This window comes from Oncorhynchus kisutch, linkage group LG9, assembly GCF_002021735.2.
Source record: "Oncorhynchus kisutch isolate 150728-3 linkage group LG9, Okis_V2, whole genome shotgun sequence".
NCBI lineage: Eukaryota > Metazoa > Chordata > Actinopteri > Salmoniformes > Salmonidae > Oncorhynchus > Oncorhynchus kisutch.
Window position 1 is genome coordinate 23,536,546 of NC_034182.2, and position 141,408 is coordinate 23,677,953.

At 41.4% G+C, this 141,408-nt stretch overlaps 5 protein-coding genes, 41 non-coding genes and 1 pseudogene across 49 annotated transcripts in view; 4 read left to right on the forward strand and 43 right to left on the reverse strand.

Annotated features, from left to right (window-relative positions):
* Window positions 1-5,805: 5,805 nt before the first annotated feature.
* LOC109896926 (natural killer cell receptor 2B4-like) lies at window positions 5,806-17,772 on the forward strand. The gene is given in 12 exon segments (XM_031832188.1): window positions 5,806-8,223; window positions 8,444-8,688; window positions 8,834-9,082; window positions 11,499-11,801; window positions 12,015-12,181; window positions 12,184-12,293; window positions 12,471-12,578; window positions 12,774-12,832; window positions 12,917-12,994; window positions 16,338-16,376; window positions 17,348-17,464; window positions 17,671-17,772. Coding segments are annotated over 5 exon segments (777 nt in total). The 5' UTR covers window positions 5,806-8,223; window positions 8,444-8,688; window positions 8,834-8,988; the 3' UTR covers window positions 12,574-12,578; window positions 12,774-12,832; window positions 12,917-12,994; window positions 16,338-16,376; window positions 17,348-17,464; window positions 17,671-17,772.
* A 9,923-nt stretch (window positions 17,773-27,695) lies between these two features.
* LOC109896907 (Fc receptor-like protein 5) lies at window positions 27,696-36,146 on the forward strand. 3 transcript variants are annotated; one of them, XM_020491353.2, is made up of 17 exons: window positions 27,696-27,767; window positions 28,646-28,690; window positions 28,865-29,137; window positions 29,362-29,625; window positions 29,850-30,134; window positions 30,391-30,654; window positions 30,839-31,159; window positions 31,257-31,535; window positions 31,648-31,896; window positions 32,114-32,230; window positions 32,354-32,378; window positions 32,464-32,561; window positions 33,145-33,225; window positions 33,329-33,391; window positions 33,518-33,592; window positions 33,726-33,788; window positions 33,956-36,146. In XM_020491353.2, exons 1-17 carry the CDS (start codon window positions 27,737-27,739, stop codon window positions 34,138-34,140), a joined length of 2,718 nt encoding a protein of 905 aa, XP_020346942.1. In that variant the 5' UTR covers window positions 27,696-27,736; the 3' UTR covers window positions 34,141-36,146. The 3 variants fall into 3 exon arrangements, with proteins under 3 accessions (XP_020346942.1, XP_020346943.1, XP_020346945.1); XM_020491354.2 differs by having other exon boundaries at window positions 33,521-33,592; XM_020491356.2 differs by lacking the exons at window positions 33,145-33,225; window positions 33,329-33,391; window positions 33,518-33,592; window positions 33,726-33,788; window positions 33,956-36,146 and adding an exon at window positions 32,722-32,887.
* A 4,794-nt stretch (window positions 36,147-40,940) lies between these two features.
* trnan-guu (transfer RNA asparagine (anticodon GUU)) lies at window positions 40,941-41,014 on the reverse strand. The gene has a single exon. It is a non-coding gene; the product is annotated as a tRNA-Asn (tRNA).
* Window positions 41,015-42,172: 1,158 nt separating this feature from the next.
* On the reverse strand, window positions 42,173-42,246 carry trnan-guu (transfer RNA asparagine (anticodon GUU)). The gene has a single exon. It is a non-coding gene; the product is annotated as a tRNA-Asn (tRNA).
* A 1,158-nt stretch (window positions 42,247-43,404) lies between these two features.
* trnan-guu (transfer RNA asparagine (anticodon GUU)) lies at window positions 43,405-43,478 on the reverse strand. The gene has a single exon. It is a non-coding gene; the product is annotated as a tRNA-Asn (tRNA).
* An 854-nt stretch (window positions 43,479-44,332) lies between these two features.
* On the reverse strand, window positions 44,333-44,406 carry trnan-guu (transfer RNA asparagine (anticodon GUU)). The gene has a single exon. It is a non-coding gene; the product is annotated as a tRNA-Asn (tRNA).
* A 212-nt stretch (window positions 44,407-44,618) lies between these two features.
* On the reverse strand, window positions 44,619-44,692 carry trnan-guu (transfer RNA asparagine (anticodon GUU)). The gene has a single exon. It is a non-coding gene; the product is annotated as a tRNA-Asn (tRNA).
* A 212-nt stretch (window positions 44,693-44,904) lies between these two features.
* Window positions 44,905-44,978, reverse strand: trnan-guu (transfer RNA asparagine (anticodon GUU)). Its single transcript has one exon. It is a non-coding gene; the product is annotated as a tRNA-Asn (tRNA).
* Window positions 44,979-46,135: 1,157 nt separating this feature from the next.
* trnan-guu (transfer RNA asparagine (anticodon GUU)) lies at window positions 46,136-46,209 on the reverse strand. Its single transcript has one exon. It is a non-coding gene; the product is annotated as a tRNA-Asn (tRNA).
* Window positions 46,210-46,421: 212 nt separating this feature from the next.
* On the reverse strand, window positions 46,422-46,495 carry trnan-guu (transfer RNA asparagine (anticodon GUU)). The gene has a single exon. It is a non-coding gene; the product is annotated as a tRNA-Asn (tRNA).
* A 212-nt stretch (window positions 46,496-46,707) lies between these two features.
* trnan-guu (transfer RNA asparagine (anticodon GUU)) lies at window positions 46,708-46,781 on the reverse strand. Its single transcript has one exon. It is a non-coding gene; the product is annotated as a tRNA-Asn (tRNA).
* A 212-nt stretch (window positions 46,782-46,993) lies between these two features.
* Window positions 46,994-47,067, reverse strand: trnan-guu (transfer RNA asparagine (anticodon GUU)). The gene has a single exon. It is a non-coding gene; the product is annotated as a tRNA-Asn (tRNA).
* Window positions 47,068-47,938: 871 nt separating this feature from the next.
* trnan-guu (transfer RNA asparagine (anticodon GUU)) lies at window positions 47,939-48,012 on the reverse strand. The gene has a single exon. It is a non-coding gene; the product is annotated as a tRNA-Asn (tRNA).
* A 212-nt stretch (window positions 48,013-48,224) lies between these two features.
* Window positions 48,225-48,298, reverse strand: trnan-guu (transfer RNA asparagine (anticodon GUU)). The gene has a single exon. It is a non-coding gene; the product is annotated as a tRNA-Asn (tRNA).
* Window positions 48,299-49,169: 871 nt separating this feature from the next.
* On the reverse strand, window positions 49,170-49,243 carry trnan-guu (transfer RNA asparagine (anticodon GUU)). The gene has a single exon. It is a non-coding gene; the product is annotated as a tRNA-Asn (tRNA).
* Window positions 49,244-49,455: 212 nt separating this feature from the next.
* trnan-guu (transfer RNA asparagine (anticodon GUU)) lies at window positions 49,456-49,529 on the reverse strand. Its single transcript has one exon. It is a non-coding gene; the product is annotated as a tRNA-Asn (tRNA).
* An 871-nt stretch (window positions 49,530-50,400) lies between these two features.
* On the reverse strand, window positions 50,401-50,474 carry trnan-guu (transfer RNA asparagine (anticodon GUU)). The gene has a single exon. It is a non-coding gene; the product is annotated as a tRNA-Asn (tRNA).
* A 212-nt stretch (window positions 50,475-50,686) lies between these two features.
* On the reverse strand, window positions 50,687-50,760 carry trnan-guu (transfer RNA asparagine (anticodon GUU)). The gene has a single exon. It is a non-coding gene; the product is annotated as a tRNA-Asn (tRNA).
* A 1,157-nt stretch (window positions 50,761-51,917) lies between these two features.
* trnan-guu (transfer RNA asparagine (anticodon GUU)) lies at window positions 51,918-51,991 on the reverse strand. The gene has a single exon. It is a non-coding gene; the product is annotated as a tRNA-Asn (tRNA).
* Window positions 51,992-52,203: 212 nt separating this feature from the next.
* trnan-guu (transfer RNA asparagine (anticodon GUU)) lies at window positions 52,204-52,277 on the reverse strand. Its single transcript has one exon. It is a non-coding gene; the product is annotated as a tRNA-Asn (tRNA).
* Window positions 52,278-52,489: 212 nt separating this feature from the next.
* trnan-guu (transfer RNA asparagine (anticodon GUU)) lies at window positions 52,490-52,563 on the reverse strand. Its single transcript has one exon. It is a non-coding gene; the product is annotated as a tRNA-Asn (tRNA).
* Window positions 52,564-53,434: 871 nt separating this feature from the next.
* On the reverse strand, window positions 53,435-53,508 carry trnan-guu (transfer RNA asparagine (anticodon GUU)). Its single transcript has one exon. It is a non-coding gene; the product is annotated as a tRNA-Asn (tRNA).
* Window positions 53,509-53,720: 212 nt separating this feature from the next.
* trnan-guu (transfer RNA asparagine (anticodon GUU)) lies at window positions 53,721-53,794 on the reverse strand. The gene has a single exon. It is a non-coding gene; the product is annotated as a tRNA-Asn (tRNA).
* A 1,157-nt stretch (window positions 53,795-54,951) lies between these two features.
* Window positions 54,952-55,025, reverse strand: trnan-guu (transfer RNA asparagine (anticodon GUU)). Its single transcript has one exon. It is a non-coding gene; the product is annotated as a tRNA-Asn (tRNA).
* Window positions 55,026-55,237: 212 nt separating this feature from the next.
* On the reverse strand, window positions 55,238-55,311 carry trnan-guu (transfer RNA asparagine (anticodon GUU)). Its single transcript has one exon. It is a non-coding gene; the product is annotated as a tRNA-Asn (tRNA).
* A 212-nt stretch (window positions 55,312-55,523) lies between these two features.
* Window positions 55,524-55,597, reverse strand: trnan-guu (transfer RNA asparagine (anticodon GUU)). Its single transcript has one exon. It is a non-coding gene; the product is annotated as a tRNA-Asn (tRNA).
* Window positions 55,598-56,468: 871 nt separating this feature from the next.
* trnan-guu (transfer RNA asparagine (anticodon GUU)) lies at window positions 56,469-56,542 on the reverse strand. Its single transcript has one exon. It is a non-coding gene; the product is annotated as a tRNA-Asn (tRNA).
* A 212-nt stretch (window positions 56,543-56,754) lies between these two features.
* Window positions 56,755-56,828, reverse strand: trnan-guu (transfer RNA asparagine (anticodon GUU)). The gene has a single exon. It is a non-coding gene; the product is annotated as a tRNA-Asn (tRNA).
* A 1,157-nt stretch (window positions 56,829-57,985) lies between these two features.
* Window positions 57,986-58,059, reverse strand: trnan-guu (transfer RNA asparagine (anticodon GUU)). The gene has a single exon. It is a non-coding gene; the product is annotated as a tRNA-Asn (tRNA).
* Window positions 58,060-58,271: 212 nt separating this feature from the next.
* trnan-guu (transfer RNA asparagine (anticodon GUU)) lies at window positions 58,272-58,345 on the reverse strand. The gene has a single exon. It is a non-coding gene; the product is annotated as a tRNA-Asn (tRNA).
* An 871-nt stretch (window positions 58,346-59,216) lies between these two features.
* trnan-guu (transfer RNA asparagine (anticodon GUU)) lies at window positions 59,217-59,290 on the reverse strand. The gene has a single exon. It is a non-coding gene; the product is annotated as a tRNA-Asn (tRNA).
* A 212-nt stretch (window positions 59,291-59,502) lies between these two features.
* trnan-guu (transfer RNA asparagine (anticodon GUU)) lies at window positions 59,503-59,576 on the reverse strand. The gene has a single exon. It is a non-coding gene; the product is annotated as a tRNA-Asn (tRNA).
* A 1,157-nt stretch (window positions 59,577-60,733) lies between these two features.
* On the reverse strand, window positions 60,734-60,807 carry trnan-guu (transfer RNA asparagine (anticodon GUU)). Its single transcript has one exon. It is a non-coding gene; the product is annotated as a tRNA-Asn (tRNA).
* Window positions 60,808-61,964: 1,157 nt separating this feature from the next.
* On the reverse strand, window positions 61,965-62,038 carry trnan-guu (transfer RNA asparagine (anticodon GUU)). Its single transcript has one exon. It is a non-coding gene; the product is annotated as a tRNA-Asn (tRNA).
* Window positions 62,039-62,250: 212 nt separating this feature from the next.
* On the reverse strand, window positions 62,251-62,324 carry trnan-guu (transfer RNA asparagine (anticodon GUU)). The gene has a single exon. It is a non-coding gene; the product is annotated as a tRNA-Asn (tRNA).
* Window positions 62,325-62,536: 212 nt separating this feature from the next.
* On the reverse strand, window positions 62,537-62,610 carry trnan-guu (transfer RNA asparagine (anticodon GUU)). The gene has a single exon. It is a non-coding gene; the product is annotated as a tRNA-Asn (tRNA).
* An 871-nt stretch (window positions 62,611-63,481) lies between these two features.
* Window positions 63,482-63,555, reverse strand: trnan-guu (transfer RNA asparagine (anticodon GUU)). Its single transcript has one exon. It is a non-coding gene; the product is annotated as a tRNA-Asn (tRNA).
* A 212-nt stretch (window positions 63,556-63,767) lies between these two features.
* On the reverse strand, window positions 63,768-63,841 carry trnan-guu (transfer RNA asparagine (anticodon GUU)). The gene has a single exon. It is a non-coding gene; the product is annotated as a tRNA-Asn (tRNA).
* Window positions 63,842-64,713: 872 nt separating this feature from the next.
* On the reverse strand, window positions 64,714-64,787 carry trnan-guu (transfer RNA asparagine (anticodon GUU)). Its single transcript has one exon. It is a non-coding gene; the product is annotated as a tRNA-Asn (tRNA).
* Window positions 64,788-64,999: 212 nt separating this feature from the next.
* Window positions 65,000-65,073, reverse strand: trnan-guu (transfer RNA asparagine (anticodon GUU)). The gene has a single exon. It is a non-coding gene; the product is annotated as a tRNA-Asn (tRNA).
* Window positions 65,074-65,944: 871 nt separating this feature from the next.
* trnan-guu (transfer RNA asparagine (anticodon GUU)) lies at window positions 65,945-66,018 on the reverse strand. Its single transcript has one exon. It is a non-coding gene; the product is annotated as a tRNA-Asn (tRNA).
* Window positions 66,019-66,230: 212 nt separating this feature from the next.
* On the reverse strand, window positions 66,231-66,304 carry trnan-guu (transfer RNA asparagine (anticodon GUU)). The gene has a single exon. It is a non-coding gene; the product is annotated as a tRNA-Asn (tRNA).
* Window positions 66,305-67,168: 864 nt separating this feature from the next.
* trnan-guu (transfer RNA asparagine (anticodon GUU)) lies at window positions 67,169-67,242 on the reverse strand. The gene has a single exon. It is a non-coding gene; the product is annotated as a tRNA-Asn (tRNA).
* Window positions 67,243-69,743: 2,501 nt separating this feature from the next.
* LOC109896922 (SLAM family member 8-like) lies at window positions 69,744-75,311 on the reverse strand. The gene is made up of 7 exons (XM_020491378.2): window positions 74,880-75,311; window positions 71,720-72,022; window positions 71,220-71,489; window positions 70,940-71,047; window positions 70,685-70,743; window positions 70,523-70,600; window positions 69,744-70,393 (listed from the first exon to the last, which is right to left on the reverse strand). Exons 1-7 carry the CDS (start codon window positions 74,950-74,952, stop codon window positions 70,319-70,321), a joined length of 966 nt encoding a protein of 321 aa, XP_020346967.2. The 5' UTR covers window positions 74,953-75,311; the 3' UTR covers window positions 69,744-70,318.
* Window positions 75,312-104,689: 29,378 nt separating this feature from the next.
* LOC109896360 (uncharacterized) lies at window positions 104,690-108,447 on the forward strand (annotated as a pseudogene).
* A 10,056-nt stretch (window positions 108,448-118,503) lies between these two features.
* LOC109896359 (natural killer cell receptor 2B4) lies at window positions 118,504-123,151 on the forward strand. Its single transcript, XM_031832190.1, has 7 exons — window positions 118,504-118,848; window positions 119,918-120,223; window positions 120,341-120,610; window positions 121,621-121,728; window positions 121,954-122,012; window positions 122,097-122,174; window positions 122,304-123,151. Exons 2-7 carry the CDS (start codon window positions 120,010-120,012, stop codon window positions 122,376-122,378), a joined length of 804 nt encoding a protein of 267 aa, XP_031688050.1. The 5' UTR covers window positions 118,504-118,848; window positions 119,918-120,009; the 3' UTR covers window positions 122,379-123,151.
* Window positions 123,152-130,476: 7,325 nt separating this feature from the next.
* Window positions 130,477-141,408, reverse strand: part of LOC109896913 (vang-like protein 2) — a 17,792-nt gene continuing 6,860 nt past the window's right edge. Inside the window, exons 4-11 of one of the 2 annotated variants that reach the window (XM_031832198.1) lie at window positions 140,852-141,408; window positions 139,880-140,016; window positions 139,586-139,721; window positions 138,809-139,055; window positions 136,374-138,370; window positions 133,754-134,106; window positions 131,880-132,152; window positions 130,477-131,159 (exon numbers count right to left, since the gene is read on the reverse strand). The exon at window positions 140,852-141,408 is cut by the window's right edge and continues 51 nt beyond it. In XM_031832198.1, coding sequence (XP_031688058.1) covers window positions 138,110-138,370; window positions 138,809-139,055; window positions 139,586-139,721; window positions 139,880-140,016; window positions 140,852-141,408 — 1,338 coding nt within the window. In that variant the 3' untranslated portion in view covers window positions 130,477-131,159; window positions 131,880-132,152; window positions 133,754-134,106; window positions 136,374-138,109. Of the gene's footprint in view, window positions 131,160-131,879; window positions 134,107-136,373; window positions 138,371-138,808; window positions 139,056-139,585; window positions 139,722-139,879; window positions 140,017-140,851 lie in introns of both variants that reach the window. The other variant, XM_020491367.2, reaches the window with a different exon arrangement.

Below are 141,408 nucleotides of genomic sequence, written 5' to 3' on the forward strand. Positions count from 1 at the left end.
TAGCCCTGCTGAGCGTGTCACTGACATACATCTCTGGCCCTGGCTTATACACCACCTTGAGGTTGTAGTTTTGTAGGGCCAGTAGCATGCTCTGGAGTCGTTTTGGGGCATTCAGGAGGGGCTTGCTGAATATAGCAATAAGGGGCTTGTGATCTGTCTCTGCAGTAATATTGTCGCGCCCATACAGGTAGTGGTGGAAGCGTTGGCATGCAAACACAATGCTGAGGCACTCCTTCTCTATCTGGGCATAGTTCTGCTCTGTTGGGGTGAGTGCCCTAGAGGCGAATGCCACAGGCTGGCCCTCCTGCACGAGGCAACAGCCAAGTCCATACTGGCTTGAGTCACTCTGAATCGTGACAGGTTTTGACACATTGTAGTATCGCAGTACAGGTGTCTGGGTGACCAGTTTTTTTTATTTCCCTCACCGCTGCGTCATGTTTTGGGAGCCAATGCCAGATGGTGTCCTTGTCCATGAGCCTCCTCAGTGGCTCACACACTTCAGAGAGCCGCGGTAGGAATTTGGCCAGGTAGGTGACGAATCCGACAAAGCGCTGCACTCCCTTCACGTCAGATGGGTGGGGCATTTCCAAGACAGCCTTCACTTTTTCAGGATCCGGTGGAGGACAAGGTGGAGGACAAGATGTGCCCATGAAAGCGGACCTCTGGCACTTTAAACTGAAGCTTTTTCATGCTTAGCCTTAGCTTGACCTGTCTGCATCTGACCATCAGGGCCAGCAGCTTGGCGTCATGGTCACATTCTGCCTCCTCATCACTGTCCCCACAGCCCACTACGAGGATGTCATCTGCTATGGGTTCCACGCCACTGAGTCCCATCAACAGCTCATGCTGTTTCCGCTGATACACCTCTGGAGCCACGGAGACACCAAACGGAAGCTTCAACCACCTCTTCCTGCCCCAGGGTGTCCAAAAGGTGGTCATGTAGCTACTGGGCTCGTCGAGCTTGCACTGCAGGAAGGCATCTCTGGCATCCACGAGCGTGAAGACTCTGGCCTTTGGAAGCTTGTAAAGAACATCCTCCAACGTGGGCATAATGTAATGTGAACGTCGCAGAGCCCGGTTGAGGTGTTTAGGATCAATGCATATCCGTAGCTTGTCTGGTTTCTTGACGATAACCATATTACTTATCCAGTCCGTAGGCTCGGTGACGGATATGATGTGGCCATCTGCTTCGTATTTGTCAAGCTGAGCCTTCGTAGCTGCTTTCATGGCCACTGGTACATTGCGGGGTGCACACTGTACAGGCTGGATTGCTGCGTCCAACTCAAAGTGGACTTCCCCAGGAACTGACTCGACCGGTGCGTTGAAGACATCATGGTACTTGCTTAGGAGTGTCTCCTTGCTCAGGGGCCCAGCCTGGACTTTGTCTATAATGTTAAGATCAACTGGGATGGTGAAGTTAATAAGTCCAAGGCGCTCGCATGTAGAACCTGACAGTAATGGCTGTTGACTAGCTTCAACTATTTCAAACTCAAGGGTGTATTTCTGGCCACGTAAAACACACTCTGTCACAAACAGGCCTAAAGAGGTCATGAACTGGCCTGAATACAGTTTCAGCTTGGTGCTACTCTGTGTGAGTTTGTCTCTGGGCGCGAGCCTCCTTTTGTCTTTAAGGCTCATAACGTTGCATGTGGCCCCTGAATCTAGCTGGCATTGCTGTGGTTTATTATTAAGTAGCAGAGTGACAAACCACTTTTGTCCTTTTGCCCTCACTGCCCCTATGCACTCGCTAGAATGTACATCCTCTGTGCTGCCGTTCCCTTCATCTGTGTTTGTTTCAATGGAGTGCTCTTTACCCTCCTTTCTCTTGCTTTTCATGCAGACCCTTGCGAAGTGATTAGCTGTACCACAGGATTTGCATATTTTTCCATAGGCTGGGCAGTGTTCTTTTCCTCGTCCATGAGAAATGCCACAATATCGGCATGTATTGGGGTTGTCTACTGCAGAGTTGGCTGTAGTATTAGCATTAGCTGTGACAAAGGGGAATTTCTTTACTGGCTGCCTGAATGTATCATTGACATTGTCTGTATGTTGCCTTTCTAGCTCCATGGACCTCATCCGTATATCAGTAAGCTCTGCTGCACGGCATGTCTCCACTGCCAAGGCCAGCGTCAGGTCACATTCTCTCAGCAAACGTCTGCGGGTGCCCTCATCAGTTATGCCAAGCACAATCGTATCTCTGATCAGTTCATCTCTTAAAGCACCATAGTCACATGTAGCTGCCTTTTCCCTTAACCTAGTGACAAAGCTGTCAATGGACTCCCCGTCCTCCTGTTTGCAACGACCGAAAACATAACGCTCGTAGATGACGTTCTTTGCTGGCGTAAAGTAATGTTCAAGAGCATCAAGAATAGCTTTAGCGTTACCTTGCTGTGCTGCTGTTAGGTACAGGTTGTGTTTGTATACGTGTCGGCATTCAGTTCCCATTATAGTCCTTAAATTGGCAGCCACTACCTCATCTTCCTTTTCCAGAAGTCCCGTTGCTAGCGCATAGTCCTCCCATTCACTTCTAAACGTATCCCAGTTCGTGCTCCAATCCCCGCAGCTTCATAACAGCGGGAGGGGGAATGTTCGCTGCCATATCTAACCGGTGCTAACAACACTGAAGCTAACTAGCAAACTCACTCTAGCTTAAGGCCAATTCCGGGCAAACTTTACACAAATAAGCATTTGTTTGTAAACCAGAGCATGTGACTCTAATTTGCGGAAAGCATGGTTAGTTATCCGACTCTGACACCATGTTTGAATGTTAAATGACGAGACAGAGGCATTGATGCGAGTAACCAGTCTTGTTCAGTACATGACAACACATCCGGGTATCTCAAGCACCCCGGTAAAACACGAGTTGCAGTAATGAACATTTACCAACAGATGGCATCACTGTGCCATCTTACACCCATAACAGTCGTGACACCTGTGGACATTATAAAAGGTCATATTTATTTATGATAAAACAATAGGCAGTTTGGATTGCAGATTTATGTTTTTTTCTAAAAAGAAACAGAATAGCCCGCAAATTTGTTGTGTTTTTTCAACATGGCCCCTGATTGAGTTTGATACCCCTGATGTAAAGCAACACTTTCTAACAAAATCGCTATGCACCATACTGCTGTCAGTCTTCTGTAAACCACATTCAAAGTTGACTTATACTTTTTGAACCCATAGAGAAGTGGTCCATGTCTGTACTAATATGATGACATAGAGAGAGGGCAGACCCAGTAGACTGAGGGGTTATGTTGTTGCTATGTGACCAGTGACCATATTAGTTTCTATATTGTGATCCACAAGAATGTGGAGTAGTTACAGGCCTGTCCTGACGGGGGTGACAGCTAATCCTAGATGTTTACCTTAGTAATCCCAATGATAGTTAAATCTGTTTCTGATTTCCCCTGTAACCTTTCTCTCCACATGTTGGTTTCTTCACACATGTTGTACATGTGTTCTACGCTCTACAACAAGCCACTTAGACATTTTTAGAGGTAAATAGTTGATAAAAATGTATTCTTGATTTCCACGTGTTTGTGTATGAAGACTAATTACCAGATTTAATAAGCCTTTGAGGGGAAAAGGAATAAGATATTCATGGAAATGAAGACAGTGTAGTGGTCTGAGTGTAGCTGGTGCAGAGGAGTCAGGCGCAGGACAGCAGAGATGAGTAACACAATTAACTTTACTCAAATATTCCAATAACATGTCGTAATACTGAGCCCACAATAATGGACCGAACATACATAAAACAATCGAGTACAAAAACCATGGGGAAAACAGAGGGTTAAATAATGAGCATGTAATAGGGGAATTGAAACCAGGTGTGTAAAACAAAGACAAAACAAATGGAAAATGAAAACTGGATCAGCGATGGCTAGAAGGCCGGTGACGTCGACTGCCGAATGCCGCCCGAACAAGGAGAGAGACCGACTTCAGCGGAAGTCGTGACAATACCCCCCTAACGCGCGGCTCCAGCTGCGTGTCGACACCGACCTCCGGGAAAACCTGGAGGACGAGGCGCAGGGCGATCCGGATGGAGACTGTGGAACTCCGCAGCAATGAAGGGTCCAAAACGTCATCCACCGACACCCAGCATCTCTCCTCCAGACCGTACCCCTCCCACTCCACGAGGTACTGAAGGCCCCTCGCCCGAAGCCTCGAGTCCAGTATGGCTCGAACAGCATACGCCAGGGTCCCCTCGATGTCCTGAGGGGGCGGAGGAACCTCCCGCACCTGAGACTCCTGGAGTGGACCAGCCACCACCGGCCTGAGGAGAGACACAAGGAACTAGGTTTAATACGGTAATCGGGGGGAGCTGTAACCTGTAGCAAACCTAGTTCAGTCTCCTCAGGACTTTGAATTGCCCCACAAACCTCGGGCCCAGCGTCCGGGAGGGCAGGCGGAAGGCAGGTTTGGGGTTGAGAGCCAGACCCGGTCCCCAGGTGCAAACACCGGGGCCTCACTGCGGTGACGGCCGGCGCTCGCCTTGTGACGCCTCACGGCCCGTTGAAGGTGCACATGAGCGGCGTCCCAGGTCTCCTCCGAGCGCTTTAACCATTCGTCCACTGCAGAAGCCTCAATCTGGCTCTGATGCCAAAGTGCCAGAACTGGCTGATACCCCAGTACTCACTGGAAGGGGGAGAGGTTAGTGGAGGGGTGGCGGAATGAGTTTTGGGCCATCTCTGCCCAGGGGATGAACGCCGCCCACTCCCCCGGCCGGTCCTGGCAATAAGACCGCAGAAACATACCCACATCCTGGTTTACTCTCTCCACCTGCCCGTTACTCTCGGGGTGAAAACCCGAGGTAAGGATGCCCTCCAGACCCTTGACGTGAACTGGGGACCCCCATCAGACACTATATTCTCAGACACCCCGTAGTGCCGGAAGACGTGTGTAAACAGGGCCTCCACAGTCTGTAGGGCCGTAGGGAGACCGGGCAAAGGAAGGAGACGGCAGGACTTACAGAACCGATCCACAACGACCAGGATCGTGGTGTTGCCTAATGAGGGAGGAACATCCGTGAGGAAGTCCACTGATAGGTGACACCACGGCTGTTGTGGAACGGGTAAGGGTTTTAACTTCCCTCTAGGTGGGTGCCTAGTGGCCTTGCACTGGGCGCACACCGAGCAGGAAGAAACATAAACCCTCATGTCCTTGGCCAAAGTGGACCACCAGTATTTCCGACCGATGCCAGGATGACCAGAGGAGGGTGGCGTGTGAGCCCAATAGATCAAACGGTCTCGGACAGCAGACGGAACGTACAGACTGGACACTGGAGGGGGAGTGGGCTCTGTACGTAACTCCCGCTTAATGTCCGCGTCCAGCTCCCACACCACCGGTGCCACCAGGCAAGAGGCCGGAAGTATGGGAGTGGGATCTATGGACCACTCCTCTGTGTCATACATCCGGTACAGTGTGTCTACCTTAGCGTTCCGGGAACCTGGTCTGTAGGACAGGGTGAAAACAAAACAGGTAAAGAACATTGCCCACCTTGCCTGGTGAGGGTTCAGTCTCCTCGCCGCCCGGATGTACTCCGGATTGCGGTGGTCAGTCCAGATGAGAAAAGGGTGTTTACCCCCTCAAGCCAATGTATCCACACCTTCAGAGCCTTGACAACAGCCAACAGCTCCCGATCCCCAACATCATAGTTTTGCTCTGCAGGGCTGAGCTTCTTCGAAAAGAAAGCACAGGGGCGGAGCTTTGGTGGCGTACCCGAGCGCTGAGAGAGCACGGCTCCTATCCCAGTCTCGGACGCATCCACCTCCAATATGAACGCCAAAGAGGGATCCGGATGAGCCAGCACGGGAGCCGAGGTAAACAGAGCCCTCAGGTGACCAACAGCCCTGTCCGCCTCAGCCGACCACTGCAGTCTTACTGGTCCCCCATTCAGCAGTGAGGTATTGTCCCTGCCCCAGGGATTCGGAGACATATGTTTTCTATAGCAAAGACAAAACAAATGGAAAATGAAAATTGGATCGGCGATGGCTAGAAGGCCGGTGACTTCGAACGCCGAACGCCGCCCGAACAAGGAGAGGGACCGACTTCGGCGGATGTCGTGACAGACAGTTTCATGCTTTACCTTTGTTTTTGGTGTTTTATCCATTATTGAGAAAACAGCGCAAAAGCTTAGAAAATGGCACTAAAAAGAAATTGGAGCACATATGGTCTGAAGATAGAATGTGGCCACACTACATTGATGTTGTATCTCTGTGAGAACCTGGGCTTGTGTAGCCGAAGCCATGCAGACCTGGTTCGTGCGGTGGTGTGCATTTAACCAGGTCATCACTCAGGAACTAAAGATTGATTCTAACTCAGTGGTTGGATGAGTTGGATGTGTTGTATTATCAAGTTGTGATTATTGTAAATGGTTGAGGGTTCCTTCACTACAGTTATAGTATACTTAATTAAGAGATTAATGACGGGTGTTTTAGGTCTCTGTACCCTCTCTGTGTGCAGAACATGGGAAGTCAGTGGCCTTTTAAAGCTGCAGTCATCTCTTCAAACAACCACAAAAATGACACCCTTCCACTTGTTGTGGTATATAAGTCTGAGGGATGGTGCTAAGGATATTCATTCATCTACATTATTTACAATAATTGTCATAAAATAATCATATATTTGGGGTTATGATGGGATAAGACTTGAATTTCTATGATTCATTTAAAAGTGAAGAAATCAATGTAAAAATCTCAGATTGCACCTGTAAAATAAAGTACAGGGTGGATTTAGTAATCAGAAACATGAATATGGCATGTTGTTATTTATTTCAAGCTTATATTGGTGCAATGTGACTTTCTGTGTTGTAGTGCTTAGTACACACATCTACTCTGGACACTCTGAAGATGATGATGGTAGATATTTGTACACTTGATCAAGCCTCCATCTCTTAATGCTTCATCAAATGTTTTATTTGTCATTTTTAAAGCTGTTTTTGGATAAACATATTTTGTGTTTTGATCGTCTCAAAATAACATGTGTTAAGCAATTGAATCATGCTGGTTTTATTTTTTGCAGGACAGGCAATGGCTGTTCTGACCAAACACCCCAAATCCTCCCAGATATTCAGTGGAGAATCTGTCACTCTCAGATGTAACATACAGAGGGGAAAAGTCACAGACTGGAAATACACATGGCGCAAGGATGATGTGGACTCAATCAGTAGGAAGCATGAATATGAGATCAGTGAGATTAAGACTTCAGACAATGGTGAAGCATTCTGAGTGGAGTGATGCAGTCAGACATACAGTGACCACGTATTATTACTTATTCTAGCGCATTTATTATTGAGTAGGCTTTTCAGGACTTACAGTTGGCCTTTGATGTTATTCAAAGGCAGCTTTTCCAATTGAAACGTGTGCTTTATGAAAGGAAAACAAAGATGATGGTTTTCTCTTCCCTGAAAGTAAGGACGTGGAGTCACTTGCAGATTTGAACTTCAACAGGCCAGAAAATTGATAGGGTCACCTCCTATAAGTATCTTGGGGTTTGGCTAGATGAAAAGTTTTAAACAACACATTGATAACTTGACCAAGGAACTGAAGTTGAAATTGGGTTTCTATTTCAGGAACAAATCTTGCTCTTCAATGTTAGTCAGAAAATATCTTGTTCAAAATACTTTTTAATCAATGCTGGATTATGGTGATATTGTCTATATGCAGGCCTCTGGCCACTGTGTATCATGGTGCTTTAAGATTCATGACAAATGCTCGACCACTTACCCATCACTGTGATTTTTATGCCATGGTGCAATGGACCTCTTTCTCCACCAGGAGGCTAAAGCATTGGTACACTTTAGTGTACACAGCATTGATGGGACAACTCCCTTTGTTCTTTACTGACCAGATCAGTCACTCAATATTGTCTTCATTCAAAGTCGCTGCTGTCCTTGTCTGTTCCTAAGGCCAGAACTGAGATAGGGAAAATATATTTTTCCCATAATGCCCCTTCTTGGAACATGCTTCAGAAGATTTTAAAGTTAGGGGAGTTAGTGTCCTTGTCTGTTTTAAAGACTGATCGACAACACTGTTTGTGACAACTGCAGTTGTTTCTAATCTTCAATTGTATCTTCAACTTGTGACGTTTTGTCTTATGTGTGTATTCTGTTTTTATCTGTAATGTTTAATGGACACGCTGCTATTTCCCTGTTTTGCCTTCTTGACAGGTCGCCCTCGCAAAATAGGTTTTTAACCTCGACGGATTTTACTTGATTAAATATAGGTCATTAAAAAAATATTTTTAAATTATCTTATCACCTCCATAACAACTTGACATTGGGCCCCATTTTAAGAAGGCTGCCTACCATTGCTGTTCAGATTCCTCCATTAATTAAATCTCATTTCATGTAATAATTGAAGAAATATGGTGCACGGTACTAAGATCATATTTTTAACTGATTGGTGCGCTAACTGCATTTGTCTTCATTGAACTGTTTCCACAGCTCTGCCTACAGCGTCTGTGAAGATAGTCACTACTCAGGAGCCACTGTACTCCGGAGACACTGTCAAGCTGCAGTGTGAACTATGGACATACCGCTGGTTAATAAATAAAGAACGGCTTTCCAGTCAGACCAGTAAAACCACCACCATCTCTCTCTCTGACCAGGCTGGTCAGTACCAGTGTGAGGGGACAAGGACAGGACCCAAAATTCATAACTCAGCTCATCTCTCCACATCAACTTCACTGGTGAGCTCACTATTGATCTTCAATCACTTCTGAACTTTCTAAATATATAAATATTAAAAATCTATATATACTGTATATAATGCAAGCTCATAAGAGGTTAATATAGTATGAGTGATTACTTTTATTGATATATTATTTTACACAGTTGGCCCTCTGATCCTGGAGAGCCCTGCCTATCCCATAACTGAGGGAGACTCTGTGACTCTACGCTGTACAAATAGATATCAGGAAACAAACCCGAACCCCAAGGTTGATTTCCACAAAGATGGAGTACTCATCAGGAATGAGACCACAGGAGAGATGACCATCCCTGTAGTATCCAAGTCAGATGAAGGATTCTATAAGTATACATCTAATGAAGGAGAATCACCAGAGAGCTGGGTGACAGTGAGAGGTGAGAAAACGATCATAATCGCATGACCTGTTCATAATATCTCTGGTCAAAATTCATTTGTAGTGTTAAAAAGGTTTGGAGTTGCAAGCTCAGGCTGGTCATCTGATCTCAAGTCAGTTGTCAAATATACACTGCTCAAAAAAATAAAGGGAACGCTAAAATAACACATCCTAGATCTGAATGAATGACATTTGTTTTATTAAATATTTTTTTCTTTACATAGTTGAATGTGCTGACAACAAAATCACACAAAAAGTATCAATGGATATGAAATGTATCAACCCATGGAGGTCTGGATTTGGAGTCACACTCAAAATTAAAGTGGAAAACCACACTACAGGCTGATCCAACTTTGATGTAATGTCCTTAAAACAAGCAAAATGAGGCTCAGTAGTGTGTGTGGCTTCCACGTGCCTGTATGACCTCCCTACAACGCCTGGGCATGTTCCTGATGAGGTGGCGGATGGTCTCCTGAGGAATCTCCTCCCAGACCTGGACTAAAGCATCCGCCAACTCCTGGACAGTCTGTGGTGCAACGTGGCATTGGTGGATGGAGCGAGACATGATGTCCCAGATGTGCTCAATTGGATTCAGTTCTGGGGAACGGGCAGGCCAGTCCATAGCATCAATACCTTCCTCTTGCAGGAACTGCTGACACACTCCAGCCACATGAGGTCTAGCATTGTCTTGCATTAGGACATTGGCCAACCGCACCAGCATATGGTCTCACAAGGGGTCTGAGGATCTCATCTCGGTACCTAATGGCAGTCAGGCTACCTCTGGCGAGCACATGGAGGGCTGTGCGGCCCCCCAAAGAAATGCCACCCCACACCATGACTGACCCACCGCCAAACCGGTCATGCTGGAGGATGTTTCAGGCAGCAGAACGTTCTCCACAGCATCTCCAGACTCTGTCACGTCTGTCACGTGCTCAGTGAGAACCTGCTTTCATCTGTGAAGAGCACAGGGCACCAGTGGCGAATTTGCCAATCTTGGTGTTCTCTGGCAAATGCCAAACGTCCTGCACGGTGTTGGGCTGTAAGCACAACCCCCACCTGTGGACGTCGGGCCCTCATACCACCCTTGTGGAGTCTGTTTCTGACCGTTTGAGCAGACACAAGCACATTTGTGGCCTGCTGGAGGTCATTTTGCGGTACTCTGGCAGTGCTCCTCCTGCTCCTCCTTGCACAAAGGCGGAGGTAGCGGTCCTGCTGCTGAGTTGTTGCCCTCCTACGGCCTCCTCCACGTCTCCTGATGTACTGGCCTGTCTCCTGGTAGCGCCTCCATGCTCTGGACACTACGCTGACAGACACAGCAAACCTTCTGCCACAGCTCGCATTGATGTCCCATCCTGGATGAGCTGCACTACCTTAGCCACTTGTGTGGGTTGTAGACTCCGTCTCATGCTGCCACTAGAGTGAAAGCACCGCCAGCATTCAAAAGTGACCAAAACATCAGCCAGGAAGCATAGGAACTGAGAAGTGGTCTGTGGTCACCCCTTGCAGAACCCCTCCTTTATTGGGGGTGCCTTGCTAATTGCCTATAATTTCCACCTGTTGTCTATTCCATTTGCACAACAGCATGTGAAATTTATTGTCAATCAGTGTTGCTTCCTAAGTGGACAGTTTGATTTCACAGAAGTGTGATTGACTTGGAGTTACATTGTGTTGTTTAACTGTATTTTTTTTACTAAGGTTTTTTTGTGTCAGGGTTTATAAAACATTACTTCAGACTGACATGTATTTATAATGTTGCCCATGCAGTATATGATGCATTTATGGTGAATAATTACACAGTAAATGTACTTGTGAGCTGAGGAGGGGTTATCGATCCACCCCTACTTCTCTTTTCCTGTAATCTCATCCTGTTCTACTGAATGTGGGGGAGGAGTGGACTTGAATGAAGTTAAAAAGGACCCACACACTCAGATACGTAAAGATGTAAAGTGAAAATATGTATAATGCCATGTACAGTACAAATGAAACATGGAAATGAGCTATAGAAAATCCAATCCACTATCTATTATTGATTAGGTAGGACTTTGCATTGGAGTTCATTATTGTGTAATTATTCATGTAGGCACACTGTAACAAGTATTACAGTCACACTGTAACAAGTATTACAGTGTAACAATGAGTAATTACAACACTTACTACATGAATAATAAAGATACATATTCTAAAACGTATTTTTAAAGAAAATTAGTATTTTCCGAATGGATAAAAGGAACATCACATTTTTTGATAGTTCTGACTGGTTCTTAATATATCAAACATCTGTACAACTATCAAACATCTGTACAACATATTTCCATATAAGATCATTGTAATATAGTGTGCAACCATTGACTGATGTCAGAATTATTTTATTTTTGACTTTATTTACCCTTTATAATGTGTGTATTTGTGTGTTTCAGGTGTAGGTGTTCCTCTGATCATCAACAAGAGAGTGGGGGACTCCGTGGAGCTGCAGGCAGTCTTAGAGACGGGACATTTCAAATCCTTGGAGTGGAAGTATATGGGAAAGGATATTGCAGAATTCAATTCAGATGTTGTATATTCACCTGGATCCCAGTTTGAGGGGAGACTAAAGATGAACACCAAAAACCTCAGTTTAACAGTCAGAGAACTGACACTGCAAGACTCATGGGATTTTCTACTTACAGTTGAAGGGGACAAAGGTCAGATTGGCAGTAAGACCATCACTCTGAAGGTCCACGGTAGGCTGTTAATAACATTTTTGAATCCTATTTTGATATCATTGTTATTTATGATCTTTAAACTATAACACAGGTTTTGTGGTTTTATACTGACCTTACTCACTGTGCTTTGTTAAATATCCATCATATTTTCAAGTATTTCTCCTGGTGGAATGGCTATATGGTAGGGTTAATTTAGAAGACTATGAGTCCCTCTCTCTCCTGGTTGGTCAGAGCCTATATCCAAGGTGGCGATCCAGACAGACATCAAGCTATTGGCCAACCACTCCTGTACGGTACGGCTGGTGTGTAACGTGTCCTGCTACCCCAACCTTACCTACACCTGGGAAAGAGACAATGAGATCTACGGGGACGCCCAGCAGATTTACTTCTCTCTCTCTCTCTCACACCAGCAAAGAGAAACATCAATGTGAAGTGCAACGCCTCCAACCTAGTCAGTTGGAAAACTGCCTCTGCGACAGTAAAGTGTAGAAATGACACAAACCACCCCAGGTACCTAGATATCATAATAATCCCTTCCATACACGTTCAGTGTGCTTATAGGCTTATGTTGTCAAATACATTATGTAATGCATGTCATTACATTGGATGTACTGTACATGATATAGAGCCATTTAGTCTTTATCATATTGTATCGTCTAATCATGTGTGTTGTACAATATGTGACAGGACGGGTGTGGTAAACCATCTACATCGGAATATCAGTAGGAGGCGCTGTGGTGCTGATCCTCACTTTAGCTGTGGCAGTGTGCTACTGCAGGGGCCGAAGTAACACAGGTATGTACAGCTTAGGGGCCTCAACTGTACTTAAAGTGGCATTTCAGGTGGTTCTAGAAGTATTCTTCAGCTGGTTTGATTTTGGGGGGGATTTGCTAGAAATTAGAAAAAGAGTGAGACCCCTCATTAATTCCTGAGTATGTTTGTTGATATCCTGTTTCTGATTGGTTGATATTTTGTTCTTATAAAACACAGCAGATCTACCTGACAACACAATATATGCTGATGTTATGGACAACACAAGAAGTAGAGATGTAAGTATACATTGCCGTTATTATGTATCTGAATGTGTTAAAGCTGTATGTACTGTATTGTAATGGACTGTATTTTGATTCCAGACAAGATCAAACAGTCATGTAAACCCAATATCCATCTATGAAACTGTCAATGATCTGGTTATCCCAAGATTGAACAAGGTAAGATATAAATGGTCATAATTATAAAATGTCTGTGGTTGAATGGAAGACTATGTAGTCTACTTTGAGAATAGTCACTACCTTTCTTGATGCTGAAACAGTTTCTTCTTGATTATCTGTCACATGTAGCCGCAGACTCTGTATGATAAGATCGCATTTGGACGCCCAGAAGGCCCCCAATCTCCCTACCAGGAAGTACTGTGAACTGAACAGGATGTGGTCATAGGCTGTGCCTTCCATAGATATGGAACTCTCTGCATCCTCTGCAATTTACAGTTGTATATTCTGTAGATAGGCCTAGATATTACTGTTAAATTTCATCAAACTACACTATTTGCTTCTATTTCCTTCTCCCTTTGATGATTCTCATACAGTGCCTTGCGAAAGTATTCGGCCCCCTTGAACTTTGTGACCTTTTGCCACATTTCAGGCTTCAAACATAAAGATATAAAACTGTATTTTTTTATGAAGAATCAACAAGTGGGACACAATCATGAAGTGGAACGACATTTATTGGATATTTCAAACTTTTTTAACAAATCAAAAACTGAAAAATTGGGCATGCAAAATTATTCAGCCCCTTTACTTTCAGTGCAGCAAACTCTCTCCAGAAGTTCAGTGAGGATCTCTGAATGATCCAATGTTGACCTAAATGACTAATGATGATAAATACAATCCACCTGTGTGTAATCAAGTCTCCGTATAAATGCACCTGCATCGTGATAGTCTCAGAGGTCCGTTAAAAGCGCAGAGAGCATCATGAAGAACAAGGTACACATCAGGCAGGTCCGAGATACTGTTGTGAAGAAGTTTAAAGCCGGATTTGGATACAAAAAGATTTCCCAAGCTTTAAACATCCCAAGGAGCACTGTGCAAGCGATAATATTGAAATGGAAGGAGTATCAGACCACTGCAAATCTACCAAGACCTGGCCGTTGTTTGGCGTAAAAGCAACACAGCTCATAACCCTGAACACCCTATCCCCACTGTCAAACATGGTGGTGGCAGCATCATGGTTTGGGCCTGCTTTTCTTCAGCAGGGACAGGGAAGATGGTTAAAATTGATGGGAAGATGGATGGAGCCAAATACAGGACCATTCTGGAAGAAAACCTGATGGAGTCAGGAGACTGGGACGTAGATTTGTCTTCCAATAAGACAATGATCGAAAACATAAAGCAAAATCTACAATGGAATGGTTTAAAAATAAACATATCCAGGTGTTAGAATGGCCAAGTCAAAGTCCAGACCTGAATCCAATCGAGAATCTGTGGAAAGAACTGAAAACTGCTGTTCACAAATGCTCTCCATCCAACCTCACTGAGCTCGAGCTGTTTTGCAAGGAGGAATGGGAAAAAATTTCAGTCTCTCGATGTGCAAAACTGATAGAGACATACCCCAAGCGACTTACAGCTGTAATCGCAGCAAAAGGTGGCGCTACAAAGTATTAACTTAAGGGGGCTGAATAATTTTGCACGCCCAATTTTTCAGTTTTTGATTTGTTAAAAAAGTTTGAAATATCCAATAAATGTCGTTCCACTTCATGATTGTGTCCCACTTGTTGTTGATTCTTCACAAAAAAATACAGTTTTATATCTTTATGTTTGAAGCCTGAAATGTGGCAAAAGGTTGCAAAGTTCAAGGGGGCCGAATACTTTCGCAAGGCACTGTATATACAGTATATCATAAGGCCTTATACCTTTCTTTGAAGGTCTAGATACAATTAGAAGATTCGGAAATGGGTAATAGCAGAAGAAGGCGTGGTGATCAGATAAGCTCATATGTCGAATTTCAATTTTCTAGATTAAAGAAAATAGTTTTAGTTAATAGTATGACATTGATTAGTGAGGTTGATTTATGCCTGTGAATAGAAAGTGTAATATTTTGCATTAGGATTATGTGCTCGCCAGGCATCAATGAGGTTGTAATCAGAGAGTATATGCTTTAGATCCTTGGTTGCGTGTTGATTGTAGGTGGTCTTATTTATCTGCATGTCCAAAATGGCATTCATGTCTGTCCCAATTACCAGATGGAATTCAATTCATTCTAAAAAAAATATGCTGATCAGAGAATCAAAAATAATTTTACCTTATTTGCATGCCTTGAGTGCTTTGCATTTAGAGTGAATTGTAATTAACTCTCACGACTGTATTTGTTAGCGACAGAGGCATTATTGTTGTATTGAATGGTTTTCAGTACTGTAGCCTTCATCAAGTGATTGTCTAAGTGGATATGTTATCTTTAAAATTAAACTCATTATGACAACACATTACATATATCATAAAGCCCCTGAGAGCCTAGTGACACCCTAAAACACTGGTCTGAAGCTCCTGAATTAGTCAAATTATGCCGGCTTGCAAAGGGATGTGTCATTTCTATTGGAATCCAGCCAAAGTTAGGATATCCAACCATTTAAACTTTCAGTCACACGCAACCTGCATTCAGAATGACTGTTGGGGTAGGGATGATTGATTTTGAGAATTTCTAAATCATATAAACTGGAACAAACATATCAGTAATGGGTGAAATAAGTCCAACTACTAACAGATTGGATTCGTTTAGAAAAATCTGTTATCTATGTTTGTGTAGCATAAGATTAATCAACCAGTCATAGTACATGCAAATACACAGGTATTGAAATAAACCATTCTGAAAATCAACCTGTGAAGAGATAATGCTGGAATAATGATAATGATGATGATTGGTGTCATTTGGAGTTGTTTTGAGCAAACATTAATTTTCTATTTTACTCAACAAGCATGTTCAAATACAACTGACTTCAAGCAGAGTTTGTTGATTAAAGACTCACATTGGCTCAAAGTCTTGTCATTTTTAAGTCCACTCAACTTGCATAGAAATGCTAATTAAGCAATTGGTTAAGTTTGACTTTTTCCAGTGCAAAGTGTATGAAATTAAAAGCCTGAGGAATTTCACATTAGGTCACTTGTTTGTCATAGTTGAGGGGACATGGTTTGCTCTCTTCCTTTGGTGGGTTTGTGAAGGAAGGCACTCTGTGAAGCTGTCTTTTCCCACTGTGATCAGAGAGTCAAATAGAGAAATGGTTGTAATCATATGCAAAAACCTGTGAAAACCTTGTTGCTGGGCTGATGAGTACACATGAAAAGTTGTGCATGGATTTGTCTTATTCAGAGAGAAGATGACAATGTTCTTGCAGCATACATTTTCTGTAGTTCACTTATTAATTTCTCTCTTTTTCATTCAATCTATCACTGTGATCACTACTTTCCTGGGTTATTACTTTGAACAGTTGACAGACTGTAACTCAAGAACATCTACATGCAGCAAATAATTAACATGCCCTCAAACCTTTGACACCTCTCCTAGTGACATGAAAGATTGTGCTGAACATGTCAACATGACCAGGTATGGTAAATGCAATATTGACTTCACTTTTTGTACAACTATGTTCTATCCACTAAGTTTCTTTCTCTGATATATACTATAGTTATCTCTTCCTCCCACAGAAAGACCACGATGCTTTTACAGTAAGAGGAAGTTGTGTAGAGATGAACATGACATCAGATGCTATTTTTTCTGTTTCTCTTTAAGCATCTGTACTTTTCTAATTCTGTCAAAGCCCCATTCGTATCACAGACACAGGAACTGTCGGGGTCCGGAGGACTTGCCAGAGGCTTAGAATGGAGTACACTTTATGTGCAACTCTGCGATGATGATGATTCATGCATTTCTCTGTATTTTGAATATTGTTAGCTAACTATTCACTTTATTGGACGAGAAAATGTTTCATTCATAGAATATGAAGTATGTCATATATGCACAATAAATGTGGCAACTGATGATGACGTTGTTTGGTTAGACTGTGTTTACCGACTACAGAGTAATGGAGTTGTTGGTCACTACAGCTTTTAATCAGGTTGCAGCATGAGCCTGAGAAATATATAATATAAACTAATATGATGAAATAGACAGAGGAAGGAATAAGGGGACAGACCCAGTAGACTGAGGGGTTGTTGTTGTTGCTATGTGACCAATCACATCTTAGTTTCAATATTGTGATCCACAAGAATGAGGAGTAGTTACAGGTCTGTCCTGAAGGGGGCGATAAGAAACCCCAGATGTTTATCTTGTTTCGTCACACAGTGTCTCACACTCTACACACTACAAGGTTAATAGTAAAAAAAATAATGGATTAATGTATTCAAAATGTAATGATGTGAAGCAAAATTAAACTACACTGCGTGTGTGTGTGGAGGGGTGTGTTTGTGTGTGTGTGTGGAGGGGGGGGGGGGGATTGTGAGAGGGTTGCTGGAGTAGTCCATTTCCATTCTACAACTACCTCAGAACCTGATGGTGATTTGTTGTTCTCTCTCCAGGCCTAACTCCTGGACCCTCTACATCAGTCCTAGTAGGAGTGGTTGTGGGCCTGGTTGTTGCTGGTGTTCTACTGGCCATTCTCCTGGTACTGCTGTGTCGATATAAAAATGGTAAAGGTGAGACTTTTATAATTTCTCATTTAACTTTGTTTGTTCATGTTTAGGATAGAAATGTCTAATTACAAAAGTTTAAAACAGTATTATAATATGCATTTCTCATTACATGTTCATGTTGTAACAGAATATTCTCTCACCTGTCTTTCAACTATGTTCCTTTTCATACAGTAAAATATAATGTTTCATGACTCTCTCTCTCCCTGTAGGCCCCACCAGCTCCACATGTATTATTCACGTTTCCTTATAATGGCCTGTACTTTTACAATATATTTGCATTGTGCTTTTTTAATAAACTATTTCTTTATCCACCAGATGGTATGAGTGCTTTCTTACAGTAAATGGATATTGTCATCATCAACTTTTCCATACAACCTAATTTGGTCAAAACTCCTTGCAGCCTAGTAGAGATCTTATGCTCCACAATGTGTGAGTTAAAGGGACAATCTGCTATTTCTACATCCATTTTTGAACTTAATTATATCTACCCATTGAATCTTCATAAATATAACATAAATGCCCCATTAGCAAAATTCAAAAGCCGTACCCCATCAGCTGAAGACCCGTTGATATTTTCAGAATGACTTCTTGGGGAAGAGTGTGCCTGAAAATAACAGTTCTTCTCAGTTTTATGATGTCATATACTCTGCAGGAGTTCTGAGGACCTGGTTAGTTCTGTTACTGTGTATCACTTCCTTTTTAATATTGAAATGTGGACATGTACGTCTATGATGACAAAGGGATCTTCCAAGTAAGCAAAGGTAAGACACATTAGCCAGGATGTGGTATTTACATGGAAACACTATTTCATATTTCCATTACTGTGTTGAATTCCAAATAGTAACTTACGTATGCATGACTACCAGTTCTCCCATATTGCCTCCTCATCCTACAGACAGATCATGACGATTAATGACATTAGTGGTGTATGACTCTGACTGCTATTTTCAGTGTCCCTGCATGGTCTGGAAGATCACTGTTCAAGTTAATGTGTTTCCGTGTCTATGTGTTTATGTCTATGTGGTCAGACAGACACCCAGCAGCCCGGTCATTGTCACTGCTCCTGAGAAACAGAAACAGGTCGCCACTGAGACCATAAGTCACAGGAAGTGACATCACCACAAGATGTTACCTGAAACGTAGAGGAGGGTCCTTTGTCAGTAACCTGGGACCCACTATAAAGTTGGCAGGTGTTTCATGTCCCTCAGCCACACTGACTTATGAGCATGCAGAAGAAGTCATGCAAACACTTCTGCAGGTATATGAAGCCAAGCACACACTCTCTTTCACTCGCTCTCTAACCCCCAATTCTCTTTTTCTCTCTGTCTCACTCTCTCTCTCTTCCCCCGAGCCCTCTATCTCCCTCTGTGTTTCTCTACAAACTTGAGACGTCTGCTCATAAAGTAACAAAACTACCGGTATCTGTGAAACACCATGACCATTAACCACACAACCAGCAGCAGTAGGAAACACATGCTCCAAAACCACCACCATCAGACTGATCAACACAGTGACAGACCTCAAACACACCCACGTCTCATCGTCTAACTCTCAATCTGAGTGAAGGATTATTTTCAGAGAGCAACTATAGAATGTGGCTTCTTTTTCAACTAACATACAGGAATTATTTTATAGAACAGCAGCCCTCATCAAAAGGTCAAAAGGAAGTCTCTGCTCTCTCATCTCTACTCGTTCTTCTCTGTGTGTTTTGGCTACTATCCTGAGTTCATTAACAAATGAATGTCATCCACTTAACATTTCCCAGAAACAGCAATGTAACACAGAGTTACATTACCATGATTCAAATCAATGCCCATTGGATTATAGGAGTGGGTACCAGACCTCTTTCACTTATGATGCAACACAAAACATTAAATCAGACCTACCTCGTTTGTGCTGTAACTCAAGAACATCTACTTGCAGTTGACGTTCAAATAGCTAAAACATAAACTAAATTATAAATATGCCATGAAGTCAAACTTTAAAGATTGGACTAAATATGTTTTTATCCACAACATTCCTTCCTCAAATCTTTACTATAGTTTATTGCTCTCTTCCACCCACAAAAAGACCACATTGTTGCTGTGTCCACGCCTTTTACAGTAAGATGAAGTTGTGTAGACATTAACATGACATCAGATGCTATTTCTTTGTGTTTCGCTTAAAGCATCGGAGGACATGCTGGTGTTGACAGTCACTTACCAGAGGCTCAGAATTGAGCACACTTCACTTGTCCAGCGCCCCTGGAGAAATGAGGGTTAAGTGCCTTGCTCAAAGGCACGTTAACAGATTCTTCACTAGCAATTTGAACTATCAACATTTCGATTGCTGGCCCAGCACTATAATCGCTTGGCTACCTGCTGATTGGAGAACACATTGGGAGGGATCTTCCACCATTCCTTCATACAGAATCTTTCCAAATCCTTGATATCATTTGTCTGCGCTTATGGACTGCCCTATTCAATTCAAACCACAGGTTTTCAATGGGGTTCAAGAGCCATTGCAAAATGTATTTTTTGGGTCAATTAACCATGTAACGCTCGTCGGAAGAAGTGGACCAAGGTGCGGCGTGGTACGAGTTCATGATACTTTATTTACTCAGAACACCAAACAAAACAACAAAAGATTAACGAATGTTAAGTTCTGAAGGCTTCTCAGAGCTAAGTAAAAAACAACATCCCACAAAACTAAGATGGCAAAACAGGCTGCCTAAGTATGATTCCCAATCAGAGACAACGATAGACAGCTGTCCCTGATTGAGAACCATACCCGGCCAAAACGTAGAAACACAAAACATAGAATGCCCACCCCACATCACACCCTGACCTAACCAAATAGAGAAATAAAACAGCTCTCTAAGGTCAGGACGTGACAAATAATTTCTTTGTGGAGTGTGATGTGTGCTCGGGGTTGTTGACTTGATGAATGATCCACTTGCGACCAAGTTTCAAAATAGCCCCATAACATCAAAGTTCAACCACCATAACTTACAGTAAATATGGGGTTATTTTTTGCATATCTATCTTTCTTTCAATGCAAAATAGTAATTTTTTAATGTCACCAACAAATGTAAACACCGGGAGTTTGCTAAAAGGCATTGGCACTTGGATTGGAACTGGTGCGATGGTCAGATGACATTAAAATAGATCTCCTTGGCCACGCTTGACAGTCGTGGGTTTTGTGTCGGAAAGAAAGATGGGGCTAGTTTGCTTCCGCTGGTCCTGGGGCAATAATTTTGACCTGTATCTTTTTGAGAGAAAAAAATACTCCTTTAGCTCAGTATTTGTATTCTTTATTTTCTACAGTCTTTTTTATTCATCTTTATCAAGGGTGCCAATCATTTTGGAATCATGTCATGTAGTCAGCTCTCTCTCTCACACACACTCCCTTTCTCCATCTTTCTACCTCTTTCTCTCCTGCTTTTGTGATTTAGAGTCCATTATTCATCAGTAACTATGAGTGTTTTTTATTTTTTTTACTACGCAAGTCAGTTAAGAAAAAATTATTATTTTCAATGACAGCCAAGGAACAGTGGGTTGACTGCCTGTTAATGACAGATCAACTTGTAAGCTCGGGGATTTGAACTTGCAACCTTCTGGTTCCTAGTCCACCGCTCTAACCACTAGGCTACCCTGCCGCCCCAGTTCAACAGTGTCTGACAGTAGCTGGAGCTATCACTTGTACAGCAGTGAGATTAGTTTGTCCCATTAAAAATACACTATAACAGGAGACACTCTCACCATCAGTAGAGCTGCTGTGTCTGACCAGGGTCAGCACTGGTGTGAAGGACACAGATTCTCTAGAACCCCATCTTCACAACCAAGTGATGCTATTACTCTCACCGCTGTAGGTGAGTTATTTTGTTGTGTGTCTCTTTTTTGTCAAACACTATTTATATTGAGTCCATCATGTAGACATGGTCTGTGTGTAAGTATGTTTTAAATAATAGCGACTGTATTACCCACAATATAAAACAAAATCTTAACTATGAATCATCTAAATGCATTTGTGTTTCCACAGCTCTGCCCATGGCCACAGTGAGAATCTCTCCTTACGGTCCCCTCTACTCTGGAGAGAAAGTCACTGCTGTGTGACATATCAGACTACACAGACTGAATGGTTCAAAGACAGTCAGCAGAGTTCTAGTACACGTGGTAAAACCATCACCATAATGTCTAACCAGGCTGATCAGTACAAAGGTCGGCACCAGCAGTCTCAACTCAGTGGAACCATCCTCATCAGGTCAACTGGTGAGCTTGAGACTGATTACATAGACCTAAAAAGGACTTTAATCAAAACTCTCCAATAACAGCTCAAATGTGGAAATGTATTCGAATAAAGTTGAAATAATTGGATTAATAATAGAACATTTTAAAATGGAGAATCACCAGAAAGCTGGGTGACAGTGAGAGGTGCGAAGAGCTGTGTGTGTGTGTATGTGTTGATGGTAAAACATGTGTTTCGCTAGTCCCTCCAGGTTCTGTTGTCTTCATCTCTCTGCTGCCCAGGCTGCTGTGTGGTTTACTGGTGGTGTCTCCCTTTCTACTGGTGTCCATCATACTGATGGTGAAATGCTGCAGGGCTCGAGGTGACCACTTTCTTTCAGTGTGTATCTACAATCAACTTATCCAGCTTGATATTCTCCTTCTTTATGTCATTCTCTTATATCCCTGTTATCACGTAATGTTGACTCAAATGGTTCATTTCAAATGTAAATAGACAAAGTGTCCAGGGGCAGCAATGTCTTCTATAGAAATGTTCTACCCTCAAAAAGTCAAAATAACCTTTTCATTACTTTTGATGGATGTTAGAGCTGTGCAGTTGAAAGAGCAGTTGAATCAGAACTCTAACGCTGCTCTCTATCCGTTATATATTTCTAAAGGCATGTGGTAAAACAGCCAAATCTGCTCAAGACGAGGAAACAAAATATTACACTTACCTCTCTTTAATTTTAGTTTGTCAATTAAACAAGAGTGTATCGTCTGTTATTGTTTAAAGACCCAGTTCAGTAAAAAAAAATGATTTTGCTGTGTAGAATAATAGTTAAGACATCAAAACTATGAAATAACACATACGGAACCATGTAGTAACCAAAAAAAGTGTTAAACAAATTTAAATATATGTTATATTTGAGATGAAAGCATTGCACACTCTTGGCATTCTCTCAACCAGCTTCATGAAGTAGTCACTTGGAATGCATTTCAAGTAACAGGTGAGCATTGTTAAAAGTTATTTTGTAGAATTACTTTCCTTCTCAATGTGTTTGAGCCAATCTGTTGTGTTGTGACAAGGTAGGGATTGTATACAGAAGATAGTCCTATTTGGTAAAAGACCAAGTCCATATTATGACTAGAACAGCTCAAATAAGCAAGAATGACAGTCCATCAATACTTTAGGACATGAAGGCCAATCAATCTGGACAATTTCAAGAACTTTAAAAGTTTCTTCAAGTGCAGTCGCAAAAGCCGTCAAGCGTGATGATGAAACTGGCTCTCGTGAGAACCGCCACAGGAAAGGAAGACCCAGCGTTACCTCTGATGCAAATAAATGCTTCACAGAGTTCAAGTAACAGACACATCTCAAAATCAACTGTTCAGAGGAATCAGAGTGAATCAGGCCTTCATGGTCGAATTGCTGCAAAGAAACCACTACTAAAGGACACAGATAAGAAGAAGAGTTTGCTTGTGACAAGAAACACGAGCAAAGGACATTAGACCAGGGGAAATCTGTACTTTGGACTGATGAGTCCAAACTTGAGATTTTTGGTTCCAACCGCTGTGTCTTTTGTGAGACGCAGAGTAGGTGAAACGATGAATTCCCCATGTGTTGCTGGGACATTGCTGGGACAATGACCCAAAACACACGTCCAGGCTGTGTAACGGCTATTTGACCAAGGAGAGTGATGGAGTGCTGCGTCAGATGACCTTGCCTCCACAATAATCCAACCTCAACCCAGTTGAGCTGGTTTGGGATGAGTTGAACCGCAGAGTGAAGTAAAAGCTGCCAACAAGTGCTCAGCATGTGTTGGAACTCCTTCAAGACTGTTGGAAAAACATTCCTCATTAAGCTTGTTGAGAGAATGCCAAGAGTGTGTAAAGCTGTCATCAAGGCAAAGGGTGGCTACTTTGAAGCATCTAAAAAATAAAATAGATTTTGATTTGTTTAACACTTTTTGAGTTACCACTTGATTCCATGTGTTATTTCATAGTTTTGATGTCTTCACTATTATTCTATGTAGAAAATAGTACAAATAAAGAAAAACCCTTGAATGAGTAGATGACTCCTTGCTGTCCCCAGTCCACCTGGCCATGCTGCTGTTCCAGTTTCAACTGACCTGAGCCCTAGGACCATGCCCCAGGACTACCTGACATGATGACTCCTTGCTGTCCCCAGTCCACCTGGCCATGCTGCTGCTCCAGTTTCAACTTCCACCTGACTGTGCTGCTGCTCCAGTTTCAACTGTTCTGCCTTATTATTATTTGACCATGCTGGTCATTTATGAACATTTGAACATCTTGGCCATGTTCTGTTATAATCTCCACCCGGCACAGCCAGAAGAGGACTGGCCACCCCACATAGCCTGGTTCCTCTCTAGGTTTCTTCCTAGGTATTGGCCTTTCTAGGGAGTTTTTCCTAGCCACCGTGCTTCTACACCTGCATTGCTTGCTGTTTGGGGTTTTAGGCTGGGTTTCTGTACAGCACTTTGAGATATCAGCTGATGTACGAAGGGCTATATAAATAAATTTGATTTGATTTGATTTGATGTGTCCTGGTACTGTATATGGGATGTGTGTTGTATTTTTATGTTGTATTAATTCAATGGTTTTGTCAAATAAAAGGGATGATTCCCACATCATTGTATTTCTTTGAAATATAAATTCATTTAAGGACATATTCCTTTTACAGTCTGTATTGAAAGAGAGTGAAAGGAGGGAAAAATGGCTACCTAAGTATGCTTCCCAATCAGAGACAACGATAGACAGCTGTCCCTGATTGAGAACCATACCCGGCCAAAACATAGAAATACAGAATCATATATAACAAAACATAGAATGCCCACCACAAATCACACCCTGACCAAACCAAATAGAGACATTAAAAGGCTCTCTAAGGTCAGGGCGTGACATTAACTCACCACAGGTTAATGAAAAGGATGTGCTTGAAAGGATGCACATAACTCTGCAATGTTGGGTTGTATTTTCAACACACAGTCAGTCTGTGCCTATATTTAGTTTTCTTGCAAGTGAGGGCTGAGAATCCACTCTTACATAGGTACGTGGTTGCAAAGGGCATCAGTGTCTTAACAGAGTGATTTGCCAAGGCAGGATACTTTGAGAGCAGCCCAATCCAGAAATCTGGCAGTGGCTTCTGATTTTCACAGAACCGCTTGTTGCAATTTTGATGAGGCTCTCTTGTTCAGATATCGGTAAGTGGACTGGAAGGAAGGCATGAAAGGGATAACGAATCCAGTTGTTTGTGTAATTGTGCACCCAACTCACTCAAATGCTTCGCTACATCACATTTGACATTGTCCATAAGCTTGAGTTTATTTTGCACACAAAATAAATCATACAACGATGGAATGACCTGTGTGTTGTCCTTGTTAATGCAGACAGAGAAGAGCTCCAACTTCTTAATCATAGCCTCAACTTTGTCCCGCACATTGAATATAGTTGCGGAGAGCCACTGTAATCCTAGATTCGGACCATTCAGGCGAGAAAAAACATCACTCAGATAGGCCAGTCGTGTGAGAAACTTGTCATCATGCAAGCGGTCAGACAAGTGAAAATTATGGTCAGTAAAGAAAACTTTAAGCTCGTCTCTCAATTCAAAACACGTGTCAATACTTTGCCCCTTGATAACCAGCGCACGTCTGTATGTTGCAAACGCCTTACATGGTCGCTGCCCATATCATTGCATAGTGCAAAAAATACATGAGAGTTCAGGGGCCTTGCTTTAACAAAGTTAACCATTTTCACTGTATTTCTTTCAAGCTATCAGGCATTCTTTTGGCAGCATGCGAAGCAGTAATTGTTTCAAAACATCTCCTCCAATGTCATTGATGCGTAGTTAAACAGTGTTGTTTGATGAAGACATTGTGTGTATAGTTTGTTTGCCTTTTCCCCCAGCATTGTCACAGCCATATCCATGACAGCAGGAAGAATTAAGTCCCCCAAATTAGTATGGGGCATGCCTTTCCTAGCCATTTGGTAGCTCAACATATAAGATGCTTCTAGCCCTTTCTAATTAATGGTATCTGTTGCGTTTATACATGTCTTACTACTCGAAAGTCGTCTTAATTCTCCCTGTGGCTGAGGAAAGGCACTGCTCCCAATACAAGTGAACCCCAAATCAATGTAATTCTCATCATATTTGCGCCTCTTTGATGCTCCAACGTCCCTGTCTGTTGTTCGGTGCTTTCCTTGGTAAGGGGACAGTAGCTCTTCGGCTGCATCAGATTCACAACTGTCAGTGTCCATGCTAGCTGGTCTAACAACAAATGTAGAATTACTGATGCTAGCATTGGATGTGCTCGTGGAAGCAGAACAACTTGTGTCATTGACAGGTGCAGGTGTAGTACTGCTGTTAGTAGCAGTACTACCAAATCATACCAACCAGTAGACGCCGGCCTTACTTATTTTAACCATTTATCAATTTTCGAGCAAACGGAATGAGCAGCAGCTACGTTTGGCTACATATGGACTGTTAGTGGAATTCCTGCCAGAGAGTAACAGTTAATGTGATTGGATGTTCATTATTTGTCTAGGCTACGTTGTGTTGTTATTTTTCTGGACACTAGATGGTTACATTTTATTTTTGGCAGTGAAACGAGGCTACTCAGGTGAGAAAAAAAACTCACCCAAATGTATAGCTCCGTTGGAAAATATAAATTGACTGTGAAAATGTGAAGAAAATAATATAATATATTTCCAATTTTTTGTATGAATCACATTTTATATGAAGTACCCCCGACGGCATTGCGCTTACCCCTAATTCTCTCCAAACCGGGAGGAACTGAGCTCTAGGATCATGCCTCAGGACTACCTTGCCTGTCCCCAGTCCACCTGGTCATGCCGCTGCCCCAGTCCACCTGTTCCGCCTGCGGCTATGGAACCCTGACCTTTTCACTACTTTGTCCCGGACCTGCTGTATTTTACTCTCTCTCTACCGCGCCTGCTGCTATCTCGACCTCCGAGTGCTCGGCTATGAAAAGCCAACTGACATTTACTCCAGCGGTTCTGACATGTTGCACCCTCTACAACCACTGTCATTATTATTTGACCCTGCTGGTCATCTATGAACGTTTGAACATCTTATCTTGAAGAACAATCTGGTGTTAATGGCCATGTACTCTTATAATCTCCACCTGGCACCGCCAGAAGAGGACTGGCAACCCCTCAGAGCCTTGTTCCTCTAGAGTTTTTCCTAGCCACTGTGCTTCTACATCTGCATTTCTTGCTGTTTGGTGTTTTAGGCTGGGTTTCTGTATAGCACTTTGTGACATCTGCTGATGTATAAAGGGCTTTATAAATAAGAATGTGGAGTAGTTACAGGCCTGTCCCTGAAGGGGGCGATAAGAAACCCCAGATGTTTATCATAGTATACTAACTAAAGGTGAAGTCTGTAACTGCTAGCCCCTGTAACCTTTCTCTCCCCATGTTTGTTTCTTCACACATGTTGTACATGTGTCCCACAACCTACACTCTACACTTTACTTACAAGCCCTTAACCAACAATGCAGTTTTTAGAAAATGTTTTTTAAAAATCATGTATATAAAAATAAAAAAGTAAATGAGTCAAAAAATCATTTACAAAAAGAAAAGCAATTGAAAAAAAGTTTTAAAAAATATGAAAATAATAAACAATAGACAAACGTAAACAATATATACACACACACACAAACAAACCACACACCACACACACCAACACAAGACACACACAATATAGTACATGAACAATAGCCCTGCTACACATCACATATACAGACACATTTAAATACATCCATAAACAACACAATAAAAAACACATCTATGTAGACAGTAGCTAAACGTATTACTCATAACAGAACCATCTGAGGTTGTGTGTGTGTGTGTGGTGTGTGTTTGTGAGTGAGAATAATCTCTAGAATATTTCTCTGCTTTTCTGTGTATGGTGAAGTGGTGTGATCTAAGCATGAAGTGGTGTGATCTAAGCAGATTGTCATCATATAGGAAGTAGAGGGGTTTGTTAGAAGGACTGTAGTTGTAGAGAAAGTCACTTGTCTGTGGGGTCAGAATGGAGCACACCTTGTTCTGTTTGCTACTATGTAAGTATGTTTGTTAGTGTGTTTGTTTATGAACACTAATTACCTCATTTAATAAGAATTTAAGGGGGAAAGGAATAAGACATTAATCCAAATGAAGACAGTTTCATGCTTTAGCTTTGTTTTTGGTGTTTCAGCCCTTATTGAGGAAACATTAGTAAATGTCACTCAAAGGAAATTGCAGCAAATATTGTGTAGAAAGTGACCATTCTACATTGATGTTGCATCTCTGTGAGAACCTGAGATTGTATAGCCGATGCCATGCAGACCTGGTTAGTGTGGTGGTGTGCATTTAACCAGGTCTTCACTCAGGAACTAAAGAGTGGTGCCAACTCAGTGGTTGCAAAATGTGATTGACAATGAATATAAAATGCAATATTTGTTGGATGTGTTGAGGGAATCAAGAAGTGATTATTGTAAATGGTTGAGGGTTCCAATGCTACAGTTATAGTAAACTGTGTTAAGAGATTAATGAGTGGCTGTTTTGGTGTTTGTGGTCTCTCTGTGTGCAGAACACGGGAAGTCAGTGGCCATTTAAAGCTGCAGTCCGTAATTCAAACTACAACAAAATGGCCACCCTGACACTTTTTGTGGTATATGGCTGAGGGATGGGGCTAAGGAAATTCATTCATCTACATTATTTACAATAATTGTCATAAAATAACAATTTTTGGAGTTTATGATGGAATGAGACAGTTGAGGAAATTAAAAGTTATACTCGTCAAGAATAAATGCCTATGATTAATAAAAAGGTGTGTAGAAATCATAGATTGCACCTTTAAAATAAATTAAAGGTGGATTTGGTAATCAGTGACATGAATAAGACATGTTGATATTTATTTCAACCAAATATTGGAGCAATGTGACTTTCTTTGTTGCAGTGCTGAGTACACACATCTACTCTGGACACTCTGAAGATGATGATGGTAGATATTTGTACACTTGATCAAGCCTCCATCTCTTTATGCTTCATCAAATGTTTTATTTGTCATTTTTAAAGCTGCTTTTGGATAAACATATTTTGTGTTTTGATCGTCTCAAAATAACTGATTTTGATTGTCTGTAAATAAATAGTTTCATTCTGGTTTTATTTATTGCAGGACCGGCAATGGCTGTTCTGACCATACAACCCAAATCCTCCCAGATATTCAGTGGAGAATCTGTCACTTTCAGATGCAACATACAGAGGGGAGAAGTCACTGAGTGGAAATACACATGGAGCAAGGATGATGTAGAGTTACCCAGTAGGGAGCATGAATATGAGATCAGTGAGGATAATATTTCAGACAGTGCTGACTACAGGTGTCTGGGTTCACATATTGGTAATGGGATGTATTCTAGGTGGAGTGATGCAGTCAGACTGACAGTGACAGGTAAGTCATCTTGTCTCTCATTCACATCAGTCCCTCCTTGTCAATAACCTCTTGACATTGGGCCCATTTTAAGGGTGCTATTTTGTCGTTTTAAAAAGTTCTGTCTACTATTGCAGTTGAGATTCTTACATTAATTAATTCTCCTTTCATGTAATAATTGAAGAAATATGGTGTATGGTACTAAGATCATACTTTTAACTGATTGAAGACAAACTGTTTCACAGCTCTGCCTACAGCCTCAGTGAAGATGGTCACTACCCAGGAGACACTGTATTCTGGTGACACAGTCAAGCTGCAGTGTGACATATCAAACTACACAGACTGGATGTACCACTGGTTAATAAATAAAGAACGGCTTTCTAGTCAGACCAGTAAAACCACCACTATCTCTCTCTCTGACCAGGCTGGTCAGTACCAGTGTCAGGGGACAAGGACAAGACGGCCCCAAAATTCATATCTCAGCTCATCTTTCCACATTAGCGTCACTAGTGAGCTCGCTATTCATTTTCAATCACTGTCTGGACATTCTGAAATATGAGCAAATGAGGGTACATCTAAATATACTGTATAGAGTGTAAATTCTAACTGAATAGAGACAACATACCCCTATTTAAAATAAACTTTAATCAAAACATAACTGCAATAGCTAAATTATTAGAAATGACCAAACATGTATCCAGACGTTTTGATATTCTGCTCTCTGTTTTCTTAGCTCTTCCTGAAACCACACTGAGCGTGTATCCAAACCCTGCATACACTGGAGAGACAGTGACTCTGACGTGTTCAGTGGGGTCTGACAGTGGCTGGAGCTACACATGGTACAAAGACAACCCTAAGAAAGTAGTGACCTTGTCTGGCAGACACACTACAACAGGAGCCACCTTCACCATCAGTAGAGCTGCTGAGACTGACCAGGGTCTCTACTGGTGTCAGGGAGACATCCAGTCCAGACCCATATCATCAATCATCAGTGATCCTGTCACTATCACTGTGAAAGGTGAGTAAGTGTGTGTGTGTATATATTATATATATATATGTGTGCATATGTGTGTGTGTCTCTGTGTGTGTGTGTGGACATCACTGTACATATATTCTGATGACTAGATCTGGGTAAGTCAGACAGTTCAGACTGCATACTGTATGTTCAGAAATGACAACATATGATATGGTCATGTTGTGATGAATGTTGATCAACATTATTTTACATTCCAAGGTGTGTGATAAACTTTATTTTCTATGGTGTGTCTGTGCAGAGAGACCTGTGGCTGTTCTGACCCTCCAACCCAACTGGCCCCATATATTCAGTGGAGAGACTGTCACTCTCAGATGTGACATACAGGGGGGAGAAGAGATTGAGTATGCTTTTTATAACAGTGGGAAGTTGGTCTACACCAAAACAGAGCCTGAGTACAGAATCAATCCTGCAAAGAATGGTCTATATACCTGTGAAGGTCTTCAGAAAAGAAATGGCTTAAAACACTCCCAGACAAGTAATGATATACAATTGACCGTGTTAGGTAAGTCTGTTTTTATGGGATTGCAAGAGAAAGACAGAAGGGATGAGGTCAAAGAGCAGACAGTGAGATCAATGATGTATCAAAACTGTAGTTTTTTGGGGGGTAAGGTACAATACCATAGTAACAAAATGGGTAAACATTTTAAAGACTGAACATTTGACTTGTGTCATTTCCTTCATAACAGATAAACCCCAAGCTGTCCTAAGTGTCTCTCCTCAGTGGCTGAACCCTGGAGACTCAGTTACACTGAGCTGTGGGGTTAAAGAGTCATCTACAGGCTGGAGGTTCTTCTGGTACCAAACTGTTCCCTACACAGCTGGGTTACCCTCCCTATCAGACAGGTCCTACTCTGTAGAGCCTCTATCTGGCAATGGGACTAGTGAAGACTCCTACACTCTGATCCCTACTGGTCCTAGTCACACAGGAGGATATGTGTGTAGAGCAGGGAGAGGAGACCCAGTCTATGACACAGTCTACAGTGAACCTCAGTTTTTCTGGTCGGGAGGTAACTAACTGCATTGAAACTGCATTTAATCATATTTAAGTCACCCTCATGTGTATATATAACTATCCATTTGACTCTGTCACTGTGACTGTTTCAGATCCGCAAACTTCCGTGTCTCTCAAAATAAGACCTAACATAACTCAACACTTTACATCAAAGTCTCTCTCACTAAGCTGTGAGGAGAAGAGGAACTCTACTGGATGGAAACTGAAGAGATACAGCAAGAAAGCAGTGGAGTCAGGATGTGGCTCTAACTGGGGATCAATAGCAAGGTCCACATGTACCATCAGATCCACACGTAAAAAGGACAGTGGAGTGTACTGGTGTGAGTCTGGATCAGGAGAGTACAGTAATGCTGTCAACATCACAGTGGCTGGTATGTCTATTGTCCAACATTCACTAATCCTTTCTTACATTACAATGTATGATAATGATGTTCAATTCTGTACTTCAGATTTACAATTTAATTGATATATTATGTTACACAGTTGTCCCTCTGATCCTGGAGAGCCCTGCCTATCCCATAACTGAGGGAGACTCTGTGACTCTACGCTGTACAAATAGATTTCAGGAAACAAACCCGAGCCCCAAGGTTGATTTCTACAAAGATGGAGTACTCATCAGGAATGAGACCTCAGGAGAGATGACCATCCCTGCAGTGTCCAAGTCAGATGAAGGCTCCTATAAGTGTACATCTATTAAAGTAATATCACCAGAGAGCTGGGTGACAGTGAGAGGTGAGAAAACGGTCATGATCACATGACCTTTTCATAATATCTGTGGTCATCAGTCATTTGTTGTGTTAAAAAGCATACTGTAGGTATGGAGTTACAAGCTCAGACTGGTCATCTGATCTCAAGTCAGTTGTCAAATATATATTCACTTTGTCCACTACTTTATTTATTTTCTACAACTACCTCAGAACCTGATGGTGATTTGTTGTTCTCTCTCCAGGTGTAACTCCTGGACCCTCTACATCAGTCCCAGTAGGAGTGGTTGTGGGCCTGGTTGTTGCTGGTGTTCTACTGGCCATTCTCCTGGTACTGCTGTGTCGATATAGAAAAGCCAAAGGTGAGACTTTTATAAATTCTCATTTAACTTTTTGGTTCATGTTTAGGAGAATAATGTCTAATAACAAATGTTTAAAACAGTAATGACTTGATACAGTTTAATAGTATGCTATTCTCATTACAGATTCATGTTGCAACATAATGTTCTCGTGAGTACACCTGTCTTTCAACGACGTTCCTTTTCATACAGTAAAATATAATCTGTGTGTTTCATGAGTATCTCTCTCCCTGTAGGCCCCCCCAGCCCCAGAGCACCAACCTGAACCCCCAACAGGACCAAGGATCTACCCAGGGCCAGGCTCCTGATGCTGGGTATACACGTCTGCAGCATGGTCAGTCTCTCATCCCAGACCACTGTCACTCTCCTCTCTGTTACTTCACATACTGACTTTTCACCATTAACTTTATATAGATGTTACCGTACTCTATGTCCCTAGGCAAGCTGATGGAAAACCAACCTATTAATCTTTCTCTCTATTCTTTGACCAACAGTTGGCGCTAACATCTATGATACAATCACACCCTCAGACAGTAATGACAATGGTACTGGGAAAGATAAAGTGGGATACCTAGTCAGTTGTACATAACTGAATGCCTCCAAATGAAATGTGTCTTCCGCATTTAACTCTGAATCAGAGAGGTGCAGGGGAGAGGTGCAGGGGGCTGCCTTAATCGACATCCACGTCTTCGGCGCCTGGTTAAGAGTGGGTTGCTCAGGGGCAGAACAACAGACATTTACCTTGTCAACTCAGGGATTCGATCCAGCAACCTTTCGGTTATTAACCACTAGGCTACCTGTATGTTAAATTTAGCATGAATACAGTACAGAGTTATTGTTGCTCTTCTTCATGCGTTTAATATGACTAGCATACTAACACTAAATAGAGATATTAGTGTATTACCTGTATATTTCAGATGCTGGTGCTGCTAATGCTGAATCAAGTGAGGTCACGTACGCCCAGATTCAATTCAAAAAGTTGGACAAGAAAAAGAAAAGTAATTCTCAACTGTCACATAAATTCATACAAAATGTAGCAGTGTTTTTTACTCATCAAATTTGATAAAAACATACAAATTCTCACCTCCTTCTCCTCCTCAGAAATGCCAGCTGATCCAAAAGAAAATCCAGTCTATTCTGAGATCAAGGCATGGAAGACCACAGGTGAGACCCATTCTACAGGTTGGCAGTCAGTGAAATCTAAATGTGTGATTTTGGAGATTTGAAAAAGATGCAGAGTTTTCAATAAGCTAATTCCTTCATTTGTTGACTGGAAATGTCCATTTTCAGCAGCAACTGGACCTGTTGATGTGACCTATGCTGAGGTTGACCTTAAACAGAAGGCCAAAGCCAAGAAGAAGAAAGGTAAGACCGGACATCCCTCCTTCCATATTCCCTCTATTATAACCTCACACCTCTGACCCCATATTGACTAGCTGCATAATATTCTGTATATAACTGTTATATTATTCTGATGTTTTATCCTCACTCCTTACAGAAACAGCAACCCCACCTGAGGCAGATTCAGTCTATTATCAATTGAAGCCAGGTACAGCCCCAGGTAAGACTAATAGCCATATGCTATTGATACTTAATATGATACTAATATGGAACTAATGCTCTGATATCAAAGTATAATGTAGCTATTTAAAGTATGTATTTTGTTTGATTCTTAAGATTTTGTTTGACTGCATGTCCTAAACAACTTTGTGCGGTGATATGCTGCAGGTACTTGCGGGGGTCAGGGATGGAGGGATGGAGAGATGAAAGGATGGAGGGATGGAGAGATGGATGGAAGGACACACCATCAGAGGAGGAGCAGAAGCAGAAGGAAACCGGAACATGGACTTTGCACTCTCAATGCACACAAGCAAACAAACACATGCACAAACACAATAACACCTTGTACATGAAGGAGTTCTTACTTATTTTATTTACCAACAGATATATTATTTAACCTCTCTGGGATATGTGGGGCGGTAGCGTCCCACTTGGCCAAAAGCCAGAGAAAATGCAGAGCACCAAATTCAAATCAATTCCTATAAAAATCAAGCTTTCATGGAATCACACATGTAAGATACCAAATTAAAGCTACACGTGTTGTGAATCCAGCCAACATGTCAGATTTCAAAAAGACTTTTTGGCAAAAGCAAACGATCATATTATCTGTGCACTGATAGTAAACAAAAGAGAGAGAACATTTCAACCCTGCAGGCGAGACACAAAACGCAGAAATAAAAATATAAATCATGCCTTATCTTTGACGAGCTTCTTCTGTTGGCACTTCAATATGTCCCATAAACATCATAAATGGTCCTTTTGTTCGATCCTTAAAAATACCGGTTCCAACTTGCGCAACGTGACGACAAAATATCTCAAAGTTACCTGTAAACTTTGTCAAAACATTTCAAAATACTTTTGTAATACAACTTTAGGTATTTTTTATGTAAATAAATCGATCAAATTGAAGACGGGGTGATCTGTGTTCAATACAGGAAGACAAACTCAAGCATGCTTTCTGGTCTTGCGCCTGTGTCAAACAGTAGACATGACGTGACACTTGTTCAAGATGGCCGTACTTCTTCATTACACAAAGGAATTAACCTCAACCAATTTCTAAAGACTTGTGACATCCAGTGGAAGGGGTAGGAACTGCAAGCAAGTCCCTTAGAAATCTGGAATCCCAATGAAAATTCATTGAAAAGAGGGTGACCTCAAAAAATAATTTGTATTTGGTTTGTCCTCGGGGTTTCGCCTGCTACATACGTTCTATTATACTCACAGACATGATTCAAACCGTTTTAGAAACGTCAGAGTGTTTTCTATCCGAATCTACTAATACTTTGCATATCTTATCTTCTGGGGATGAGTAGCAGGCAGTTGAAATTGGGCATGCTTTTCATCCAAAATTCCAAATGCTGCCCCCTATCCTAGAGAAGTTTAAGCATGGTTTAATTGTGTTTCACTGTAACAGCTTCTTTAAAAAAATATATATATATGGAGTAATGATGATGGATCTTATCTGCAGCTACAGTAATTGAATCTGCTTTTTATTGTGTACTGAATTGTATTGTTTTGTTGTAAATGTCTTAAAATGTATTATCTTGGATTTGTTATGTCTGTCATTCAGATGATAGGATAACATATTTGTATATGAATTTCCAAAAAGTGCTATTCACGTTTTCTTCCAATTTGCCTGTTGTCAGGTTTTGCGCTACTGGTAAGAAGTCAGGTGCAGAAGAGCAGAGAGTTGTGATCAGGCTGTAATGGCTGTCTTGGGTGGAAGAAGGAGAGGACCAAAGCGCAGCGTGGTTAGTGTTCATCTTTTTAATAAACAACTGAACACTTCAAAAATACAAAACAACAAAGTGACAACCGAAACAGTTCTATCTGGTGCAGACACACAAAGACTGAAAATAACCACAAAACACAAAGGAAAACAGGCTACCTAAATATGGTTCTCAATCAGGGACAACGATAGACAGCTGCCTCTGATTGAGAACCATATCAGGCCAAACACAGGAATAGAAAATATAGAAAAACTAACATAGACTGCCCACCCCAACAAGACAAATCAAAGGAAAAAAAAGTCAGAACGTGACACAGGCGTACATTTGAATAGGCAGAAGTAACAACAGACGGACGCAACTGCATCAAACAACCTCCAGCCAAATGGCAAATAGTGCAAAGCGCTACTGTCACAATAATGCAATAGTTAAACAATCAACACGGAACCCGGGGAAAAACCAAACAAATGGAAGAATGACAAGTGGAGCAGCGATGGCTAGAAGGCCGGTGACGTCGACCGCCAAATGTCGCCGACTCCAAATGTAGCCGACTTCGGAAGAAGTCGTGACACCTGTACTTTTACAATATCTTTGCATTGTGCTTTTTTAATAAACTATTTCTTTATCCACCAGATGGCATGAGTGCTTTCTTACAGTAAATGGATATTGTCATCTTCAACTTTTTCATAAAACCTAATTTGGTCAAACCTCCTTTCAGCCTAGTATAGATCTCAGGCTCCACAATGTGTGAGTTAAAGGGCAATCTGCTATTTCTGCATCAATTTTTGGACTTAATTATATCTACCCATTGAATCTTGAAGAATATAACATAAATGCCCCAAGAACAAAGTTCAAAAGCTGCACCCCATCAGCTGAAGACACATTGAGATTTTTCAGAATGACTTTTTGGGGAAGAGTGTGCCTGAAAATAACAGTTCTTCTCGGTTTTATTATGTCATATACTCTGCAGGAGTTCTGAGAGTCTCGTAACCTATGTATAAATGACTACCTGTTCTCCCATATTGCCTCCTCATCCTACAGACAGATCATGACGATTAATGACATTAGTGGTGTGTGACTCTTACTGCTATTTCCAGTGTCCCTGCATGGTCTGGAAGGTCACCATTCCAGTTAGACATTAACACATAGACACAGAAACCCTCTATGTGGTGAGACAGACAGCCGGCAGCCAGGTCATTGTCACTGTTCTTGAGAAACAGCCACAGAAAGTGGCATCACCGCAAGATGTTACCTGAAACGTAGAACGGGAGCTTCTATCAGTAACCTGGGACCCACTACCTTCCGAAAAAGTTGGCAGATGTTTCATGTCCCTCACTGACCTATGAGCATGCAGAGGAAGTCATGCAAACACTTCTGCAGGAATATCTTTCTTTTATTTAACCTTTATTTAACCTTTATTTAACCTTTATTTAACCTTTATTTAACCAGGAAGGGCTCATTGAGATTGAAAATCTCTTTTTCAAGAGCGTCCTGGCCAAGATAGGCACCACCAAGTCATTACAAAAATTCCAGACAAACAACATGAAAAACTACAAGTAATATCCCCATAGTCTAGTAAAGGCATAAATGTAGCTGATACTAGCCTCCTTCTGGCTTCAAAAGAAAAACAGACCTTATTCCTAAAATGAAATCCCAATTTCAATTTGTGTAAATTGTTGAATATGCAATTTAAAAGAGAGGCCGTCATTAATTAAAATTCCAAGATGTTTATATGAGGTGAATGACTTACACTCGACAATCTCTGCCTTAGCATGACCCACTTCCGGCGCCGACAGAGATGGCCACCTTGCTTCGCGTTCCCAGGAAACTATGCAGTATTTTGTTTTTTTACGTGTTATTCCTTACATTTGTACCCCAGGTAATCTTAGGTTTCATTACATACAGTCGGGAGGAACTACTGAATATAAGAGCAACGTCAACTCAACATCATTACGACCAGGAATATGACTCTCCCGAAGCACATCCTGTGTTTTGCCTTCCACCCAGGACAATGGATCGGATCCCAGCCGGCAACCCTAAACAACGATGCCATAAAAGGGGCAAACGAGGCGGTCTTCTGGTCAGGCTCCGGAGACGGGCACATCGCGCACCACTCCCTAGCATACTACTCGCCAATGTCAAGTCTCTTGACAACAAGGTTGATGAAATCCGAGCAAGGATAGCATTCCAGAGAGACATCAGAGACTGTAATGTTCTTTACTTCACGGAAACATGGCTGACTCGAGAGACGCTAACGGAGTTGGTGCAGCCAGCTGCTTTCTTCACGCATCGCGCTGACAGAAACAAGCATCTTTCTGGTAAGAAGAGGGGCGGGGGGGTATGCCTTATGATTAACAAGACGTGGTGTGATCATAGCAACATACAGGAACTCAAGTCCTTCTGTTCACATGACTTAGAATTCATCACAATCAAATGTCGACCACATTATCTACCAAGGGAAATCTCTTCGATTATAATCACAGCCGTATATATTCCCCCCCAAGCAGACACATCGATGGCCCTGAACTAACTTTATTTGACTCTATGCAAACTGGAAACCACATATCCTGAGGCTGCATTCATTGTAACAAGGCTAATCTGAAAACAAGACTCCCTAAATTCTATCAGCATATCGATTGCGCAACCAGGGCTGGTAAAACCCTGGACCATTGTTATTCTAACTTCTGCAACGCATATAAGGCCCTCCCCCGCCCTCCTTTCGGAAAAGCTGACCACGACTCCATTTTGTTGCTTCCAGCCTACAGACAGAGACTAAAACAAGAAGCTCCCGCGCTCAGGTCTGTTCAACGCTGGTCCGACCAATCTGATTCCACGCTTCAAGACTGCTTCGATCACGTGGATTGGGATATGTTCCGCATTGCGTCCAACAACAACATTGACGAATACGCTGAGTCAGTGACCGAGTTCATTAGAAAGTGCATTGACGATGTTATACCCACAGCAACGATTAAAACATTCTCAAACCAGACACCGTGGATTGATAGCAGCATTCGCGCGAAACTGAAAGCGCAAACCACTGCTTTTAACCAGGGCAAGGTGACCGGAAACATAACCGAATGCAAACAGTGTAGCTATTCCCTCCGCAAGGCAATCAAACAAGCTAAGCCGTCAGTATAGAGACAAAGTAGAGTCGCAATTCAACGGCTCAGACACAAGAGGTGTTTGGCAGGGTCTACAGTCAATCACGGATTACAAAAATAAAACCAGCCCCGTCGCGGACCAGGATGTCTTGCTCCCAGACAGACTAAATAATGTTTTTGCCCGCTTTGAGGACAACACAGTGCCACTGACACGGCCCGCTACCAAAATCTGCAGACTCTCCTTCACTGCAGCCGACGTGAGTAAAACATTTAAAAGTGTTAACCCTCGCAAGGCTGCAGGCCCAGATGGAATCCCCAGCCGCGTCCTCAGAGCATGCGCAGACCAACTGGCTGGTGTGTTTACGGACATAATCAATCAATCCTTATCCCAGTTTGCTGTTCCCACATGCTTCAAGAGGGCCACCATTGTTCCTGTTCCCAAGAAAGCAAAGGTAACTGAGCTAAACGACTACCGCCCCGTAGCACTCACTTCCGTCATCATGAAGTGCTTTGAGAGACTAGTCACTCACTTTTTATTGATATCTGTAAGGCTTTTGATACAGTTGATCAAATCAAATTGTAATTGTGACATACACATGGTTAGCAGATGTTAATGCGAGTGTAGCGAAATGCTTGTGCTTCTAGTTCCGACAATGCAGTAATAACCAACGAGTAATCTAACCTAACAATTCCACAATTACTACCTTATACTGTGGTCCCACCTCCATGCTTCACGGTTGGGATGGTGCTCTTGGGGTTGTACTCATCCTTCTTCTTCCTCCAAACACGGCGAGTGGAGTTTAGCTCTATTTTTGTCTCATCAGACCACATGACCTTCTTCCTTTCCTCCTCTGGATCATCCAGATGGTCATTGGCAAACTTCAGACGGGCCTGGACATGCTCTGGCTTGAGCAGGGGGACCTTGCGTGCGCTGCAGGATTTTAATCCATGACGGCATAGTGTGTTACTAATGGTTTTCTTTGAGAATGTGGTCACAGCTCTCTTCAGGTCATTGACCAGGTCCTCCGTGTACTTCTGGGCTGATCCCTCACCTTCCTCATGATCATTGATGCCCCACGAGGTGAGATCTTGCAAAGAGCCCCAGACCAAGGGTGATTGACCATCACCTTGAACTTCTTCCATTTTCTAATAATTGCACAAACAGTTGTTGCCTTCACACCAAGCTGCTTGCCTATTGTCCTGTAGGCCATCCCAGCCTTTTGCAGGTCTACAATTTAACCCTGATGTCCTTACACAGCTCTCTGGTCTTGGCCATTGTGGAGAGGTTGGAGTATGTTTGATTGAGTGTGTGAACAGGTGTTCCTTGGAGAATACAGAATGATCTAACGCGCCAACCAATTGCACCACAGAGACTTGTGGTTATACTGACCCTCAGGAGGCCAAAGTCTCATGGAAGCTCACGCCAAGTCAGGAAGGGTCAGTTCACATCTCCACAATCTGAAAAATGTCATCCCTGGGTGGTGTTGAAACACCAACCTTTAGATTGACAGTCAAACACGCAACTGATTGTACTGGAGAGACTTGTGTTGGCATTGACCATCAGCAGGGCAAAATAAAAGGAATCTCATTACAGGATGTCACATCCACATCATGGAGCACAACAAACTGAGAACTGTCGTCCCTGGGTGGGCTCGAACCACCAACCTTTAAATTAACAGTCGAACACGATAACGAATTGCACCACAGAGACTTGTCATATCCACATCATGGAGCACAACAGACTGAGAACTGTCATCCCTGGGTGGGCACGAACCACCAACCTTTAGATTAACAGTCGAACACGATAACGAATTGCACCACAGAGACTTGTGGTGTATTTGATCCTGACGCTTGATCACTGTCCAATTGTGCTCTCATCCAACTGAACATGGGTGGTGTCAAAGCACCAACCTTTAGATTGACAGTCAAACACGATAACTGATTGCACTAGAGAGGCTTGTGTTGGCATTGACCATCAGCAGGGCAAAATAACAGGAATCTCATATCCACATCATGGAGCACTACTAAATGAGAACTGTCGTCCCTGGGTGGGCTCAAATCACCAACCTTTAGATGAACATTCTAAAGTGCTAACCAATTGCACCACAGAGACTTGTGGTTTATTTGATCCTGACGCTTGATCGTTGTCTAATTGTGCTCTCATCCAATTGAACATGGGTGGTGTCAAAGCACCAACCTTTAGATTGACAGTCAAACACGATAACTGATTGCACTAGAGAGGCTTGTGTTGGCATTGACCATCAGCAGGGCAAAATAACAGGAATCTCATATCCACATCATGGAGCACTACTAAATGAGAACTGTCGTCCCTGGGTGGGCTCGAACCACCAACCTTTAGATTAACAGTCTAACACGCTAACCAATTGCGCCACAGAGACTCGTGGTGTGTTCGATCCTGACTCTTGATCGCTGTCCATTTGTGCTCTCATCCAACTGAACATGGAGTTTACGAAACAACAACACTTTGTTCCAATGGTTGTGTTAACGTGCATCGAAAGTGCAGCAACATTTTCAAGGAAGTAGACCTGTAGTTTTCTAATGTTTGTTAGCTTTTTGAATGGCCTTAAAAGGGCAAAAATGTAGCGCAATGTTCGTCAGCGCAACATTATATTAAAAGGCATCTGGCAGGAGTAAATTCAGCCACAATCACAAATATATTCTGATAAATATATATTTTAAACAACTGCATTTTCACAAATGTAATATATAATCGCCAAGCCCATTCCAAATAATAAGGGGACTGACTCTAGAAGAATGATGAAGTGGCTAGTCACTTTCATGGCGTATAGGCGTACATATACACACAAACACACTGGACCAACATTGTCCTTCTCGCGAGATAAATATAAATGCTAAGGTTATTCATGCCAGATTGACATCATTTGCGTTGTCATACTAGCCAGATTAATAAGAATAAATGATATATTCCTTGGAGAACACAGAATGATCAAGCTATTGAGTAACAGAAGATCAGAAACCATTGACAGCCATTTTACCATTAGGTATAGTAACTTGTCATCTTTCATGTTCAACAACACACCAATCACATGTGACAACAGGAAACACAGCAGGTCAAAAGCAAGCTTACTGTAAGGCCAGGAAGGTATTCTATATCACTAGAAACAGAAAGACAGCGTGCCTGGGTGGACTCAAATCACCAACTTTGAAATTAACAGTCTAAAGCGCCAACCAATTGCACCACAGAGAGTTGTCATATCCACATCATGGAGCACAACACACTGAGAACTGTCGTCCCTGGGTGAGCTCCAACCACCAACCTTTAGATTAACAGTTGAACACGATAACTAATTGCCCCACAGAGTCTTGTGGTGTATTTGATCCTGACGCTTGATCTCTGTCCAATTGTGCTCTCATCCAACTGAACATGGGTGGTGTCAAAGCACCAACCTTTAGATTGACAGTCAAACACGATAACTGATTGCACTAGAGAGGCTTGTGTTGGCATTGACCATCAGCAGGGCAAAATAACAGGAATCTCATATCCACATCATGGAGCACTACTAAATGAGAACTGTCGTCCCTGGGTGGGCTTGAACCACCAACCTTTACATTAACAGTGTAACGCGCTAACCAATTGCGCCACAGAGACTCGTGGTGTGTTTGATCCTGACTCTTGATCGCTGTCCATTTGTGCTCTCATCCAACTGAACATGGAGTTTACGAAACAACAACACTTTGTTCCAATGGTTGTGTTAACGTGCATCGAAAGTGCAGCAACATTTTCAAGGAAGTAGACCTGTAGTTTTCTAATGTTTGTTAGCTTTTTGAATGGCCTTAAAAGGGCAAAAATGTAGCGCAATGTTCGTCAGCGCAACATTATATTAAAAGGCATCTGGCAGGAGTAAATTCAGCCACAATCACAAATATATTCTGATAAATATATATTTTAAACAACTGCATTTTCACAAATGTAATATATAATCGCCAAGCCCATTCCGAATAATAAGGGGACTGACTCTAGAAGAATGATGAAGTGGCTAGTCACTTTCATGGCGTATAGGCGTACATATACACACAAACACACTGGACCAACATTGTCCTTCTCGCGAGATAAATAGAAATGCTAAGGTTATTCATGCCAGATTGACATCATTTACGTTGTCATACTAGCCAGATTAATAAGAATAAATTATATGCTACTTCGAGAACACAGAATGATCAAGCTATGGAGTAACAGAAGATCAGAGACCATTGACAGCCATTTTACCAGTAGGTATAGTAACTTGTTATCTTTCATGTTCAACAACACACCAATCACATGTGACAACAGGAAACACAGCAGGTCAAAAGCAAGCTTACTGGAAGGCCAGGAAGGTCTTCCATATCACTAGAAACAGAAAGACAGCATGCCTGGGTGGGCTCAAATCACCAACTTTAAAATTAACAGTCTAAAGCGCCAACCAATCGCACCACAGAGACTTGTCATATCCACATCATGGAGCACAACACACTGAGAACTGTCGTCCCTGGGTGGGCTCCAACCACCAACCTTTAGATTAACAGTTGAACACGATAACTAATTGCCCCACAGAGTCTTGTGGTGTATTTGATCCTGACGCTTGATCTCTGTCCAATTGTGCTCTCATCCAACTGAACATGGGTGGTGTCAAAGCACCAACCTTTAGATTGACAGTCAAACACGATAACTGATTGCACTAGAGAGGCTTGTGTTGGCATTGACCATCAGCAGGGCAAAATAACAGGAATCTCATATCCACATCATGGAGCACTACTAAATGAGAACTGTCATCCCTGGGTGGGCTCGAACCACCAACCTATAGATTAACAGTCTAACACGCTAACCAATTGCACCACAGAGACTTATAGTGTGTTTGATCCTGACTCTTGATCGCTGTCCATTTGTGCTCTCATCCAACTGAACATGGAGTTTACGAAACAACAACACTTTGTTCCAATGGTTGTGTTAACGTGCATCGAAAGTGCAGCAACATTTTCAAGGAAGTAGACCTGTAGTTTTCTAATGTTTGTTAGCTTTTTGAATGGCCTTAAAAGGGCAAAAATGTAGCGCAATGTTCGTCAGCGCAACATTATATTAAAAGGCATCTGGCAGGAGTAAATTCAGCCACAATCACAAATATGTTCTGATAAATATATATTTTAAACAACTGCATTTTCACAAATGTATTATATAATCGCCAAGCCTATTCCAAATAATAAGGGGACTGACTCTGGTAGAATGATGAAGTGGCTAGTCACTTTCATGGCGTATAGGCGTACATATACACACAAACACACTGGACCAACATTGTCCTTCTCGCGAGATAAATATAAATGCTAAGGTTATTCATGGCAGATTGACATCATTTACGTTGTCATACTAGCCAGATTAATAAGAATAAATGATATATTCCTTGGAGAACACAGAATGATCAAGCTATTGAGTAACAGAAGATCAGAAACCATTGACAGCCATTTTACCATTAGGTTTAGTAACTTGTCATCTTTCATGCTCAACAACACACCAATCACATGTGACAACAGGAAACAAGCAAGCTTACTGTAAGGCCAGGAAGGTATTCTATATCACTAGAAACAGAGCGTGCCTGGGTGGGCTCAAATCACCAACTTTAAAATTAACAGTCTAAAGCGCCAACCAATTGCAACTGAGAGACTTGTCATATCCACATCATGGAGCACAACAAACTGAGAACTGTCGTCCCTGGGTGGGCTCGAACAACCAACCTTTAGATTAACAGTCTAACGCGCTAACCAATTGCGCCACAGAGACTTGTGGTGTATTTGATCCTGACGCTTGATCTCTGTCCAATTGTGCTCTCATCCAACTGAACATGGGTGGTGTCAAAGCACCAACCTTTAGATTGACAGTCAAACACGATAACTGATTGCACTAGAGAGGCTTGTGTTGGCATTGACCATCAGCAGGGCAAAATAACAGGAATCTCATATCCACATCATGGAGCACAACAAACTGAGAACTGTCGTCCCTGGGTGGGCTCGAACAACCAACGTTTAGATTAACAGTCTAAAGCGCTAACCAACTGCGCCACAGAGACTTGTGGTGTATTTGATCCTGACGCTTGATCTCTGTCCAATTGTGCTCTCATCCAACTGAACATGGGTGGTGTCAAAGCACCAACCTTTAGATTGACAGTCAAACACGATAACTGATTGCACTAGAGAGGCTTGTGTTGGCATTGACCATCAGCAGGGCAAAATAAGAGGAATCTCATATCCACATCATGGAGCACTACTAAATGAGAACTGTCGTCCCTGGGTGGGCTCGAACCACCAACCTTTAGATTAACAGTCTAACGCGCTAACCAATTGCGCCACAGAGACTCGTGCTGTGTTTGATCCTGACTCTTGATCGCTGTCCATTTGTGCTCTCATCCAACTGAACATGGAGTTTACGAAACAACAACACTTTGTTCCAATGGTTGTGTTAACGTGCATCGAAAGTGCAGCAACATTTTCAAGGAAGTAGACCTGTAGTTTTCTAATGTTTGTTAGCTTTTTGAATGGCCTTAAAAGGCAAAAATGTAGCGCAATGTTCGTCAGCGCAACATTATATTAAAAGGCATTTGGCAGGAGTAAATTCAGCCACAATCACAAATATATTCTGATAAATATATATTTTAAACAACTGCATTTTCACAAATGTAATATATAATCGCCAAGCCTATTCCAAATAATAAGGGGACTGACTCTGGAAGAATGATGAAGTGGCTAATCACTTTCATGGCGTATAGGCGTACATATACACACAAACACACTGGACCAACATTGTCTTTCTCGCGAGATAAATATAAATGCTAAGGTTATTCATGCCAGATTGACATCATTTACGTTGTCATACTAGCCAGATTAATAAGAATAAATGATATGTTCCTTGGAGAACACAGAATGATCAAGCTATTGAGTAACAGAAGATCAGAGACCATTGACAGCCATTTTACCAGTAGGTATAGTAACTTGTCATCTTTCATGTTCAACAACACACCAATCACATGTGACAACAGGAAACACATCAGGTCAAAAGCAAGCTTACTGTAAGGCCAGGACGGTCTTCCATATCACTCGTAACAGAAAGACAGCATGCCTGGGTGGACTCAAATCACCAACTTTGAAATTAACAGTCTAAAGTGCCAACCAATTGCACCATAGAGACTTGTCATATCCACATCATGGAGCACAACAGACTGAGAACTGTCGTCCCTGGGTGGGCACGAACCACCAACCTTTAGATTAACAGTCGAACACGATAACGAATTGCACCACAGAGACTTGTGGTGTATTTGATCCTGACGCTTGATCGCTGTCCAATTGTGCTCTCATCCAACTGAACATGGGTGGTGTCAAAGCACCAACCTTTATATTGACAGTCAAACACGATAACTGATTGCACTAGAGAGGCTTGTGTTGGCATTGACCATCAGCAGGGCAAAATAACAGGAATCTCATATCCACATCATGGAGCACTACTAAATGAGAACTGTCGTCCCTGGGTGGGCTCGAACCACCAACCTTTAGATTAACAGTCTAACGCGCTAACCTATTGCGCCACAGAGACTTGTGGTTTATTTGATCCTGACGCTTGATCGTTGTCCAATTGTAATCTCATCCAACTGAACATGGGTGGTGTCAAAGCACCAACCTTTATATTGACAGTCAAACACGATAACTGATTGCACTAGAGAGGCTTGTGTAGGCATTGACCATCAGCAGGGCAAAATAACAGGAATCTCATATCCACATCATGGAGCACTACTAAATGAGAACTGTCGTCCCTGGGTGGGCTCGAACCACCAACCTTTAGATTAACAGTCTAACGCGCTAACCTATTGCGCCACAGAGACTTGTGGTTTATTTGATCCTGACGCTTGATCGTTGTCCAATTGTAATCTCATCCAACTGAACATGGGTGGTGTCAAAGCACCAACCTTTATATTGACAGTCAAACACGATAACTGATTGCACTAGAGAGGCTTGTGTAGGCATTGACCATCAGCAGGGCAAAATAACAGGAATCTCATATCCACATCATGGAGCACTACTAAATGAGAACTGTCGTCCCTGGGTGGGCTCGAACCACCAACCTTTAGATTAACAGTCTAACGCGCTAACCTATTGCGCCACAGAGACTTGTGGTTTATTTGATCCTGACGCTTGATCGTTGTCCAATTGTAATCTCATCCAACTGAACATGGGTGGTGTCAAAGCACCAACCTTTAGATTGACAGTCAAACACGATAACTGATTGCACTAGAGAGGCTTGTGTTGGCATTGACCATCAGCAGGGCAAAATAACAGGAATCTCATATACACATCATGGAGCACTACTAAATGAGAACTGTCGTCCCTGGGTGGGCTCGAACCACCAACCTTTAGATTAACAGTCTAACGCGCTAACCAATTGCGCCACAGAGACTCGTGCTGTGTTTGATCCTGACTCTTGATCGCTGTCCATTTGTGCTCTCATCCAACTGAACATGGAGTTTACGAAACAACAACACTTTGTTCCAATGGTTGTGTTAACGTGCATCGAAAGTGCAGCAACATTTTCAAGGAAGTAGACCTGTAGTTTTCTAATGTTTGTTAGCTTTTTGAATGGCCTTAAAAGGCAAAAATGTAGCGCAATGTTCGTCAGCGCAACATTATATTAAAAGGCATTTGGCAGGAGTAAATTCAGCCACAATCACAAATATATTCTGATAAATATATATTTTAAACAACTGCATTTTCACAAATGTAATACATAATCGCCAAGCCTATTCCAAATAATAAGGGGACTGACTCTGGAAGAATGATGAAGTGGCTAGTCACTTTCATGGCGTATAGGCGTACATATACACACAAACACACTGGACCAACATTGTCTTTCTCGCGAGATAAATATAAATGCTAAGGTTATTCATGCCAGATTGACATCATTTACGTTGTCATACTAGCCAGATTAATAAGAATAAATGATATGTTCCTTGGAGAACACAGAATGATCAAGCTATTGAGTAACAGAAGATCAGAGACCATTGACAGCCATTTTACCAGTAGGTATAGTAACTTGTCATCTTTCATGTTCAACAACACACCAATCACATGTGACAACAGGAAACACAGCAGGTCAAAAGCAAGCTTACTGTAAGGCCAGGAAGGTCTTCCATATCACTAGAAACAGAAAGACAGCATGCCTGGGTGGGCTCAAATCACCAACTTTAAAATTAACAGTCTAAAGCGCCAACCAATTGCAACACAGAGACTTGTCATATCCACATCATGGAGCACAACAAACTGAGAACTGTCGTCCCTGGGTGGGCTCGAACAACCAACATTTAGATTAACAGTCTAACACGCTAACCAACTGCGCCACAGAGACTTGTGGTGTATTTGATCCTGACGCTTGATCTCTGTCCAATTGTGCTCTCATCCAACTGAACATGGGTGGTGTCAAAGCACCAACCTTTAGATTGACAGTCAAACACGATAACTGATTGCACTAGAGAGGCTTGTGTTGGCATTGACCATCAGCAGGGCAAAATAACAGGAATCTCATATATACATCATGGAGCACTACTAAATGAGAACTGTCATCCCTGGGTGGGCTCGAACCACCAACCTTTAGATTAACAGTCTAACGCGCTAACCAATTGCGCCACAGAGACTCGTGCTGTGTTTGATCCTGACTCTTGATCGCTGTCCATTTGTGCTCTCATCCAACTGAACATGGAGTTTACGAAACAACAACACTTTGTTCCAATGGTTGTGTTAACGTGCATCGAAAGTGCAGCAACATTTTCAAGGAAGTAGACCTGTAGTTTTCTAATGTTTGTTAGCTTTTTGAATGGCCTTAAAAGGCAAAAATGTAGCGCAATGTTCGTCAGCGCAACATTATATTAAAAGGCATTTGGCAGGAGTAAATTCAGCCACAATCACAAATATATTCTGATAAATATATATTTTAAACAACTGCATTTTCACAAATGTAATACATAATCGCCAAGCCTATTCCAAATAATAAGGGGACTGACTCTGGAAGAATGATGAAGTGGCTAGTCACTTTCATGGCGTATAGGCGTACATATACACACAAACACACTGGACCAACATTGTCTTTCTCGCGAGATAAATATAAATGCTAAGGTTATTCATGCCAGATTGACATCATTTACGTTGTCATACTAGCCAGATTAATAAGAATAAATGATATGTTCCTTGGAGAACACAGAATGATCAAGCTATTGAGTAACAGAAGATCAGAGACCATTGACAGCCATTTTACCAGTAGGTATAGTAACTTGTCATCTTTCATGTTCAACAACACACCAATCACATGTGACAACAGGAAACACAGCAGGTCAAAAGCAAGCTTACTGTAAGGCCAGGAAGGTCTTCCATATCACTAGAAACAGAAAGACAGCATGCCTGGGTGGGCTCAAATCACCAACTTTAAAATTAACAGTCTAAAGCGCCAACCAATTGCAACACAGAGACTTGTCATATCCACATCATGGAGCACAACAAACTGAGAACTGTCATCCCTGGGTGGGCTCAAACAACCAACATTTAGATTAACAGTCTAACACGCTAACCAACTGCGCCACAGAGACTTGTGGTGTATTTGATCCTGACGCTTGATCTCTGTCCAATTGTGCTCTCATCCAACTGAACATGGGTGGTGTCAAAGCACCAACCTTTAGATTGACAGTCAAACACGATAACTGATTGCACTAGAGAGGCTTGTGTTGGCATTGACCATCAGCAGGGCAAAATAACAGGAATCTCATATCCACATCATGGAGCACTACTAAATGAGAACTGTCGTCCCTGGGTGGGCTCGAACCACCAACCTTTAGATTAACAGTCTAACGCGCTAACCAATTGCGCCACAGAGACTCGTGGTGTGTTTGATCCTGACTCTTGATCGCTGTCCATTTGTGCTCTCATCCAACTGAACATGGAGTTTGTGAAACAACAACACTTTGTTCCAATGGTTGTGTTAACGTGCATCGAAAGTGCAGCAACATTTTCAAGGAAGTAGACCTGTAGTTTTCTAATGTTTGTTAGCTTTTTGAATGGCCTTAAAAGGCAAAAATGTAGCGCAATGTTCGTCAGCGCAACATTATATTAAAAGGCATTTGGCAGGAGTAAATTCAGCCACAATCACAAATATATTCTGATAAATATATATTTTAAACAACTGCATTTTCACAAATGTAATATATAATCGCCAAGCCTATTCCAAATAATAAGGGGACTGACTCTGGAAGAATGATGAAGTGGCTAGTCACTTTCATGGCGTATAGGCGTACATATACACACAAACACACTGGACCAACATTGTCTTTCTCGCGAGATAAATATAAATGCTAAGGTTATTCATGCCAGATTGACATCATTTACGTTGTCATACTAGCCAGATTAATAAGAATAAATGATATGTTCCTTGGAGAACACAGAATGATCAAGCTATTGAGTAACAGAAGATCAGAGACCATTGACAGCCATTTTACCAGTAGGTATAGTAACTTGTCATCTTTCATGTTCAACAACACACCAATCACATGTGACAACAGGAAACACAGCAGGTCAAAAGCAAGCTTACTGTAAGGCCAGGAAGGTCTTCCATATCACTAGAAACAGAAAGACAGCATGCCTGGGTGGACTCAAATCACCAACTTTGAAATTAACAGTCTAAAGTGCCAACCAATTGCACCACAGAGACTTGTCATATCCACATCATGGAGCACAACAGACTGAGAACTGTCGTCCCTGGGTGGGCACGAACCACCAACCTTTAGATTAACAGTCGAACACGATAACCAATTGCACCACAGAGACTTGTGGTGTATTTGATCCTGACGCTTGATCTCTGTCCAATTGTGCTCTCATCCAACTGAACATGGGTGGTGTCAAAGCACCAACCTTTAGATTGACAGTCAAACACGATAACTGATTGCACTAGAGAGGCTTGTGTTGGCATTGACCATCAGCAGGGCAAAATAACAGGAATCTCATATCCACATCATGGAGCACTACTAAATGAGAACTGTCGTCCCTGGGTGGGCTCGAACCACCAACCTTTAGATTAACAGTCTAACGCGCTAACCAATTGCGCCACAGAGACTCGTGGTGTGTTTGATCCTGACTCTTGATCGCTGTCCATTTGTGCTCTCATCCAACTGAACATGGAGTTTGTGAAACAACAACACTTTGTTCCAATGGTTGTGTTAACGTGCATCGAAAGTGCAGCAACATTTTCAAGGAAGTAGACCTGTAGTTTTCTAATGTTTGTTAGCTTTTTGAATGGCCTTAAAAGGCAAAAATGTAGCGCAATGTTCGTCAGCGCAACATTATATTAAAAGGCATTTGGCAGGAGTAAATTCAGCCACAATCACAAATATATTCTGATAAATATATATTTTAAACAACTGCATTTTCACAAATGTAATATATAATCGCCAAGCCTATTCCAAATAATAAGGGGACTGACTCTGGAAGAATGATGAAGTGGCTAGTCACTTTCATGGCGTATAGGCGTACATATACACACAAACACACTGGACCAACATTGTCTTTCTCGCGAGATAAATATAAATGCTAAGGTTATTCATGCCAGATTGACATCATTTACGTTGTCATACTAGCCAGATTAATAAGAATAAATGATATGTTCCTTGGAGAACACAGAATGATCAAGCTATTGAGTAACAGAAGATCAGAGACCATTGACAGCCATTTTACCAGTAGGTATAGTAACTTGTCATCTTTCATGTTCAACAACACACCAATCACATGTGACAACAGGAAACACAGCAGGTCAAAAGCAAGCTTACTGTAAGGCCAGGAAGGTCTTCCATATCACTAGAAACAGAAAGACAGCATGCCTGGGTGGACTCAAATCACCAACTTTGAAATTAACAGTCTAAAGTGCCAACCAATTGCACCATAGAGACTTGTCATATCCACATCATGGAGCACAACAGACTGAGAACTGTCGTCCCTGGGTGGGCACGAACCACCAACCTTTAGATTAACAGTCGAACACGATAACGAATTGCACCACAGAGACTTGTGGTGTATTTGATCCTGACGCTTGATCGCTGTCCAATTGTGCTCTCATCCAACTGAACATGGGTGGTGTCAAAGCACCAACCTTTATATTGACAGTCAAACACGATAACTGATTGCACTAGAGAGGCTTGTGTTGGCATTGACCATCAGCAGGGCAAAATAACAGGAATCTCATATCCACATCATGGAGCACTACTAAATGAGAACTGTCGTCCCTGGGTGGGCTCGAACCACCAACCTTTAGATTAACAGTCTAACGCGCTAACCTATTGCGCCACAGAGACTTGTGGTTTATTTGATCCTGACGCTTGATCGTTGTCCAATTGTAATCTCATCCAACTGAACATGGGTGGTGTCAAAGCACCAACCTTTATATTGACAGTCAAACACGATAACTGATTGCACTAGAGAGGCTTGTGTAGTCATTGACCATCAGCAGGGCAAAATAACAGGAATCTCATATCCACATCATGGAGCACTACTAAATGAGAACTGTCGTCCCTGGGTGGGCTTGAACCACCAACCTTTAGATTAACAGTCTAACGCGCTAACCTATTGCGCCACAGAGACTTGTGGTTTATTTGATCCTGACGCTTGATCGTTGTCCAATTGTAATCTCATCCAACTGAACATGGGTGGTGTCAAAGCACCAACCTTTAGATTGACAGTCAAACACGATAACTGATTGCACTAGAGAGGCTTGTGTTGGCATTGACCATCAGCAGGGCAAAATAACAGGAATCTCATATCCACATCATGGAGCACTACTAAATGAGAACTGTCGTCCCTGGGTGGGCTCGAACCACCAACCTTTAGATTAACAGTCTAACACGCTAACCAATTGCGCCACAGAGACTCGTGGTGTGTTTGATCCTGACTCTTGATCGCTGTCCATTTGTGCTCTCATCCAACTGAACATGGAGTTTGTGAAACAACAACACTTTGTTCCAATGGTTGTGTTAACGTGCATCGAAAGTGCAGCAACATTTTCAAGGAAGTAGACCTGTAGTTTTCTAATGTTTGTTAGCTTTTTGAATGGCCTTAAAAGGCAAAAATGTAGCGCAATGTTCGTCAGCGCAACATTATATTAAAAGGCATTTGGCAGGAGTAAATTCAGCCACAATCACAAATATATTCTGATAAATATATATTTTAAACAACTGCATTTTCACAAATGTAATATATAATCGCCAAGCCTATTCCAAATAATAAGGGGACTGACTCTGGAAGAATGATGAAGTGGCTAATCACTTTCATGGCGTATAGGCGTACATATACACACAAACACACTGGACCAACATTGTCCTTCTCGCGAGATAAATATAAATGCTAAGGTTATTCATGCCAGATTGACATCATTTACGTTGTCATACTAGCCAGATTAATAAGAATAAATGATATGTTCCTTGGAGAACACAGAATGATCAAGCTATTGAGTAACAGAAGATCAGAGACCATTGACAGCCATTTTACCAGTAGGTATAGTAACTTGTAATCTTTCATGTTCAACAACACACCAATCACATGTGACAACAGGAAACACAGCAGGTCAAAAGCAAGCTTACTGTAAGGCCAGGAAGGTCTTCCATATCACTAGAAACAGAAAGACAGCATGCCTGGGTGGGCTCAAATCACCAACTTTAAAATTAACAGTCTAAAGCGCCAACCAATTGCAACAAAGAGACTTGTCATATCCACATCATGGAGCACAACAAACTGAGAACTGTCGTCCCTGGGTGGGCTCGAACAACCAACGTTTAGATTAACATTCAAACGCGCTAACCAACTGCGCCACAGAGACTTGTGGTGTATTTGATCCTGACGCTTGATCTCTGTCCAATTGTGCTCTCATCCAACTGAACATGGGTGGTGTCAAAGCACCAACCTTTAGATTGACAGTCAAACACGATAACTGATTGCACTAGAGAGGCTTGTGTTGGCATTGACCATCAGCAGGGCAAAATAACAGGAATCTCATATCCACATCATGGAGCACTACTAAATGAGAACTGTCGTCCCTGGGTGGGCTCGAACCACCAACCTTTAGATTAACAGTCTAACGCGCTAACCAATTGCGCCACAGAGACTCGTGCTGTGTTTGATCCTGACTCTTGATCGCTGTCCATTTGTGCTCTCATCCAACTGAACATGGAGTTTACGAAACAACAACACTTTGTTCCAATGGTTGTGTTAACGTGCATCGAAAGTGCAGCAACATTTTCAAGGAAGTAGACCTGTAGTTTTCTAATGTTTGTTAGCTTTTTGAATGGCCTTAAAAGGCAAAAATGTAGCGCAATGTTCGTCAGCGCAACATTATATTAAAAGGCATTTGGCAGGAGTAAATTCAGCCACAATCACAAATATATTCTGATAAATATATATTTTAAACAACTGCATTTTCACAAATGTAATATATAATCGCCAAGCCTATTCCAAATAATAAGGGGACTGACTCTGGAAGAATGATGAAGTGGCTAGTCACTTTCATGGCGTATAGGCGTACATATACACACAAACACACTGGACCAACATTGTCTTTCTCGCGAGATAAATATAAATGCTAAGGTTATTCATGCCAGATTGACATCATTTACGTTGTCATACTAGCCAGATTAATAAGAATAAATGATATGTTCCTTGGAGAACACAGAATGATCAAGCTATTGAGTAACAGAAGATCAGAGACCATTGACAGCCATTTTACCAGTAGGTATAGTAACTTGTAATCTTTCATGTTCAACAACACACCAATCACATGTGACAACAGGAAACACAGCAGGTCAAAAGCAAGCTTACTGTAAGGCCAGGAAGGTCTTCCATATCACTAGAAACAGAAAGACAGCATGCCTGGGTGGACTCAAATCACCAACTTTGAAATTAACAGTCTAAAGTGCCAACCAATTGCACCATAGAGACTTGTCATATCCACATCATTGAGCACAACAGACTGAGAACTGTCGTCCCTGGGTGGGCACGAACCACCAACCTTTAGATTAACAGTCGAACACGATAACGAATTGCACCACAGAGACTTGTGGTGTATTTGATCCTGACGCTTGATCGCTGTCCAATTGTGCTCTCATCCAACTGAACATGGGTGGTGTCAAAGCACCAACCTTTATATTGACAGTCAAACACGATAACTGATTGCACTAGAGAGGCTTGTGTTGGCATTGACCATCAGCAGGGCAAAATAACAGGAATCTCATATCCACATCATGGAGCACTACTAAATGAGAACTGTCGTCCCTGGGTGGGCTCGAACCACCAACCTTTAGATTAACAGTCTAACGCGCTAACCTATTGCGCCACAGAGACTTGTGGTTTATTTGATCCTGACGCTTGATCGTTGTCCAATTGTAATCTCATCCAACTGAACATGGGTGGTGTCAAAGCACCAACCTTTATATTGACAGTCAAACACGATAACTGATTGCACTAGAGAGGCTTGTGTAGGCATTGACCATCAGCAGGGCAAAATAACAGGAATCTCATATCCACATCATGGAGCACTACTAAATGAGAATTGTCGTCCCTGGGTGGGCTCGAACCACCAACCTTTAGATTAACAGTCTAACGCACTAACCTATTGCGCCACAGAGACTTGTGGTTTATTTGATCCTGACGCTTGATCGTTGTCCAATTGTAATCTCATCCAACTGAACATGGGTGGTGTCAAAGCACCAACCTTTAGATTGACAGTCAAACACGATAACTGATTGCACTAGAGAGGCTTGTGTTGGCATTGACCATCAGCAGGGCAAAATAACAGGAATCTCATATCCACATCATGGAGCACTACTAAATGAGAACTGTCGTCCCTGGGTGGGCTCGAACCACCAACATTTAGATTAACAGTCTAACGCGCTAACCAATTGCGCCACAGAGACTCGTGCTGTGTTTGATCCTGACTCTTGATCGCTGTCCATTTGTGCTCTCATCCAACTGAACATGGAGTTTACTAAACAACAACACTTTGTTCCAATGGTTGTGTTAACGTGCATCGAAAGTGCAGCAACATTTTCAAGGAAGTAGACCTGTAGTTTTCTAATGTTTGTTAGCTTTTTGAATGGCCTTAAAAGGCAAAAATGTAGCGCAATGTTCGTCAGCGCAACATTATATTAAAAGGCATTTGGCAGGAGTAAATTCAGCCACAATCACAAATATATTCTGATAAATATATATTTTAAACAACTGCATTTTCACAAATGTAATATATAATCGCCAAGCCTATTCCAAATAATAAGGGGACTGACTCTGGAAGAATGATGAAGTGGCTAGTCACTTTCATGGCGTATAGGCGTACATATACACACAAACACACTGGACCAACATTGTCTTTCTCGCGAGATAAATATAAATGCTAAGGTTATTCATGCCAGATTGACATCATTTACGTTGTCATACTAGCCAGATTAATAAGAATAAATGATATGTTCCTTGGAGAACACAGAATGATCAAGCTATTGAGTAACAGAAGATCAGAGACCATTGACAGCCATTTTACCAGTAGGTATAGTAACTTGTCATCTTTCATGTTCAACAACACACCAATCACATGTGACAACAGGAAACACAGCAGGTCAAAAGCAAGCTTACTGTAAGGCCAGGAAGGTCTTCCATATCACTAGAAACAGAAAGACAGCATGCCTGGGTGGGCTCAAATCACCAACTTTAAAATTAACAGTCTAAAGCGCCAACCAATTGCAACACAGAGACTTGTCATATCCACATCATGGAGCACAACAAACTGAGAACTGTCGTCCCTGGGTGGGCTCGAACAACCAACGTTTAGATTAACAGTCTAACACGCTAACCAACTGCGCCACAGAGACTTATAGTGTATTTGATCCTGACGCTTGATCTCTGTCCAATTGTGCTCTCATCCAACTGAACATGGGTGGTGTCAAAGCACCAACCTTTAGATTGACAGTCAAACACGATAACTGATTGCACTAGAGAGGCTTGTGTTGGCATTGACCATCAGCAGGGCAAAATAACAGGAATCTCATATCCACATCATGGAGCACTACTAAATGAGAACTGTCGTCCCTGGGTGGGCTCGAACCACCAACCTTTAGATTAACAGTCTAACGCGCTAACCAATTGCGCCACAGAGACTCGTGGTGTGTTTGATCCTGACTCTTGATCGCTGTCCATTTGTGCTCTCATCCAACTGAACATGGAGTTTGTGAAACAACAACACTTTGTTCCAATGGTTGTGTTAACGTGCATCGAAAGTGCAGCAACATTTTCAAGGAAGTAGACCTGTAGTTTTCTAATGTTTGTTAGCTTTTTGAATGGCCTTAAAAGGCAAAAATGTAGCGCAATGTTCGTCAGCGCAACATTATATTAAAAGGCATTTGGCAGGAGTAAATTCAGCCACAATCACAAATATATTCTGATAAATATATATTTTAAACAACTGCATTTTCACAAATGTAATATATAATCGCCAAGCCTATTCCAAATAATAAGGGGACTGACTCTGGAAGAATGATGAAGTGGCTAGTCACTTTCATGGCGTATAGGCGTACATATACACACAAACACACTGGACCAACATTGTCTTTCTCGCGAGATAAATATAAATGCTAAGGTTATTCATGCCAGATTGACATCATTTACGTTGTCATACTAGCCAGATTAATAAGAATAAATGATATGTTCCTTGGAGAACACAGAATGATCAAGCTATTGAGTAACAGAAGATCAGAGACCATTGACAGCCATTTTACCAGTAGGTATAGTAACTTGTCATATTTCATGTTCAACAACACACCAATCACATGTGACAACAGGAAACACAGCAGGTCAAAAGCAAGCTTACTGTAAGGCCAGGAAGGTCTTCCATATCACTAGAAACAGAAAGACAGCATGCCTGGGTGGACTCAAATCACCAACTTTGAAATTAACAGTCTAAAGTGCCAACCAATTGCACCACAGAGACTTGTCATATCCACATCATGGAGCACAACAGACTGAGAACTGTCGTCCCTGGGTGGGCACGAACCACCAACCTTTAGATTAACAGTCGAACACGATAACGAATTGCACCACAGAGACTTGTGGTGTATTTGATCCTGACGCTTGATCGCTGTCCAATTGTGCTCTCATCCAACTGAACATGGGTGGTGTCAAAGCACCAACCTTTATATTGACAGTCAAACACGATAACTGATTGCACTAGAGAGGCTTGTGTTGGCATTGACCATCAGCAGGGCAAAATAACAGGAATCTCATATCCACATCATGGAGCACTACTAAATGAGAACTGTCGTCCCTGGGTGGGCTCGAACCACCAACCTTTAGATTAACAGTCTAACGCGCTAACCTATTGCGCCACAGAGACTTGTGGTTTATTTGATCCTGACGCTTGATCGTTGTCCAATTGTAATCTCATCCAACTGAACATGGGTGGTGTCAAAGCACCAACCTTTATATTGACAGTCAAACACGATAACTGATTGCACTAGAGAGGCTTGTGTAGTCATTGACCATCAGCAGGGCAAAATAACAGGAATCTCATATCCACATCATGGAGCACTACTAAATGAGAACTGTCGTCCCTGGGTGGGCTCGAACCACCAACCTTTAGATTAACAGTCTAACGCGCTAACCAATTGCGCCACAGAGACTCGTGCTGTGTTTGATCCTGACTCTTGATCGCTGTCCATTTGTGCTCTCATCCAACTGAACATGGAGTTTGTGAAACAACAACACTTTGTTCCAATGGTTGTGTTAACGTGCATCGAAAGTGCAGCAACATTTTCGAGGAAGTAGACCTGTAGTTTTCTAATGTTTGTTAGCTTTTTGAATGGCCTTAAAAGGCAAAAATGTAGCGCAATGTTCGTCAGCGCAACATTATATTAAAAGGCATTTGGCAGGAGTAAATTCAGCCACAATCACAAATATATTCTGATAAATATATATTTTAAACAACTGCATTTTCACAAATGTAATATATAATCGCCAAGCCTATTCCAAATAATAAGGGGACTGACTCTGGAAGAATGATGAAGTGGCTAATCACTTTCATGGCGTATAGGCGTACATATACACACAAACACACTGGACCAACATTGTCCTTCTCGCGAGATAAATATAAATGCTAAGGTTATTCATGCCAGATTGACATCATTTACGTTGTCATACTAGCCAGATTAATAAGAATAAATGATATGTTCCTTGGAGAACACAGAATGATCAAGCTATTGAGTAACAGAAGATCAGAGACCATTGACAGCCATTTTACCAGTAGATATAGTAACTTGTAATCTTTCATGTTCAACAACACACCAATCACATGTGACAACAGGAAACACAGCAGGTCAAAAGCAAGCTTACTGTAAGGCCAGGAAGGTCTTCCATATCACTAGAAACAGAAAGACAGCATGCCTGGGTGGGCTCAAATCACCAACTTTAAAATTAACAGTCTAAAGCGCCAACCAATTGCAACAAAGAGACTTGTCATATCCACATCATGGAGCACAACAAACTGAGAACTGTCGTCCCTGGGTGGGCTCGAACAACCAACGTTTAGATTAACATTCAAACGCGCTAACCAACTGCGCCACAGAGACTTGTGTTGTATTTGATCCTGACGCTTGATCTCTGTCATATTGTGCTCTCATCCAACTGAACATGGGTGGTGTCAAAGCACCAACCTTTAGATTGACAGTCAAACACGATAACTGATTGCACTAGAGAGGCTTGTGTTGGCATTGACCATCAGCAGGGCAAAATAACAGGAATCTCATATCCACATCATGGAGCACTACTAAATGAGAACTGTCGTCCCTGGGTGGGCTCGAACCACCAACCTTTAGATTAACAGTCTAACGCGCTAACCAATTGCGCCACAGAGACTCGTGCTGTGTTTGATCCTGACTCTTGATCGCTGTCCATTTGTGCTCTCATCCAACTGAACATGGAGTTTACGAAACAACAACACTTTGTTCCAATGGTTGTGTTAACGTGCATCGAAAGTGCAGCAACATTTTCAAGGAAGTAGACCTGTAGTTTTCTAATGTTTGTTAGCTTTTTGAATGGCCTTAAAAGGCAAAAATGTAGCGCAATGTTCGTCAGCGCAACATTATATTAAAAGGCATTTGGCAGGAGTAAATTCAGCCACAATCACAAATATATTCTGATAAATATATATTTTAAACAACTGCATTTTCACAAATGTAATATATAATCGCCAAGCCTATTCCAAATAATAAGGGGACTGACTCTGGAAGAATGATGAAGTGGCTAGTCACTTTCATGGCGTATAGGCGTACATATACACACAAACACACTGGACCAACATTGTCTTTCTCGCGAGATAAATATAAATGCTAAGGTTATTCATGCCAGATTGACATCATTTACGTTGTCATACTAGCCAGATTAATAAGAATAAATGATATGTTCCTTGGAGAACACAGAATGATCAAGCTATTGAGTAACAGAAGATCAGAGACCATTGACAGCCATTTTACCAGTAGGTATAGTAACTTGTAATCTTTCATGTTCAACAACACACCAATCACATGTGACAACAGGAAACACAGCAGGTCAAAAGCAAGCTTACTGTAAGGCCAGGAAGGTCTTCCATATCACTAGAAACAGAAAGACAGCATGCCTGGGTGGACTCAAATCACCAACTTTGAAATTAACAGTCTAAAGTGCCAACCAATTGCACCATAGAGACTTGTCATATCCACATCATGGAGCACAACAGACTGAGAACTGTCGTCCCTGGGTGGGCACGAACCACCAACCTTTAGATTAACAGTCGAACACGATAACGAATTGCACCACAGAGACTTGTGGTGTATTTGATCCTGACGCTTGATCGCTGTCCAATTGTGCTCTCATCCAACTGAACATGGGTGGTGTCAAAGCACCAACCTTTAGATTGACAGTCAAACACGATAACTGATTGCACTAGAGAGGCTTGTGTTGGCATTGACCATCAGCAGGGCAAAATAACAGGAATCTCATATCCACATCATGGAGCACTACTAAATGAGAACTGTCGTCCCTGGGTGGGCTCGAACCACCAACCTTTAGATTAACAGTCTAACGCGCTAACCAATTGCGCCACAGAGACTCGTGCTATGTTTGATCCTGACTCTTGATCGCTGTCCATTTGTGCTCTCATCCAACTGAACATGGAGTTTACGAAACAACAACACTTTGTTCCAATGGTTGTGTTAACGTGCATCGAAAGTGCAGCAACATTTTCAAGGAAGTAGACCTGTAGTTTTCTAATGTTTGTTAGCTTTTTGAATGGCCTTAAAAGGCAAAAATGTAGCGCAATGTTCGTCAGCGCAACATTATATTAAAAGGCATTTGGCAGGAGTAAATTCAGCCACAATCACAAATATATTCTGATAAATATATATTTTAAACAACTGCATTTTCACAAATGTAATATATAATCGCCAAGCCTATTCCAAATAATAAGGGGACTGACTCTGGAAGAATGATGAAGTGGCTAGTCACTTTCATGGCGTATAGGCGTACATATACACACAAACACACTGGACCAACATTGTCTTTCTCGCGAGATAAATATAAATGCTAAGGTTATTCATGCCAGATTGACATCATTTACGTTGTCATACTAGCCAGATTAATAAGAATAAATGATATGTTCCTTGGAGAACACAGAATGATCAAGCTATTGAGTAACAGAAGATCAGAGACCATTGACAGCCATTTTACCAGTAGGTATAGTAACTTGTAATCTTTCATGTTCAACAACACACCAATCACATGTGACAACAGGAAACACAGCAGGTCAAAAGCAAGCTTACTGTAAGGCCAGGAAGGTCTTCCATATCACTAGAAACAGAAAGACAGCATGCCTGGGTGGACTCAAATCACCAACTTTGAAATTAACAGTCTAAAGTGCCAACCAATTGCACCATAGAGACTTGTCATATCCACATCATGAAGCACAACAGACTGAGAACTGTCGTCCCTGGGTGGGCACGAACCACCAACCTTTAGATTAACAGTCGAACACGATAACGAATTGCACCACAGAGACTTGTGGTGTATTTGATCCTGACGCTTGATCGCTGTCCAATTGTGCTCTCATCCAACTGAACATGGGTGGTGTCAAAGCACCAACCTTTATATTGACAGTCAAACACGATAACTGATTGCACTAGAGAGGCTTGTGTTGGCATTGACCATCAGCAGGGCAAAATAACAGGAATCTCATATCCACATCATGGAGCACTACTAAATGAGAACTGTCGTCCCTGGGTGGGCTCGAACCACCAACCTTTAGATTAACAGTCTAACGCGCTAACCTATTGCGCCACAGAGACTTGTGGTTTATTTGATCCTGACGCTTGATCGTTGTCCAATTGTAATCTCATCCAACTGAACATGGGTGGTGTCAAAGCACCAACCTTTATATTGACAGTCAAACACGATAACTGATTGCACTAGAGAGGCTTGTGTAGGCATTGACCATCAGCAGGGCAAAATAACAGGAATCTCATATCCACATCATGGAGCACTACTAAATGAGAATTGTCGTCCCTGGGTGGGCTCGAACCACCAACCTTTAGATTAACAGTCTAACGCACTAACCTATTGCGCCACAGAGACTTGTGGTTTATTTGATCCTGACGCTTGATCGTTGTCCAATTGTAATCTCATCCAACTGAACATGGGTGGTGTCAAAGCACCAACCTTTAGATTGACAGTCAAACACGATAACTGATTGCACTAGAGAGGCTTGTGTTGGCATTGACCATCAGCAGGGCAAAATAACAGGAATCTCATATCCACATCATGGAGCACTACTAAATGAGAACTGTCGTCCCTGGGTGGGCTCGAACCACCAACATTTAGATTAACAGTCTAACGCGCTAACCAATTGCGCCACAGAGACTCGTGCTGTGTTTGATCCTGACTCTTGATCGCTGTCCATTTGTGCTCTCATCCAACTGAACATGGAGTTTACTAAACAACAACACTTTGTTCCAATGGTTGTGTTAACGTGCATCGAAAGTGCAGCAACATTTTCAAGGAAGTAGACCTGTAGTTTTCTAATGTTTGTTAGCTTTTTGAATGGCCTTAAAAGGCAAAAATGTAGCGCAATGTTCGTCAGCGCAACATTATATTAAAAGGCATTTGGCAGGAGTAAATTCAGCCACAATCACAAATATATTCTGATAAATATATATTTTAAACAACTGCATTTTCACAAATGTAATATATAATCGCCAAGCCTATTCCAAATAATAAGGGGACTGACTCTGGAAGAATGATGAAGTGGCTAGTCACTTTCATGGCGTATAGGCGTACATATACACACAAACACACTGGACCAACATTGTCTTTCTCGCGAGATAAATATAAATGCTAAGGTTATTCATGCCAGATTGACATCATTTACGTTGTCATACTAGCCAGATTAATAAGAATAAATGATATGTTCCTTGGAGAACACAGAATGATCAAGCTATTGAGTAACAGAAGATCAGAGACCATTGACAGCCATTTTACCAGTAGGTATAGTAACTTGTCATCTTTCATGTTCAACAACACACCAATCACATGTGACAACAGGAAACACAGCAGGTCAAAAGCAAGCTTACTGTAAGGCCAGGAAGGTCTTCCATATCACTAGAAACAGAAAGACAGCATGCCTGGGTGGGCTCAAATCACCAACTTTAAAATTAACAGTCTAAAGCGCCAACCAATTGCAACACAGAGACTTGTCATATCCACATCATGGAGCACAACAAACTGAGAACTGTCGTCCCTGGGTGGGCTCGAACAACCAACGTTTAGATTAACAGTCTAACACGCTAACCAACTGCGCCACAGAGACTTGTGGTGTATTTGATCCTGACGCTTGATCTCTGTCCAATTGTGCTCTCATCCAACTGAACATGGGTGGTGTCAAAGCACCAACCTTTAGATTGACAGTCAAACACGATAACTGATTGCACTAGAGAGGCTTGTGTTGGCATTGACCATCAGCAGGGCAAAATAACAGGAATCTCATATCCACATCATGGAGCACTACTAAATGAGAACTGTCGTCCCTGGGTGGGCTCGAACCACCAACCTTTAGATTAACAGTCTAACGCGCTAACCAATTGCGCCACAGAGACTCGTGGTGTGTTTGATCCTGACTCTTGATCGCTGTCCATTTGTGCTCTCATCCAACTGAACATGGAGTTTACGAAACAACAACACTTTGTTCCAATGGTTGTGTTAACGTGCATCGAAAGTGCAGCAACATTTTCAAGGAAGTAGACCTGTAGTTTTCTAATGTTTGTTAGCTTTTTGAATGGCCTTAAAAGGGCAAAAATGTAGCGCAATGTTCGTCAGCGCAACATTATATTAAAAGGCATTTGGCAGGAGTAAATTCAGCCACAATCACAAATATATACTGATAAATATATATTTTAAACAACTGCATTTTCACAAATGTAATATATAATCGCCAAGCCTATTCCAAATAATAAGGGGACTGACTCTGGAAGAATGATGAAGTGGCTAGTCACTTTCATGGCGTATAGGCGTACATATACACACAAACACACTGGACCAACATTGTCCTTCTCGCGAGATAAATATAAATGCTAAGGTTATTCATGCCAGATTGACATCATTTACGTTGTCATACTAGCCAGATTAATAAGAATAAATGATATGCTCCTTGGAGAACACAGAATGATCAAGCTATTGAGTAACAGAAGATCAGAGACCATTGACAGCCATTTTACCAGTAGGTATAGTAACTTGTAATCTTTCATGTTCAACAACACACCAATCACATGTGACAACAGGAAACACAGCAGGTCAAAAGCAAGCTTACTGTAAGGCCAGGAAGGTCTTCCATATCACTAGAAACAGAAAGACAGCATGCCTGGGTGGGCTCAAATCACCAACTTTAAAATTAACAGTCTAAAGCGCCAACCAATTGCAACACAGAGACTTGTCATATCCACATCATGGAGCACAACAAACTGAGAACTGTCGTCCCTGGGTGGGCTCGAACAACCAACGTTTAGATTAACAGTCTAACACGCTAACCAACTGCGCCACAGAGACTTGTGGTGTATTTGATCCTGACGCTTGATCTCTGTCCAATTGTGCTCTCATCCAACTGAACATGGGTGGTGTCAAAGCACCAACCTTTAGATTGACAGTCAAACACGATAACTGATTGCACTAGAGAGGCTTGTGTTGGCATTGACCATCAGCAGGGCAAAATAACAGGAATCTCATATCCACATCATGGAGCACTACTAAATGAGAACTGTCGTCCCTGGGTGGGCTCGAACCACCAACCTTTAGATTAACAGTCTAACGCGCTAACCAATTGCGCCACAGAGACTCGTGGTGTGTTTGATCCTGACTCTTGATCGCTGTCCATTTGTGCTCTCATCCAACTGAACATGGAGTTTACGAAACAACAACACTTTGTTCCAATGGTTGTGTTAACGTGCATCGAAAGTGCAGCAACATTTTCAAGGAAGTAGACCTGTAGTTTTCTAATGTTTGTTAGCTTTTTGAATGGCCTTAAAAGGCAAAGATGTAGCGCAATGTTCGTCAGCGCAACATTATATTAAAAGGCATTTGGCAGGAGTAAATTCAGCCACAATCACAAATATATTCTGATAAATATATATTTTAAACAACTGCATTTTCACAAATGTAATATATAATCGCCAAGCCTATTCCAAATAATAAGGGGACTGACTCTGGAAGAATGATGAAGTGGCTAGTCACTTTCATGGCGTATAGGCGTACATATACACACAAACACACTGGACCAACATTGTCCTTCTCGCGAGATAAATATAAATGCTAAGGTTATTCATGCCAGATTGACATCATTTACGTTGTCATACTAGCCAGATTAATAAGAATAAATGATATGCTCCTTGGAGAACACAGAATGATCAAGCTATTGAGTAACAGAAGATCAGAGACCATTGACAGCCATTTTACCAGTAGGTATAGTAACTTGTAATCTTTCATGTTCAACAACACACCAATCACATGTGACAACAGGAAACACAGCAGGTCAAAAGCAAGCTTACTTTAAGGCCAGGAAGGTCTTCTATATCACTAGAAACAGAAAGACAGCATGCCTGGGTGGACTCAAATCACCAACTTTGAAATTAACAGTCTAAAGCACCAACCAATTGCACCACAGAGACTTGTCATATCCACATCATGGAGCACAACAAACAGAGAACTGTCATCCCTGGGTGGGCTCGAAACACCAACCTTTAGATTAACAGTCAAATGCGCTAATCAATTGCGCCACAGAGACTTGTGGTTTATTTGATCCTGACGCTTGATCGCTGTCCAATTGTGCTCTCATCCAACTGAACATGGGTGGTGTCAAAGCACCAACCTTTAGATTGACAGTCAAACACGATAACTGATTGCACTACAGAGGCTTGTGTTGGCATTGACCATCAGCAGGGCAAAATAACAGGAATCTCATATCCACATCATGGAGCACTACTAAATGAGAACTGTCGTCCCTGGGTGGGCTCGAACCACCAACCTTTAGATTAACAGTCTAACGCGCTAACCAATTGCACCACAGAGACTTGTGGTGTATTTGATCCTGACGCTTGATCGCTGTCCATTTGTGCTCTCATCCAACTGAACATGGAGTTTACGAAACAACAACACTTTGTTCCAATGGTTGTGTTAACGTGCATCGAAAGTGCAGCAACATTTTCAAGGAAGTAGACCTGTAGTTTTCTAATGTTTGTTAGCTTTTTGAATGGCCTTAAAAGGGCAAAAATGTAGCGCAATGTTCGTCAGCGCAACATTATATTAAAAGACATCTGGCAGGAGTAAATTCAGCCACAATCACAAATATATTCTGATAAATATATATTTTAAACAACTGCATTTTCACAAATGTAATATATAATCACCAAGCCCATTCAAAATAATAAGGGGACTGACTTTGGAAGAATGATGAAGTGGCTAGTCACTTTCATGGCATATAGGCGTACATATACACACAAACACACTGGACCAACATTGTCCTTCTCGCGAGATAAATATAAATGCTAAGGTTATTCATGCCAGATTGACATCATTTATGTTGTCATACTAGCCAGATTAATAAGAATAAATTATATGTTCCTTGGAGAACACAGAATGATCAAGCTATTGAGTAACAGAAGATCAGAGACCATTGACTGCCATTTTACCAGTAGGTATAGTAACTTGTCATCTTTCATGTTCAACAACACACCAATCACATGTGACAACAGGAAACATGGATGGTCAAAAGCAAGCTTACTGTAAGGCCACGAAGGTCTTCCATTTCACTAAAAACAAAATCCCTGGGTGGGCTCAAATCACCAACTTTTAAATTAACAATCTAACAAGCCAACCGATTGCACCACAGAGACTTGTCATATCCACATCATGGAGCACAACAAACTGAGACCTGTCGTCCCTGGGTGGGATCGAAAAACCAACCTTTAGATTAACAGTCTAACGCGCTAACAAATTGTGCCACAGAGACTTGTGGTGTATTTGATCCTGACGCTTGATCGCTGTCCATTTGTGCTCTCATCCAACTGAACATGGAGTTTACGAAACAACAACACTTTGTTCCAATGGTTGTGTTAACGTGCATCGAAAGTGCAGCAACATTTTCAAGGAAGTAGACCTGTAGTTTTCTAATGTTTGTTAGCTTTTTGAATGGCCTTAAAAGGGCAAAAATGTAGCGCAATGTTCGTCAGCGCAACATTATATTAAAAGACATCTGGCAGGAGTAAATTCAGCCACAATCACAAATATATTCTGATAAATATATATTTTAAACAACTGCATCTTCACAAATGTAATATATAATCGCCAAGCCCATTCAAAATAATTTGGGGACTGATTCCGGAAGAATAATGTAGTGGCGAGTCACTTTCATGGCGTATAGGCATACATATACACACAAACACCCACACACTGAACCAACATTGTCCTTCTCGCGAGATAAATATAAATGCTACGTTTTTCCATGCCACATTGACATCATTTACGTTGTCATACTAGCCGGATTAATTCATGACTGACATTTTTTGGTGTAAGGGTTTATAAAACATTACTTCAGACTGAGATGTAATTATAATGTTTCCCATGCAGTATATGATGCACTTCTGGTGAATAATTACACAGTCAACGGTGGGATTTGTACTTGTGAGCTCAGGAAGGGTTATCAGATCCACCCCCACTTCTCTTTACCTGTCATCTCATCCTGTTCTACTGAATGTGGGGGAGGAGTGGATTTTAGTGAAGTAAAAAAGGACTCACACACTCAGATACGTAAATATATAAAGTTAAAATATGTGATATGCCACATACAGTATAAATGAAACCTGGAAATGCGATATATAAATCCAATTCATTATTATCTTTTATTGATTAGGTAGGACTTTGCATTGCGGTGTATTATTGTGTAATTATTCATGTAGGCACAATGTAACAAGTATTACAGTGTAACAATGAGTAATTACAACACTTGCTTCATTGTACTACATGAATAATTTTTCAGTAATAACATTATTGTAATAATGTGTGCAGCCATTGATTGTCAGAAATGTTAAATTTTTTATTTTATTTACCCTTTATAACATGTGTATTTGTGTGTTTCAGTTGTGGGTGTTCCTCTGGTCATCAACAAGTGAGTGGGGGACTCCGTGGAGCTGCTGGCAGGCTTAGAGAGGGGACATTTCAAATCATTTATTTATTTATTTTTATTTCACCTTTATTTAACCAGGTAGGCTAGTTGAGAACAGGTTCTCATTTACAACTGCGACCTGGCCAAGATAAAGCATAGCAGTGTGAACAGACAACACAGAGTTACACATGGAGTAAACAATTAACAAGTCAATAACACAGTAGAAAAAAATTTGTCTATATACATTGTGTGCAAAAGGCATGAGGAGGTAGGCGAATAATTACAAATATATACACAAATATATTATGCTCCAGTATAACGACATAACACAACATACAGGAACTATTATAATGTAATAAGGCACTTACTTTGATAGAAACGCACACTTTTCCTAAGTTATTATTGGTAACGAAAACACCAATGACTGGGATGCAGGCAACAGACGGGACATGTGGAACACCTCTGTGCAGGACGGGAGATGCGCAAATATCTGCAGACTTGAACTGCACAAACAATTGGGGAGTTATTGGGGAATTTTGGTCCGGATCAGTAATGTAAAAAAAAGAAAAGGCTCCTCAAAAGTAAAAATGACTTTTATGTGAATGAACAAGGAGGCGGAACACACCTCAATTCAAACTGTTGTTAGAAAATACACAACAGCCTATAAATAAGAACAGGCTGCATGCCTTGGTTTGAGGGCAGCGCGGATTAAATGTACTGTTGCATAACAATCACATTCTGGAATGGAGAGAACATTCTAACATCACGTGCATAAAAAAACTCACACTGGGAAGACCGTTGGAGATGTTTGGAACTCATGCATGAAAAGGTTCATCAACCAATCAAACTAATCCAATCTGTTAAGTAGTTCGACTTATTTCACACATTACTGTTTTGGCTGATCCGGTTTATATGATTTAGGCAGTCTCAGTAATCAATCTTCCCTACACCAACAGTCATTCTGAATGCAGGTTGCATGTGATAAAAAGTTCCAATTGTTGGATATCCTAACCCTGGCTGGATTCCAATAGGAATTAAACATCACTTTGCAAGCCAACATAATGTGACTTGTAGGCTTGATGTGGCCTGTAAACCAGGAGTTTCAGGCCAGTGTGTTAGAGTGTCACTAGGCTCTCAGGGGCTTTATGATATATGTAATGCGTTGTCATAATGAGATGAAGATAACATATCCACTTAGACACTCACTTGGTGAAGGCTACAGTACTGAAAGGCTACAGTACTGCTACAGTACTGAAAACCATTCAATACAACAATCATGTCTCTTTCGCTAACAAATACAGTCATGAGAGTTAATTACAATTCACTCTAAATGCAAGGCACTCAACGTATTCAAAAAGGTCAAAACATTTTTTATTCTGTGAACGGCATATTTTGGGAAATGAATTGAATTCCATCTGGTTATTGGGACAGACATGAATACCATTTTGGACATGCGGACGAAAAAAATTAAAACAACAACAATCCACATGTAACAAAGGCTCTCCATCATATACTCTCTGATTACAACCTCATCAATGCCTGGCGAGCCCATAATCCTACAGAGTACACTTTCTATTCCCAGGCAAAACTCAAACTCACTAATCAATGACATGCTATTATCTACATATATTTTCTTTAATCTAGAAAATTGAAATCCGACATATGAGCTTGTGTGATCACAATACCTACTACTGCCTATGACTGATTTCAGAATCTCCTAATTGTAACTAGGCCTTCAAAGAAAGGCATAAGGCCTTATGACATACTGTATATATGAGAATCATCAAAGGGAGAAAGAAGTTAAAGTAAGCAAATAGACAGTAACGTCTAGGCCTATCTACAGAAAGTACACGTGTAAGATGCAGAGCATGCAGAGGGTTCCATATCTATGGGAGGCCCAACCTACGACCACATCCTGTTCAGCTCACAGTACTTTCTGGTAGGGAGACTGGGGGCCTTCTGGGCGTCCAAATGCGATCTTATCATACAGAGTCTGCGGCTACATGTGACAGATAATCAAGAAGAAACTGTTTCAGCATCAAGAAAGGTAGTGACTATTCTCAAAGTAGACTACATGGTCTTCCATTCAATCACAGACATTTGACCATTATGACCATTTATATCTTACCTTGTTCAATCTTGGGATAACCAGATCATTGACAGTTTCATAGATGGATGTTGGGTTTACATGACTGTTTGATCTTGTCTGGAATCAAAATACAGTCCATTACAATACAGTACATACAGCTTTAACACATTCAGATACATAATAACGACAATGTATACTTACATCTCTACTTCTTGTGTTGATCATAACATCAGCATATATTGTTTTGTCAGGTAGATCTGCTGTGTTTCATAAGAACAAAATGTCAACCAATCAGACACATTTTATACAGGATATCAACACATACCCAGGAATTAATGAGGGGTCTCAATCTTTTTCTAGCAAATCCCCCCCAAAAATCTGATCAGCTGAAGAATAATTCTAGAACCACCTGAAATGTCACTTTAAGTATAGCTGAGGGCCCTAAGCTGTACATACCTGTGTTACTTCGTCCCCTGCAATACCACACCGCCACAGCTACAGTGAGGATCAGCACCACAGTGCCTCCCACTGATATTCCGATGTAGATGGAATACCATGTCAGTCCTGTCACATATTGTACAACACACATGATTAGACGATACAATATGATAAAGACTAAATGGCTCTATATCAAATACATCCAATGTAATTACATGCATTACATATTATATTTGACAACATAAGCGTATACGCACACTGAATGTGTATGGAAGGGATTATTATGATATCTAAGTACCTGGGGTGTTTGTGTCATTTCTACACTTTACTGTTGCAAAGGCAGTTTTCCAACTGACTAGGTTGGAGGCGTTGCAATTTACACTGATGTCTCTCTCTGCTGGTGAGAGAGAGAAGTGAATCTGCTGGGCGTCCCCGTAGATCTCATTGTCTCTCTCCCAGGTGTAGGTAAGGTTGGGGTAGCAGGACACGTTGCACACCAGCCGTACCGTACAGGAGTGGTTGGCCAATAGCTTGATGTCTGTCTGGATCACCACCTTGGATATAGGCTCTGACCAACCAGGAGAGAGATAGAGACTCATAATGAGTGTACTAAATGAACCCTACCATAGCCATACCACCAGGAGATAGACGACAGGATAAAACTTCAAAATGTGATGGATTTTTAACAAAGCACGGTGAGTAAGGTCAGTATAAAACCACAAAACCTGTGTTATAGTTTAAAGATCATAAAGAAGAATTATATCAAAATTGGATGCAATAATGGTATTAACAGCCTACCGTGGACCTTCAGAGTGATGGTCTTACTGCCAATCTGACCTTTGTCCTCTTCACCTGTACGTAGAAAATCCCCTGAGTCTTGCAGTGTCAGTTCTCTGACTGTTAAACTGTAGTTTTCGGCGTTCATCTTTAGTCTCCCCTCAAACTGGGATGCAGGTGAATATACAACTTCTGAATTGAATTCTGCAATATCCTTTCCCATAAACTTCCACACCAAGGATTTTATATGTTCTGTCTCTAAGCCTGCCAGCAGCTCCACGGAGTCCCCCACTCTCTTGTTGATGATCAGAGGAACACCCACAACTGAAACATACAAATACACACGTTATTCTGACATCAATCAATGGTTGCACACTATATTACAATGATCTTATTACTGTATAATTATTCATGTAGTACAATGTAGCAAGTGTTGTAATTACTCATTGTTACACTCTAATACTTGTTACAGTGTGCCTACATGAATAATTACACAATAATACACTGCAATGCAACGTCCTACCGAATCAATAATAGATAATAATGGATTAGATTTATATAGGCCATTTCCAGGTTTCATCTATACTGTACATTATACTTTACATATTTTCACTTGATATATTTACGTATCTGAGTGCTTGGGTCCTATTTTACTTCATTAAAGTGAACTCCTCCCCTAAATTCAGTAGAACAGGATGAAATGACAGGAAAAGAGAAGTGGGGGTGGATCTGATAACCCCTCCTCAGCACACAAGTACAACTCCCACTGTGTTAAATGTTTAATAATTCACCTGAAATGTGTCATATACAACGCTGGCGGCATTATAAATACATGTCAGTCTGAAGTAACGAATTATAAACCATTACACGAAAAAACATCTGTCATGAATTAAGGCAAAATAAAGTTACAACTCAATGAGGGGGGATATTTTGGGCATAACTGCAGTTATCCTAGTCCTGCAGTGTATCTTATTATGTAATAAAAACAATCATTTGATACAGTCCCATATCCCCTTAAATGTAATGAATGACAGCCATTAGGCACAGGGTCGTTTGGTCTGTTGCGTTCTAGAAGCACTGCAACAGCTGCTGACCCAACCACACAATCAGCACTCATTCAAAACTGCAGAATACACACATTGTGATATGTTCCTGAATAAAGGTATTATGTAGGTGTTATCAAACAGTAATAAATCAATTGCTTTGAGATATCCAACCAATCACTGATGATTAGGCATGCTTACAGGCAACACACACCATGTAATTTTAATGAATGGCAGCCATTAGGCACAGGGTCTTAAGATCTGTTGCGATCTAGAAGCACTTGTTAGGTTCTTAGACACGGGAGAAGCTTAAACAAGTTGAATTCTTCCCAAAGGGTCAACACAGTTGTAGTCAGACAAAGACATGTTCCCACCATCACAAGTACATATACTCCATCACAAGTATATATATAGTCCTCCTTCTCTCCAATCCTTACATCTTATGGTTCGACAGGAAGAGGGTAATAGGATAATAAACCATTATTCCTCCCTTCAGGGGATCTGACCTGACCTCCTGACCTCAACCCCTCCTTCGCCTAATGCACAGATGTCCATCCCCTTCCCCTATAGCAATCCTGTGACCTCCTCCCGTCCACCAACACATTCCAAAGCCATCTGTCCTTCTACAGAGACCCATTACCTTCTGACATAAAACCCAGTCTCTTTCACTCCTCTATACACTATGCGTGTCTTTCGTATCTCAATTTTCAAAGTTTACCCCGAAACCAACACAATGCAACAGCTACTGACCCAACCACACCATTGGCACTCATTCAAAACTGCAGAATCACTTGTCAGGAAAATAACCTCTCACTCAATGTCAACAAAACTAAGGAGATAATTGTGGACTTCAGGAAACAGCAGAGGGAGCACCCCCCCCTATCCACATCGATGGGACAGTAATGGAGAGGGTAGTAAGTTTTAAGTTCCTCGGCGTACACATCACAGACAAACTGAATTGGTCCACCCACACAGACAGCGTTGTGAAGAAGGCGCAGCAGTGCCTCTTCAACCTCAGGAGGCTGAAGAAATTCGGCTTGTCACCAAAAGCACTCACAAACTTCTACAGATGCACAATCGAGAGCATCCTGTCGGGCTGTATCACCGCCTGGTATGGCAACTGCTCCGCCCACAACCATAAGGCTCTCCAGAGGGTAGTGAGGTCTGCACAACGCATCACCGGGGGCAAACTACCTGCCCTCCAGGACACCTACACCACCCGATGTCACAGGAAGGCCATAAAGATCATCAAGGACAACAACCACCCGAGCCACTGCCTGTTCACCCCGCTATCATCCAGAAGGCGAGGGCAGTACAGGTGCATCAAAGCAGGGACCGAGAGACTGAAAAACTGCTTCTATCTCAAGGCCATCAGACTGTTAAACAGCCACCACTAACATTGAGTGGCTGCTGCCAACACACTGACTCAACTCCAGCCACTTTAATAATGGGAATTGATGGAAACTGATGTAAAATATATCACTAGCCACTTTAAACAATGCTACTTAATATAATGTTTGCATACCCTACATTACTCATCTCATATGTATATGTATATACTGTACTCTATATCATCTACTGCATCTTTATGTAATACATGTATCACTAGCCACTTTAAACTATGCCACTTTGTTTACATACCCTACATTACTCATTTCATATGTATATACTGTACTCGATACCATCTACTGCATCTTGCCTATACCGTTCGGTACCATCACTCATTCATATATCTTTATGTACATATTCTTTAACCCTTTACACTTGTGTGTATATGGTACTAGTTTTGGAATTGTTAGGTTAGATTACTCGTTGGTTATTACTGCATTGTCGGAACTAGAAGCACACGCATTTCGCTACACTCGCATTAACATCTGCTAACCATGTGTATGTGACAAATAAATTTGATTTGATCGTGATATGTTCCTGAATATAGGTATTATGTAGGTGTTATCACACAGTAAAAAAGCAAAAGATTCACTGATGGCAAGGCATTCTACAGTCAATACACACCGTTGCAAAGACCAAAAGGGTAGTTAGAGAAAGCGGTTTTACTAACTTTATAATACAAGAAAGCACATGCAATAGATATACAAAGCATGAACAGGATAAATATATTTTTTTTTTACAGAACTTACCATAGTGGAGGTTGGAGAGTAGGAGAAGCAGTATTCCCTGTTTTGAGAAGCAGAAGAAGGGACCACCAGACATCTCTTTAAGGCTTTGACTGTTTCCTCTGGCTGTATGTCCTTATCTATCACTGTCACTGGTAGCTAGCGGTTGACTAACCGATACACACAGAGAAGGAATAGTAGTGTAGAGAAAGAGCAGAGACGTCCTTTTGATGAAGGCTGCTGTTCTATAAAATTATGATTGTATGTTAGCTGAAAAGGATGTCACATTCTATAGTTGCTCTCTGAAAATAACCCTTCACTCAGCTTGAGAGTTAGACGATGAGACGTGGGTGTGTTTGGGGGTCTGTCACTGTGTTGATCAGTCTGATGGTGGTGGTTTTGGAGCATGTGTTGCCTAGCTGCTGCTGGTTGTGTGGTTAATGGTCGTGGTGTTTCACAGATACCGGTAACTTGTTACTTTATGAGCAAACCACTCAAAGTTGCAGAGAAAGAAAGGGGGCTCGGGGGAAGAGAGAGAGTGAGACAGAGACAGAGAGAGAACGAGAGAAAATGATAGAGAAATAGATACAGAGAAAGAGAGAGAGAGAGAGAGAGAGAGAGAGAGAGAGAGAGAGAGAGAGAGAGAGAGAGAGAGAGAGAGAGAGAGAACAAAAGAGAACAAAAGAGAGAGAATGGGGGGTTAGAGAGAGTGAGTGAGAGAGAGAGAGAGAGAGAACAAAAGAGAACAAAAGAGAGAGAATGGGGGGTTAGAGAGAGTGAGTGAGACAGAGACAGAGAGAGAACGAGAGAAAATGATAGAGAAATAGATACAGAGAGAGAGAGAGAGAGAGAGAGAGAGAGAGAGAACAAAAGAGAACGAAAGAGAGAGAATGGGGGGTTAGAGAGAGTGAGTGAGAGAGAGCAAAAATATCAAAGCAGTTTGTGTGCATTTTCATCTAGGCTTCATATGCCTGCAGACGTGTTTGCATGACTTCTTCTGCATGCTCATAGGTCAGTGTGACTGGGGAACATGAAACACCCGCCAACTTTTTCTGAAGGTACTGGGTCCCAGGTTACTGACAAAGGCCCCCCTTCTATGTTTCAGGCAACATCTTGTGGTGATGTCACTTTCTCCGTGGCGACCTGTTTTATTTTATCAGGAGCAGTGACAATGACCTGGCTGCCGGCTGTCTGTCTGACCACATACACATAAACACATAGACACAGGAACCCCCTAACTGGAACAGTGACCTTCCAGACCATGCAGGGACACTGGAAATAGCAGTCAGAGTCATACACCACTAATGTCATCATTCGTCGGGACCTGTCTGTAGGATGAGGAGGCAATATGGGAGAACAGGTAGTCATTCATACGTAGGTTACTAGCTCCTCAGAACTCCTGCAGAGTAAATTACATCATAAAACTGAGAAGAATTGTTCTCTTCAGACACAATCTTCCCCAAAAAGTAATTCTGAAAATCTCAATGGGTCTTCAGCTGATGGGGTACGGCATTTGAACTTTGCTCATGGGGCATTTATGTTATAGTCTTCAAGATTCAATGGGTAGATGTAATTAAGTCCAAAAACCGATGTAGAAATAGCAGATTGTCCCTTTAACTCACACATTGTGGAGCATAAGATCTCTACTAGGCTGAAAGGAGGTTTGACCAAATTAGGTTGTATGGAAAAGTTGATGATGACAATATCCATTTACTGTAAGAAAGCACTCATACCATCTGGTGGATAAAAAAAATGCTTATTAAAAAAGCACAATGCAAATATATTGTAAAAGTACAGGCCATTAGAAGAAAACGTGAATAATACTTGTAATATTTAGGAAATTCATATACAAATATGGTAGTCTATCATCTGAATTACAGATATAATAAATCAAAGACAGTAGGTTTTAATAAAGGTACACAAAAAAAAACATTACAATGCAATACACAATACATGTAAGGGGTGCGTACTGGTGGCAGAGAAAAACTGTGTTTACAACGGCACAGTTTAAAAAAAAAAAAAACCTGGAAACAGAACAATATATCAATGGGTATAAAAGCCATCGCACACCAGAATAACGTGCACAAGCACTTATAATAAACAATTCCGGACAAGGACATGGGGGGGAACAGAGGGTTAAATACACAACATGTAATCATGGAATTGAAACCAGGTGTGTGGGAAGACAATATAAGACAAATGGAAAATGAAAAGTGGATCGATGATGGCTAGAAGACCGGCGACGCCGACCGCCGAACGTCGCCCGAACAAGGAGAGGAACCAACTTCGGCGGAAGTTGTGACAATACAAAGCAGATACAATTACTGTAGCTGCAGATAAGATCCATCATCACTACACCTTATAATAAAAAAATCTGTTACAGGGAAACACATTACAGTGAAACACATTAAAAAACCATGCTAAAGTATAATATATCTGTTGGTAAATAAAATAAGAATAAATCCTTAATGTACAATATGTTATTGTGTGTGTATGTGTGTGTTTGCTTGTGTTCGTTGAATGTGCATAATCCATGTTCCTGTGTTCCTTCTGCTCCTCCGCTGATGGTGTGTCCCTCCATCCCTCCATTGTTCCATCTGTCCATCCCTTCATACCCCAATCTTTCCAATCGTCCATCCATCCCTCCATCTTTCCAACCCTTCATCCTTCCATCCTTCCCTCACTCCATCCCTCCATATTTCCATCCCTCCATCCTTTTATCCCTCTATCCCTCCATCCCTGACCCCTTCAAGGACGTGCAACATATCACAACACAAAGTTGTTTAGGACATGCAATCAAACTAAGAGAAATAGTTTAAATATATACATTATACTTTCATATCAGATAATTAGTTCCATATTAGTATCACATTAAATAACAATAGCATATGGCTATTAGTCTTACCTGAGGCTGTACCTGGCTTCACTAAATCTGCCTCAGGTGGGGTTTCTGTTTCTGTCAGGGGTGAGGATAAAACATCAGAATAATAAAAACCAGTTATATACAGAATATTATACAGCTAGTCAACATGGGGTCAGAGGTGTGAGGTTATGATAGGGGGAATGTGGAAGGAGGGATGTCCAGTCTTATCTTCCTTCTTCTTGGCTTGGCCTTCTGTTCAAGGTCAACATCAGCATAGGTCTCATCAAAGATTTGGCACGGGAGCAGAAGGCAGACGTTTTACGTGCCCCTAACCGATTGTTTTTTAAGTTTTTTATCTTCCTCGTCGGTAACTTTTTTTTAAACAAATTTTGTACATAATGTTGCCGCTACCGTCTCTTATGACCGAAAATAACTTCTAGACATCAGGACTGTGATTACCCACCATAGACTAGCAGAATCCTTCTTTCAAGACTCTGACGAGCTCGAGGCGGAGGATATACGGCTCCCTCGGGAACAGGCACGACCCCCACGATCTGCGTGAAGAGGAGGCGGAGAAAGAGAGGCCGGAGAGCAGGCTGCCTGCTGAGAATTCGAATGCAATCTAATAAACCCTACTTCTCTCAATTCTGCTAGCAAACGTGCAATCTTTGGACAAAAAAATCGACGAGTTACGGGGAAGATTTAACTACCAACGGGACATTAAAATCTTGGCCTCCTATACTCCACACACAGAGACGCGTACTAAGCTCTCCCTCGCCATCCATTTGGCAAATCGACCATAATTCCATCCTCCTGATTCCTGCTTACATGCAAACATGAAAGCAGGAAGCACCAGTGACTAGAGCAATAAAAAAGTGGTCAGATGAAGCAGATGCTAAGACTGTTTGGCTAGCACAGACTGGAATATGAGGAGTACACCACATCTGTCATTGGCTTCATCAATAAGTGCATCGATGACATCGTCCCACAGTGACCGTACGTACAGTGCCTTGCGAAAGTATTCGGCCCCCTTGAACTTTGCGACCGTTTGCCACATTTCAGGCTTCGAACATAAAGATATAAAACTGTATTTTTTTGTGAAGAATCAACAACAAGTGGGACACAATCATGAAGTGGAACGACATTTATTGGATATTTCAAACTTTTTTAACAAATCAAAAACTGAAAAATTGGGCGTGCAAAATTATTCAGCCCCCTTAAGTTAATAAAGTACATACACCAACCAGAAGCCATGGATTACAGGCAACATCCGCACTGAGCTAAAGGGTAGAGCTGCCGCTTTCAAGAAGCGGGACTTACATGCTTATAAGAAATCCCGCTATGCCCTCCGAAGAACCATCAAACAGGCAAAGTGTCATTACAGGGCTGAGTCGTACTGCACTCTGACGCTCGTCGGATGTGGCAGGGCTTGCAAACCATTACAGACTACAAAGGGAAGAACAGCAAAGAGCTGCCCAGTGACACAAGCCTACCAGATGAGCTAAACTACTTCTATGCTCGCTTCGAGGCAAATAACACTGAAACATGCATGAGAGCACCAGTTGTGCTGGAAGACCTTTAGACAGGTCAACATTCTCAAGGCCGCAGAGCCAGATGGATTATCAGGATGTGTACTGACATTTTCAACCTCTCCCTGTCTGAGTCTGTAATACCAATATGTAATACCAATATGTTTTAAGCAGACCACCATAGTGGAATGAAGTCCATAGTGGAATGAAGTGCATGAAGTGCTTTGAAAGGCTGGTCATGGCTCACATCAACACCATCATCCCAGAAACCCTAGACCCATTCCAATTTGCATACCACCCCAACAGATGATGCAATCTCTGTTGCACTCCACACTGCCCTTTCCCACATGGACAAAAGGAACACCTATGTGAGAATGTTATTCATTGACTACAGCTCAGCGTTCAACACCATAGTGCCCTCAAAGCCCCATCAATCAGCCCCTCCCCCTCCCACACACACACATCTACATAGATATGTTTGTTATTGTGCTGTTATGGTTGAATTTACATTTGTCTGTTTATCTGATGTGAATCAGGGCTATTGTGTGTGTGTGTGTGTGTGTGTGTGTGTGTGTGTGTGTGTGTGTGTGTGTGTGTGTGTGTGTGTGTGTGTGTGTGTGTGTGTGTGTGTGTGTGTGTGTGTGTGTGTGTGTGAGTGCGTGCGTGCGTGCGTGTGTGCGTGCGTGCGTGTGTATATATGTTGTGTGGTTTGTGTGTGTGTGTACGTCAGAAGCAGAGCTGTGTGGAAATTATTACCACTTACCCCTTCTGTTCAGGCCTGTAACTACACCACATTCTTGTGGATCACAATATAGAAACTAATATGGTGATTGGTCCATAGCAACAACATAACCCCTCAGTCTACTGGGTTCGCCCTCTTATTCCTTCCTCTCTCTATGTCATCATATTAGTTCAAACATGGACCACTTCTGTATGGGTTCATATCAATAGAAGTCAAATCTGGATGTGGTTTACAGAAGACTGACAGCAATATTTTCCAAGCAATACAATGATGTTGGGAATCAGGACTTTTGTTTGACGTATGAGATTTAATACAACATTTAAAATCCAAAATACAACACACCCTATGTTGTCTTACGTCAGTTGGCGTCACTGCTATGCGATCACTGTGCGAAATCATTGCGCTGTCTGACGTAAGACAATAAACACCCTCTTTGTTCAAGTTCCATAGTGGAATACTAATCTGGCTCCTATAACTACTGTAAAAATACAATTTTACAAAAAACATAGAGACATAGAAGTGAAAATTCTGTAAAATGTATATAAAAATAAGCCTTAATTGAATTAAAAACAAACAATAAATGTGCCAATTTAGCTGTTAAAGTGGTATTAGCAGGTCTGTTAAAGTGGTATTAGCAGGTCGGCCAACCAAGTATAAACCCAGTAAACCACACAGCAGCCTGGGCAGCACAGAGATGGAGACAATGGAACCTGGAGGGACTATTGTAACAAATGTTTAACCATCAAGACACACACACACACACACACACAGCTCTTCTCACCTCTCACTGTCACCCAGCTCTCTGGTGATTCTCCTTCACTATATTTACACTTGTAGGAGCCTTCATCTGACTTGGATACTGCAGGGATGGTTCTCTCCATTGGTCTCATTCCCGATGAGTACTCCATCTTTGTAGAAATCAGCCGTGCGGTTCGGGTTTGTTTCCTGATATCTATTTGTACAGCGCAGAGTCACAGAGTCTCCCTTAGTCATGGGATAGGCAGGGCTCTCCAGGATCACAACACCAGCTGTGTAACATAATACATAATTCTGTAAATCTGAAGTAATCCTTCACAATATATGAACATTTTATTAGCTTGTATTTTCTGAGATGCAAACATTCAGTTACAGAATTAAACATCATTATCATACATTGAAATATAAAAAATGTTAGTGAGTGTTCTAAAATAGACTTATACCCTGACTACACCGCTTGTGTGCGCGAGCGTTGCAAAAGAAATGTAGAAATCTATATTATTCAATTAATTGCACCCACACTGCTCGCACACGTCAATTAGCATCTGCGTTGCCAAGGGCTAAAATAGAAGTCAGTTTTATGTGTGACACAGATCACGCTGCAAGTCCTGCCTCTCCCATCTCCTCATTGGTTTATAGAAGCAGATACCCACGTGCCATTTCCTCATTGGTTATACCCACATGTGTGATTGAAAGATGAACTGTGTTGTCGGTCATCATGGTTATACTATGAAAGTGTAGAGGCCAATCACCATATACGTTTAAAGAAGAAAAAGCCTGGAAGGAGGAGAGATGACTAGAAATTATTTGGTTGACCATTTTATGTGTGGATTAATTATTGGAGTAGAGCACCTTGTGCATTTCAGGTCAAATAATAACGCAATGTTTATATCCCAGGACAAATTATCTAGCAACAGCAAGCTAGCTAAATAGGACAAATTAGCTAGCAAGTGCAAGCTATATAGCTAAATTGCCATAAATGTTTAATGCTTTTCAACCTGTCCCAAAATTAATGTAATTGGTTCAGAGTTTGTTTTATATATTAACCTGCGTGTCATGATCGCATTTGGTGTGGGGGGACAAAATAAATGTATGCACGATGGGGCATGTGCGCACGTTCTGGTGTGAACAGCCGGTGTCTTCCACCATGGCCTGGTCATCGCTCAGTTCTGCAGAACATCCACAAATATGACATAATTGGTTACAGTAAGCTAAAATAATCTATTTTCTTTCAATATGAAATGACATTACTGTAACATTGGCCAACAATCACTGAGTAACATAGGCCAACTGATATGTCAGACTGCAGTATACTGCAGTATACATACATAACGAGCATAGTGTAGATGTTAGGTAACTTACCGGTTCTCATTGCTGAATGTACGGATGATAGATGCAACAGTGTAGCGGCTCAGGTTGGGCTGAAATCTTGATTTATTGATACAAGTAGCACGTGCCGGCAGTCAATCACGTAACCTCTTACTCCCACTCTGGGCCAACCACTGTCGGTTAGGGGCTCGTAAGTAAAGGCCTTTTGGTTTTCAACCAGAGATTGAGTTGTGAGACTCTGCTGGAGAGCTCATCACTCCCCTCACCTGGGAGGGGGCAATAGGTCACATAGCAACAACTTACACACTCAGTCCACTGGATCTGCCCTCTTATTCCTTCCTCTCTCAATGTTATCATATTGGTACAGACTTGGTCCACATCTCTATGGGTTCATATAAGTATAAGTCAACTTAGCATGTGGTTTACAGAAGACTGAGAGCACTATGGTGCATAGAGATGTTGTTAGAAAGTGTTGCTTTACACAATAAGAAGTGTTTAGGAATGTTCAAGATGTAAAAGCATTGTTTCAACTCAGCAATACAGACCGTAAAAAGGAATTTGTCCTTGAATTGAATTACATTTTAAAGAAATACAATGATGTGGGGATTCATCACCTTCTATTTGACATATGAGAATTAATACAGTATAGAAAAATACAACAGACACCCCATATACAGTACCAGTCAAAGGTTTGGACACATCTACTCATTCCAGTTTTTCAAAAGTTTTTTAAAACAATTTTCTACATAGTATAATAGTGCAGATGTCTTCACTATAATACTATGAAAAATATGGAATCATGTAGTAACCAAAAAAGTGTTAAACTGTTGTGACTAGGGGGCAGTATTGTCATTTTTGGAAAAATAACGTTCCCAAATTAAATGGGATATTTTGTCAGGACAAGATGCTAGAATATGCATATAATTTACAGCTTAGGGTAAGAAACACTCTAAAGTTTCCAAAACTGTAAAAATATTGTCTGTGAGTATAACAGAACTGATATTGCAGGCGAAAGCCTGAGAAATCCAATCCGCAAGTGTCTCATGTTTTGAATGCTCTGTGTTCCGATGCATCCCTATTGCGCAGTGAATAGGCTATCAACCAGATTTTCTATGTATTCCCCAAGGTGTCTACAGCATTGTGACATAGTTTCACGCCTTTATGTTGAAGAATAAGCGTAAGCGGCTACATTGCGCAAGTGGTCACCTGATGGCTCTCAGAGTGATTCTTGCGTAAAATACAGAGGTAGCCATTTTTTCTCTCGCTCCTACTGAAAAACCAATTGTCCCGGGGGATATATTATCAAATAAATATTTGAAAAACACCTTGAGGATTGATGATAAACAACGTTTGCCATGTTTCTGTCGATATTATGGCGCAAATTTTGTCGTGACCGCGATTTCCGGTCGATTTCTCAGCCAAACGTGAAGAACAAACGGAGCTATTTCGCCTACAAAAATAATATTTTGGGAAATAAGGAACATTTGCTATCTAACTGGGAGTCTCATGAGTGAAAACATCCAAAGCTCATCAAAGGTAAACGATTTAATTTGATTGCTTTTCTGGTTTTCGTGACCAAGTTACCTGCTGCTAGCTGGACATAATGCTATGCTAGGCTATCGATAAACTTACACAAATGCTTGTTTAGCTTTGGCTGTAAAGCATATTTTGAAAATCTGAGATGACATGGTGATTAACAAAAGGCTAAGCTGTGTTTCAATATATTTCACTTGTGATTTCATGAATAGGAATATTTTCTAATAATATTTATGTCCGTTGCGTTATGCTAATTAGTGTCAGATGATGACAACGATCCCATTCACGGGATGGGAATTACAACAAGTTAAACAAATCAAAATATATTTTAGATGCTTCAAAGTAGCCACTCTTTGCCTTGATGACAGCTTTACACACTCTTGGCATTCTCTCAACAAGCTTCATAAGGAATGCTTTTCCAACAGTCTTGAAGGAATTCCAACACATGCTGAGCACTTGTTGGCAGCTTTTCCTTCACTCTGCGGTTCAACTCATCCCAAACCATCAAGACTGGGTTCAGGTCGGATGATTGTGGAGGCAAGTACATCTGAAGCAGCACTCCATCACTATCTTTCTTGGTCAAATAGCCCTTACACAGCCTGGAGGTGTGATTTGGGTTATTGTCCCACTAAGAACAAACCAGATAGGATGGCGTATCGCTGCAGAATGCTGTGGTAGCCGTGCTGGTCAAGTGTGCCTTGAAATCTAAATAAATCACTGACAGCGTCATCAGCAAATCAACCCCACACCATCACACCTCCACCATGCTTCACGGTGGGGACCACATATGCGGAGATCATCCATTCACCTACTCTGTGTCTCATAAAAGACACGGCTGTTGGCCGAAAAATCTGAAGTTTGGACTCATCGGACTAAAGGACAGATTTCCACTGGTCTAATGTCCATTGCTCGTGTTTCTTGGCCCAAGCAAGTCTCTTCTTCGTATCAGTGTTCTTTAGTAGAGGTTTCTTTGCAGCAATTCGACCATGAAGGCCTGATTCACTCTGATTCCTCTGAACAGTTGATGTTGAGATGTGTTTGTTACTTGAACTCTGTGAAGCATTTATTTGCAGCAGAGGTAACTCTGGGTCTTCCTTTCCTGTGGCGGTCCTCACAAGAAGCAGTTTCACCATAGTGCTTGTTGGCTTTTGCGACTGCACTTAAAGAAACTTTTAAAGTTCTTGAAATTTTCCGGATTGACTGAGCTTTATGTCTTGGATAGAAAACACAAGTTTCTAAAACTGTTAAAATAATGTCTGTGAGTATAACAGAACTGATATGGCAGGCGAAACCCCGTGGACAAACCATTAAAAAAAATAAGATTCAGCCTACCACTATTTTCCATGGCTGTCACTTTTATTATAATGCGAAGTCCTCCCAGATTGCAGTTCCTAGGGCTTCCACTAGATGTCAACAGTCTTTAGAAAGAGTTTCAGGCTGGTTTTTGGAAAAATGAGCCAGAAATTGTCATTTTCTAGGTGGCCCATTTTGGCTGTAGTGTTTCCAAGCGCGTGAATGAGAGCGCGTTCTGTGGTATTTTTCTCCGTTTAAAGACAATAATGATTCTCCGTCTTAAATTTTATCGTTTATTTACAAATTAGGGTACCTAAGGTTTGATTATAAACGTTGTTTGACTTGTTTGGAAAAGTTTATTAGTAACGTTTGGGATTCATTTTGTATGCATTTTGATGGAGGGAAACTGGGTGGTTTATTGACTGAAGTGCGCCAGCTAAACTGAGTTTTTATGGATATAAAGAATGACATTATAAAACAAAAGGACCATTTGATGTAACTGGGACCTTTTGGAGTGCCAACAGAAGAAGATCATCAAAGGTAAGGCATTTATTATAGCGCTATTTCTGACTTTCGTGTCGCACCTGCCTGGTTGAAATATGTTTTTCATGGTTTTGAATGCGGGGCGCTGTCCTCAGATAATCGCATGGTGTGCTTTTGCCGTAAAGCCTTTTAAAAATCTGACACAGCGGCTGGATTAACAAGAAGTTAAGCATTAACCTCTAGTGACTCCCCATCCCGCATGAGGGAGCGTGATCATCGACTGACACTAATTAGCATAACGCAACGGACATAAATATTCCTAGAAAATATTCCTATTCATGAAAATCACAAGTGAAATATATTGAAACACAGCTTAGCCTTTTGTTAATCACCCTGTTATCTCAGATTTTCAAAATATGCTTTACAGCCAAAGCTAGACAAGCATTTGTGTAAGTTTATCGATAGCCTAGCATAGCATTTGGTTCCAGCTAGCAGCAGGTAACTTGGTCACGGAAATCAGAAAAGCAATCAAAATTAATTAAAACGTTTACCTTTGATGAGCTTCAGATGTTTTCACTCACGAGACTACCAGTTAGATAGCAAATGTTCCTTTTTTCCAAAAATATTATTTTTGCAGGCGAAATAGCTTCGTTTGTTCTTCATGTTTGGCTGAGAAATCGCTCTTCAAATTCACCGGATGTTGGCCAGGTGTGACGCTACCGTCCCACCTGCCCATAAGAAGTTAAAGTATTGATGAACTGTCTTTTCTCTTTGCTTATTTGAGTTGTTCTTCCCATAATATGGACTTGGTCTTTTACCAAATAGGGCTATCTTCTGTATACCACCCCTACCTTGTCACAACACAACAGATTGGCTCAAACACATTACGAAGGAAAGTAATTCTACAAGGACTTTTAACAATGCTGACCTGTTACTTGAAATGCATTCCAAGTGACTACTTCATGAAGCTGGTTGAGAGAATGCCAAGAGTGTGCAATGCTTTCATCTCAAAGATAAAATATATTTAGATTTGTTTAACACATTTTGGGTTACTACATGATTCCATATGTGTTATTTCATAGTTTTGAAGGCTTAACTGTTATTCTACATTGTAGAAAATAGCAAAAGTAAAGAAAAACCCTTGAATGAGTAAGTGTGTCCTAACCTTTGACTGGTGCTGCATATAAAACATAGCAAAATCAGGTTTTTACCGTACAAGAGTGGTTGGCCAATAGTTTGATGTCTGTCTGGATCGCCACCGTGGATATAGGCTCTGACCAACCAGGGGAGACATAGAGACTCATAATCAGTCTTCTACCATAGCCATACCACCAGGAGATTGGTGGGTAAGGTCAGTATGAAACCACAAAATCTGTGTTATAGTTTAAAGATCATCAGCCATGGTTATGGATATAAATGAGAATTATATCAAAATAGGATGCAAAAATGTTATTAACAGCCTACCGTGGACCTTCAGAGTGATGGTCTTACTGCCAATCTGACATTTGTCCCCTTCACCTGTCATAGTTTAGATCCCCTGAATCTTGTCAGTTCTCTGACTGTTAAACTGAAGTTTTGGTGTTCATCTTTAGTCTCCCCTCGAACTGGGATCCAGGTGAATATACAACTTCTGATTTGAATTCTGCAATATCATTTCACACATAATTCTGACATCAATGGATGGTTGCACACTATATTACAATGATCTTATTACTGTGTAATTATTCATGTAGTACGATGTAGCAAGTGTTTTAATTACTCATTGTTACACTCTAATACTTGTTACAGTGTGACTGTAATACTTGTTACAGTGTGCCTACAAGAATAATTACACAATAATGAACTGTAATGCAAAGTCCTATCTATTCAATAATAGATTATAATGGATTGGATTTATATAGCGCATTTCCAGGTTTCATTTATGCTGTTCGTGGCACTTTGCATATTTTCACTTTATATATTTACGTATCTGAGTGTGTGGGTCCTTTTTAACTTCATTAAAGTCCACTCCTCCCCCACATTCAGTAGAACAGGATGAGATGACAGGAAAAGAGAAGTGGGGGTGGATCTGATAACCAAATCAAATCAAATCAAATCAAATTTATTTATATAGCCCTTCGTACATCAGCTGATATCTCAAAGTGCTGTACAGAAACCCAGCCTAAAACCCCAAACAGCAAGCAATGCAGGTGTAGAAGCACAGTGGCTAGGAAAAACTCCCTAGAAAGGCCAATACCTAGGAAGAAACCTAGAGAGGAACCAGGCTATGTGGGGTGGCCAGTCCTCTTCTGGCTGTGCCGGGTGGAGATTATAACAGAACATGGCCAAGATGTTCAAATGTTCATAAATGACCAGCATGGTCGAATAATAATAAGGCAGAACAGTTGAAACTGGAGCAGCAGCACAGTCAGGTGGAAGTTGAAACTGGAGCAGCAGCATGGCCAGGTGGACTGGGGACAGCAAGGAGTCATCATGTCAGGTAGTCCTGGGGCATGGTCCTAGGGCTCAGGTCAGTTGAAACTGGAACAGCAGCATGGCCAGGTGGACTGGGGACAGCAAGGAGTCATCATGTCAGGTAGTCCTGGGGCATGGTCCTAGGGCTCAGGTCCTCCGAGAGAGAAAAAGAAAGAGAGAAGGAGAGAATTAGAGAACGCACACTTAGATTCACACAGGACACCGAATAGGACAGGAGAAGTACTCCAGATATAACAAACTGACCCCAGCCCCCCGACACATAAACTACTGCAGCATAAATACTGGAGGCTGAGACAGGAGGGGTCAGGAGACACTGTGGCCCCATCCGAGGACACCCCCGGACAGGGCCAAACAGGAAGGATATAACCCCACCCACTTTGCCAAAGCACAGCCCCCACACCACTAGAGGGATATCTTCAACCACCAACTTACCATCCTGAGACAAGGCTGAGTATAGCCCACAAAGATCTCCGCCACGGCACAACCCAAGGGGGGGGCGCCAACCCAGACAGGACGACCACAACAGTGAATCAACCCACTCAGGTGACGCACCCCCTCCAGGGACGGCATGAGAGAGCCCCAGCAAGCCAGTGACTCAGCACCTGTAATAGGGTTAGAGGCAGAGAATCCCAGTGGAAAGAGGGGAACAGGCCAGGCAGAGACAGCAAGGGCGGTTCGTTGCTCCAGAGCCTTTCCGTTCACCTTCCCACTCCTGGGCCAGTCTACACTCAATCATATGACCCACTGAAGAGATGAGTCTTCAGTAAAGACTTAAAGGTTGAGACCGAGTTTGCGTCTCTGACATGGGTAGGCAGACCGTTCCATAAAAATGGAGCTCTATAGGAGAAAGCCCTGCCTCCAGCTGTTTGCTTAGAAATTCTAGGGACAATTAGGAGGCCTGCGTCTTGTGACCGTAGCGTACGTGTAGGTATGTACGGCAGGACCAAATCAGAGAGATAGGTAGGAGCAAGCCCATGTAATGCTTTGTAGGTTAGCAGTAAAACCTTGAAATCAGCCCTTGCTTTGACAGGAAGCCAGTGTAGAGAGGCTAGCACTGGAGTAATATGATCAAATTTTTTGGTTCTAGTCAGGATTCTAGCAGCCGTATTTAGCACTAACTGAAGTTTATTTAGTGCTTTATCCGGGTAGCCGGAAAATAGAGCATTGCAGTAGTCTAACCTAGAAGTGACAAAAGCATGGATTAATTTTTCTGCATCATTTTTGGACAGAAAGTTTCTGATTTTTGCAATGTTACGTAGATGGAAAAAAGCTGTCCTCGAAATGGTCTTGATATGTTCTTCAAAAGAGAGATCAGGGTCCAGAGTAACGCCGAGGTCCTTCACAGTTTTATTTGAGACGACTGTACAACCATTAAGATTAATTGTCAGATTCAACAGAAGATCTCTTTGTTTCTTGGGACCTAGAACAAGCATCTCTGTTTTGTCCGAGTTTAATAGTAGAAAGTTTGCAGCCATCCACTTCCTTATGTCTGAAACACATGCTTCTAGCGAGGGCAATTTTGGGGCTTCACCATGTTTCATTGAAATGTACAGCTGTGTGTCATCCGCATAGCAGTGAAAGTTTACATTATGTTTTCGAATAACATCCCCAAGAGGTAAAATATATAGTGAAAACAATAGTGGTCCTAAAACGGAACCTTGAGGAACACCGAAATTTACAGTTGATTTGTCAGAGGACAAACCATTCACAGAGACAAACTGATATCTTTCCGACAGATAAGATCTAAACCAGGCCAGAACATGTCCGTGTAGACCAATTTGGGTTTCCAATCTCTCCAAAAGAATGTGGTGATCGATGGTATCAAAAGCAGCACTAAGGTCTAGGAGCACGAGGACAGATGCAGAGCCTCGGTCCGATGCCATTAAAATGTAATTTACCACCTTCACAAGTGCCGTCTCAGTGCTATGATGGGGTCTAAAACCAGACTGAAGCATTTCGTATACATTGTTTGTCTTCAGGAAGGCAGTGAGTTGCTGCGCAACAGCCTTCTCAACATTTTTTGAGAGGAATGGAAGATTCGATATAGGCCGATAGTTTTTTATATTTTCTGGGTCAAGGTTTGGCTTTTTCAAGAGAGGCTTTATTACTGCCACTTTTAGTGAGTTTGGTACACATCCAGTGGATAGAGAGCCGTTTATTATGTTCAACATAGGAGGGCCAAGCACAGGAAGCAGCTCTTTCAGTAGTTTAGTTGGAATAGGGTCCAGTATGCAGCTTGAAGGTTTAGAGGCCATGATTATTTTCATAATTGTGTCAAGAGATATAGTACTAAAACACTTGAGCGTCTCTTGATCCTAGGTCCTGGCAGAGTTGTGCAGACTCAGGACAACTGAGGTTTGGAGGAATACGCAGGTTTAAAGAGGAGTCCGTAATTTGCTTTCTAATAATCATAATCTTTTCCTCAAAGAAGTTCATGAATTTATCACTGCTAAAGTGAAAGTCATCCTCTCTTGGGGAATGCTGCTTTTTAGTTAGCTTTGATACAGTATTAAAAAGGAATTTCGGATTGTTCTTATTTTCCTCAATTAAGTTAGAAAAATAGGATGATCGAGCAGCAGTAAGGGCTCTACGGTACTGCACGGTACCGTCCTTCCAAGCTAGTCGGAAGACTTCCAGTTTGGTGTGGCGCCATTTCCGTTCCAATTTTCTGGAAGCTTGCTTCAGAGCTCGGGTATTTTCTGTGTACCAGGGAGCTAGTTTCTTATGAGACATTTTTTTAGTTTTTAGGGGTGCAACTGCATCTAGGGTATTGCGCAAGGTTAAATTGAGATCCTCAGTTAGGTGGTTAACTGATTTTTGTCCTCTGGCGTCCTTGGGTAGGCAGAGGGAGTCTGGAAGGGCATCAAGGAATCTTTGTGTTGTCTGTGAATTTATAGCACGACTTTTGATGTTCCTTGGTTGGGGTCTAAGCAGATTATTTGTTGCAATTGCAAACGTAATAAAATGGTGGTCCGATAGTCCAGGATTATGAGGAAAAACATTAAGATCCACCACATTTATTCCATGGGACAAAACTAGGTCCAGCGTATGACTGTGACAGTGAGTGGGTCCAGAGACATGTTGGACAAAACCCACTGAGTCGATGATGGCTCCGAAAGCCTTTTGGAGTGGGTCTGTGGACTTTTCCATGTGAATATTAAAGTCACCAAAGATTAGAATATTATCTGCTATGACTACAAGGTCCGATAGGAATTCAGGGAACTCAGTGAGAAACGCTGTATATGGCCCAGGAGGCCTGTAAACAGTAGCTATAAAAAGTGATTGAGTAGGCTGCATAGATTTCATGACTAGAAGCTCAAAAGACGAAAATGTCTTTTTTTTTTTTTTGTAAATTGAAATTTGCTATCGTAAATGTTAGCAACACCTCCGCCTTTGCGGGATGCACGGGGGATATGGTCACTAGTGTAGCCAGGAGGTGAGGCCTCATTTAAAACAGTAAATTCATCAGGCTTAAGCCATGTTTTCAGTCAGGCCAATCACATCAAGATTATGATCAGTGATTAGTTCATTGACTATAATTGCCTTTGAAGTAAGGGATCTAACATTAAGTAGCCCTATTTTGAGATGTGAGGTATCATGATCTCTTTCAGTAATGACAGGAATGGAGGTGGTCTTTATCCTAGTGAGATTGCTAAGGCGAACACCGCCATGTTTAGTTTTGCCCAACCTAGGTTGAGGCACAGACACGGTCTCAATGGTGATAGCTGAGCTGACTACACTGACTGTGCTAGTGGCAGACTCCACTATGCTGGCAGGCTGGCTAACAGCCTGCTGCCTGGCCTGCACCCTATTTCATTGTGGAGCTAGAGGAGTTAGAGCCCTGTCTATGTTGGTAGATAAGATGAGAGCACCCCTCCAGCTAGGATGGAGTCCGTCACTCCTCAGCAGGTCAGGCTTGGTCCTGTTTGTGGGTGAGTCCCAGAAAGAGGGCCAATTATCTACAAATACTAACTTTTGGGAGGGGCAGAAAACAGTTTTCAACCAGCGATTGAGTTGTGAGACTCTGCTGTAGAGCTCATCACTTCCCCTAACTGGGAGGGGGCCAGAGACAATTACTCGATGCCGACACATCTTTCTAGCTGATATGCCCGCAGAAGCTATGTTGCGCTTGGTGATTTCTGACTGTTTCATCCTAACATCGTTGGTGCCGACGTGGATAACAATATCTCTATACTCTCTACACTCGCCAGTTTTAGCTTTAGCCAGCACCATCTTCAGATTAGCCTTAACGTCGGTAGCCCTGCCCCCGGGTAAACAGTGTATGATCGCTGGATGATTCGCTTTAAGTCTAATACTGCGGGTAATGGAGTCGCCAATGACTAGAGTTTTCAATTTGTCAGAGCTAATGGTGGGAAGCTTCGGCATCTCAGACCCCGTAACGGGAGGAGTAGAGACCAGAGAAGAATCGGCCTCTGACTCCGACCCGCTGCTTAATGGGGAAAACCGGTTGAAAGTTTCTGTCAGCTGAATGAGCGACACCGGTTGAGCGTTCCTACAGCATTTCCTTCCAGAAACCGTGAGAAAGTTGTCCGGCTGCGGGGACTGTGCCAGGGGATTTACACTACTATCTGTACTTACTGGTGCCACAGACGCTGTTTCATCCTTTCCTACACTGAAATTACCCTTGCCTAACGATTGCGTCTGAAGCTGGGCTTGCAGCACAGCTATCCTCGCCGTAAGGCGAGTACAGCGGCTCCAATTAGAAGGCATCATGTTAATGTTACTACTTAGCTTCGGCTGTTGGAGGTCCTGACGAATCGTGTCCAGATAAAGCGTCCGGAGTGAAAAAGTTGAGGAAAAAATAAATAAATATATGAACGGTAATTAAAAAGTGAAAACCGTAAAGTTGTCAGGTAGCAAAACAGGTTGGCAACAAAACGCACAGCAACTCGAAAACAAGCCTGACCATAACCCCTCCTCAGCTCACAAGTACAAATATCAATGTGTTTAATGTGTAATTATTCACCAGAAATGCATCATATACTGCATGGGCAACATTATAATTACATATCAGTCTGAAGTAATGTGTTATAAACCCTTACAACAAAAAATGTCAATGTATTAAGAAAAAAACACAGTTACAGTTCATTGAAGTATTAAAGACATAATTGCGGTTATCCTAGTCAGACAATATATCATATTATGTAATAGAAACAATTATTTTAATGAATGACAGCCATTAGGCACAGGGTTTTAAGATCTGTTGTGTTCTAGAAGCACTGCAACAGCTGCTGACACAACCACACCATCGGCACTCATTCATAACTGCAGAATAGATACATTTTGATATGTTCCTGAATATAGGTATTATGTAGTTGTTCAAACAGTAGTAAAGCAAATGTTTTGAGACATCCAACCAATCACTGATGACTACGCATTCTACATTCAACACACACCATGCAAATACCAACAATGAAGTTAGAGAAAGCTGACGGTTTTCCTTACTTCATCATGCAAGCAAGCACATGCATTAGATCCTGTTTCACATTAGAATAAGGAGACAGTTGAAAATACCCTAAGCAGCCAACTGACTAAAGTCAGTAAGTGGTTATCCATTTAGGCAAGACAGAATGTATCCTGTTTGGTTCCAAACACAAAGTGAAAAACTCTTCCAACCCCTCGGTCAAGTTTAATGGTGTAGTGGTGAATTAAAAATGCTCTGTTACATACATTGGGGTGTGAACTGGACCAAGACATAACATGCAAACTTGAGGCTCTGAAGGTCGTTGGGAATGTTCACTCCAGGACAAAGATCCTGGCAAGGGTAGCCAAGTTCCTGGATAGAGACTATGAAGACCCTGGCAACATCTCTGATACAGTGCCACTATGCTTGTATCTCATGGTTCAGTGGTATAACAACAAATCTGAAGGACAAACTTCAAACGGCCCAAAACAAACTAACGAGAATTATGCTAAAACTAAGCCATATTTTCAACTACCTCAGAGTCTGATGGTGATTTGTTGTTCTCTCTCCAGGTGTAACTCCTGGACCCTCTACATCAGTCCTAGTAGGAGTGGTTGTGGGCCTGGTTGTTGCTGGTGTTCTACTGGCCATTCTCCTGGTACTGCTGTGTCAATATAAAAATGCCGAAGGTGAGACATTTATCAATTCCCATTTCACTTTTTGGTTCATGTTTAGGAGAATAATGTCTAATAACAAATGTTTAAAACAGTAACGACTTGATACAGTTTAATAGTATGCTATTCTCATTACAGATTCATGTTGCAACATAATGTTCTCGTGAGTACACCTGTCTTTCAACATAATGTTCTCGTGAGTACACCTGTCTTTCAACTACGTTCCTTTTCATATAGTAAAATATAATCTGTGTGTTTCATGAGTATCTCTCTCCCTGTCACGACGGCGCTCGGCGCTCGGCGTCGCCGGTCTACTAGCCGCTACCGATCCCTTTTTCTTTTTCTGGTTGTTTTGTCTGTGTTCCTTTTCACACCTGGTTTTCATTGCTTTGATTTCTGTGGGTATATAGGGCACCTGTTACCTGCCGTAATTCGTGCAGGATTAGACTTGTGTGCATTGCCCTCGATTGTATTTGATGTTTGTTGTTTTTTCGCTATTACGCACGTGCATGTAAAGTGTCGGAACTGTGTTTGTTCCTCCGTGCGTTTGCACGAGTTTTCTGATTATTCTGATTGTTTTGGGGTTTTGGTCTGTGCCGTTTTTGTATTGCTGGACTCTATTAAACACGCTTCTCAGACATCCCTGCTCTCTCCTGCGCCTGACTCCTACACCTCTCACCAAGACGCATGTTATCACACTCCCTGTAGGCCCCCCAGTCCCAGAGCACCAACCTGGACACCCAACAGGACCAAGGATCTACCCAGGGCCAGGCTCCTGATGCTGGGTATAATACTCTGCAGCATGGTCAGTCTCTCATCCCAGACCACTGTCACACTCCTCTCTGTTACTTCACATACTGACTTTACACCATTCACTTTATATAGATGTTACCGTACTCTATGTCCCTAGGCAAGCCGATGGAAAACCAACCTATTAATCTTTATCTCTTCTTTGGCCAACAGGTGGCACTAACATCTATGATACAATCACACCCTCAGACAGTAATGACAATGGTACTGGGAAAGCGGGATACCTAGTCAGTTGTACAACTGAATGCCTTCAAATGAAATATGTCTTCCGCATTTAACCCAACCCCTCTGAATCAGAGAGATGCGGTTGGCTGCCTTAATCGACATCCACGTCTTCGGAGCCTGGGGAACAGTGGGTTAACTGCCTTGCTCAGGGGCAGAACAACAGATTTTTACCTTGTCAACTCAGGGATTCGATCCAGCAAACTTTCGGTTACTAGCCCAGCAACCTTTTGGTTACTAAGCACTAGGCTACCTGTATGTTAAATTTGGCATGAATAGAGTATATAGTTGTTGTTGCAGTTGTTCTTCATATGTTTAATATGACTAGCATACTAACAGTAAGTAGAGATATTAGTGTCTTACCTGTATATTTCAGATGCTGGTGCTGCTACTGCTGGACCAAGTGATGTGATGTACAGATTCAACACAAAGTTGGACAAGAAAAAGAAAAGTAACTCAACTGTTACGAATTCATACAAAATGTAGCAGTGTTTTTTACTCATCAAATGTGATAATAACATACAAATTCTCACCTCCTCCTCAGAAATGCCAGCTGATCCAAAAGAAAATCCAGTCTATTCAGAGGTCAAGACAGGGAAGACCACAGGTGAGACCAATTCTACAGGTTGGCAGTCAGTGAAATCTACATGTGTGATTTTGGAGTTTCGAAAAAGATGCAGAATATTCAATAAGCTAATTCCTTAATTTGTTGACTGGAAATGTCCATTTTCAGCAGCAACTGGACCTGTTGATGTGACCTATGCTGAGGTTGACCTTAAACAGAAGGCCAAAGCTAAGAAGAAGAAAGGTAAGACTGGACATCCCTCCTTCAATATTCCCCCTATCTTAACCTCACACCTCTGACCCCATATTGACTAGCTGCATAATATTCTGTATATAACTGTTATATTATTCTGATGTTTTATCCTCACTCCTTACAGAAACAGCAACCCCACCTGAGGCAGATTCAGTCTATTATCAATTGAAGCCAGGTACAGCCCCAGGTAAGACAAATAGCCATATGCTATTGATACTTAATATGATACTAATATGGAACTAATGCTCTGATATCAAAGTATAATGTAGCTATTTAAAGTATGTCTCTTTGTTTAATTCTTAAGAGTTTGTTTGACTGCATGTCCTAAACAACTTTGTGTGGTGATATGTTGCAGGTACTTGAGGGGGCAGGGATGGAGGGATTGAGTAATGGAGGGATGAAAGGATGGAGGGATGGAAGAACACACCATCAGAGGAGGAACCTGGAATATGGCTTTTGTACGCTCAACACACACATACAAAAACACACACGCAATAACACCTTGTACATTAAGGAGTTCTTACCTATTTTATTTACTTATTTTATTGTATTTAAGCATGGTTTAATTGTGTTTTATTGTAACAGCTTTTTATTATAAGGTGTAATGATAATGGATCTTATCTGCAGCTACAGTAATTGTATCTGCTTTGTATTGTGTATTGAATTGTGATGTTGATTTCTATCTGTCATTCAGATGATAGAATAAAACATTTGTACATGAATTTCCAAAAAGTATTATTCACGTTTTCTTCTAATGGCCTGTACTTTTATAATATCTTTGCGTTGTGCTTTTTTAATAAACTATATTTTATCCACCAGATGGTATGAGTGCTTTCTTACAGTAAATGGATATTGTCATCAACTTTTCCATAAAACCTAATTTGATCATACCTCCTTTCAGCCTAGTATAGATCTCAGACGCCACAATGTGTGAGTTAAAGGGCAATCTGCTATTTCTGCATCCATTTTTGGACTTAATTACATTGAATCTTGAAGAATATAACATAAATGCCCCATGAGCAAAGGTCAAATGCTGCACCCCATCAGCTGAAGATTTTTTCAGAATTACTTTTTGGGGAAGAGTGTGCCTGAAAATAATAGTTCCTCTCGGTTTTATTATGTCATATACTCTGCAGGAGTTCTGAGAATCTAGTAACCACGTATGCATGACTACCAGTTCTCCCATATTGCCTCCTCATCCTACAGACAGATCATGACGATTAATGACATTAGTGGTGTATGACTCTGACTGCTATTTTCAGTGTCCCTGCATGGTCTGGAAGATCACTGTTCCAGTTAGAGGGTTTCTGTGTCTATGTGTTTATTTTTGTGGTCAGACAGACAGCCGGCAGCCAGGTCATTGTCACTGCTCCTGAGAAACAGTCACAGGAAGTGGCATCACCACAAGATGTTACCTGAAACATGGAAGGGGGGCCTCTATCAGTAACCTGAGACCTACTGCCTTCCGATAAAGTTGATAGGTGTTTCATGTCCCTCAGCCACACTGACCTATGAGCATGCAGAAGAAGTCATGCAAACACTTCTGCAGGCATATGAGGCCAAGCGGAAACTGCACAGACACTTATGACATTTTTTGCTCTCTCTCGCTCTCTCTAATCCCCCCTCTCACACTCTCTCTCCCCCCTCACTCTTAGTCTTTCTTTCTCTATCTCGCTCTCTCTCTTCGCCTGAGCCCTCTATCTACCTACTTTCTCTTTCTCTTTCTCTGCAACATTGAGTGGTCTGCTCATAAAGTAACAAAGCTACCGGTATCTGTGAAACACCATGACCATTAACCACACAACCAGCAGCAGTAGGAAACACATGCTCCAAAACCACCACCATCAGACTGATCAACACAGTGACAGAGCCCAAACACACCCACGCTTCATCTTCTAACTCTCAAAGCTGAGTGAAGGGGTATTTTCAGAGAGCAACTATAGAATGTGACTTATTTTTCAGCTAACATACAGGAATTATTTTATAGAACAGCAGCCCTCATCAAAATGAAGTCTCTGCTCTTTCTCTACTCTTTCTTCCTCTGTGTGTTTTGGATAGTCAACTGCTAGCTATCAGTGACAGTGATAGATAAGGACATACAGCCAGAGGAAACTGTCATACAACACCTTAAAGAGATGTCTGGTGGTCCCTTCTTCTGCTTCTCCAACCTGGGAATAATACTTCTCCTACTCAATAACCTCTAACAATTTTAGGTTTTGTAACTATTTTTTATTTAATTTAACATTTTAAACACAATAAAACCACAATACAACCATCAACGAGGATGAAACAAACAAGTTTAAATACATCCCCATTGTGGTCCTCTAGAAAACAAAAACATACCCAAGATAACATGTGTCGTGTGTTTGATATAATCAAAGTTGAAGACTGATATTTTATCAAATAAATTCTCTGTAATTATTATTACGTCCTTACAGTAATCATGTCAATTTAATTAACTAAAAAGTCGGGGCACCACGGAATATCTTCCTTTTGGGAAGGAAGGCTAAGGAACGTTGGTCTTTAACGGACCTGGGAAGCTATTCTCACATAAATACATACTGTATGCCACAAACAATCGCTCAATCGGAAAACTAATGCACTCTATTTACTTGAAGCTGGTGGTGTGATGCTCTGGTTTTCCCTGTCCTTTGTGGTATCTTCCAGGTCGTCTTGTGGTCACGTGGTCTGAGAGGTTCATCTCACTCTGGAGAGTCGTCCACTTCGGTCAGTGTTCTCATACTAGATTTGCATATATGTTCAGCTGCAGTCTGATATATGCTAGTTTAGTATGAGTTCATACCATTTCACGTGTGGCGCAAGCTCTCATGTTTCTTGGCCTGTAGGGTTGAAATTAGAATTAGCCCTTTTTAAACATGAGGACAAGTCCTCCCATTATTTGGAACTTACAGTGGGGCAAAAAACGTATTTAGTCAGCCACCAATTGTGCAAGTTCTCCCACTTAAAAAGATGAGAGAGGCCAGTAATTTTCATCATAGGTACACTTCAACTATGAAGAGACAAAATGAGAAAAAAAATCCAGAAAATCACATTGTAGGATTTTTTATGAATTTATTTGCAAATTATGGTGGAAAATAAGTATTTGGTCAATAACAAAAATGTATCTCAATACTTTGTTATATACCCTTTGTTGGCAATGACAGAGGTCAAACGTTTTCTGTAAGTCTTCACAAGGTTTTCACACACTGTTGCTGGTATTTTGGCCCATTCCTCCATGCAGATCTCCTCTAGAGCAGTGATGTTTTGGAGCTGTTGCTGGGCAACACAGACTTTCAACTCCCTCCAAAGATTTTCTATGGGGTTGAGATCTGGAGACTGGCTAGGCCCCTCCAGGACCTTGAAATGTTTTTTACGAAGCCACTCCTTCGTTGCCCGGCGGTGTGTTTGGGATCATTGTCATGCTGTCATGCTGATTTTCTGGATTTTTTTTCTCATTTTGTCTGTCATAGTTGAAGTGTACCTTTGATGAAAATTACAGGCCTCTCTCACCTTCTTAAGTGGGAGAACTTTCACAATTGGTGGGTGACTAAATACTTTTTTGCCCCATTGTAGGTGACTTTAGGTCATGGGAGCTTTTATAGAAATGTAGGAAAGGGGTTGTTTCACGACTTCCACCGAAGGTGGCTCCTCTCCCTGTTCGGGTGGCGCTCAGCTGTCGTCGGCATACTAGCTGCCACCGATCCTTTCTCCTTTCTATTGGTTATGTCTGTTTTGTGTTTCATTTTGATTAATTAGGGGGGTATTTAATTCTACATTTCCTTCGGGGCTTTGTGCGGGATTGTTTTTGTTTGAACTGTCAGTGAGTTTGGGTTTCGTTTTATTTAGCTCATGTTTTACAGGTGGATTTTCAATGGACTGTGTCTGAGTGGGGTTTCCGTGGCTATTTATTTATTTATTTATACCTTTTTTTAACTAGGCAAGTCATTTAAGAACAAATTCTTATTTTCAATGACGTCCTAGGAACAGTGGGTTAACTGCCTGTTCAGGGGCAGAACGACAGATTTGCACTTTGTCAGCTCGGGGTTTTGAATGTGCAACCTTCCGGTTACTAGTCCAACGCTCTAACCACTAGGCGCTAAATAAGCGTCTGTACCTTTCTAATTCTGTCAAAGCCCCATTTGTGTCACAGCCGCAGGAACTGAAGGAGTCCGGAGGACATGCGGATGTTGACAGTCACTTACCAGTGGCTCAGAATGGAGCACACTTCACTTTATGTGATACTCTGTGAGCATGATTGATGTATTTATCTGCTAAATATGATGACATAGAGATGGGAAGAAATAAGAGGGCAGACCCAGTAGACTGAGGGGTTATGTTGTTGCTATGTGACCAATGGCCCCCTCCCAGTTGGGGAGAGTGATGAGCTCTAAAGCAGAGTCTCACAACTCAATCGCTGGTTGAAAACCAAAAGATAGAATTTGGCCTGCTGAGGGTTGACGGATTCCCTTTTAGCTGGAGGGGTGATTTCATCTTATCTATTAACATAGACAGGGCTCTAACTTCTGTAGCTTCACATTGAAATAGGGTGCAGGCCAGGCAACAGGCTCTTAGCCAGCCTGACAGCTTAGTGGAGTCTGCCACTAGCACAGTCATTGTATTCAGCTCAGCTATCCCCATTGAGACCGTGTCTGTGCCTCAATCTAGGTTGAGCAAAATTAAACATGGCAGTGTTCGCCTTAGCAATCTCACTGGAATAAAGACCTCCTCCATTCCTGTCATTATTGAAAGAGATTGTGATATCTCACATTTCAAAATAGGGCTACTGAATGTTAGATCCCTCACTTCCAAGGCAATCATGGTCAATGAACTAATTACTGATCATAATCTTGATGTGATTGACCTGACTGAAACATGGCTCAAGCCTGATGAATTCACTGTGTTAAATGAGGCCTTTCCTCCTGGATTCAATAGTGACCATATCCCCCGCGCATCCCGTGAAGGCGGAGGTGTTGCTAACATTTACCACAGCAAATTTCAATAAAAAATTACAATAATAACTGCATTTTGGTCTTTTGAGCTTCTGTCATTAATACTCAATCCCTTTTTTATAGCTACTGTTTTACAGGCCTCCTGGGCCGTATACAGCGTTCCTCACTGAGTTCCCTGAATTCCTATCGGCAGATACTATTCACATTTTTGCTGACTTTAATATTCATATGAGAAAGTCCACAGACCCATTCCAAAAGGCTTTCGGAGCCATCATCGACACAGTGGGTATTGTCCAACATGTCTCTGGACCTACTCATTGCCACAGTCATACCCTGGATCTAGTTTTGTCCTGTGGAATGAATATTGTGGGTCTAAATAATCATATGGGACCACCATCTTATTACATTTGCAATCGCAACAAATAATCTGCTCAGACCCCAACCAAGGATCATCAAAAGCTGTGCTATAAATTCTCTGACAACCACAAGAGTCCTAGATGCCCTTCCAGACTCCCTCCACCTACCCAAGGACTTCGGAATACAAATATCAGTTAACCACCTAACTGAGGATCTAAATTTAAACTTGCGTAATAACCTAGATGTAGTCTCATGGCTAAAAACAAAACAACAAAAAAATTGCTCCCTGGTATACAGAAAATACCCGAGCCCTGAAGCAAGCTTCCAGAAAATTGGAACGGAAATGGCGCTCCACAAAACGTCTTCCGACTAGCTTGGAAAGCCACTGTATATAGATTTTTTGTTTTCTTTTTTTTCTACTGTATTATTGACTGTATGTTTTGTTTACTCCATGTGTAACTCTGTGTTGTTGTATGTGTCGAATTGCTTTGCTTTATCTTGGCCAGGTCGCAGTTGCAAATGAGAACTTGTTCTCAACTAGCCTACCTGGTTAAAAAAAGGTTAAATAAATTAAATTAAATTAAATAAAAAGACAGTACCGTGCAATATCGAAGAGCCCTCACACCTGCTGGATCATCCTATTTTTCCAACCTAATTTAGGAGAATAAGAACAATCCAGACAGGAAGATCAGCCATAGTCTCTAAATCCTGAAGCTACATACTGGACCCTATTCCAACTAAACGACTGAAAGAGCTTACTTCCCGTGCTTGGCCCTCCTATGTTGACGATAATAAATGGCGCCATATCCATTGGATGTGTACCAAACTCACTAAAAGTGGCAGTGATAAAGCCTCTCTCGAAAAAGCCAAATCTTGATCTGGAATTTTTTTTAAACGATCATATTGACTAGCTGTATAATATTCACCCTGATTCACCCTGATAATATACACACCCTGATCTGTTTCACCTGTCTTTGTGAATGAATCCACCCCCCTCCAGATGTCACCCATCTTTCCCATTATCACTTGTGTATTTATAACTATGTTCTCTGTTTGTCTGTTGCCAGTTCGTTTTGTTTCTACAAGACTACCAGCAGTTTTCCCTCTGCTCCTTTCTCTCGATTGTTCCTGTTTCCTTGTTTTCCCAGTGTTGACCATTTTGCCTGCCCTGATCCTGAGCCTGTCTGCCGTCCTGTACCTTTGCCCCACCTATCTGGTTTACTGACCTCTGCCTACCCTGACCCTGAGCCTGTCTGCCGTCCTGTACCTTTGCCCCACCTATCTGGTTTACTGACCTCTGCCTACCCATGACCTGTCTTTTGCCTGCCCCTGATGGATTAATAAACTGTTGTTACTTCGACGTTGTCTGCATCTGGGTCTTACCTGAAACGTGATAATTCTGTAAATAACTGGTAATATTATTCTGATATTTTATCTTCACCCCTTATAGAAACAGCAACCCCACCTGAGGCAGATTCAGTCTGAAGCCAGGCACATCCCAGGTAAGACTAATAGCCAAATGCTATTGATACTTAATATGATACTAATATGTAACTAATGCTCTGATATTTATTTAAAGTATGTCTTTTGGTTTATTCTTAAGAGTTTATTTGACTGCATGTCCTAAACAACTTTGTGTGGTGATATGTTGCAGGTCCTTGAGAGGGTAGGGATGGAGGGATTGAGGGATGGAATGATGGAAGGATGAAGGGATAAAAGGATGGAGGGATGGAGGGATGGAAATATGGAGGGGTGGAGTGATGGAGTTATGGAAGTATGGAGGGATGGAAAGATGGAGGGATGGGCGGACTGATGGAAAGATTGAGGGATGAATGGATAGAACAATGGAGGGATGGAGGGACACACCATCAGAAGAGGAGCAGAAGGAACACAGGAACATGGATTATGCACATTCAACGAACACAAGCAAACACACACATACACACACACACACAATAACATCTTGTACATTAAGGATGTTTTTCTTATTTTATTAACAAACAGATATATTGTATTTAAGCATGGGTTAATTGTGTTTCACTGGAACAGATTTTTTATTATTTGGGGAAATGATGCATCTTATCTGCAGCTACTGCAATTCTATCTGCTTTGCATTGTGTACTGAAATGTTTTGTTGTAAATTTATTAAAACATATTATCTTTGATTTGTTATATCTGTAATTCTGATCATATAATAACGGATTTGCATATGAATTTCCAAAATATTACAAGTATTATTCACGTTTTCTTATAATGGCCTGTACTTTTACAATATATTTGCATTGTGCTTTTTTAATAAACAATTTTTTATCCACCAGATGGTATGAGTGCTTTCTTACAGTATATTGATTGTATCATCATCATCAACTTTTCCATACAACCTAATATGGTAAAAACTCCTTTCAGCCTAGTATAGATCTTACGCTCCACAATGTGTGAGCTATTTCTGCATCCATTTTTGGACTTAATTATATCTATCCATTGAATCTTGAAGAATATAACATAAATGACCCATGAGCAAAGTTCAAAAGCTGCACCCCATCAACTGAAGACACATTGAGATTTTTCAGAATTACTTTTTGGGGAAGAGTGTGCCTGAAAATAACAGTTCTTCTCGGTTTTATGATGTCATATACTCTGCAGGAGTTCTGAGAATCTAGTAACCTATGTATAAATGACTACCAGTTCTCCCATATTGCCTCCTCATCCTACAGACAGATCATGACAATTAATGACATTAGTGGTGTGTGACTCTGACTGCTATTTCCAGTGTCCCTGCATGGTCTGGAAGGTCACCGTTCCAGTTAGAGGGTTTCTGTGTCTATGCGTTAATGTCTATGTGGTGAGACAGACAGCCGGCAGCCAGGTCATTGTCACTAGAAGTGGCATCACGACAAGATGCTATATGAAACGTAGAAGGGGGGCCTCTATCAGTAACATGGGACCTACTACCTTCCGATAAAGGTTGACAGGTGTTTCATGTCCCTCAGTCACACTGACCTATGAGCATGCAGAAGAAGTCATGCAAACACTTCTGCAGGCATATGAAGCCAAGATGAAACTGCAGAGACAGTGTTTTGACATTTTTGCTCTCTCTCCCCCCTCTCTCTCTCTGTCTGTCTTCTCTTTCTCTGTCTCACTCTCTGTCTCACTCTCTCTCTCTTGCCCCGAGCCCTCTATCTCCCTCCTTTCTCTTTCTCTGCAACATTGAGTGGTCTGCTCATAAAGTAACAAAGCTAATGGTATCTGTGAAACACCACGACCATTAACCACACAACCAGCAGCAGCTAGGAGACACATGCTCCAAAACCACCACCATCAGACTGATCAACACAGTGACAGACCCCACACCTCTGAAGCTGAGTGAAAGGGTAGAATGTGAAGCCAAGTGAAGGGGTAGAATGTGACCTCTTTTTCAGCTAAGATAACGGAATTATTTCATAGAACAGCAGGCCTCATCAAAAGGAAGTTTCTGCTCTTTATTCTCTGTGTTTTGGATAGTCAACCGCTAGCTATCAGTGACAGTGAAAGACAAGGACATACAGCCAGAGGAAACAGCCAAAGCCTTAAAGAGATGTCTGGTGGCCCCTTCTTCTGCTTCTCAAAACAGGGAATACTACTCCTCCTTCTCTCTAACTTCCACTATGGTAAGTTCTGTCACTATTTTTATTTATTTCAACATCTTAAACACAGTAGAACCATCAACGAGGATGACACAAACAAGTTTAAAAACGTATCCCCATTGTGATCCTCTTGAAATTACAATAAAACAAAAAAATACAGTGAACACAAGATAACATGAAAACAAAATACATCTCATCATTAGAGAGGAACCCGTAAAAGGAATAAAATAGATTACCAAGTAACGTTCATTGAAACAATTATACTTGCATAGTTTTAAAGCATTTTGCACATAAACCATTTCGTAAGGTTTATCTTTAAACTCCCTAGTGTATTGATCGATTTTATATGGTTTGTACACCATTCCATTCCTCTGCACCAGTGTTAAGGAAAGAGCTTTTTCCAGCCATGCTCCTATAGAGCAGCGGTCTCATATTGGCAACATTGGCTCTGGTGTGATGGCTATGAGAGTCTGTGATGAAATTAAAATAACCAGACCAGTAACTGGGGAAAGGTCATGTATCACTTTAAAAAACCATCAACAGTTTAATCTGCACCACCACCAGATCGTCTGGAAACTGGCACTTTAGTTTGTTTTGGGCCGTTGGAAGTTTGTCCTTCAGATTTTTTGTTATGCCACTGAACCATGAGCATAGTCATAGTGGAACTGTATCAGAGATGTTGCCAGGATCTTTGTCCTGGAGTGAACATTCCCAATGGCCTTCAGAGCCACAAGTTCGCATGTCATGTGTTGGTCCAGTTCACATCCCAATGTATGTAACAGAGCATTTTTCCTTCACCGCTACACTATTAAACTTGACCGAGAAGTTGGAAGAGTTGTTCACTTTGTGTTTGGAACCAAACAGGATACATTATGCCTTGCCTAAATGGATAACCACTTACTGACTTTAGTCAGTTGGCTGGGTCTTTTCAATGTTCTCCTTATTCTAATGTGAAACCAAGAGGGTAGAATCATCCCCAAACAGGATCTACTGCATGAGCTTGCTTGCATGATGAAGTAAGGAAAACGTTCAGCTTTCTCTAACTTCCTTGTTGGTTTTTACATGGTGTGTGTTGCCTGTAAGCATGCCTAATCATCAGTGATTGGTTGGATATCTCAAAGCAATTGATTTATTACTGTTTGATAACACCTACATAATACCTTTTATTCAGGAACATATCACAATGTGTGTATTCTGCAGTTTTGAATGAGTGCTGATTGTGTGGTTGGGTCAGCAGCTGCTGCTGTGCTTCTAGAACGCAACAGACCAAACGACCCTGTGCCTAATGGCTGTCATTCATTACATTTAAGGTGATATGGGACTGTATCAAATGATTGTTTCTATTAAATAATATGATACATTGTCTGACTGGGAAAACTGTAGTTTTGTCTTAAATACTTCAATGAACTGTAACTGTGTTTTTTTCTTAATTCATTGACATTTTTTGTTGTATGGGTTTATAACACATTACTTCAGACTGATATGTAATTATAATGTTGCCCATGCAGTATATGATGCATTTCTGGTGAATAATTACACATTAAACACAGAGGTATTTGTACTTGTGAACTGAGGAGGGGTTATCAGATCCACCCCCACTTCTCTTTTCCTGTCATCTCATCCTGTTCTACTGAATGTGGGGGAGGAGTGGACTTTAATGAAGTTAAAAAGGACCCACACACTCAGATACATAAAGATATAAAGTGAAAATATGCAAAGTGCCACGTAAAGCATAAATGAAACCTGGAAATGCTCTATATAAATCCAATTCATTATAATATATTATTGATTATGTAGGACGTTGCATTGTAGTGTAGTATTGCGTAATTATTCATGTAGGCACATTTTAACAAGTATTACAGTCACACTGTAACAAGTATTGCAGTGTAACAATGAGTAATTACATCACTTGCTACATCGTACTTACATGAATAATTATACTGTAATAAGATCGTTGTAATATAGTGTGCAACCATCGATTGATGTCAGAAAAAGAAAAAAAATCACCTTTATAATGTGTGTATTTGTGTGTTTCAGATGTGGGTGTTCCTCATATCATCAACAAGAGAGTGGGGGACTCCGTGGAGCTGCTGGCAGGTTTAGAGATGGGACATTTCAAATCCTTGGTGTGAAAGTATATGGGAAAGGATATTGCAGAATTCAACACAGAAGTTATATATTCACCTGGATCCCAGTTTGTGGGGAGACTAAAGATGAACGCCGAAAACTACAGTTTAACAGTCAGAGAACTGACACTGCAAGACTCAGGGGATTTTCTACTTACAGTAAGACCATCACACTGAAGGTCCACGGTAGGCTGTTATCACCATTTTTTAATCCTATTTTGATATAATTCTTATTTATATCCATAAACATGGCTGATGATCTTTAAACTATAACACAGATTTTGTGGTTTTATACTGACCTAACTCACCGTGCTTTGTTAAATATCCATCACATTTTCATGTCGTCTTTCTCCTGGTGGAATGGCTATGGTAGGGTTCATTTAGAAGACTGATTACGAGTCTTTATCTCTCTCCTGGTTGGTCAGAGCCTATATCCAAGGTGGCGATCTAGACAGACATCAAGCTATTGGCCAACCACTCCTGGCTGGTGTGCAACGTGTCATGCTACCCCAACATTACCTACACCTGGGAGAGAGACAATGAGATCTCCGGGGACGCCCAGCAGATTTACTTCTCTCTCTCACCAGCAGAGAGAAACATCAGTGTAAAGTGCAATGCCTCTAACCTAGTCAGTTGGAAAACTGCCTTTGAGATGGCAAAGTGTAGTAATGACACAAACCACCCCAGGTACCTAGATATCATAATAATCCCTTCTATACACTTTTCAGTGTGCTTATACGCTGATGTTGAACGCAATGTGATTACATTGGATGTATATGATATAGAGCCATTCAGTCTTTATCATATTGTATAGTCTAATTGTGTGTGTTGAACAATATGTGACAGGACTGACATGGTATACCATCTACATCGGAATATCAGTGGGAGGCGCTGTGGTGCTGATCCTCACTGTAGCTGTGGCAGTGTGCTACTGCAGGGGCCAAAGTAACACAGGTATGTACAGCTTAGGGGCCTCAGCTATACTTAAGGTGACATTTCTGTTGGTTCTAGAAGTATTCTTCAGCTGATATGATTTTTGGGGGGATTTGCTAGAAATGAGAAAAAACCCTAATTAATTCCTGGGTACCTGGGTATGTTTGTTGATATCCCGTATAAAATGTTTCTGATTGGTTAATATTTTGTTCTTATAAAACACAGAAGATCTAATTGACATCACAATATATGCTGATGTTATGATCAACACAAGAAGTAGAGATGTAAGTATACATTGCCGTTATTATGTATCTGAATGTGTTAAAGCTGTATGTACTGTATTGTAATGGACTGTATTTTGATTCCAGACAAGATCAAACAGTCATGTAAACCCAATATCCATCTATGAAACTGTCAATGATCTGGTTATCCCAAGATTGAACAAGGTAAGATATAAATGTTCATAATGGTAAAATGTTTGTGATTGAATGGAAGACTATGTAGCCTACTTTCAGAATAGTCACTACATTTCTTGATGCTGAAACAGTTTCTTCTAGATTATCTGTCACATGTAGCTGCAGACTCTGTATGACAAGATCACATTTGGACGCCCAGAAGGCCCCCCTTCTCCCTACCAGGAAGTACTGTGAGCTGAACAGGATGTGGTCATAAGCTGGGCCTTCCATAGATATGGAACCCTCTCCATCTTACAAGTGTATATTCTGTAGATAGGCCTAGATGTTACTGTTTAATTTCATCACAAACTACACTATTTGCTTTCTTTTTCACTATTGTAATCTTCTCCCTTTATTATTTCTCATATCTACAGAATATCTCAAGGCCTTATGCCTTTCTTTGAAGGTCTAGTTACAATTAGGAGATTCTGAAATGTCACTACATCTCTGAGCATGAGGACTTCTACTGACTGGCGCCGACAGAGATGGCCGCCTCGCTGCGCGTTCCTAGGAAACTATGCAGTATTTAGTTTTTTTACATTGGTACCCCAGGTAATCTTAGGTTTCATTACATACAGTCGGGAGGAACTACGGAATATAAGAGCAACGTCAACTCACCATCATGACGACCTGGAATATGATTTTCCCGAAGGGGATCCTGTGTTCTGCCTTCCACCCAGGACAATGGATTGGATCACAGCCGACGACCCAAACAACGACGTCGTAAAAGAGGCAAAAGAAGCAGTCTTCTGGTCAGGCTCCGGAGACGGGCACATCGCGCACCACTCCCTAGCATACTACTCGCCAATGTCCATCTCTTGCAATAAGGTTGATGAAATCCGAGCAAGGGTAGCATTCCATAGAGACATCAGAGACTGTAACGTTCTTTGCTTCACGGGAACATGGCTCCCTCGAGAGAGACGCTAACGGAGTTGGTGCAGCCAGCTGGTTTCTTCACGCATCGCGCCGACAGAAACAACCATCTTTCTGGTAAGATGAGGGGCGGGGGTGGGGGGGGGGTATGCCTTATGATTAACGAGACGAGGTGTGTTCATAACAACATACAGGAACTCAAGTCCTTCTGTTCACCTGACTTAGAATTCTTCACAATCAAATGTTGACCCCATTATCTACCAAGGGAATTCTCTTCAATTATAATCACAGCCGTATATATTCCCCCCCAAGCAGACACATCGATGGCCCTGAACTAACTTTATTTGACTCTATGCAAACTGGAAACCATAGTTGCATTCACTGTAGCTGGGGATTTTTAACAAGCTAATCTGAAAACAAGACTCCCTAAACTGTATCAGCATATCGATTGTGCTACCAGGGCTGGTAAAACCCTGGATCATTGCTATTCTAACTTCCGCGATGGATACAAGGCCCCCCCCGCCCTCCTTTCGGAAAAGCTGACCACGACTCCATTTTGTTGATCCCTGCCTACAAACAGAAACTAAAACAAGAAACTGTGTAGCAAACAGTGTAGCTATTCCCTCCGCAAGGCAATCAAACGAGCTAAGCGTCAGTATAGAGACAAAGTAGAGTTGCAATTCAACGGCTCAGACACAAGAGGTATGTGGCAGGGTCTACAGTCAATCACGGATTACAAAAAGAAAACCAGCCCCGTCGTGGACCAGGATGTCTTATTCCCAGACAGACTAAATAACTTTTTTGCCCGCTTTGAGGACAATACAGTGCCACTGACACGGCCCGCTACCAAAACCTGCGGACTCTCCTTCACTGCAGCCGACGTGAGTAAAACATTTAAGCGTGTTAACCCTCGCAAGGCTGCAGGCCCAGATGGCATCCCCAGCCGCATCCTCAGAGCATGCACAGACCAGCTGTGTTTACGGACATATTCAATCAATCCTTATCCCAGTCTGTTGTTCCCACATGCTTCAAGAGGGCCACCATTGTCCCTGTTCCCAAGAAAGCTAAGGTAACTGAGCTAAAGGACTACCGCCCCGTAGCACTCACTTCCGTCATCATGAAGTGCTTTGAGAGACTAGTCAAGGACCATATCACCTCCACCCTACCTGACACCCTAGACCCACTCCAATTTGCTTACTGCACAAATAGATCCACAGACGACGCGATCGCAACCACACTGCACACTGCCCTAACCCATCTGGACAAGAGGAATACCTATGTGAGAATGCTGTTCATCGACTACAGCTCAGCATTTAACACCATAGTACCCTCCAAACTCGTCATCAAGCTCGAGACCCTGGGTCTCGACACCGCCCTGTGCAACTGGGTACTGGACTTCCTGATGGGCCGCCCCCAGGTGGTGAGGGTAGGTAACAACCTCTCCACCCCGCTGATCCTCAACACTGGGGCCCCACAAGGGTGTGTTCTGAGCCCTCTCCTGTACTCCCTGTTCACCCACGACTGCGTGGCCATGCACGCCTCCAACTCAATCATCAAGTTTGCGGACGACACTACAGTGGTAGGCTTGATTACCAACAACGACGAGTCGGACTACAGGGAGGAGGTGAGAGCCCTGGAGTGTGGTGTCAGGAAAATAACCTAAAAAAAAAACAAAGGAGATGATTGTGGACTTCAGGAAACAGCAGAGGGAGCACCCCCGTATCCACATCGACGGAACAGTAGTAGAGAGGGTAGTAAGTTTTAAGTTCCTCGGCGTACACATCACAGACAAATTGAATTGGTCCACCCACACAGACAGCGTCGTGAAGAAGGCGCAGCAGCGCGTCTTCAACCTCAGGAGGCTGAAGAAATTTGTCTTGTCACCAAAAGCACTCACAAACTTTTACATATGCACAATCGAGAGCATCCTGTCAGGCTGTATCACTGCCTGGTACGGCAACTGCTCCGCCCACAACCATAAGGCTCTCCAGAGGGTAGTAAGGTCTGCACAACGCATCACCGGGGGCAAACTACCTGCCCTCCAGGACACCTACACCACCCGATGTCACAGGAAGGCCATAAAGATCATCAAGGACAACAACCACCCGAGCCACTGCCTGTTCATCCCGCTATCATCCAGAAGGCGAGGTCAGTACAGGTGCATCAAAGCAGGGACCGAGAGACTGAAAAACTGCTTCTATTTCAAGGCCATCAGACTGTTAAACAGCCACCACTAACATTGAGTGGCTGCTGTCAACACACTGACTCAACTCCAGCCATTTTAATAATGGAAATTTGATGGAAATTGATGTAAAGATATATCACTAGCCACTTTAAACAATGCTACTTAATTTTATGTTTACATAACCTACATTACTCATCTCATATGTATATGTATATACTGTACTCTATATCATTTACTGCATCTTTATGTAATACATGTATCACTAGCCACTTTAAACTATGCCACTTTGTTTACATACCATACATTACTCATCTCATATGTATATACTGTACTCAATACCATCTACTGCATCTTGCCTATGCCGTTCTGTACCATCACTCATTCATATATCTTTATGTACATATTCTTTAGCCCTTTACACTTGTTTTGGAATTATTAGGTTAGATTACTCGTTGGTTATTACTGCATTGTCGGAACTAGAAGCACAAACGTTTCACTACACTCGCATGAACATCTGCTAACCATGTGTATGTGACCAATAAAATTTGTCTGCATGTCCAAAATGGCATTCATGTCTGTCCCAATAACCAGATGGAATTCAATTACTTCCAAAAAAATATGCCGTTCACAGAATTAACAAGTTTCAATTTTTTTGCGTACATTGAGTGCCTTGCATTTAGAGTGAATTGTAATTAACACTCATGACTGTATTTGTTTGCGACAGAGACATGATTGTTGTATTGAATGGTTTTAAAACTTCTTGGATATAGGGGGCGCTCTTTTAATTTATGGATTAAAAAACGTGCCCGTTTTAAGCGCAATATTTTGTCACGAAAAGATGCTTGACTATGCATATAATTGACAGCTTTGGACAGAAAACACCCTGACGTTTCCAAAACTGCAAAGATATTATCTGTGAGTGCCACAGAACTCATGCTACAGGCGAAACCAAGATGAAACTTCAAACAGGAAATGAGCAGAATTTTTGAGGCTCTGTTTTCCATTGTCTCCTTATATGGCTGTGAATGTGCCATGAACGAGCCTAAGCTTTCTGCCGTTTGCCCAAGATGTCTGCAGCATTGTGACGTATTTGTAGGCATATCATTGGAAGATTGGCCATAAGACACTACATTTACCAGGGGTCTGCCTGGTGTCCTTTGTCTAAATTGGTGCGTAATCTTCAGCTGCAGGCATTTTCCCATGGGATTCAGAGGAGAAAGCACACTTCCCCCGAACGATATTTCATCGAAGAGATATGTGAAAAACACCTTGAGGATTGATTCTAAACAATGTTTACCATGTTTCAGACGATATTATGGAGTTAATTTGGAAAAAAGTTTGGCGTTTTGATGACTGAATTTTCGGGGTTTTTTTGGTAGCCAAACGTGATGTACAAAACGGAGCGATTTCTCCTACACAATGAATCTTTTTGGACAAACTGAACATTTGCTATCTAACTGAGAGTCTCCTCATTGAAAACATCCAAAGTTCTTCAAAGGTAAATTATTTTATTTGAATGCTTTTCTTGTTTTTGTGAAAATGTTGCCCGCTCAATGCTAACGCTAAATGCTACGCTAGCTATCAATACTGTTACACAAATGCTTGTTTTGCTATGGTTGAAAAGCATATTTTGAAAATCTGAGATGACAGTGTTGTTAACAAAAGGCTAAGCTTGAGAGCTAGCATATTTATTTCATTTCATTTGCGATTTTCATGAATAGTTAACGTTGCGTTATGGTAATGAGCTTGAGGCTGTATTCACGATCCCGGATCCGGGATGGCTAGAATCAAGAGGTTTTAAGTACTCTAGCCTTCACCAAGTGAGTGCCTATGTGAATATGTTGTCTTTAAAATTAAACTCATTATGACACACATTACATGTACAGGTATCATAAAGCCTTGGAGGGCCTAGTTACACCCTAACACACTGGTCTGAAACTCCTGGTTTACCGGCCATATCAAGCCTGCAAGTCACATTATGTTGGCTTGCAAAGTGATGTTTATTTCCTATTGGAATCCAGCCAGAGTTAGGATATCCAACAATTGGAACTTTTAATCACACACAACCTGCATTCAGAATGACTGTTGGGGTAGGGGAAATTACTGAGACTGCCTAAAGCATATAAATTGGAACAGCCATAACAGTAAAGGGTGAAATAAGTCAAACTACTAACTACTATTGGATTAGTTTGATTGGTTGATTAATCTTATGCTACACAAACATAGATAACATACATTTTTTCTAAAGTACATGCAAATACACAGGTATTGAAACAAACCATTCTGAAAATCAACCTCCAAGAGATCATGCTGAAATAATGATAATGATAATGATTGGTGTGGTTTTGAGTTATTTTGAGCAAACATGAATTTGTAATTTTACTCAACAAGTTTGTTCAAATACAACTGACTTCAAGCAGAGTTTCTTGACTAAAGACACGAGCACATTGGCTCAAATTCTTGTCATTTTTAAGTCCACTCAACTTCCATAATAACACTAAATAAGTAATTGGTTAAGTTTGACTTTTTGTGTATGAAATTAAAAGTCTGAGGAACTTCACATTTGGTCAGCTGTTTGTCATAGTTGAGGGGTCATAGTTTGCTCTCTTCCTCTTTAGCAGTGTGGGTTTGTGAAGGAAGGCACTGTATGATGCTGATCAGAGAGAGTCAAATAGAGAAATGGTTGTAGTCATATGCAAAAACCTGTGAAAACCTTGTTGCTGGGCTGATGAGTACACATGAAAAGTTGTGCAGGGATTTATGTCCTTTTCAGAGAGAAGAATGACAATGTTCTGGCATCATACATTATCTGTAGTTCACTTATTAATTAATCTTTTACATTCAATCTCTCACTGTGATCACTACTTTCCTGGGTTATTACTTTGAACAGTTGACAGACTGTAACTCAAGAACATCTACATGCAGTTGACCTCCAAATAGCTACAACATAAACCAAATGATAAACATGCCATGGCGTCAAACCTTTGACACCTCTCTTAGTGACATTAAAGATTGTACTGAAAATGTAAACATGACCAGGTATGGTAAATGCAATATTGACTTCACTTTTTACACAAATATGTTATTATTCACATACTATAGTTTTCTCTTCCTCCAATAGAAAGACCACAGTGTTGATGTGTTCATTCCATTCACAGTAAGAGGAAGTTGTGTAGTAATTAACATGACAACAGATGTTATTTTTTCTGTTTTTCTTTAATTATCTGTACCTTTCTAATTTAGTCAAAGCCCCATTCGTGTCACAGACCGCAGGAACTGTAGGGGTCCGGAGGACATGCTGGTGTCGACAGTCACTTACCAGCGGCTCAGAATGGAGCACACTTCACTTTATGTGCTACTCTGTGAGTATGATTAATGTATTTATCTGTATTGTTTGCTAACTATTTCCTTTATTGGAAGAGAAAATGTTTAAACCATAGAATATGAAGTATGTCACATATGCGGCAACAGATGACAACGTTGTTTGGTTACCGACTACAGAGGAATGGAGATGTTGGTCAATGCAGCTTTTACTTCTTCTATAGTATGAGCCTGAGAGACAGGAATGCATTTTTTATTTACCTTTTATTTAACTAGGCAAGTTAGTTGCCAAAAAATTCTCATTTAGAATGACGGCCTACCCGGACCAAACCATAACCCGGACGAGGCTGGGCCAATTGTGCGCCGCCCTATGGGACTCCCAATAACGGCCTGTTGTGATACAGCCTGGAATTGAATCAGGTTCTGTAGGGACGCCTCTAACACTGAGATGCAGTGCCTTATACCACTGCAACACTCATGAGTCTATATAGTGTCGTTTTATACTATATACAGACAGGTCCGAAATTATTGGCATCCTTGATTAAAGTACCATTAATAAATTGACAGGTGATCCATTTGTTAGAGTGGCCAATGATTTCAAGTCTATATGTAGGCAGCAGCTTCTCTGTGTTAGTGAAGGCTAACCTGTTGAATCTAGGGGGCACTATTTTCATTTTTGGAAAAATAACATTCCCAAAGTAAACAGGTCATTTTGTCTGGACAAGATGCTAGAATATGCATATAATTGACAGCTTAGGATAGAGAACACTCTAAAGTTTCCAAAACTGTAAAAAATATTGTCTGTGAGTGTAACAGAACTGATATTGCAGGCGAAAGCCTGAGAAAAATCCAATCAGGAAGGGACTCTTATTTAGAAAGCTCTGCGTTCCTATGCGTCCCTATTGAGCAGTGAATGAGATATCAACCAGATTCATTTTTCTATGGCTTCCCTAATGTGTCTAGTGTCACAATACATAGTTTCAGGCTTTTATTTTGAAAAATTAGCCTGAACGTCAACATTGCGTCAGTGGTCAGCTGGAGTCTCTCAGAGTGTTTTGTGCTTAAGAGACAAATGCGGCCATTGTTTCTCTCTTTCCTACTAAGAAGCCACCTGTCCCGGTTGATATATTATCGAATAGATATTTGAAAAACACCTTGAGGATTGATTATAAACAACGTTTGCCATGTTTCTGTCGATATTATGGAGCTAATTTGGAATATTTTTCGGCATTGTCGTGACCGCAATTTCCGGTCGAATTCTCAGCAAAAGGTGAAGAACTAACGGAGTTATTTCGGCTACAAAAATAATATTTTGGGAAAAAAGGAACATTTGCTATCTAACTGGGAGTCTTGTGAGTGAAAACATCCGAAGCTCATCAAAGGTAAACGATTTAATTTGATTGCTTTTCTGATTTTCGTGACCAGGTTGCCTGCTGCTAGCTAGGCATAATGCTATGCTAGGCTATCGATAAACTTACACAAATGCTTGTGTAGCTTTGGCTGTAAAGCATATTTTCAAAATCTGACATGACAGGGTGATTAACAAAAGGCTAAGCTGTGTTTCAATAGATTTCACTTGTGATTTCATGAATATGAATATTTTCTAGTTATATTTTTGTCCGTTGCGTTATGCTAATTAGTGTCAGTTGATGACAACGCTCCCGGATCCGGGATGGGTAGTTACAAGAGGTCTGATGGCCTTTTTTCAGTCTCTCGGTCCCAGCTTTGATGCACCTGTACTGACCTCGCCATCTGGATGGTATGAGGTGAACAGGCAGTGGCTCGGGCAGTTGTTGTCCTTGATAATCTTTTTGGCCTTCCTGTGACATCGGGTGCTGTAGGTGTCCTGGAGGGCAGGAACTTTGCCCCCGGTGATGTGTTGTGCAGACCGCACCACCGTCTCGAGAGCCCTGCGGTTGTGGGCATTGCAGTTACCGTACCAGGCGGTGATACAGCCCGACAGGATGTTCTTAATTGTGCATCTGTAAAAGTTTGTTAGGGTTTCAGGTAACAAGCTAAATTTCTTCCACCTCCTGAGGTTGAAGAGGCGCTGTTGGGCCTTCTTCACCACATTGTTTGTGTGGGTGGACCATTTCAGTTTGTCAGTGATGTGTACGCAGAGGAACTTAAAACTTTCAACCTTCTCCACTGCTGTCCCGTCAATGTGGATAGGGAGGTGCTCCCTCTGCTGTTTCATGAAGTCCACGATCATCTCCTTTGTTTTGTTGACGTTGAGAGGTTGTTTTCACCACACTCCGAGTGCCTTCACCTCCTCCGAGTGCCCTCACCTCCTCCCAAATAGCAGACAGTTAGATCAATGATGAATCAAAACTATAGTTTGATTTTGGGGTAAGGTACAATACCATACAGTGTTTCAGAGGCACGACTCTCAACCTTCGCCTCTCCCGAGTCCGTACGGGAGTGATGGGACCAAACTGTAACTAGGGTGGAGGGATGGAAGGGTGGAGGGATGGAGAGGTGGAGGAATGGAGAGATGGAAGAATGGAGAGATGGAAGAATGGAGGGATTTAGGGATGGAAGAATGGAGGGATGGAGGGACACATCTTCAGAGGAGGAGCAGAAGGAACCCGGGAACATGGATTATGCACGCTCAACGCACACGCACAAACACACCAACACACTCACGCACAAACACACACACACACACAAAAACACACACACAAGCACAAACACACACACAATAGCACCTTGTACATGAAGGATTTTTTTCTTATTTTATTTACCAACAGATATATTATACTTTAGCATGGTTTAATTGTGTTTCACTGTAACAGATTTTTTTATAAGGTGTAATGATGATGGATCTTATCTGCAGCTACAGTAATTGTGTCTGCTTTGTATTGTGTATTGAGTTTTATTGTTTTGTTGTAAATTCATTCAAATGTATTATCTTTGATTTATGATGTCTGTCATTCAGATCTTTTTTTATGTCTGTCATTCAGATGATAGAATTACATATGTGTACATGAAGTTCCAAAATATTACAAGTATTATTCACGTTTTCTTCTAATGGCCTATACTTTTACATTATCTTTGCATTGTGCTTTTAAAAAAAAGCTATATTTTATCCACCTGATGGAATGAGTGCTTTCATACAGTACATGGATATTGTCATCGTCAACTTTTCCAGAAAACCTAATTTGGTCAAACCTCCTTTCAGCCTAGTATAGATCTTATGCTCCACAATGTGTGATTTAAAGGGGCAATTTGCTATTTCTAAATCAAATGTTGGACTTAATTATATCTACTCATTGAATCTTGAAGAATATAACATAAATTACCCATTAGCAAAGTTAAAATGCCATACCCCATCAGCTGAAGACCCATTGCGATTTTCATAATGATTTTTGGGGGAAGGGTGTGCCTGAAAATAAAAGTTCTTCTCAATTTTATGATGTCATATACTCTGCAGGAGTTCCTTTTTAATATTGAAATGTGGACATGAACGTCTACGATGGCAAAGCGGTCTTCCAAGTAAGCAAAGGTTAGACTCATGAGCCAAGGTGTGGTATTTACACAGAAACAATATTGAATATTTCCATTACTGAGTTGAATTCCAAGTAGAAGAGGGGCCTTTGTCAGTAACCAGGGAACCACTACTTTCTGAGAAAGTTAGCAGGTGTTTCATTCCCTCAGCCACACTGACCTATGAGCATGCAGAAGAAGTCATGCAAACACTTCTGCAGGTATATGAAGCCAAGATGAAAACACACACATACTGTTATGATACTTTTGCTCTCTCTCACTCGCTCTCTCTAAACCCCCCTCCTCTTTCTGTATCCCTCCTTTTGACTTTCTGCAACTTTGAGTGGTCAGCTCCTAAAATAACACAGCTACCGGTATGTATCGGAGTAATACCATGACCATTAACCACACAACCAGCAGCAGCTTGGAAACACATGCTGCAAAACCACCACCATCAGACTGATCAACACAGTGCCAAACCCCAAATAGTGCCAAAGCCCACGCCTCATACGGGAATTCTTTTTTTAAAACAGCAGCCCTCGTCAAAAGGAGGTCTCTACTCTTTCTTCTCTGCGTGTTTTGGTTAGTCAACTGCTAGCTACCAGTGATAGATAAGTACATACAGCCAGAGGAAGCAGTCATACAACGCCTTAAAGAGATTTTTGGTTGTCCCTTCTCCTCCTTCTCAAAACAGGGAATACTACTTATCCTACTCTCTAACCTCCACTATGGTAAGTTTTGTAAAAAAAATGTTTTTTAAATAACTTCCTCCTGTTCATGCTTTGTATATATATTGCATGGGCTTTCTTGTATTATAAAGTTAGTAAAACCGTTAGCTTTCTCTAACTTCCTTGTTGGTCTTTGCAACGGTGTGTGTTGACTGTAGATTGCCTAGTAATCAGTGATTGGTTGTGTATTTAGGATCTTTTGCTTTATTACTGTGTGATAACACCTACATAATACCTATATTTAGCAACATATCATGATGAAGTGATTCAGCAGTTTAGAATGAGTGCCGATGGTGTGGCTGGGTCGGCAGCTGTTGCAGTGCTTCTAGAACGCAACAGATCTTACGATGTGAAACGCATGTCATTCATTAAATGTAAGGCAATACGGGACTGTATCAAATTATTGTTTTTATTACATAATAAGATACACTGCAGGACTAGGATAACTGCAGTTATGCCCAAAATATCTCCCCTCATTGAGTTGTAACTTTATTTTGCCTTAATTCATGACAGATGATTTTTTTGTGTAATGGTTTATAATTCGTTACTTCAGACTGACATGTATTTATAATGCCGCCCATGCAGTACATGACACATTTCAGGTGAATAATTAAACATTAAACACAGTGTGGTTTGTACTTGTGTGCTGAGGAGGGGTTATCAGATCTACCCCCACTTCTCTTTTCCTGTCATCTCATCCTGTTCTACTAAATGTGGGGGAGGAGTGGACTTTAATGAAGTTAAAAAGGACCCACACACTCAGATACGTAAAGATATAAAGTGAAAATATGCAAAGTGCCACATAAAGCATAAATGAAACCTGGAAATGCTCTATATAAATCCAATTCATTATAATATATTATTGATTATGTAGGACGTTGCATTGTAGTGTATTATTGTGTAATTATTCATGTAAGACACACTGTAACAAGTATTACAGTGTAACAATGAGTAATTACAACACTTGCTATACAGTATGTACATGAATAATTATACAGTAGTAAGTGCACTGTAATGTAAAGAGTAACCTTTGATTGGTGTCAGAATGCTAATGTACATGTTTGTGTTTCAGGTGTGGGTGTTTCTTCGTACTCGTCGTTCCACAAGACAGTAGGGGACTCCGTGGAGATCCCTGCAGGCTTAGAGGGGCAAAATGTCACCATAATGCAGTGGAAATACAGAGGAAAGGATATTGTAGAATTCAACTCAGAAGTTGTATATTCACGAGGATCCCAGTTTGATGGGAGACTAGAGTTGAATGTCATTAACTTCAGTTTAACAATTAGGAAACTTACTCTGCAAGACTCAGGGGAATTTCTAGTTACTGCTGAAACAGACGAGCAGATTCCCACTAAGGCTGTCACTCTTCAGGTTCACGGTAGGCAGCTGTCAGCTTTTTTACAGAGTTTGTTTCCTTTTCTATGACTATAGTGTTAATGACATCTTCCATCCATTGTCTTACACTGGTATCATCTCGTTGACGGCTCTCTCTCAGAGCCTATATCGAAGATGGTGATCCAGACAGACATCAAGCTATTGGCCAACCACTCCTGTACGGTACGGCTGGTGTGCAACGTGTCCTGCTACCCCAACCTTACCTACACGTGGAAGAGAGACAATGAGATCTACGGTGATGCCCAGCAGATTCAATTCTCTCTCTCACCAGCAGAGGGAGACATCAATGTAAAGTGCCATGCCTCCAACCTAGTCAGTTGGAAAACTGCCTCTACGACAGTAAAGTGTAGTAATGACACAACCACCCCAGGTACCTAGATATCATAATAATCCCTTCTATACACTTTTCAGTGTGCTTATAGGCTTATGTTGTCAAGTAGAATATGTAATACTTTTGATTACATTTACATCATTTAGCAGACACTTTTATCCGGCTCGGGGGATCAAATGGTGTGTGAAAAACGCTGTCTCAGATACCACTCCAGAATCCCCCATAAGTGTTCAATTGGGATGAGACCTGGTGACTGAGACACACACACACCCTTTAAAACCCCCTATAATCCATTGAGACCCCTCTTTCAACATCTCTTCTTCTAGTCATGGTAGCCAAAATAATGGACCGCTGGGCTTTTTTTAAAACCCTTTTTTCTCCCCAATTTCGTGGTATCCAATTGGTAGTTTCAGTCTTGTCCCATCGCTGCAACTCCCATACAGACTCAGGAGAGGCAAAGGTCGAGAGCCGTGCGTCCTCCGAAACACAACCCAGGCAAGCTGCACTGCTTCTTGACACAATGCCCGCTTAACACGGAAGCCAGCCACACTAATGTGTCGGAGGAAACACCGTACAACTGGCGACGGTGTCAGTGTGCATTGCGCCCGGCCCACCACAGGAGTCGCTAGAGTGCAATGGGACAAGAACATCCCTGCCGGCCAAACCCTCCCCTAACCAGGACGATGCTGGGCCAATTGTGCGCCGTCCAATGGGTCTCCCGGTCGTGGCCGGCTTCGACAAAGCCTGGACCCGAATCAGGATCTCTGGTGGCACAGCTAGCACTGCAATGCAGTGCCTTAACCACTGTGCCACTCGGGAGGACCGCAACTGGGCATTTTTATTCAGGACCCCAAGCATGACGGGATGTTAATTGCTTAATTAACTCAGGAGCCACACCTGTGTGGAAGCACCTGGTTTCATTTTACTTTGTATCTGTCATTTACTCAAGGGTTTCCTTTATTTTGGCAGTTACCTGTATAAGACATAGAGCCCTGTAGTCGTTATCATACTGTATAGTCTAATCATGTGTGGTGTACAATATGTGACAGGACAGGCATGGTATTCCATCTACATCGGAGTATCAGTAGGAGGAGCTGTGGTGCTGATCCTCACTGTAGCTGTGGCAGTGTGCTACTGCAGGAAACACCGTAACAAAGGTATGTACAGCTTAGGGCCCTCAACTATACTTAAAGTGACATTTCAGGTGGTTCTAGAAGAATTCTTCAGCTGATATGATTTTGTTTTCAATTTGGGGATTTACAAAAAATTGGTAAAAGAGTGAAACCCGTTATGAGTGTTGTTTATTTATTCCTGGGTATGTTTGTTGATATCCTGTTTGAAATGTTTCTGATTGGTTGATATTTTGTTCTTATGAAACACAGCAGATCTAACTGACAACACAATATATGCTGATGTTATGGACAACACAAGAAGTAGAGATGTAAGTATACATTGCCGTTATTATGTATCTGAATGTGTTAAAGCTGTATGTACTGTATTGTAATGGACTGTATTTTGATTCCAGACAAGATCAAACAGTCATGTAAACCCAATATCCATCTATGAAACTGTCAATGATCTGGTTATCCCAAGATTGAACAAGGTAAGATATAAATGTTCATAATGGTAAAATGTCTGTGATTGAATGGAAGACTATGTAGTCTACTTTGAGAATAGTCAGTACATTTCTTGATGCTGAAACGGTTTCTTCTTGATTATCTTTCACATGTAGCCGCAGACTCTGTATGATAAGATCACGTTTGGACGCCGGGAAGCCCACCCTTCTCCTTTCCAGGAAGTATTGTGAGCTGAACAGGATGTGGTCACAGGCTGTGCCTTCCATAGATATAGAACCCTCTGCATCCTCTGCATCTGTACATTCTGAAGATAGGCCTAGATGTTACTGTTTAATTTCACGCCCTACACTATTTGTTTACTTTTTCATGATTGTAATCTTCCCCCTTTGTTGATCTCATATATACATTGTATATATTTACAAGTATGTGGACACCTATTCAAATTTGTGGATTCAGCTATTTCAGCCAATCTCCACAGACAAACATTGGCAGTAGAATGGCAGCACTGAAGAGCTCAATGACTTTAATCATGGCACCGTCAAGTTTTGTGGCTGTTTTTCATGGTTCACGCTAGGCCCCTAAGTTTCAGTGAAGGGAAATCTTAACACTACAGAATACAATGACATGCTAAACGATTCTATACTTCCAACTTTGTGGCAACAGTTTGGGGAAAGCCCTTTTCTGTTTCAGCATGACCATGCCGTCATGCACAAAGGGAGGTGCATACAGAAATGGCTTGTTGAAATCAGTGTGGAAGAACTTGCCTGGCCTGCACAGAGCCCTGACCTCAACCCTAGTGAACACCGTTGGGATGAATTGGAACGCTGACTGCGAGCCAGGCCTAACTGCCCAACATCAGTGCCCAACCTCATTAATGCTCGTGGCTCAATGGAAGCAAGTCCGCAGCAGGTGTCCACATACCTTTGGCCATGTCATATGTATACAGTACCAGTCATAGTTTGGACACATCTACTCATTCCAGGGTTTTTCTCTATTTTTACTATTTTCTACATTGTAGAATACTAGTGAAGACATCAAAACTATGAAATAACATATATGGAATCAAGTATTAACCAAAAAGGTGTTAAACAAATGAAAAAAATATTTTAGACTTTAGATTGTTCAAAGTAGCCACCCTTTGCCTTGATGACAGGTTTGCGCACTCTTGGTAATTCTCTCAATCAGCTTAATGAAGAATGCTTTTCCAACAGTTCCCACATATGAAGGAGTTCCCACATATGCTAAGCGCTTGTTGGCTGCTTTTCCTTCACTCTGTGGTCCAACTCATCCCAAACCATCTCAATTGGGTTGAGGTAGGGTGATTGTGGAGGCCAGGTCATCTGATGCAGCACTCCATCACTCTCCTTCTTGGTCAAATAGCCGGTACTCAGCCTGGATGTGTGTTTTGGGTAATTGTCCTGTTGAAAACCAAATCATAGTCCCACTAAGGGCAAACCAGATGGGATGGCGTATCGCTCCAGAATGCTGTGGTAGCCATGCTGGTTAAGTGTGCCTTCAATTCTAAATAAATCACTGACGGTGTCACCAGCAACACACCCCCACAACTCCTCCATGTTTCACGGTGGGAACCACACATACAGAGATCATCCGTTAATCTATTCTGCGTCTCACAAAGACACAGCGTTTGGAACCAAAATTCTCAAATTTGGACTCATCAGACCAAAGGACAGATTTCCACCGGTCTAATGTCCATTGCTCGTGTTTCTTGGCCCAAGCAAGTCTCTTCTTCTTATTGGTGTCCTTTTAGTAGTGGTTTCTTTGCAGCAATTTGACCATGAAGGCCTGATTCACGCAGTCTCCTCTGAACAGTTGATGTTGGGATGTGTCTGTTACTTGAACTCTGTGAAGCATTTATTTGGGCTGCAATCTGAGGTGCTGTTACCTCTAATGAACTTATCCTCTGCAGCAGAGGTAACTCTGGGTCTTCCTTTCCTGTGGCAGTCCTCATGAGAGCCATTTTCATCATAGCGCTTGATCGCTTTTGTGACTGCACTTGAAGAAACTTTCAAAGTAGCTGACTTTTTCCAGATTGGCTGACCTTCATGTCTTAAAGTAATGATGGACTGTCGTTTCTCTTTACTTATTTGAGCTGTTCTTGCCATAATATAGACTTGGTCTTTTAACAAATAGGGCTATCTTCTGTATACCAACCCTACCTTGTCACTACACAACTGATTGGCTCAAAATAACACCTTTTTGGTTAATACTTGATTCCATATATGTTATTTCATAGTTTTGATGTCTTCACTATTATTCTACAATGTAAAAAATTGTAAAAATAAAGAAAAACCCTTGAATGAGTCGGTGTGTCCAATCTTTTGACTGGTACTGTATCCAGTTGATGTCGGAAGTTTACATACACTTATGTTGGAGTCATTAAAACTTGTTTTTCAAGTTCTCTGTGTGTGTGTGTGTGTGTGTGTGTGTGTGAGGATGTGTGTGAGGATGTGTGTGGATGCGTGCATGCATTAGAACCTTTTATTTTCTAGAGATTCAGTCTAACATAACTTTTTTTATTAAAGGTTCAGTGCATCCATTTTTATCTCAATATAACATCATTTCTGGGTAACAATTAAGTACCTGACGGTGATTGTTTTCAATTCAAATAGTCAAGAAGAAACTAAAGACCAAGAATTTTGGTAGCACTGTCTGGTAGTGGTCTGAGTGGGAGGGGGAAACTGAAAATGTGCTGTTTTGGCAAAGAGGTTTGGAACTCTTTTTCTTATTGATCTATTAACTAATTTATCACATGGTGATGTCACCACCAAAAAAGAGGCTGTTATTTCAGGCAGTGTTTTCAAACAGCTTTTACACTAAAAGGGCATTATCATAATGTTCACAATTTCACAGTATTACTCGAACCTCATTGTGTGGAAATATATATAAAACACAAGATAATCACGCTTTTGACTGCACTGGGCCTTTAAGTTATAGCCTATTGTATTCTATTGTTGCATTAACTGTTTATAGTTGTGCAATAATGACTAATAATAGCAGTAAAATATATATATATTCTGAAAGCGGTGATTCTACAATAGTGGACATTTATTTCTTTGTGTTTTTGTGTATTGTAGTTTAAGTTTGTATTGTAGAGTAAATATCTGTACATTTCATTTTGTTTTATTTGTTTTAATACCTCATCTTCAGTCACATTCACATAAATTCAACATGCTATCTGCTCACAAAATGTGGATCTTTGCAATCAGACAATAAATATATCATATTACAATAATTCTGTCTATAAATATGGAGAAAAAGCAGAGACAAGGTGTTGAATTAACTTAGAAATGTAGTAGCACTTGATAAGCACATTATGAATGACTCTGACAGACATAATACATACATCTATAACAGTCCCATTTGATTTAGCAGCTATAAACACACATGGGAACATCTAGAGAAATTGTGAAATGATATAAATAAAAATGTAAACCCTTTAATTAACTTCTGAGAACATATGTAGAAAAACCTCAGAACACAAAAGGAATATTCCAAAAACTATTCCAGCATTGCAGTTCTCTTTCACCACCACGGCAAGCTTGGGCTGTTCCACTAATCACAAGGGGAGACGTAAAGAGAGTAAGAACAGAAATACAATAAACGCTGCTCACAAACCCAACAGCAAGTTGGACCAGTGTAAGAAGTCCCTGCCGATAGATTCCTGAATTCACAACTGTTTTCCTGGGTAAATAGTGGACAGAACGCACGTCGAGTAATTTTTGGCCCATCGTTTTGGTCATTTAGTTGGGTTATTGAGCTATGAACAGATGGGTGGTATGTCTGTATTTTAAATACATACTTGAATTACTTCTGAGTATTTTGTGTTGAAGTGGGCGGAACCAAACTGTATTTTGTAACAAGATACTTTCAGAAGCTGTCATTTGTATTTTCAAAATATTTTTATTTTCCATTACTTCATAGCGGTTCACAATTTTGTGGCCCCCTTTCACCTTAAATAAGTATCAAAAGTCTGACAGCACTATTGTGTGATATAAGCATCTGCTAAATTAACTAAATATATATGTATATGTAAAAATGAACAGTTGCAAAGCATGCTGAGTATTATTCTAATGAGCTCTGCCATAAAAATCAAGGCCAATAACAATACCCAGTCTGCTTTGCAGTTCTTCATTTTCCCATATACACACATTTACATTTTGGTTATCCAGAGTGACAGTGCATTCAACTAAAGGAGATAAACAACAACATACAGTCTCACTGCAAGTAAGACGTCACTGAGAAAATTGTTGATTGAGAGCATTCCCAGTAAACCGGGAACATTCCCATAACATTAGCTAACATTCCCATAACATTAGCTAACATTCCCATTGAGCTCTGGTTAGGGTTAGAACTAAAATTACAAACATTCAAAGACTGTTTCAGATCCCCAAATATATATTTTTTTCTAGGGGGCCCTCATTGATTGTGTTAGTCGTTCTCATTCAGGTATCATATTAACATGGCCTAAGTCATTACAGAGTTTGAGAATTACAAGATTATCCAGAAGTCATGCAAACCCTTCTGCAGGCATATGAAGCCTAGATGAAAATGCACACAGACTGTATCTTGTTACAAAATACATTTGAGTTTAGATCTGCCCAGTTAAATGCAAAATACTCAAAAGTCATTCAAATATGTATTTCTAATACATTCTCAATCAGATATCATATTAACATGGCATAAATCCAAAATAAAGTTTGAGAATTACGAGATTATCCAGAAGTCATGCAAACCCTTCTGCAGGCATACTGTATGAAGCTTCCATCTCCGTCGGCGCCATCTTCTTCTAACCACACAACCAGCAGCAGCTAGGAAACACAGGCTCCAAAACCACCACCATCAGACTGATCAACACAGTGATAGACCCCAAACACGGCCACGCCTCATCGTCTAGCTCTCAAGCTAAGCGAAATGGGTATATTCAGATAGGAACTATAAAATTTGACTTCCTTTTCAACTAACGTACAGTCATTATTGTATAGAAGAGCAGCCCTCATCAAAAGGAAGTCTCTGCTCTTTCTCTTCTCTACTCTTTCTTCTTGGTGTGTTTTGGTTAGTCAACTGTTAGATACCAATGACCCCTATTGCCCATAGGGGTACAGGGGCATGTACCCCCTCAGATTTCTCCTGTAAAATATACATTAAAAACAACTTTCTTGAATTAAAACCAAAAAATTTGATGTTGTTTCTATTAGCCACCTAGCAATTTTATGAAGTTGGCTTGCCCAGATAGGTTCCCAATTTTCCAACCTCATAACTAGCTACAAAAAAGCCATTCCAGGCTGTCAGTCACAAGTTAACTTGTCTAACCATCTTAGCTGGCATGCCTGCTGGCAAGTTTGGTAGACTTTAGAAAAGCAAGCAATAACTACATGCACTGAATAAGCATCACATTCCTTTCAATCTTTTACCCAGATTTGATCAGAGCTGCAGTGAAGCATAGCGTTGTTTTTATTTGCATCACCAGAGAGGTTGATACAGACAGTTCAAACGGTATGCTTAGATATGGAGAAAAATGAAGTATAATATTTACAGGAAAAAGCTGTTTCGGGTGGTTGTTTCGAGCATATCCCCCCCTCCGGACAATCCAGCAATCCTCGTGTACTTTGTTCCCCCTAAGATTTTTGGGTTGCATGACACCCCTGGATAAGAAGGACATACAGCCAGAGGAAACAGCCAAAGCCTTAAAGAGATGTCTGGTGGCCCCTTCTCCTGCTTCTCCAAACAGGGAATACTGCATTACTTCTGACTGACATGTAAAGAAGTATAATCGGACCCACATGCTTAGATACGTAAAAAGTGCAAATATGTAAAGTGCCACGTACAGTATAAATCAAACCCGGAAATGTGCTATATAAATCCAATCAATTATTATCTATTATTGATTAGGTAGGACTTTGCATTGCAGTGTATTATTGTGAAATTATTTATGTAGGCACAATGTAACAAGTATTACAGTGTAACAATGAGTAATTACAACACTTGCTACACCGTACTTACATGAATAATTACACAGTAGTAAGTGCACTGTAATGTAAAGTGTCAACATTGATTGATGTCAGAATGCCAATGTACATTTTTATGTTTCCGTTGTGGTTGTTTCTTCATACCGGTCGTTCCACAAGACAGTAGGGGACTCCGTGGAGATCCCTGCAGGCTTAGAGGGGCAAAATGTCACCATAATGCAGTGAAAGTATAGAAGAAAGGATATTTCAACTCAGAAGTTATATATTCACCTGTATCTCAGTTTGAGGGGAGACAAGAGATGAATGCCAATGAATGCTTCAGTTTAAAAATGAGGAAACTGACTTTGCAAGACTATAACTAGAAAATACCATTTCTAAAATACCACTACTGTAGTCTAGTTTGGAAATGGGCCACCTTTCATGATGCTGAAATGGTTTCTTTTTGGTTGTCTGTCACATTTTGCTGCAGACTGTGTATGATAAGATCACATTTGGACACTCCTCTTCTCCATACCAGGAAGTACTGTAAGTTGAACAGGAAGTTCTCTAGGCTGAACAGGATGTGGTCATAGGCTGGGCTTCCATAGATATACTGTAGAACCGTCTGCAGGTTTTTGGTTTTCCCTTTCAATTAAGACCTAAACAACCAGGTGAGGGGAGTTCCTTAATTAATGTACATTTTGTATATTGGCGTAGAAGAGAAGTCTAGAGGTTAAAAGTGTTGGGCCAGTAACCTAGTGGTTGTTGGTTTGAATCCCCAAATGACTAAGTGAAGGATTTGTCAATGTGCCCTTCAGCAAGGCACTTAACCCTAATTGCTCCAGGGTCACTGTCAATAATGTCTGATCCTTGGCCAGGGGGAGTGGGATTTGCAAAAAAACAAAACATTTCACATTTGTATAATACACACTTTTAAATGATTGAAATAGGACAAATGTAAGCACCCACCTAATGATTATTAAGATGTTACTGTTGAATTTCATCATGACCTGCACATTGCAGAATTGTTTTGTTGCCTACTTTTTCATTATTCAATATTTTCCTTTTGTTGATCGTAGAGTAGATAGATAGATATAACCTTTTATTTTGAAGAGATTTAGGCTGACATAACTTGTTTGATGAAGTTGTATTGTTTGATGAAGTACATGATAGGCATATAAGACATTTAGTAATTTAGTAATTTAGTAGTGATACGTCTGCATCACAAATTACTGGGTGACAGGCAGCATAAGGTATGAAAGAGGCACTACAGAAAGTACTTTTACTGGATTAACTATGGGAACCCTACACAAAATGTTCTTATTCAATAACAACTAGCGTAGTAATCAAATGTGCTTCAATATCTTTATATTGTTACCAATTATGGCAATATTCTCTGGTCTGATGAAACCAAGATTGAACTCTTTGGCCTGAATGCCAAGTGTCACATCTGGAGGAAACCTTGCACCTCCCTATGGTGAAGCATGGTGGTAGCAGCATCATGCTGTGGGGATGTTTTTCAGCGGCAGGACTGGGAGACTAGTCAGGATCAAGGGAAAGATGAACGGACCAAAGTACCAAGAGATCCTTTATGAAAACCTGCCCCAGAGCGCTCAGGACCTCAGACTGGGGCGAAGGTTCACCTTCCAACAGGACAATGACCCGAAGCACACAGACAACGCAGGAGTGGCTTTGGGACAAGTCTCTGAATGTCCTTGAGTGGCCCAGCCAGAGCCCGATCAAACATCTCTGGAGAGACATGAAAATAGCTGTACAGCGATGCTCCCCATCCAACCTGACAGAGCTTGAGAGGATCTACAGAGAAAAATGGGAGAAACTCCCCAATTACAGGTGTGCCAAACTCCCCAAATACAGGTGGGCCAAGCTTGTAGCGTCATACGCAAGAGGATTCAAGGTTGTAATCGCGTTGAGTATTGAGTAAAGGGTCTGAATACTTATCCAAATGTGATATTTCAGTTTTTGGTTTGGAATACATTTTTTATTTTTTTTCATTTATTCTTTTTATCTGTTTTTTCTTTGTCATTATGGGGTATTGTGTTTCGATTGATGAGGATTTTAGAATAAGGCTGTAACGTAACAAAATGTGGAAAAAGTGAAGGGGTCTGAATACTTCCTGAATGCACTGTACATGCGACAACGAGCCAATAGGATCTCGCTAGCTCGTGCTTTTACTCACCTTCTTGCTTTTTTCTGCCCACTATGCTTAATTTGCTCCCACTGTAAATGGCACAGATGAACGATATTGGGTTAGTTATAAATATATTTAGTAGAGTCTGGTGTAAGCAAGATTATATTGGAATGGCAGCAATCCTAATACCTTTAATTGTTGATTACCAAAAAATTTAAATAATAATTCAGCTTTATTTGAACAGTGAGTCATGCTAAGACCAAGGTCTATTTTAAAGATGAACCCTGTATACACATCAATATACAGTTCATAAGCACATCAATATACATAGTGCACACATCAATATACAAAAAGCTAAACACAGTCATAGAAAACAAATACATTCTTCAGTATAAAAGGTCCTCAATTAGCCTTTTGAATTGCCCTCGAGGCCCCAATTCATCCAACTTTAGAAAGCCTTGGAGATCTTTCCACAAGTAGAGTTCAAGATAACTCAAATCAGATTTACCTAACTCATTGGAGATCGAAGGGAAAGCCATCCCGAGACCGGGTTTGGTATCTCACCACCATTGTGGAGAGGGAGAACACGGCCGCCTTCCAAACCCTGGGCATAACACCCAAGAGAATTGGCAGTTAAAAAAACCTGTGTTAATTACTCCGCAGAAAGCTGCAGCAAGAAAGGACCAAGCAAATCAGCTGCAGCGGATTTGATTTTTTACATCAATTTTAAGCAAGGCATCATGCACATGAAAACAAAGTTTACAAAGTTGGTACAGGGAACATTTTTAACTCAACTCTAAAACAAATATATGTTAAAACACATCCAAACACAATTCCTAAGAGCAACATTAGAACAACTATTCCAGGGAAGCGGGTCTCTCCCACCATGCCGGGCTCTGAGGAGACAGGGAGAGAATAGAAATACAGTCAGGTCCAAAAATATTTGGAAAGTGACAATTTTGTTGTTGTAAAGTAGTCAAGTAGTATTTGGACACATATTCCTAGCATGCAATGACTACATCAAGCTTTTTCAGTGTAAACTTAAACGACTCAAACCGGATATGAAGTCTGTAGAAAAGATAATGGGGCAAAATGTTTTTAAATAACATCATCTTTGAGAACTATCACCAAAATAAAAAAAATCTGAAATTCCAAAAGTGTCATGGCATGGGGCACCCATTGATTTTGTTATAATGTTTAAGTCACTCAGATAGCATTAGGACACGACGTAAGCCATGGCAAAATGTGTATAATTGCAGGAAATTAGCTATAAAATGGAAAACCTTTGTATATGCGGCCATGAGGAGAGCCTCTAAAACTGTGCCATTGACCACACCCACTACTTTTTTTTCTTTTTTTTTTTACAATAAAAGTGACTCCAAAATGATACAATACATTATTTACCATTCATTTCTATTGGGCACAAAATAATCTGAAACAACCAAAATGTGTCATTGTCCAAATACCTCACTGTAAGACAAACACTGTTCTCAAACACAACAGCAAGCTTGACCAGCGTAAGAACTCCCTGCCCATAGAATGATGAAATCACCACTGTTTTTCTGGTCAGATCATGTGTTCCCGGGAAAGAATCCTGGCCCTAGAAGTGACCGTACCTTGGCATCTCTCCGTCACAACCCTGGAGGCTTTAGAGAGCCCATTGCTGGCAGTACAGGTGAAGGTGGCATTTCTGTTGGGGCTGTAAGACGTCCAGACGACAGAGATGTTGGTGTTGGGATTCCCCTTCCAGAAGGCATCCTCAAACGCAGCCTCTGGTTCCCAGGAGAGGTGGGTGTCCTTCACTGAAGAGGAGCACTGAAGAGCCATCACACAATGGCTGTCCTTCAACATGCTGAAGACCTTACGGACGCTGGGCTTCCTGAGACGCTCTGGGCATTTGAACGGAAATACAGGAAGCTCTCGTGAATAGAAAACACATTTTCCAGAAACAAAACTGGGAATACAACATGAATACAGTAGAGTTGGTCCACCAAATGAGTACCTTTTGCATCCCTTTGATATTTTAATTAGAAATTGTGCTTAAATATTCAGTTTTAAAAGCCTGTTATAAGAATAAGACCTCATAGAAAATATAATAAATCTGTGAGAAAGTGCCAAAATTCTGCATTTTAACATGTCCCTCCTGTCCGCACCTACTGTGATTTCTAGATAGATCTCAACATAATTAACCCCAACCCCAAAAGTGTTCACCATCATTGTAAAGCCCTAGTTATTTTGTTGCTTTATCAAATTAATTTCTGAAGATTATTATTTATTTCATATGATTAGTGATTCATCTTATCACATGAAACGCCTGTCCCTCATGTTAAGGTCAACCCTGTTACGTGAACTGGACTCTCGTTTTAATATTGTGAAACTATTCATATTTTTTCCAAAAGAAACATTGAACATCTAATATTGAAATCATAATGTAAAAGCAGGCGAGCTGGTTCTACTCTTTTTTGGCCTTTTTCTGGTGTTTTGTGGTGGAAAACTGAGTGAGTCGAGCATAACACGTATACCCTGTTACCCATAGATAGACAGACTACAAATGTTTAACAATACATGTTTTGGGGGGGTGAAGCTTGCATTTAATTGCCATTTTGGGACCCTTGGGTTCTGGGCTCACTTGCACCGGCAAATCTGATGGAAATCCTAGAGTGCACCTTTAATACAGGTACATTGTTGTGATTGAGAGCCTTACCTGTCACAGTGAGCTGGACAGGTACGTTATGCTGCTCTCCCTTATAGTCTTTAAGGAGAACAGAGTAAACCAGGGCATCCCCTATCCTCACATCTCTTATCTCTAAGTCCCCGGACGAGATGTTTTTATTTATTTATTTTTTATTTTACCTTTATTTAACCAGGTAGGCAAGTTGAGAACAAGTTCTCATTTACAATTGCGACCTGGCCAAGATAAAGCAAAGCAGTTCGACAGATAAAACGACACAGAGTTACACATGGAGTAAAAACAAACATACAGTCAATAATGCAGTATAAACAAGTCTATATACAATGTGAGCAAATGAGGTGAGAAGGGAGGTAAAGGCAAAAAAGGCCATGATGGCAAAGTAAATACAATATAGCAAGTAAAATACTGGAATGGTAGTTTTGCAATGGAAGAATGTGCAAAGTAGAAATAAAAAAATAATGGGGTGCAAAGGAGCAAAATAAATAAATAAATAAAAATTAAATACAGTTGGGAAAGAGGTAGTTGTTTGGGCTAAATTTTAGGTGGGCTATGTACAGGTGCAGTAATCTGTGAGCTGCTCTGACAGTTGGTGCTTAAAGCTAGTGAGGGAGATAAGTGTTTCCAGTTTCAGAGATTTTTGTAGTTCGTTCCAGTCATTGGCAGCAGAGAACTGGAAGGAGAGGCGGCCAAAGAAAGAATTGGTCTTGGGGGTGACTAGAGAGATATACCTGCTGGAGCGTGTGCTACAGGTGGGAGATGCTATGGTGACCAGCGAGCTGAGATAAGGGGGGACTTTACCTAGCAGGGTCTTGTAGATGACATGGAGCCAGTGGGTTTGGCGACGAGTATGAAGCGAGGGCCAGCCAACGAGAGCGTACAGGTCGCAATGGTGGGTAGTATATGGGGCTTTGGTGATAAAACGGATTGCACTGTGATAGACTGCATCCAATTTGTTGAGTAGGGTCTTAGACGACCCTGAAACTGCCAGAAACGGTCTGTTTTGAGAATGTGTGTTTCTTTCCTGTACGTTGCAATCCAGGTGTTGTTGCTGAATATAGACCACTCTATCTTGCTCAAGATCCAGGATGAGTTGGCTCCAGAAGACAAGGTGACCGAATCTCCCAGGTAACCAGTGGTATCTCCCATCACCACTGAAACATAATGGAATGGAATGATTGTCCTGATGGTGATGGTATCATGTATAGTAATATACACAGAATTAGATAGAACAGAATTCAAATAAGTATCCTTATGGTAATAACAGAGATCATCATCATTATCATCATCAATTGCTTCAATATTCTGAGAGTATAAACATAAATTATTATTCAGTTTAAATAAATAACTGGTTTTGTGATAACTGTCATTTTAATGAGATAGTATATAATTTAGGACAATTTAGAATTTGCTTTCTGTTTCTGTTTTCTATTTGGGTCATGGGACAAGACGTAGGCAATACGTATCAATGGAGGTTTGAAATCTTAACCTTAAACAAATTGTATCAAAAGTGGTCAAATTAGCCTAAACTACTTCATACGAGATGTGATATGGACTGATGAAAGGTTACATATACCTTGATCTTCGGTACACCATTAAAGTTCAAAAAGCTAATCGATAAATGTGACATCATAGCAAGTGCCTTTATCAGGGTTTGGGGTCAGTCCCATTTTATTCAGATGATTTAATTCAAGAATGGACAATTTACATACAGTTGAAGTTAGATGTTTACATACACCTTAGCCAAATATATTTAAACTCAGTTTTTCACAATTTCTGACATTTAATCCTAGTAAAAATTACCTGTCTTAGGTCAGTTAGGATCACCACTTTATTTTAAGAATGTGAAATGTCAGAATAATATTAGAGAGACTCATTTATTTCAGCTTTTATTTCTTTCATCACATTCCCAGTGGATCAGAAGTTTACATAAACTAATTGAGTGTTTGGTAGCATTGCCTTTAAATTGTTTAACTTGGGTCAAACGTTTCAGGTAGCCTTCCACAAGATTCCCACAATAAGTGGGGTGAATTTTGGCCCATTCCTCCTGATAAAGCTGGTGTAACTGAGTCAGGTTTGTAGGCCTCTTTCCTCGCACACACTTTTTCAGTTCTGCCTACAAACGTTCAATAGGATTGAGGTCAGGGCTTTGTGATGGCCACTCCAATACCTTTACTTTGTTGTCCTTAGGCCATATCTTTGGAAATATGGTTGGGGTCATTGTCCATTTGGAAGACCCATTTGCGACCAAGCTTTAACTTCCTGACTAATGTCTTGAGATGTTGCTTCAATATATCCACATAATTTTACTTCCTCATGATGCCATCTATTTTGTGAAGTGCACCAGTCCCTCCTGCAGCAAAGCACCCCCACCACATGATGCTGCCACCCCCGTGCTTCAGTTCGGATGGTGTTCTTCGGCTTGCAAGCCTCCCCCTTTTTCTTCCAAACATAACAATGGTCATGATGGCCAAAGAGTTCTATTTTTGTTTCATCAGACCAGAGGACATTTCTCCAAAAAGTATGATCTTTGTCCCCATGTGCAGTTGCAAACCATCGTCTGGCTTTTTGATGGCGGTTTTGGAGCAGTGGCTTCTTCCTTGCTGAGCGCCCTTTCAGGTTATGTCGATATAGGACTTGTTTTACTGTGGATACAGACACTTTTGTACCTGTTTCCTGCAGCATCTTCACAGGGTCCTTTGCTGTTGTTCTGGGATTGATTTGCACTTTTTGCACCAAAGTACGTTAATCTCTAGGAGACAGAACGCGTCTCCTTCCTGAGCGGTAAGACAGCTGCGTGGTCACATGGTGTTTATACTTGCGTACTATTGTTTGTATAGATGAATGTGGTACCATCAGGCGTTTGGAAATTGCTCCCAAGGATGAACCAGACTTGTGGAGGTCTACAATTCTTTTCTGAGGTCTTGGCGGATTTCTTCTGATTTTCCCATGATGTCAAGCAAAGAAGCACTGACTGAAATGATGTCAATTAGCCTATCAGAAGCTTCTAAAGCCATGGCATCATTTTCTGGAATTTTCCAAGCTGTTTAAAAGGCACAATCAACTTAGTGTAAGTAAACTTCTGACCCACTGAAATTGTGATACAGTGAATTATAAGTGAAATAATCTGTCTGTAAACAATTGTTGGAAAAATGACTTGTGTCATGCACAAAGTAGATGTGCTAACCGACTTGAGTTGAAAAACAAGTTTTTTTCTAACTTCCGACTTCAACTGTGCATTTTCAATGAGGATTTCCTTTAAAAGTCTTGTAATGTAATTTCAATTGACTTACTTGATTGAAACAGAATTGACCTCAACCCTGCCCCTCTCATCACTCATTACTTCAAAGTATTAACAATGACAGAGTTTTAGAGAGACCCTCAATGAAATCAAGAAACATTTAAAAGTAAAGCAGCCTACCTGGTAAGATTGTAAGAAGAGCGAGAACAACACATGCCATATTGAAATGGGACCTTCAAAATGGATACTGTTCCGCCTTCTAGTGACAAGTTTGATGCAGAGGCTACATCCTCTATGGTTTGTGGTTAGGTATGTTAACGAAGCGGAAGCCTGTCAAAAACCAGTTTGTCAAAGTCACAAGTATAAAAAGGTTATTCCACACTATTCCTTTGAATTGTACATTCAGCATGAATTCTCTGACAAATCTAGTAATATAAATTGGCGTTCCAATACTACTATAAATTTAAATATGAGACAGAGAGACAGGGGTGGGAGGGGCACATTGCATCATATCACGAAAGATCATTTATTTAAAAGGTCGTAACAATTTAGTCCTAAAATTATGAAATATGAAAAACATTCACATCATAACTGCAATCTACAAATGTATTTACAACATGAAGTGATACTAAAAAATATCAAATAAAATGCAGTTCTTATGTAGAAAAAAAGAAAAAAAAGCTACCATTGTCTCGAACATATGGTACACATATAAAAAGATAAAACCATTTATATACAACAATAGGAGACAGACTACAGCAGCTCTAAGCTGCCAAAGAGCCCAAGAACCGTTGTTTGTGCTGGACCCATAAGGACTGTTGCTGATGTTCACCTCAGAGCCTTGATTCGAACAAATCATATCTTAAACTGCACGCAAGTACAGGTTAATAAAAACAAATGTGTTGGTTTGTGTGTTTAGGCATGGTCAAATGTTCAAAACAGTACAGTGGTCATGTTGTACACATGACTTTCTTCCAAAAAATGACTGATGACTGGTATAAGTAATATGGTGGAAACTCCCACTAGCCCTGGCCTCCACCAAGGCAATGCTTTTGATGGGAAGTAGTAAATGAGTCCACAATTCAGGAGAAATGAGATATTATTGGGACTCAGCCCTATATCTGATATGGACTTTTATTTGGCACGAAAAGCTAAAATAACCTCTCATATCATGACGACAATAGGTTCAGTCTGTTTTTTGTATCTGTTCCGTCTTCTTCATTATAAAACCAACACTGGAATACACATCAAAAGTCCCCAACATAACATCCATTAATTAACGTCACAAAAAATATCCTAAAACGTTTCATTTCTTATGAAAATCAGCTGGTCAGTGTTTCAACTAAACATTCATCAGCTGTCCCTAGAACAACCCACTTCCTTTGAACCAGGGTCAGATTTTGTCCAATGAAAATGGTTCCACTGTCAGGAAGCAGTTAGTTTATTTGTCGATTCAGTGATTCCAATCACCTGATTGGTTGACGTCGTAGCTAATTTGCAACTTTTGCGAGCACGTAACTTTTCTAGTTCTTTTTAAAATTTTAAATCAAGTCTTCCTATTCACATTTATCTTTAATATTTTATCAGTTCATTGGTTAGTAATGTAGTAATATCAACTTCAAATAATGCGGTCCAGTTACTGTCAAGGAATGAGAAACATACAAGTCCCAATGACTAACACAGTAACACACACAAAGACATTCACACATAGTTAATAAAACGGAGGTCTCTCCTCCAGCCCTTGGTAGCAGACGCCACATTTCCACTGCTTTGTGCAAAAAAAGAGACAGATAGCCGTCTTCTCTCCCTTTTTCACACGGAGGTCAATACTGAGAGAGATGGGCTTTGAGGAAAGTTGAAGCATAGGTTCCCTCTTCCTCTCTCGCACCCCCCTATCCACTACTTTCTCTCCCTCTCTACACAGAGGTTTCCGACTGCAGCCTCATGACAAACTTGTGGCTTTTGGGGTCGATAAACTCCTCCCCCAGGTGGAGGAAGGGGAGGGGTGTCACCGTGACAACCAGGGAGAAGTCGAGACGTCGCAGTGAGAAGACGAGACCCCGACTCAGGGCTGATGTCACCGGCTCCTCGCTCACTAGGGTCCACTGGCGACCCATACCGTTCTCCCGCTGGTACTGCAGCGTGGGGCCTGGAGAAAGGTAGCGCTCCAGGAAGGCCTGAGAGAAACACACAGAGAAGAAGCAGATAGACAGCCAGCCAGGGTGGGACGTCATATCGATAGTGGGAGTTAAGTGTTTGTAGCGTGCAATTTCTCACCGTGGAATGTAAAGTAGGCTAGATATTATTCCTCAGGGGAAACATGCTTATATCAATCCCTTTACGGTCAAGAATAGTGTCTAATATGGGCTGTTATTTGGGGTATAATACGGGTCCTATTTAAGAGCGTAGGGGTCATATGTAAAGGGTATAGGTGTCACATCAAGAGTGTACATCTTACTGTCTGATAGGCATCTTAGGGGTCATGTTGTGAGGGTGTAGGGGTCATGTTGTGAGGGTGTAGGGGTCATGTTGTGAGGGTGTAGGGGTCATGTTGTGAGGGCATAGTGATCATGTTGTGAGGGTGTAGTGATCATGTTAAGGGAATGGTGGCTCACCTTGGGGGTCATGTTGTGCGTGATACAGAACTGCAGGTGGTTGATAATGCTCTCCATGCTGTGATAGGGTTGCTGGCGCGTGGTCCTCAGGTACTTCTGCATGGCCCGGGCCATGGGGGCGAAGATGGCCTGAGCTGCCTCCCGGGGGTCCATCACCTCACGGGGGTGTTTGGGGGACGACGCGGCTGGCTCGTCGTCCTGGAGACGCTTGATGTGAGTGAAGGCTTCCTCTACCGCCACCACCAGCCTGGGAGGAGAAAAGGGCACGCGTAATGAGTACGCAGGTGTTGTTTCAGGCTAGCATTTGTATTGCAAGCGCTAAACCGAGAGGAGCTAAAATAACGTCCACCTTATTGAAATAGCACGGGCGACGGAGAAAAACAAATTGGTACCATTTAAGGCCAAGTGGCAAACAATAATGCAGGAAATAGGGATGGGGATATGAGCAGGCAGGTCTAGGCGGATGAGATGTAGCCATTGTTTGGATGCGTCTGTAAGTTGGTGTTCGTATGTATACGTTTGTTTTTGTATTGTAAATGTTTAAAAAAAGAAAGAATAGGAAAGATTCAAAAATATATATATATTTAAATCTACTATTTTTTTAAATAACGGCAGCCTTTCTATACCTGGGGTTTGAAAAATCTGTGATGATCCCTTGATTAGTCTTGAACTGTTTAACTCTCCAAATGACACAAAAAAAAAGTTTTTCTACAACAAATGGATTGAAATGTTCTTTCTTTGACGATCTACCCAGCCCAGCGTGTCTCCCCTCCTCACCTGGCCTTGCGCTTGCGGACCCTGCGGTCCATCTCTGCCTCCTCGTAGTAATACTCGTTGTGGGAGTTGTCTCTCCTGCGGGCGGCCGCAGCGATCATGGCTCTGGACTGACCCGTAGAGTTGTTAGTGTTGTTCTCTGGAAGAAAAATCACAATAAAGAAAACGGATCAGCAAACATCTAATGTTACAATTTCTTTGCTTAAAAAAAAGAACACATAGAAGACAGAGGTGAAGAGGTGAGAAAATGGGGGGGCGAGACGATGAGAGACGGAAAGGATAGCATTCGAAACTTACCTTCACCCAGAGTGTAGACTTTGAAGCCAGAACTCTTCTTAGAGAGGATGGACTTGGGCAGGTTGAGGAGGGCAGGGTTGTAGACTGGGAAATCACTGTAGTACTGGTCCAGCACCCACACTGCTGCCCTCTGAATACTGGAGAACAACAAGGAAGGTACGAACCCTTATTAATCTATGTCATTACTATGGAATATGTCCTTATCATCATCAGTAGCAGCATCATCAGTATCCCTTTGGCAGCATCTTAACTCTGGCGATGTGCCCTTGAGCAAGGCACTGAACCCGAGGTGGTCCTGCAGCTATTTTAGATGATCAGCTGGGTGGGGTATAGTTGCACCCCAGGCCTTGCTGCTTCAAACACACTAAGGTGGGAACCAGATGACTAGTGGAGCAGAGACAACCGCTCCCATTTGATCATACGCATGACTGCTAACCAAATAGCCTGGTGCAAACCAAAACATTTTGAGGGGGAATAAACATACACAGACACACACATTATTTTTTTCCTTCGTATTATTATTATTATTATTATTATTATGTTTTACTGTATATCTTTGTATTTTACATTTGGGTGAGTGTCCTTGTCTATCAGTGTACCAGTGTTGTGTTACTTGTCATGTTTTGTGTCTTGTGTGGATCCCAGGAAGAGTAGCAGCTGCCTCTGCAAAAGCTAATGGGGATTCAACCAAAGAAATGAAGAGATTTGTATGCAAATAGCCCAAACAAACTGACTGATGAGGTAACGCGGGTTTCGGTTAATCTCCGACTGACAGATTTGCAGGCCAACCACAATGATATCATAAGTCTCTGAAATCAGAGTACTAGGTTACTAAAAATGCAAACAAACCAAACAACCTTTACACAGAAGCCCACACAATAGAAACCCACTCCCCAATCTCTATACAAAACAGCATGTAAACGACAAACACAAAACACCTCAAAACACAACCAAGACACATCCAAGACCCACCTGAGATGTCCCACGTTGTAGAAGCGACTTTCCCCGTCAGTTGTGCGCACCACCTTGAGGCAGAAGGCAGGCTGCAGGTGTCTGACCTCCAGCAGCACCAGGGCCAGGTACTGGATGAAGAGCAGCGCGTCCACCAGCGACGCCGCGTACCCCACGATGCCCCTGTAGTCCCTCTCCCGGGGCTCCAGCACGCGCACGCCGTAGAACAGCCAGTAGGACGCCACGAACAGGAAGACAAGCGCCAGCAGCAGGCAGCGGAAGACGTAGAAGCGGGGCAAGGTAGCGCGCGGCGGGCGCAGGAACAGAGCCCAGGTGGAGATGAGGAGGACCAGGAGCTTAAAGGCCAGGGAGACGTAGAGACCCTCGCAGGGCGTGCCGCAGGGCTCCAGGGCCTCGCGCCACAGCAGCTGCGGCAGAGCCAGGAAAGCCAGGGGGGTGACCAGGGCGAAGAGGCCAAGGACGGCGCCCAATCCTGGGCCCAAGAAACGCCGGCATTCCAGCGGGGAGGACTCCTCGAGCTCCTTGGAGACGCGCGTCAGGTCCTCGTTAGAGACGCT

Coding starts and splice junctions, on each gene's coding strand:
- LOC109896907 (XM_020491353.2), top strand. CDS start 27,737: ATGGAGCACACCTTGTTCTGTTTGCTACTAT. Junction 29,138..29,361: donor AGTCAGACTGACAGTGACAG/GTAAGTCATCTT, acceptor ACTGTTTCACAG/CTCTGCCTACAGCCTCAGTG. Junction 31,160..31,256: donor TCAGTTTTTCTGGTCGGGAG/GTAACTAACTGC, acceptor TGACTGTTTCAG/ATCCGCAAACTTCCGTGTCT.
- LOC109896359 (XM_031832190.1), top strand. CDS start 120,010: ATGCAGTGGAAATACAGAGGAAAGGATATTGTAGAATTCAACTCAGAA. Junction 120,224..120,340: donor TGTCACTCTTCAGGTTCACG/GTAGGCAGCTGT, acceptor GCTCTCTCTCAG/AGCCTATATCGAAGATGGTG. Junction 121,729..121,953: donor CAGGAAACACCGTAACAAAG/GTATGTACAGCT, acceptor TATGAAACACAG/CAGATCTAACTGACAACACA.
- LOC109896922 (XM_020491378.2), bottom strand. CDS start 74,952: ATGTCTGGTGGTCCCTTCTTCTGCTTCTCAAAACAGGGAATACTGCTT. Junction 72,023..74,879: donor ACTCTCCAACCTCCACTATG/GTAAGTTCTGTA, acceptor TGTATGTTTCAG/TTGTGGGTGTTCCTCTGATC. Junction 70,601..70,684: donor TCAACACAAGAAGTAGAGAT/GTAAGTATACAT, acceptor TTTTGATTCCAG/ACAAGATCAAACAGTCATGT.